This window comes from Astatotilapia calliptera, chromosome 18 (genome assembly GCF_964374335.1).
Source record: "Astatotilapia calliptera chromosome 18, fAstCal68.1, whole genome shotgun sequence".
Lineage (NCBI taxonomy): Eukaryota > Metazoa > Chordata > Actinopteri > Cichliformes > Cichlidae > Astatotilapia > Astatotilapia calliptera.
The window spans coordinates 22,315,732-22,432,269 of NC_137439.1; the positions used below are offsets into that span (position 1 = coordinate 22,315,732).

Here is a 116,538-nt window from a genome sequence, read left to right on the forward strand (position 1 = left end):
ACTGAAAATGCAAGCTGTGAAAGTATAAGAGAAGAAAGGTTTAAATGAAAGCGCGGGCTGCGTGTTTCTGATAAATGTGAACATAAACTTCTGTTTTAGTAAATCTGCCCTTCAGAAATGTTTCATATCCACTGACACGTCACTGTTACACAATCACAATTTCTGCACCAAAATCTCTGTCTCATTTAGATTTCCTCAGATTGTGTTTCTGTAGATTACTATTTTTTCATATATATAAATATAAACTGCCCCCAAAGATAACAAAGATATACATTTTAACTCATAATCTGATATGGGGTTGTAATGTTGATGCTGATTTGTGCTGATCTGTGATCACGTGTAGACGCTGAATCATTTCTTTTTCATTTGGGAATTTCAGTTAAATGTTGATGCTACATTTTTTTTACACTTTTGTTTTTTACCACACTTATAGTCTAATAAAATACACCAGCTGTTAGGCTTTAGAGATTTTGATAAGTCATTTGATGACTATTTTTTCTATTTGGGCTCACTCAGATCACTGAACCTGAAAGTTTCTCAACAGAAAACGGAGTGTATAAAAAATAAAAATTAAAAAAATAGTAAATCTTCACACTGAGATATTTATTTTTAAAGGACACTTACATCATTATAATTATTGAAAGTAAGTTGTATTCCTTTTTTGTTTGTTTTGTTTAACTGCAGGATATTTGGAGATTGAGTTTGTGTGCTTTTTGTTTATTTATTAAAGCTTTTGGTGAAAGTAAAGCCAGCAGAAGCCCCGTTGGTGTATTTCAGAGTGTAGCCCACAACCTCTCAGTGGGCCTATCCGTCTATCTGCTGCTGCATTTGAATACAAGGTGACGAACTCTCCCACGGCGAGCAGTGCGCGCCTTTTTGGAATTAGCCACGCGGCACGCCTCGCATAGTAATGGTGGCTCGCGCTTTGAGCTTGAACTTGACCGCAGGAATGCGGCTCGTGGGAACGCAGGCTCGAGGGTGCCCTCCTCTATTCATGGCGCGCAGGTCGGTGTCAGCGCTGATTATCATAAAACCCAGCCTGCTTCAAATTAAGGCACGAGGGCTCAGGCTGGCGGTCCCTCTTTCACGCCAGGCAGAGGAGGAATTAACAGGTCTCTGCAGGAGCCTGCTGAGGTAAGAACTTTATTACTGGTTTATACACACGTTTACACAGCCTGCGCTAAGCCTTTACATCCACGGCTCTCTCGTGTTAATGAAAACTGCGACAGAGGCCGGAGTATATTTTCACTGCGAGCAGTTTTAACACCTTTGAAGCTGAATTTAGACTTGTTTAACGTCCTACATAAACTGCTGTAAGTGGCGCATATTTCCGCTGCTTGCGGACTTGCGGAAGATGGGCAACTTTTTAGCCCCCTGTAAAAGTGTGATTGTGTCTCAGCTTTGCTTAAACGTTATTAATAACTTGACTGCGTTTTCGAGAGAAGATATGAAAGAAGCTTGGACTGTTAAAATAAACAAATATGAACTATTTTTCTCTAATAGCTTTTTTTTAACCATGTGAATAAACTGTCTCTGACATATTCATATGATAAAGGTCTCTTTAGTTATTAAACAGGCTCTTTAATAACTGTAGTTTCCTATTGGCTGGTCTTCTTATGGAAAAAGGCGTATTTACAGCACAACTGACAATACACTGATTTTTATATTTAAAGGAGTTTTAATCTATTTTCTTAATGTATTACGTCATATTATCATTTCACAACGAATAATTGATTAATTTGTGTGTTATAGATTATATTGTTTTAATTGCTTTAAATTGCATTTCATTTACTTTTGCCCATTTTTTTTACTTAATTTGCAATAATGGATTTGATGTCTTGTATCTGAAAGCACATCTTAACCTCAAAATGCACTAATCACACTGCTGTTTTGTTATCATTGCATTTTATTGTTCTATAATCCACTCCATAACAAATGAACAAATAGGACATTATATAAAAAGAAAAAAAGACACAAAAAAGAAAAAAAAACATTTGCTGATTTTTTCGAAATAAGGTTTATCTATTAAATTCAAACATGAAATCTTCCCCTACAGGGCCTGCTGCATCACTGAGTTGAGTCTTTTGATGGGTACTTGGTTCAGTCTAATATGAGGCCTGTGAGCAATAGCATGCAACACTAACACCAACACAGCTCACACAGGCTTTACAGAAGAAGCATAAACCTAAATAACACAAAGAAATGAAACTTTTTTTAATGTATTCGCACCATCAGTCATTGCTGTTTGTATTCAGACATTAAATTCAAAATGCAACAAAGTGGAAAACATGTAATCTACAAAAATACCATTGAGATAATAATTCTTATTATTTATTTAATGAAATTCATATGCTATTATGGTTAATTGCAGTTTAAAATAAATCCTGTACTGACCTCACAAAAATGAAAATGCATAACAAATAAATAATTTCTGCGTGTTTTACTTCAAAGTTACAGCCATAACATACATAACGAAATCAAAAACTATTTTAGAATCTGTGGATAATAATTCTGCATCTTTATAAATGTGCAGAAAACTTTAAGAGTTTTGTAAAAAATTAGTTCAGGATTTTGGTGTGAACAAACATGGAGAAGTACACATGTCGCACACTGAGTGACACTCTTTGATTTTGCACTAAAAAAATAAAATTATCGCTCTGTTAGATAACATTATCAGAAATAAAGTGCATAATAAGGTGTAATAGCAAAGCAAGAACAGCACACATGCATGGTGGCCATTTATACCAGAAACACACTGAGCCCAAACATGTTTTTTAACACAACTAAACAATTCAAACACACGTAATTAAAATCATTTATATTATTTAGAGACTTTTTATGAATTCATCTGCAAACTGACAAAAATACTGTTATTTTTTAACTACACACTTTATACCCACAACACTTTGTATGGGTGTTATGTCACATTAGTTTAATGTGTTTTTGTTGTTTGTTTGTTTTGGGGTTTTTTGTTTTTTTTTGGGGGGGGGGGGGGGGGGGGGGGTTGTTTTTTCATTGCCTAATCTCAAAATATGGCATAAAGGAAAGCTTTCATGCATGTTGGCACTGATGGTCCAACATTCAGTAACAAATAGTGATCTTTAGAAGCTGACAGGTGAATGTTGGCATTTATCTTTAATAAATGTGAACTTCAGTGATGATAGCTTCAAAATTTAAAAAGAACTGCTGAAGCAGTTTCAGTTCAATAATCTGAAACATCATTGAATTCAAACACACACTGTTTTCTGTAAATAATCCCATAAAGAATCAATATAAATATTTACACTTTCTACATAACTGTATGACGAATAAAGGAGAAATAAATACATATTAACAATAATAATAATAATAATAATAATAATAATAATAATAGTAGTAGTAGTAGTAGAAGAAGAAGTGGAACATTTACAGAGTGAGACACTTTAACCCTTTAACTTTAACTTAGCATTTTAGCATTTTTCACTTTGACTTTCATCACGTTTACTTATCTGAAAAGGTAAAATTACGATTATTGAGCATTCTTTAATGCTACTATATGAAATTACATCTAATAAAATAATTTGTTGTAACTGCAGTTTACAAAGGAAATATTATGCAAAGACAGTTTTAGCTGTATGTTTTATTTCCTACAAGCGTTGTTTTCACCACGTCAGCAGTCTGCAACTTTTTCTACAATTAAAATATTCATTTTTTTAAAATTCAAAATGTAGATTTTTAGCAATTAAATTCAATCTGAATATATTTTTGTCTTCTTTTCATTTGAATATGTAGGTTGAGTCTTCAGCTAAAAAAACAAGCTTTATGTTTCTCTCTTGCTTTCCCTTTTATCTATTTCTATGTTTCAAGAAGCGCACACGGACAGGCTTCACACATTCGATCAATATTCTAATAAAACCCAACAAAAACTGGTCGTGGACTGTGGACACATTTTCACGAGGCGATCGTCTCGTTTCTCGCCAAAGTGTGTCGCTGTTTCGTCCTGCAGTCTTTGCGTTTTCACTTTAAGCTGCTTTGCTGTACACATGTGCCTTCTAAACACGAGCCTGCAGCATGTCGTTCGCATTTTAAGATCCAGAAGGTTAAAATTCACAAGCTACAGTCAGTTAGAGTTGGTGAGTAGCAGCTAATAAAAATTCATTATTCCAAAGGAGAGCGCATCCGTGGCTGTTATAGCTCCATCATAAACAGGCTGGAAACACTTGAATACCCAGAATGCATTTTTGTAAAGATTAACTACATCATACAGTGCTTTGGATTTATTTTCCTGCTTTAACCTTATCGCTGGATACAATCTGTTTCAGTCATTTACCACTATAAAACAAAGCGACAACAATGGTCCTTTATGTTTTAAGAGGTTTTGCATAACCATCCACTCTTTCACGGTATAATATTGTAAATGCACATGATGGAGAGACTAAAAACTAGATCTAGACTCAGCCCAGTCTAAGAGTGGAGTGTCCTTTTTCAGCCGTATACAACAAAAATCAAACCGTTAGAACAAAGAGAGGGAAACACACACAATTAATTAGGCTTCTGTTTCATATATCTATATAGATATCTATATAGATATATATAGAGAGATATAGATATATAGATATATCTTCTATGCAGGAAAATACGTTCAGCCCAGCTTCTAAACCGGTGGTTGTTTAGCCACACTGACGTGTACCGATGCTTTACATCACCCTGCTTATTCAAAACATCCTCATCATCACACTTTTAATTGCAGTTATTTTCTGGATGTGATCCTGATTTCTATTTCAAGATAAATCAATCAGTAACCTGATTTGGAGCGCTTTTATTTTCTCGTTTATTCCCCCCCACCAATAATAAATTAATATATAGATATATATTATAGGCCTCTGTTTGACAAATTTGATAGGCTCTGGGCCGGCTGTATTCCCTCCTCCTCCTCTTCCTCATTATCACCCTCCCTCCTTTCGCCTCTCTCGCTGTCTGCAGCCGCAGCTCTTACACTCGTGTCTGACCCGCTTTATCCGGTAAGAGAGGATTTTTTTTTTCCCTGCATAACATGTCAGGAAGTCATCCGTTTATGTAGCAGCTAAAAGACATAAGATTTGCAGTTTGTAGTTATGGTGCTGGCAGAAAGTGGGCGATATATTTATATATGTACGTATGTAAATGTGGAGCCCAGATTATTTGAATGAGTGCATTTCTGCGGCGAATTATTGCTCCCGAAAAGGTTTTTTCTTTTCTTTTTTTAAATGCAGCCGATCTATGTGGATGTAAGTGTTGGATTGCGTTCAAGTGATTTGTAAGTAGCCTTTTATATTTTGACAGTGATGCAGGTGCAGCGTGGTGGACGTTATTTTGTGCTTCACTGGAAATGTCTTTAATTCTCCTTTTCAGTGTGTTGCTTTCACTTCCACAAGAAAAATACATATCTGTGTGTGTGTGTGTGTGTGTGTGTGTGTGTGTGTGTGTGTGTGTGTGTGTTACCAGATATTTTTTTTTTATTTCAAAAGCACCGAGTTACATATTATTCTATTTTTTTTCTTTATCCGTCTAAAATTTAATTTTGCTTAATTATCTAAATTTATAAGAGAACTGTGATTGAGATTTTATATTAGCATCAACTGACTTATATAGTCCAAAAATACTAATAATGCACAATAAGGCCTCCCGATCACCTAATATTTACTGTAAATTAATCTTTAAAGATTGGACATTTTGCTCCCATCGTGCAGGGATGAACCTCAGCTCGCTCGCTTCAAAGTTAACGCAAACTCCGGAATATTTAATGAGGGTCTCCGCTGCCATGTGCTCATGTAAGAAGTATTCATGTGGTAGTAGGGAGGGAGGAGGAGGTTGGGGAGGAGGTGGAGGCCCCAGGCAGCGCTGCAGTGCAGAGTTCAGCAGGGAGATATTGTTGTGAGCCTGGGAAAGTGTAGCGGGGCTGACGCCAGACTCTGTTGTGCGGGGCTGGAGGGAGAGGGGGAGACTTGGAGGATCCCAGACCTGATTGTCATGTAAATTTCTCTCCGGCACGTTGTTGAACTTGATGTTGACTTCTTTTTCTCTCTCTTTTTTTCTTTCTTTCTTTTTTTTTCTTTTTTGAGATGGGAGGTGGGGGCGGTGGGAGTGGGGGCAAATTTTCCCTGTCACTTGTTTGTGGGAAAATCTTTCCAGGCACACACACACACACACACACACACACACACACCTTTCAACATATTGTTCAAATGTTCAGAGCAGGAATTGTGACCGTGGGTGACGTTTGTGAACATTAAAACTAGAATGTAAAAAAAAATGTTTCTTTTTAACCAAAAACATTTTAAATTATTTGGCAGCTGTTTTAAGTAGATCCGTCACCATTAAAAGGTTTTAATAATATTACTATTATTATTTCTTTAACCGTGGAAAACAAACAGGTGATATCAAGACCTACATATTCTGATATTTTTATTTTATTTTTAACAGTTTTTGACATTGGTGATTGTGTGATCGAGTGTGATGCTTTCCAACACACACGTTATCTCATATTTTTCTTTATGGGTGCCAGAAGTGGAGGTTACATATTTTACAAGCAGGTGCAACTGATGTTGGGAAGCACGTGTCCTCCAGGACTTGGTCACGCATGCTCAGGTGCAATGATGACCGTGCTCATTCTAATGTTGAAAGAATATTTGTAAATGTGCTTTGTATGCAGGCTTTCTCGTGTTTTGATTTTTGTTTTTAACCGCGCCAATGCACTATGTGCTGCACAAGCTCGGATGCATTATAACGGAGGCCACGATTAGATCTATTTATAAATGATGCAGAGTAGAATAGGATTCATACAGTAAAGTCCGACCTGTGCTGCAGCCTGACAGCAGAGCTGCACCTCCATGATACTAACAGATTGCCCATGCGCAATAATCAGATAGGCCTGTGTAACTGCTATCTGATGCAAGCTTCGTTTGAAAACCTGGACTGTAGCTCCCTGCTCTTTTATTGGTTTACACACACACACACACACACACACACACACACACACACACACACACACACACACACACACACACACACACACACACACACGTGCATCCCTATATCCATGTCTTCAGAGGACATTACAATGACTTGCATTAACTTTTTAACTAGCCTCACCTACTACATGCGTAACCCTGACCTTCACTTTAACCTTAAGATACGGGTTCACCTTATTTGCGTCATGGGGACTTGATTTTTGTCCCTACATAAGAACGACAAGTCTTTATGATTTGGGTCCCCACAACACAAGCAATGCATGTCTCTCTCTCTCTCTCTCTCTCTCTCTCTCACACACACACACACACACACACACACACACACACACACACACACACACAGACACACACTGATTCCAGCAGCTTTTTAAATATCCTTTCAAACTTTGGGTTATATTACAAGTTGCTATCCGGGTCTTGTCTCTGCCATTGGCTTCTTCTTTCAAAGGGCGTGATTCTTATCGTTCTCGCTATCTCATCTCCACAGCCCGGGTATCACTCACATCATAATATATCGCACTCGATAAGCCTGAATACTATCAGGATTTAGCTCGGCGTGAACCCTTTTTCTTTCTGCAGCCAGTACAAAAAACCCCTGAATTCCTCTGCTCGGTGCCTCAACAGCGAGCTTCTATAGTCTTGAAATAAAACAAGAGATTGTATTGTAACATTTTCTTAACTCTGTGGAGTCTCGTTTAAATCCTCTAACATGTTACTGTTGGTGTGCGCACTGACCGAACTGTGTCATAATAACGTAATAAAAATGTTTGCACTCACCATCAGGTCACATGATACAGTAACGAGACTGTACGACGACTAATTGGGTTTATTTCCCAACTGCTGCCATACAATAAAATGTATAATCACGTGTGTGGTGTGCTATTTAATGCGCACAGCAGAGGAAGCCTAACTGGACACACAACTAGCATTTGGATTAACACCTTGCATCTTACCGAGTCACTTTCCCTGACACCAAATCAGTTGTGTTTTTGCGAGTTATCTTTTGTTCCTGACTGATTATATGAATTAACAGCTCAAATCAAGCTTTAAACCTTCCAGAATAGTCGTAAGGAGTAAATGAATTTAGGAAGTTTGTGCTCCCATTACGCTCCCCGAACCGAATTATAAAGCTCAAAAGAAAAGGGGAGGGAAGCAGTCCTCTCCTTATTTTTTCTCCACACATTAAATTATGAATACGGGGAAGTTTTAAACATCTATAATTGAGTTCTCAAAAATACAGCCTGTGAAAGGTCAGGTTTGACCCATGCAGCTCCATCTGCATCTTGCTCTTAGAAATAATTGATGCGTTCGTCTCTCTATTTTACGCCCATGGATAATGAGTATAATTGGAGGAATCAGCTCCTGATTGACACGCACCTGCATTCATTTCTAATTTGGCTTTAATAATTTCGGATTCGCGCCCTCTCTCCCTCTCTCTCTCCCTCTCTCGCTCTTTCTCTCTGAGGCGGAGTTTATCCCCTCTGCACACCGTGGGCTCTCCGCACTTGTCAGTCGCAGCCTGCACGTGTGAGGGAGAGGACATCGTGTCGGTCCTTTGCAAAATCCACAAAGAGACAGGGAGAGAAGGAGGGTGGACACTCTGTAGTCTCGAGTATCCGAGCTTTTGCGCTATTTCCTCTCGGATGCGATTAAACCTAGACGCACAGGTGAATTAAAACCCCAGGGTGGAATTTGAAATATTTGGAGGATATGGACTGGTGGAGTGGAGTTAGCCTGGTGTGCAAGTAAGTAGGATGCTGGCTTTGTGACTGGTGTAACTGATTATAACTTGAGGTGCCGTGTGTGTTTGCGTCTTTAACTTGCTTCTGTGTGCCTTCATCCATCGCAATGATTCTGACGCTGTCAGCGTGTTTGCAGAAATATAAACTGAAGCTGTGACACTACAATAGAAAACCGTTTGTTAAGGTTTACGTTAAAGGGCCCATGCGTGTGACAGTGTGCACAACAAAGGTGCTCAAACTCATTAAAAAAATACATTGTTTGGTAAATGGGAGTGGATGAAGAAATAAGCTGTGTGCATATCACTGCTGCATGGGCTTAAGATACTGTGCGAAACAAAACGCTGGTTGAGTATCTAACCAACTTGTGGTGATACTTGACTGTGGGCATAGTTAAGGTTAAAGATCTATCAGGCCTACAGCCTGCTAAGCTGTCAGTCACCGTGTGTGTGTAGAAGTGAGCGTTTGTGTTAAAGTCGTGTTTTAACCGTGTTTCTCCTCTAAATCCTAATAAATAAATTCATGAATATTTCTGATATGTTGAGCATCTTCCTTTCTTTCTCTCTCTCACTCAGAGTGTGAGTGTGTGTGAGGATCTCTCAGTCCAATGAGACCACAAGCAGGCTCTCTCTCTCTCTCTCTCTCTCTCTCTCTCTCTCTCTGCCCCCCCTCTCTCTCTTTCTGCCCTCTGTTTTCTCCCGTGTGTCGGAGAGGCGGCCCCTTTAAGAGACGACGGGTTAGTTTGTGTCTTTGGTTATCTAGCTGTATGAGTTTTAATTTCATAAAGCTAGAGAACCGAAAGTACGAACTGACGCCGAGCACTTCGGAGCCGCGGGGTCCTCTCGCTCGGCATGGAGGAGGAGGAGGAGGAGGAGGAAACGATGCCGGGGCGGGCAACAGCAGGAGGAAGCGGGAGGGACGGATGCTGAGGGAGGCTGACCGCCGCGGCTGCCGCCGCTGAGGAGGAGTGGTGGAAGGGGCGGGTGGAAAACAGCACCTGCGTGATTGTAGCTGTGGCATTCCACCTCTTGTGCAGAGCTGCTGGCTCTCTGGAGCTTGCGAGGGCGTGAATGTTGCTTCTGTATTTTTTTTAGGGGGGGGGCTCGTGGCGTGGGTATCGCGGTGATGCAGGGGCCTGTTGGGCATCAATATATCAGCGTTTCGTTCAACTTTGAGGCACGAGGGAGACACGCATGTGGAGAAATCGTTCTCCAAATCCACACCGCATGCTAGTGTGTAGTTGTCACAACTGTGTGGGTGTTAAAACAGTAATATCTTGAGGGGTGAGACAGAAATAGTTAAAGGCTTCACATGATTGGCCAATCCAGAGCTCACGTGACGGTGTTGGCAGCACCAGCAGCATCAGATCGCTTTCTGAGATCTCACATGTTAGTTATGGCAATGTGTTGTAGGCCCAGAAGTTGCTGTAGCCTGCATTTCAAGGCATAATTACACAGTGTGAATTTATCCTGCAGAGCTGCATCCTGCAGACTCTCTGACTCCTCTAATACTCCAAGTGTATTTCCTGTATGAGCAGTGTAGCCTAAGTGATGTCCCATGGCTGTAATTAACTTGACATTAGGAGTGTGATGTATAATTGGATGTACATGCACACCACTCGGTGTGCAAGATGAAGCCCAGCTAGTGGAGTACTTGGGAGAAAGTGCAGGACTGAACTGCTGTGTGCTACCTGCTATCGGTGTTTTTCCATCACATAACTGTGGGTTGTTTGGTTCTTTGCTACCCAACCAGAACCTGCAGGTGCAACACATCAACATCCCGCCGCATCAGTCATTCAGAGACTGGGCTGTACCCGGCCCTCTTCAGTGTATTTTGAACAGGCTTTCGACTCAAATCCAAGTTAGATGAGGCAGATATGTTTGAATCTGTGTTTCGCAGGGTGGATTATTTTTGTGTTCGCCTGTTAGATAAGAACTAAATAGGACATCGGCTCAGAGTTTGATCTATTCTTAGAGCAGAATCAGCAAGCCTCAGAGATGACTGAATATCCCTGAAGTCCCTGCATGCTCTATTTAGACCATGACTGACAATATTTGATGTGCGCCGTTAGACAAGACAGCTCAAATGGTATGTGTGTGTGTGTGTGTGTCCATGTTTGTGCATCTGGGTTGTTGACATTTGCCTGGTTGAGGAAGTATACACGATTTGACCTCCATGTTCTCCATTTATGCCCAAAAAAGGGATTAATATGTCATATGAGTCTTTCTGTGATGTTCTTTAAAAATTTCTAACCTACTCTCCTGTTATTTTATGCGCTATTTTTTATGTCTCATTCTGCATTTCCGTAGCTTAGCAACTGTGATGCAGTGCTGATAAAACATCATGCATAGCTTTGCTTTGTGGTATAGTTCCTTCACTAGAAATACTTTGTGTAACTTGTCCATGACATCTTACATTTATAGTTTACAGTATGCGCAGCACAAAATAGATTTAACCTTGCAACGAGGCAAAATAATGTAAAGTGCACAGAGGAAAAATACAAGGAAGTAAACAAGTTTTAGAGATTGATCTTAGCTGTATGGTTAACAAACACAATGCATTCCTTTCTTCTCCTGCCTCGTGTTTTCATCCACTGCCTCTAAATCACTGCTAACTGATTTTCCTTTCTTTTATCTTTGAAGAAAAATGCCGGGAATTTCAGCCCCTTATTTATCACCTCACAATGAAGTCAAGCTGCCACCAGACAAGATGAGGAGCAGCAATCAGCCTGCAGGTGAATACACAAAATAGGAAGACGTGCATGATGAACGCCGACGTTGTTTGCTTCCATATCGGTAACAACCCACGACAGGGTTGCGAAGCGCAGAAGCAAGCGTGCATCTTTTTGTCTTATGCAGCTTGGGTAGCTTTAAGAGTGAATCCAAGAGGTCAAACCAGAAGATGCTGGAGGCTTTCAGAAAGTTTTGCATCTAGATTCATCAGCCAGCGATGGAGCTTTGCTGGTGGTTGATTGTTGTCCATATTTTGTTGAGCTGTGTGACCATAGTGGGCTGTGTGTGGGTGTGAAAAAGCCAGAAAGAGACACAGACTAAGCCTGAATTTTGAAATACTTAAAAATATATATATTATTTTTATTATTTAGTATCAAATGTGATTTTTTAAGTGTGTTGCTGTAATTCTCATAAACCCTTTCAAAGCAAAAGGGGCATTAGGAGACACATTTACTGCCATTTTTATTTTGTGTAAATGTCAGTTTTATACCTTTCACATATATGCAGGAATATGCATACAGGTTGTAACAGCCGTAGACTGTGGCCTGCAGCTATGAGAGAGTGCAAATGGCCCGATCTAAGCGAGTGAAGTAGGACCTCCATGTTGAATTCCATCATTTCTTTTCTTCCTTTGAAGTATTAACATTTTTTACGTCGTATATCACCCCCTCCTCCCCCCTTTCCCCTCCATCATTCTCACACTTAGACACACACGCATGCACGCACTCACAACTCTCTTTTCATTCTCATACATTCAGCGTTTTATCCCTTTAAACACTATGATCCTATTTGTCAGGTGGAGTGTGTGGTAGGTGCAGGGGAGGTTGCCGTGTAATCTTTGCTGCGGTTCTTTATCCCGTTAGGAGAGCGGAGGCGTAGGGCTCACCCAAGGTTTGGACCTGCTCATGTGGAAAGAGTGTTTGGGTGGCTCTGTCCTTTTTGCCCCTAATGCCTTGATGAGCCACCCTCCCCTTCATCCAAAAATCTCTGATTGCTGGGAGCAAAGCATCGATCAGCATAAAGCTATAGCATATGCATAATTCGGTTTTAGCAGCAGCATTAAGTGAAAACTGTAGAGTGACTCATAAGGTTAAAGATTATTGAAAAAATAGATCATTTTAAGGCTGCTGAGAAACATAACCAAAAAAAAAAAATGATATAATTGCAGTTATTGGAGCAAGATGGAAACAGAAACATTCCTGGCTTTAAGGCCGTCAGAGCGTTCCCTCCAATTCCCTCTTAAATAGTCGAGAATAAGGAATTAAACGGTAAGTACATATTGTTAGCAAGGTCAAATCTTCGTGGTTCCACAACCTTGAAGCTCAATGGAAAGCTCAGTTATTCAAATTTAGGATGGAGTTCTTTGAATCGCCCAGATTTTCCCAAGCTTTACATTAGCATATGCAAGGAGCGGCCTGTGCTGCTGTTTTCTAAAGTGGATGTAAATTATAACCTCAGTATTATACAGGCTGATGGGAGATAAATCTCTGCAGTAATGCATTGCAGTGAATGGTGAATGGGGGTGGGGGGTGGTATTGTACAGGGTCTGAAGTGTGTGTGTGTGTGTGTGTGTGTGTGTGTGTGTGTGTGTGTGTGTGTGTGTGTGTGTGTGTGTGTGTGTGTGTGTGTGTGTGTGTGTAGTACTGTACAATAGCCCGTGGCAGATGGAACACAGACAAGCACTTGCTAATAGTCATGCTAAACTCTCTTTTCACTGGCTTTAGTTTCTACAGATTTTTCCATAATTTCTGAGACAAATTAGAAATTTTAAGTCGGATGCAAAAACTAAAAAGAAAAAGAAAAGAAAAAAAGAAAGAAAGGGAAAAAATATGCGTTTCAATGTTGGTGAAAGAATTTTGAAAGTGTGCGCACATCGTTTTAAAACAAATATTAACACAGGGAGATTACTAAGTCGAAATTTGCACTTGTGCGGTCCAAAAGGCTGAGAGGCTTCAGGCCTCGCGAGCAGAGTGGAGATCTCTTTGGAATCCCTATGCAAACTAGGGCTTGAATAATGAGATGTATTTATGAAGGGCTGGGAAGGGGGTCCTGCTTTTGAAAGCCAGTAGGCTGGAGCCTGAATGGGATAGAAGGAGGAGAAGGGTTGGTGTGTGTGTGTGTGTGTGTGTGTGTGTGTGTGTGTGTGTGTGTGTGTGTGTGTGTGTGTGAGAGAGAGTTGGGGGGGATCTTGAACAAGGGGGAACCAGGGTGTGTATGTGTGTGTGTGTGAAGGGGGGTACAAGGGGCCCCCAGCAGCCCAGGCCTCGGCCAGGCAGCTGTGAAAAGGGGTCCCGTCTTTTTCCCACGCCCAGCAAGACGCGAAACACTGCCGCAGCTCGCTAGGGTCAAGTCCCATCGCTAATATATACACACATACATGCACACGCATGCACACACACATACAGCAGAGAGCTTGTTAATTTGCAAAAGTTGTGCAAATTAACAAGCTGTCTGGGAAGCTCTGCGACACGGGGACACCTGCTATTCTCCCAGAATGCTTTGCACTCCCATCAAGGGGCCACTGGGCCTTGATGAGAGAACAATTAGGTCATAACTTCAACTTGAACTTAAAATTCTGCTGAGCATTGAAGGGAGCCTGGATTTCTTTCCCTTCATACTCACATTGTGATCTTGTTTGAGCGTTGTTTGTTTTCGAGTAGTTTAATTCTAATATTTTTAAAAAGCTTTTTTTATTTTATTTACTATGATGGAAAGCTCTGATAGAGCTCTTGTGCAGCTTCTGATATGTCCACTCACACAGGCTCCAGAGACAAACTTGATCTGAGACCTTAACTGTCAACTTGGCATTGTCTGCACACACACGCACAAAGAGAGAGATGCTTCAGAGAAACAAAAGGAAAAAAAGCACAAATGGGGAAAAGTTTACAGAGAGATGAAGCAGCTTTTGAGGATCATTTTAGAGCTTAACCTCAATGCGACGTTTTGTCCCTCAGTAAATACAAAATGTTATCTGATGAATAACAGATAAATAATTATAATCAGAAAAAGGAATGAAAATAATTCCCTTTAATTCAGGTGATCATCTGGTGCCTCTTTACCCCACATTTTGTGTTGCATGTGTCAGTTAGTTTGATCATGAGTTCATGTAAACCTCTCTGAAATGCCGTCCGTGGCAGCGGCTGCTCTTTTTACCTCCTTCCCGATGAAGCTAGGGTCCCACCCATGGCTTCTTTCTATCTCTCTCTCCAGATACTGGCACACCAATCAAAATGGTGCAGCACTCACTTCCCTCCCCGTTCGTCTCCGTCGCTGCTTCTGAGCAGTGTCACACTAATTCGGTTCCCCCTGCTTGCACGGGCTCCTCACTTTAATTCCACGCCACGAAAAAACATGCCCACCATCCCCGCAAATAAATTACCATGCATCCTCTCTCCCTCTCTCTCCTTCGCCCCTTTTTTCCTTTTTCACCCCAACTGTCCCTCCCTCCTCTATCTCGTCCTCCCCTCCTCATTATCATGTTCCCTCCTATTCAGATGAGTTTCAAATGGAGAGGGGGACCCTTCTAATTAGCTCTGTAAAGATGCTTTGTCGTGGTCAGTGTGGCCACCAGTGTGTGCATTGAGAGAGGATGTGTGACAGCTAGTGTAAGCATTGAGAAAGTGTGTATGGGCCCTTAATGAGGTTTGTTAGCTGAGTGTGTATCCTGCTGTTTGAATACATCCTCAGCAGCCTTTGAAGGAAGGGAAGAGATGAAGACAGCGAAGGAGGAGAGAGAGAGAGGAGTCTGTCAGCCTGGCAGGTTGCAGGATGCAAATGATGCATTTGTGCCCGGCGTGGTTTCCATTTGAACAGCAAATGAGATGAGAATAATGTTGTATGTGTGTGCTGTACATGAAAACTGCAGGAAATATGCTGGGTCATCATGCTCATCAGATGTTCGGAGGATTTCCTGTGCTTTCAAATTTTGCGATGAAAATAAAAACCCTTTGGGGATTTTTAACAAATATATATTTATATAAGACACTAAAGCGAGCAGAGAATCCAAAAGCAAGCAAATGTTTGCTGAAAATTAATCTACCAGTTCAGCATGATCGTAGCTCCAAGAAAGTCGTCTGTAAACAGTTACTGGATGAATGTGAGGCAGGTGCAGTGAGGGACTGATTCAGGTCATCGTTTGCGTCAAAGGGCAAGAAAAAGCCTGCAAGCTAGTTCCATAAAGAGGAGAGGGCATTATTGTTGCAGAGTATTAGTCTTTTTGTGGTGAAGTCAGAAAGAAACAACGACGGAAGGCTCAGTCAACGTAATGATTCAATTAACTGGCGATCAACTAAAAAATTGTGGAAATAAAAAATATATATATACACATAGACATACATATATATATATGCAGAGTGAAGGTAGTGGCTGTGGTGGCAGAGTGGAGGAGATTAGAAATGGCTGGAAACAGACGAGAGCTGAAGGTGGAGGGTAGACGGCAGAGAGAGGAAAAAATAGGTTAGGAAATGAGGGATTGTATGGAGCCAAAGAGCCGACCTGCTGGGCCTGCCTGCTGCCTCAGAGATTGTAAACTGTCACTCAGGATGCAGACAGACAAGCAAGACAGACATCATTTGCCCATTTTACCCTCGAATACTGAAACTGTCATCCAAGCAGCCCCCCTGCCCCTTCCTTTCTGTTTTTTTTGTCATCCCTCCCTCCATTTGCAGTCACTTTTGTTTCTGTACATACAGCTAAATGAACTGCCCGGTCTTTTTTCCCCCCTCTGTCACAGTTCCTCCGATACTTCCCTTTCCTTGGGTCGCTTTCTCTGTTGATGAAATGAGTCAGCTCCCAGTATACTCTCCCCTCTCATTGTTGGATGGTTCGTTGCCTCTCCATAGGAGGTAGAGAGTGTTTGGGCTTTTTCCCCTGTTTTACCAGTTTAGCAGTGTAATCCTTTACACTGGCACAATGAGCTCTCACTCCAGCCATGGGATCCTATTAGGCTCCCAGAGAGACACAGGATCTCCATAAACATTTTCCAACTACTCCTCCACCCCCAGCCCCACTACCTCGTCACCACCTATACAGCCTGCTGGCCTTAAACACTGTCAAACTGATAGTTTCCTTTATACATTTTAAGCAGAAGTCGCCCCTTTGTTTTGCAGGAGATTTTTACCTGTCTGGGAAAAGGAAGGTAGAATAAAAGCTTTTACACCTACATTACCAACGGATTGTTAACGCTGTCAGCTTCACTCCCAAAACAGTGCTCCCTTACAACCATGCAGAGTGTATAACAAGCAACTCAGAACGAGCAAATGCTTGTTATACAGTCTTTGGATGACCACTAAAGATGTTTCAAAAATGCTGAAGTCGTTGGAGATGATGTGATTCCTGCTCTCTGCTGCAAATATGAAGCCATTAAAGTGCAGATAAATTCCCATGTCCTTCATTTCATGCACATACTGTACATCAAATTCATCTCTGAGTTTCACTGGAACAAACAAAAGCAGGCAAACAATTTGGTCCTTCAGATCCAATGAAAAAAAAAAAAGGGGGGGGGGAGTTGGATGTAGTTAAAATGCGCCTGCATCAAAAATGCTGCTGCTTTTATTACCAGTTGGTAAAATTTGTATGAAGAGTCTGACAGGGACACGGTGGAAGAAATGTGGAAATAAGGTCACCAGGCAAAAACAGACGAGGGGCGTTGCAGTTATATGTTAAATGTAAAGTGAAGTGTACATTTTATTCAGTAATGTGTTTTATTTTAAAAAAATGAATGCACAAACTGTTTGCTGGGTTAGTATGTATCACCAGAGCATGCCACTGAAAACCTGAATAATGAGGCACCTCTATGGCTTTGGTTGAACACGTATACCAAAAGACTGCAGAGGTCTGGCTTCAGTTCCACCCTGAATGCTTTCCTGCTTGTCAACCCTCTTGCTCTCTCTCCTACTTTCCTGTTTATTCTCTACTTTATTGTCCAATAGATGTTAAAAAAAGGAAAGAAAATAAAAACCTGAATAAGAGAAGCCCATAATACGAAACCATTAAAGAACTTTTGCGTTAGTTTTGTGGTACGTTAATATGGATCCACCAAGCATATAATATAATATAATATAATATAATATAATATAATATAATATAATAGTCTGCAAATCCCCAAAATACAGCTTGCTATCCTGGCTTGGTACTGGCTATGTGTGGTTTGTTCAGTATGGCTCCATCTATTTCTTGAAAATGTCCCAAGCATATTTTTGACAGGAACCCAAAAAAATTGCATTATTTATATTTAAATAATATACTAGACAAACCCCATAACCACATATGTGTGATCAAAGACAGATCTGCTTCTTTCCAGGCTCTTCTTCACAGCGATTAACTAACAAGAAGAACATATGTTCTACATATTAACCGCTCCGAAGCAGAGGCTGAATCACGCTATTATTTCTCCTCATTAATTCTCCTACAAATGAAATACAGAACCAGGCATCCTTAGTAAATTGCACACTGCAAAATATCAGTTAGCACAAATATTTCTAATGTGGCGTCTTTAATTCATGCTTTGAAAGTCGTTTCATGGGATTCGGAATAAACCATCTGTTAGTAGTCTTTGCTTTTCCCACATCATATTTTGCACCACTGTAAATGCGCGAATAGCTTCTTCACGGTGCTCGCTCATAAAATTGACAACATGCGAGCGGGACGGAAAATAGATGGAACGTCTGATGCTGACGTTGGTGACGTCTCGCTGTTTTGTTCCTCAAGTCCAAAGCCATGGGTCGCAGGGCCTCCCCTCTGCTTATCTACCTCCCTCCTCATACACAAATATCCCTCAATCTCCTGTTTGTCTCTCTCCTCCTGCACCCCCTCACCCTTCCTTCTCCTCCCATCTTGATAATGCAGCTCTTTTCTTTGTCACTGGGTGGAGGGCTGCCCTGAACCAACATTGTGCCCTATGCTGGCTGTAGTGGGGGCCCCTATTGTGTGTGAAGGAATGGCGAGTTAACACCCATGTCTGAACTCTCTCAATGGCTGCATTGTGTCTGAATCTTCCTCCGGCTCGCTGGGCTACTCCCGTTGCTCCTTCCATTATATGATGAAAACACGCACATTACTGTAAACTTAAATTCCCTAGCAAACTATCCCATGACTGGCTATAACTGTGTTAATCGTTTTCCAGGAGAACACACCGAGCTGAGTCTCTCAGCTGATAGAAACTAGGGCCAGTGTGTGCAGGTTACTCGGGGAGGCTCCTTCAATTCTTATTTTTTAAAGAAAAGAACAAAGAAGCACAAAGGATTATAGCGTATTAGCATGATAACAGGTTTCAGAATACTTTTATAATATTTCTACATGCATATTGGTACTGTTGTTAATAATTCCTCACGGTTAAGGTTAAATGTAAATGATTTTAACGTGAAAAATTCATATTTGTGCATAACATTTTAGAAAAACGAACAGAAATTGATGCTTCTGTCTTTCATACAGCATGTTGAGAATTTTTATTCGTTTCTGTACAGCAGTGGGAGCCTTGGGGCGGGTTACAAAAGAGCAAGTTGGCGTTTTCTTCCCACGTATTTTTAATCAAAGTGTTAGTGTTTGCATTTGCATTTGCATTGAGCAGAGGGATGCTGAATGCCAAAGGTGAGATTTTGAAAAACACTCTCTATTTTCCCTTTTTCAGATGGAAACAAGGGTGGGTGGTTGGAAGGCTGGATAAAGGCTGCTGGATGACTGAACTCAGAGACCCGGCGCAGCTCATCATCATTGCCATGGGCTCTTGTCTTCTTCCTCTCCTCCTGTGGCTTGTACCTCCATCCAGGGGTCCAGTAGAGCCAGTGAAGCCCAGGCGGGGAGCTAGTGAGTGGGCCGGGAAGGATGGAGAAGGTCCCCAAAGGCTCAGATCACCTCTGGAGCTACCGGCATGCAGGAGAAATCAATATGAAACAGAAAACCTTCACAGCTCTGAGTGGGGTTTCCTGTGTTTTAAGTGTGTGGCCTACGGGCCTGCAGACCTCCAAAAGACAGGTCCTGTGTGGTTCTCTCAGCTGCAGCCCTGGCTCCTTGGACTGGACCTCAGTCCCAATCTCCACTGGCTGTGTGTGTGGTTCTGCTGAAGGGGATTTCTCCCCAAATAATACCCAATGCCCAGAACGTTGAAAGACTGCCAAGAGGGATGCTCCTTTCTCTTGCCTTTTTTTTCCATCATAAGATTGACGTATCCCCCCAACCTCCTGCCTCGGGCTGATAAAAAAAAAAAAAAAATTTAAAAAAAAACACAGTTCGGGAGCTCTACTTTTGACTCATTCTCCATCCTCGACTCGCCTGTTGTTTATTCCCCCAACTAGTTTTTACATTTGACAAAGAGACAGATCTTTATTTTCTCTACCACTCGCTTGGCTTGCTGTTACTATGGTGAGCTGTAGACACGTGTCTGTTCAAACAAGAAATACTGGCACACGAAGTATGAGCTTTTTTTTTTCTCCATGATGTCTATTATTCAATTTCAGACTGTTTAAAAAAAACTGACTGAACAGCAAAGAGGGCTGGAGATCATAGAGCAGAGAGACCTTGTAGTGGAGATGGTAAAATGGCAAGTATCTCTCTTTAGCACTTCACATTTTCCACTCTATGAACTACTCTGAATGTGCTGTCATTACATCACACATTGCCTAAAATAGCCTGTGACAGGGAGAGATGGTAACTCGGCATCCTTTGAGGCCGATTTAGGATTACAGCTGTGAAAAAAAAGAGGTGTTTCTTTAATTATAAGATGCCACTCGTGCTTTCAATCTGTACTCTCGCTGTATAATTCTTATCTACATCACAGAGCCGTGTGTGTGTGTGTGTGTAAATGGACTGTATATGTTTGGCCTTGAGTGTTTGAGCTGCGAGCAGCAGCAGCAGTGTGCACCCACATCTCCCAAACTGCTGTCGTCGTCACAGTAATGCGGCGTGGTTGTTTCCATCCAGATGGGCACAGCTTCAGACAAAATGGCTGCCAGTCTTTCCCTCTGCCAAAAAATGGCGAGTGCATCCCCGTTGTCTGCCATCTGTGCGTCAGTTAGCTGTTGTCGTCGAATGCAAATCAAGGCTAATTGCATTTGCATAACCTCCGAACATCACGTCGTCGGCATGAGCTGGTAATTGATCCTACGAAGGCACACGTTGGCGACAAGCGAGCAGGAGCGAAGTGATGTTTTAAAGCGTACTCCATGCCGTTTCTTTTTGGGTTTTGGGGGGGGGGGTTTCTTTCAAGGTGCGAGTATTCGCACCCAGAAATGTGTTTGATAGGTGTTCGGTCCATGCTAGATCAACTGTCTAGACATACTGTGCCATATGGTGCGGTTGCTTGCATGTGATTCCCTCGCATGCAAATGTGACACTGTACAAAAGATTAAGCTGGGGCTTTGTTTAATCAGATCGCGCTCTGTCACGCATGCACACTCGCAGTTGGGGTTTTTTTTTTTTTTTTTTTTTTTTTTTACACACAGACATACATAATGCACAGATGAAAGCATTAAGCAAACAGAGAGGCTCAGACATGCACACAGACTCTAATTAAGTAGGGATCCATAGGCCCAACAAACTCCAGACACACAGACCATAATAGTCTCATTTTCATGCACATGGGTGTCTGGTTACCATGGCACTGAGCAAATCATGGGGTGACTGATTTTGCTAGAAAAGAGCTGCAGATGAAAAATATAAATAGGCCGCAGCACAAAAATTGCCGCCTGAAGACTGGCGGATTGTAGCTTTGAAGTATCGCATGAAAAACGGGAGACGCCTCAGCTGCACCTATTTGAGACTTTGGAAATGCACCTTTTTCTAAAATCGGGGGGGGGGATACAGAATGCGTTTGATCCCGTAACCATGCATAATAGCATTCTGCACAGCTCCTCACAGCCGCTTTGTGTAAATGAACATGTCACGTTTTCTGTATTACAGTTACGGCACTGCGTCATTGTGTAGTCGCATCTGATCGAGCAGGTCTTGTTTTTCGGTGTTGGGGGGTAGTGGTGGTGGGGCCGTTAATTCAAGCAACAATGCGGCGCTCGCATTTGCATTTGCCCATCAAGGCAGCTGCTGCTGCGCCAGTACAGTTAGGTCTACTGTGGGCAGCAAAATGGCGGTCACGCAAATCATAGGGTCTGTCTGCTGGTCGTGGGAGCTGAGGAGAGAAGAGGGAGGAGGCGTGGGGGTGGGTTGGGGTTGGTTGGGGTGGGGGAGATTTTGGGGTGTCTGGTTTGGGAGAGGGTTGTGGGGTCTAGACTGTAGGATGGGATTGGCGGGGTGTGCACAGGAGGGGAAGATGGAGTTGGGGCGGGGGTGTAAGTGGAGAGGTTATTATTTGATGAGGGGGGCGTCTGGTTTTAGGAGAAACCATTAATGAGACACTGGAGGGTGGTGGTGGGGGGAGTTTAGTTTGTCTGCATTTGTGCAGATTTGTCTGCATTTCGGCCATTTGCATAGAACGGCGAGGGTGCCCATATGCTGCGCGGCGAGGCAAATTCAGTCACAGTCTTTTGAAGGTCTCCCTCGCATGATCACACGAGAGAAGAGAGTGTTGCGCCCGTCCGTGTTTGGCGGTCACATTATTTGTGGGAGAGCAGCAGACGCGCGCTCAGAGCCCGTTTCTCACAAAAAACACGTAAACACCCCTACTACACAGGAGCCTCGTGTTCGTTGCATCACCGTTTCTGTCCAGCCAATGTGGAGCTGCTTTCAGCCAATGACAAACGGCAAAGAGTCAGGAAGAGGAAAGAAAGGCGAGGCGAGTCATGAGTTTACCCTTGATGTGCTGGAGAAGAGGGAACAAGCAAAACAGAGGGATGCAGAGGATAGTGGGAAGGGGAATGGCGACACGAGACCAGCGCTTTGCAAGATAGCGGACCGAGTTTTATGGTGAAAGAATACAGACGTTTATTAGAAATATACATGATCGCCGTGCTGTGCTGAATCAAAGGGTTTTTTGTGTGTGTGCCAGTCAGACTGATCAATTTGAGAGGGAAGAAGGGAAAAGGAAAGCTCGCCACCCCCCCATAGTATGCACTGAGCTGTGAAGACAGTGCATGAGGCCCACAAATGTCAGACAGTCAGACACAGATACAATACTGATCTCCATAATTACCTGTATGAATACAGCCGTGTTTAAAGTGTGATTGTCCTCCGTGCAGGAGGTCTGAGCTCGGAGCGTGGGAATCTAGCGAGCAGATATGCAGAACAGTCGGCTGCCGGCGAGACAGCCTCGGCAGCATGAATGCTGTCGTAGCAGGTGAAAGAGGACCCTAGAGTTCATGGGTCAAGGCCAGTGAAGGGGTTGTCTGGTTCATGACTCTGTGTGTGTGTGTGTGTGTGTGTGTGTGTGTGTGTGTGTGTGTGTGTGTGTGTGTGTGTGTGTGTGTGTGGGGCCTCTCTGGTTGTTGTCTGGGTCTTGCAAGATGCAAATGAAGTTTTGAGACTGTTTGATAAGCACTGCCGTCTATTATTAGCTCAGTGTGGTTGTTCAGAGAGGACTGGGCGTAGACTTGGACAAGCGCTCCTTCATCATCTTGTAGTCACAGCAGAGTAGCAGATAGACAGGCCGCCTAAAGTCAGACCTCCCCTGCTGAAAGTGTGATTGTGTTGTCTGGAAGCCTTTTCTCTCCACATCTCTGCTCTCTGGGACATTTCTTCTCTGAGTGACATGTTGGTCTCAGGCTCTCCAGTGTGGTGCCTGTCTTTGTTTCTTGCTGACTGACTGCAGCTTTGTACCAAGACTCCACATTTCCATGATGGAGGAAATCCAGAGTCCTCTGGTTCAGACCGTTTATTCACATGCCAGGAATTTCTTTCTTCATTATTGTCCAAAACTATGAAAAAAAAATGTTGTGAAATGTTTTCTGATTTAAAAGAACATCTACAATGTCCATGTTAAAAATTAGTATTAATCCAGATCTGATTAGTCCCCTAAAAAACTGTATTTACTGTTGTTAGATTAACACTTGCCAAAAACCAGTGACCAGCTGATGATGAAAACTGCAACTATATACAGATCATTAAGTACACCTGTTCAGCTGCTCAAATAATCAACAATAATCAAATCAGCCAATCATATGGCAGCAACTTGGTCCATTTAGGAATTTCGATGTAGTCAAGACAAGCTGTAGAAGTTTAAACCGAACATCAGAATGGGGGAGATGCTTGTTGGTGCCAGACAGCCTGCTCTGAGTATTTCAGAAACTGTTGATCTACTGGGATTTTCCCACACAGCCATCTCTAGGGTTTACAGAGAATGGTCTGACAAAGAGAAATATCAAGTGAGCTGCAGTTCTCTGGGTGAAATGCCTTGTTTATGCCAGATGTCATACTGCTCTGAGCTGATAGAAGGCAAGAGTAAGTTAGTAACTTTTTACAACCTTGCATATCTTGTCTGATGAGTCTCTCTATTTTTGCCATGACATTCGGATGGTAGAGTCAGAATTTGGTGTAAACCACAAGCATGGATCATGTGATAGTCTAGGGGATATTTCCATGGCACACCCTTTAACCTGACTGTTTCCAGCAGGATAACGCATCATGTCACAAAACTAAATCATCTCAATCTGGTTTCTTGAACATAATGAGTTCACTGCACTCAGATGGCCTCCACAGTCAACAGATCTCAATCTAATAGTTTGATGCTATTATGTAAATATAGATCAACATATCTCAGGAATATTTCCAGCACCTTGTTGAATCTATGCCACCCAGAGTGATGGCAGTTCTGAAGGAAAAAGACAACCCTCTACTAGCAAGGTGCACCTAACAAAGTGGCCGGTGAAGGTAGATGTGAATTTATAAAAATGAACATCTTCATTAAGAACTAATTGTGCTAAACCCTCTCAGCCTGGTCCTGTGCAAGCTCATAGGAGCACATATCTTGGCGTGATGCGTTCGTTGTGCGACTAAAGGTGCGTTACTTACGGTATCCCTTTAAGAGAGACAGCATTACCTCATCAGGAGATGTGTAAAGGAAGGAAGTGAGTGAATGGGTGTAGGAGCGCAATGCTAACTCTCTCCATTCCTTTATGTTTGGGGATCCAGGCTTCATTAGCTCTACAGAAAGGGACAGCTCCCTCCCAGTCCCCTCAATAGACCCATAGACCTGTCTCTGGCAGAGGCTCTGGCTCAGTGGGGAGTGTGTGTGTGTGTGTGTTTGCATGTGCTTTTCTGATCCATTGACACACCACTCATAGTTTCTCACTCATGCCCAAAGGAAGCCTGGCATGGACACTTTTAGACTCTCTCGCTCTCTCTTTGTCCCTCACTCTTGTTCTCCCTCACATTATTGTCTGCTTCACAAATTTTTTTTTTACTCCTCTCACAGAACTGGACATTCAGTGAAGAGCCATATGCTGTACAGGATACAGACTGTTTTATTTGTCACATTTTCACTTGAATCAGTTAGTGTTAATCTTTTTTTTAATACTTATATACATATTTCTGATTTTGCATGAAGCTTCTACCTTAAAAAAGGGGCGAGAATATTTAAAGTTTTACATATTAATGTCTGCATTAATCAGTCCTTTATCTTCTTTCATTTTTATGCTAAAATCATTCATTACTTTTATTGACAGTATTGGGATTCTGTTTGAAAGTATTCTTCCATGTACTTGCATGTTCTGTGGAGGGGGTCTGACCATAACAGTGGTCTCTGTCTGGTTAAGGCTTAGGCTTAAACACCCTCAACCATGTGACATATATTTTCCCCATGTTTCTTCTCCCTTATTTTCCTCTATATTAACAGCAGCCACAAAAATCTACCTTAAAAAACGATATCTCTGTATCCGACTAAATTTAATTCTAATTAGAGTAGCTTACCTTGTCACACTGCTTTATACTATCAGCTGGGTCAAGCACACTGACGAATGTGATGCAGTTTGTAAAAAAGCATGAATAAAAATCTAGAAACACAGAAATGCAGTGATTTCCCTCTACAGTTAGCATTGCATGTCTTTTTTTCCCCATCCGGCAATGTGTGCAGGCAGCTATTCGGGGTCCTCGCCTAGTGAGAGCCAGGAGACATGTATGTATGTATATGTGTGTGTGTGTGTGTATATGTGTGTGTATATGTGTGTGTGTGTATATATGTGTGTGTGTGTGTATATGTGTATGTATGTGTATGTATGTATGTGTGTATATGTATGTATGTGTGTATATATATGTATGTGTGTATATATATATATATGTGTGTGTGTGTATATATATATGTATGCAAACGTGCTGGATGGTGGTGGGATGTCAGACATGATTAGCATGAGCAGCTGCCATCGCTTCTTCATTTCATTGTTGCGGTGCTGCATTAATGAGCCAACTGCACATTAGACTGTCTGTGATACACACATATGTACGCTCACTCTCAAAAAGGTGTTATAAAGAAAGAAAACTGAGAGAAAGCACACATTTTAATTTGAAACACTAACCTCTGGGCTCACATCATTCATTGGCTCGGCGAAATGAGGCAACAATGATTAAGGCTTGGCGTTCATGTTCAGCTTACCTGCTGGTGATTAGTTACTCTTTAAATATTAATTTGTGGTGGACTTTAGGGTCATATCTCTAGTGGTTCAAGACGCAAGTGAAAGTAGAGTGAGGGAAACTTTGTTATACCTGGGGAGAAATGCAAGCTTTTACTCAGAAATAGAAGAGAGGGAGGAGGAATGAGAGTACGACACTGTACTTGTCCTGGTTTGTGGTTCCAGAGGGATAGAGACACTTTTGCATTTCCCTGCAAAATGCGATAGGATGAGCCCTTCAAACACACACGCACACACGCAAGTACGCATGCAAACCCACACACCTTGTTCTCTGCTTCTAAGTGAACCAGGACGAGATTTCTGCAGCTTTGTTGTTGAGGCAGCAGGAAACTTATTGCCCTAGATTTAAAGCAAACCTCCTGCATGCATGCAGCAGCTAACCGTTAACGCACTTTTCATGAATTCATCTCAAAACTGTCCTCGTCACAGATTCATGTCCCCCTTTTTTTGCCACCAATTCTTAATTATAAGCAGCATGCCCGACACTCTGAAAACTTCATGTGTGTATATTCGCATCTTCACACGTAACAGACAGCCCCTGACCTCTGACCTCGTCCTGCTGCGATGCTTTCATTCCCATAGGCTGAGGCTACTCGCACACTCACTCACACCGCTGGCTCTATTGGGTTAGCTGTCACTCGGCCACCCATTCAGGGCTCAGTCACGGCCACTTAGAGCGCAGCAGACTCGGGGATTCAGACGAGCTGTGATCCAATGACATGTATTTATAATGAGGGGGCTGCAGGGACGTCTTTGTTGGACGGACACAATGTCAGCATTAGGGTGTGTGTGTGTGTGTCGGGGAAGGTGGGGTTGAATATAGAAAGCAGGGAACTAGAGGGAGAGAGTCCACTTTACACCTACCCATACATACACCCTCCTCATCCAAATGCAGGCTTTTTCTCTATTTATGCCTCTCTTACTTTATCCACTCTGACACACACACACAAACACACACATTCACTCCGTCTCTATGGAAGAAGATTTAACTCTTTTCCATGAGAACATCCTTTAAAGGGTGACCTTGTTCTTGGGAAAATAGGAAGAATTTGGGGAAAAGTGTGTCCTGCACATAGGAGAGGTTGGAGAAGTTGAATGTCAGAGCTGGCATTTAGTGTTTTTGACCAAGTTAAGCCTCAGATGTTCTCAAAGGCAAGCTCTCGTGACGCCAGAGCTGAACATTTTGTCAAACGCGATAAATCAGCGTTACATGCTTTTGCTGATATGAGGTTTGCACGCTTGCTACTCGAAGACGCTCTTCTTTTGAAGTTTTCACAGCGGTGTCGACTGAATTCTCCGATTGATTAAAATAAACTTTGATAAACATAAGACACGAGAGTTAAAACTCTTCCCCTCTGCAATCAGCCGCATTCATCGCACATCGTTAGGTGTCTCGCGTATTGACCTAAACAACAGCCTATTCTCAAGGTTTGAGGTCAATTCCCAATTACTTCCTAAATGGACTGGTTTTTCTGATAGAGTCAGTGTGACTTAGCAATATACCATGAACATATGCAATGTAATATTATTTTCTAAGATCTAGAGTTACTTCCTCACAAATACATGAAACCCTTTGTAGTTTTTGTGGATTACAAGACTGTACAAAGGACAGAGGTAGGAGAAACAAAGACAAGCTAGAATATTATGTTAGCATGCCTCTCAGCTGGAAAAAGTCCATCACTTCCTGTGCCTGTCCATCTTTCTATGCCTCATATTTATATTTTTGGATCCAAGCATAAAGTTGCTGAATCATTTTAAGGATTGCAGTAATGCATTAAGCCCCCATCCTTCGTTCCACAATTTTTACCAATTGCTAATTATAAAAAAGATCAGAGTTGCATTTTAATCAAATAAAAGTCAGCCTGATAGCTTTCTCTGGTCGCTCCAGCTCTGATGTCTTTGGCAGGAATGCAGTTATATTCTTCTGTGTGTGTGTCTGTGTGTGTGTGGTTATTGGAGACAGGACTGTAGGCTCCCCTCTGCATACATTATCTGGTTGTTGGGACAGCGTAGGCAGGAGAAGAGCCCTGGAGAGCCCTACAGGCTCAGGAAGGCCCCCTCAATTGCCCAGTGTCTGAAGCCCTGGATCTACCCAGGGACTGCAGTCTAGCTCTGATCGCTTCAGTCATAACTAGCCTCTTCCTCCTCCTCTTCACAGCCCACGCACACCTTGATTTTTCTGCCGCCCCATCTGTACTGAACCAAGACACTAGCATTTCAAATCTATCAAATCTTAAGCGATTTTTGATTTTGCAGAAGGTTTTTGTTGAAAATTTTAACTTTGTGAAGGTGGTGGGTTTCCCATTTGAATTTATGGTAACGATTAAAAGTTTGGACACGTTCAGATTAATTCTCGTTCCTCTGCTTGTTGGTTTTTTTTATGTTCAGACATGACAGTGCAAAACCAAACGCAAGTGTGTGTGTGTGTGTGTGTGTGTGTGTGTGTGTGTGTGTTTAGCATAATTGCAGAGTTCCCTGTTGACTCTGTGCCCTTTTGACGCTCCAGACGTTGGAGGTCAAAGGTGAAGGAGTGCAGACTAGAACACAGACAGATATTAGTAGTCATGAGGAGGGAGTCTCCCCCTCGTCATACCCCGCCCCTTTTTTTTGTTAATGTAGTCCAAATCTGCTTCAACCCTGCCTGTGAAGAAAAATATGACAATTTCACTCTGTCTTTTTATTCCACACCCAGTTTTTTATCTCTAATTTCTCATTTCCTCTGTCTTCATCTCCTCTTGCAGATTGACGGCGCAGGAGAAAAATCTGCTTGCGTTTGGCTCAAAGACCAGGCCTGTTCATCTGTTGTTTTTCTGGTGTATAACAAAACCTCAGAAACAAAGATTTTGTTGTAATATGGGTTAACATTGATATTTTAAAAACACCAAAAAAAAAATGTTATTTCATTGTCTCTTAAGATGTACTTTATTGCCAACAAGCATCTGGGGTTGAATAAAGAAATGTATTTAAAGCTTTTAAATATATATTGTTTATTGAGAGCCTTGTGTTTTGTTTGCTGTCCACTGCTGTATTTGATGCTCGTCATTCGGCAAGAGTATAGAGAAAAATTTGAACTAATTTTTTAAATAAAAAGTCAGATTGATCACATCGCACTTTTATTTTTGTGCCAGTTTTACAATAAAGACTTTGTGTCTAATGTATATATATGTGTGTGTATAAACGCGCGGTCAATAAAGTAACATTAATTTGAACCTCCTATTTCCAGCTTTTTTTTTTTATTACTTAGTTTTCATTCTAAATGCACATTTCCCTAAAATATCTAATAAGTCTAATTTGGGCATGAAGCTGTCACATATTTTTATAAAGACCAAAAAATGATGGTGAAACTGATTTTTTAACATTCAGTTTATTTTCTCACATTTATTTCATTCATTATCGTAAGTCTAGCGCACTTATAGCTATTTACAAAACAATACTACCTCCAGTGTCTTGTTACATAAAGAAATATGCAATAGAGAAAACTCACACAATAACATTTTCACTACAGTTATTCTGACTTTTTGACAAACGTGGAAGTTTTTTTTGTTTGTTTGTTTTTTTATTTGATTTGTCTCAATTTGCTGGTTTAGTGCAGAGGAATAAACAGAAATATTAAATCTTTTTGTTTTTACTTTTTAAAAATTATTTTTGTGTAGGCCCACACATGCTATTTGCCATAAAAGACTGGTCTGTTTGTGCCTTTTTAAATCAAACAGTGAATGTAGAATTTCTTTTCTTCTAGCTCAGCAAAATTAGGCCCACACCAAACTGTGCTCAGACTCAGAGTGCAGTAGGTCAGGAAGATTGGAATATTTGCATTTTAAACAAACTGGCTTTTTGAAGCATTTAAACAAAAAGGGGGGAAAAAGATCGGGTTTTGAAGTTTTTAGCTACATATCTTTGACGTGGTTAAAAAACAAAAATGCTCGCTATACTGTCTACAGCACAGTTTTAATATTACTAACCAGAAAAGCAGGTGTATTTGTAAATCAAACACAAGGAGCTTAATGGTATATTATAATTCAATTTTTTACTTAAATTTTTAGTAAACTTAAAAAAAACTGCGCTGTTTAGAGATGGGGAAAGGACAGTGAAAGAAATGGTTCTTCTGGTGCTTTTATTTCAGGGAAAGAGGCAACGAGAGAGAGAGAGAAAGAGACTGTGGAGCCGCCATCATCTGAATGAATGCAAATTGGCGCTGCCTCCATCCGGCATCATGCCAAGTATCTATAGCAACCACATCCTCTGACAGCCTCCATCCATCCCTCCCTCCTTCACTCTCTCGGCCTAATTAGTCCTCTATCTTCCCTATAGCTCTTTTCTTCTGGTGTTTTTTTCCTCCCACTTTCCCAAAAATCTTTGCACAAAGGAGTGTGCACAAGCTTCCTGCCCGGTTTAAGAAGCGAACCCCTTTTTTAACCTAATTCAGAAAGATGCACAGGAACACAAACACCCAAAAAATCAACCTTAAATAAAATAGGTCATTTCTTTCTAGAGACCTCAGTGCCTTTAAATCTACTCTGAGATCATCAGGATTATAATAATTGTCCCCCTTTTTTCAATTTGTTGGGTCTGTTCTCAGTATTGCGGGGGGGGGGGGGGGGGGGGGTTTCCCCTTCTTTCATATGTTGCTGCGTTCACGGTCAAGTTCAAAGCGGCAGAGCGGCCTCGGGCGGAGCAGCAGCTCCATCTGACCCAGTACACCTGCTATCTTTAGCCCCAAGAGCCGGGCTGCACCGCCACCTGCTGACCGACGTGTATTCCTGCAGCAGAAGGCGCTCAACCATTCATAGGGAAGCAGCGCCCTCGAGTGGTGATTAAATGTCATTACACGATAAACAGGCGTGAGAAGATCCATAAATATTTGGACAGACTAACATTAGTTTGAGTTATTGGATTTGTCACTAATTAGCTAACTCAGTGTTAAACAAGGACAATAAAACTAAATAGCATCCTAGGGAGATCACTTTTGAAAAACAAGGATATACGTTCCACTATCACTCTATTTTTTATGAATAAAGACTGTGTGGAGGCCAGGCTGTTTGAATCCGCTGCATCAGTGTTACCAAACGGCTAAGCTGGAGTCAGACAATAGTTTTTCTTTATGCACAGGCTGTGGTCAGCTGAGCTGCTGCTCTGAGATTTACTGTTCTTTGTGACTTTACACCACTGAATTCAACAAAATGTAAGGAGACGTTTCACGAGCCATCTTTCCCCAACACTGTTTATACTATCTTTGTTGGTAAAAAGGCTGAATTCAGTAAATGAATCTGAGTATCATCAACTTCAATTCAAGTTCTTAATATGTCCTCACTCTGACCATGAACACTACAGAAAACAGTCCAACACAGTGCTATACTGTTAATTCACCACACCACAGCAAGCTAGCCTGTTTATCCTGCTCCAAACTGCCAGTATTTTAATAATACATAGTTAATACAGCCCAGTTTGTTTTACAGGACGTTTCACAATAAGAAAAAAAATATATCAAATCATGTGGAGTTCCAATATCTGATTTAAGAATGATAACATTACATGTTTTACATTTCCAGTTTATCAAATGAAACTGAGCAGTCTTACCTTTAAATATAATCTTTCTTCTTCCTCTCCAGTACTGTCTTTCTTACTTCGTTCACTCTGTGAAACAAAGGAGTCATCTCTTTAGCTAGCGTGGTAAACTGCACAGAAACTGTTTTTGTTATCTGATATTTGATGAGCTGTTAGAAATGTTGCATTTGAAATTACCGGAAACTTGAAAATGTTACCCCACTTAAGCTAGCTCTTCTTCTGTACCAACAGCTAGCTAGATGCTGAAGTGCAACAACCACAGCTTGGACAAAAACAGCCCTCCAGATCGTTTGAGGCACCTTTTCTTGACAAAGAAACACGCAGATGTTAGTGCTGAATTTGTATATGTTTTTACTGTAACTATAAGTAAGTCTAACCCTAATGAGATGGCAGTGCAAGTGAAGGTCATCATTAGGCTAAAAACTTAAGTCTATCCGAGAGACAGTAAAAAATGTAGGATCAACCAAATCATTAACCTGGTTTGTGCTGAAAAAAGAAGAAATGCACTCATCAGCTCATCAACACCAAAGTGCCCCAAAGACCAGGGAAGACAACTAAAGTGCATGAAGACAGAATTATTGAATGTTAAGGAAAAACAACAACATCCAATCATGAGACACCTTCGTGAATCATGAATGTAAATACAACAGGTAAAAACCACTGGTTACACTCAAGAATATGAAGGTCAGATTATACTTATAGTTTATCATTATACAAATGATTCAAGTGATTCATTGGTTTCGTAAGAAATTTAAATATGCAAGTAGCTTAACAGGTTAGGAGACCAGAATCTATGAATATGTAAATAGTTTAGATTTGAGTCCGTTTTCATCAGGTTTGCACATCACACGTGTTTGAGACCAAAATTAGCTTTTCATAAGCAGGTATAGCTCTTCAATTCACTGTTTAGGTTTTTATAACTCTGCACCGACATCATGCTGACCAGCAAATGTTAAATATCCCCCTAAAAAAAAAACAAAAAAAACAAAAAAACTCAGTTTGAGGGGGAAAATTCTTTAATATCAATCCAAACAACACTCCAAGCACAAAAATACATCAGTCTGGGACATTAAACCAAAACTAATGATCACAAATCAATGTGTTATCAACATTGTAGACTCTGATGTTACAGACGCATCATCATCGTCACTACAGGCCAGACACAGGTTGTGGTTATCAGTAGCTATGTTGACATTCAGTTGGCACAAATCACTAGAATTTAACAACCAGCTGTTGAGTCACATCTGCACCCAAACTGGAAAAACAACAACAACAAAAAACACCACAAGATAATCGGCTGTGACACACAAAGTAGAGTTATAAGTCTACATGTACGGGTTAAAACAATTAACATTTGATTTTACAAGAGGAAACAAAAAACACTCGCACCAGAGTAAGTCGTTGTAGTGTGTCAGTATTTGTTCTTGTTACACGCCTGTGGTGTTCCCATCTAAAGATCATTTTGTGTTAGACAAAAAACAAAAAAACAACTTTTTGGCATTCAATGATTGTCTGGAAATGGAAATCAAACAGGCTCTTCGTGTTATACTCATCTGCTGGTAGATCAGAGAAAAGATCATAACAATGCAACAATCACGGTTATTCCAATTTAAATCAGAGTATGGCGTGTTGGAGAAGGGGCAAAACCAAACCAGTAACTTTGCTTTTTTTAAATTCTGCCTTCATGGCTTTAAATAAGTCCTAAATGTGTTGGAATGAACTGGGAACTGAGAATCACCTTTCATGGTGTTACGACCCGTCTAGGGCCAGGCCATAACATGAGCGAGGCACTCGCTTCCCTCCCCAAGACCCAAGCAGTCACACGCAACAAATCCGTTAGATGTGAAGTGATTTATTTACAAGGTGAATAAAGAGAACCAAAACGGGAGTGTCAACACTTCAGGGTGAGCCAAGGCCAAAACAATAAACAAAACAAACCTACACAAATCCCGCACCCCTGACCTCACCAAAATAAAGTCAAAATAAAGACAGAGTCTGACCTCCTTAACTAACTCAAAACAGGAGAAAACGGGTGATCAAAATAAACGGCAGCTCACCCCTACCCACTCCACTTCCACAATTTTCGCACGTATACTGCAGCCAGCGGCTACCACAGGACTACTGCTGGGTGATGAGGAGAAACGCGAGGGCCTCTCCCGCTGTAGCACTCCAGCCTCCTTTTAATGGGCGGGTCCTCCAGCTGGATCCAATCACACCGGGGCAGTAAGTCCACGCACCAATCGGAACAGGGACCTGGCACAGCTAAATTAACATAGACAAGAACACAGCACCTGCACAAACAAACACACGGACATACAAGTTCGTAACACCCCCTTCCATAAGAATTAAACAATCCTTCTAGTGTTTAATCCTAGACTACAAAATTGCTCTCGACAGGGCGTCCGCGATGACATTTTCCGTCCCTTTCTTATGCCTGATCTGCAGGTTGAAGTCTTGCAAGAGAAGGGACCACCGCATAAGTCTCTGATTTGAGTTTTGCATCTGGGAGAGAAATACCAATGGGTTATGGTCAGTGAACACTTGAACAGGGATAGAGCTGGATCCGATATACACCTCGAAATGCTGTAGGGCTAACAACAAGGCAAGGGCTTCCTTTTCAATGGTACTGTAGTTCATCTGATGTTTGTTGAATTTTTTTGAAAAGTAACAAATTGGGCGATCCACGCCGCAATGGTCTTCCTGCATAAGGACAGCTCCTGCACCAACCGCACTAGCGTCAACCTCGAGCTTGAAAGGGGACATGAAATTCGGGGCCGTAAGAACAGGGGAACTGCACAGTAATGCTTTCGCAGACTCGAAAGCAGTCTGACAAACAGGCGTCCACACAAAAGGCTTCTTCGGACTGATCAAATCGGTGAGAGGAACGACGACAGTGGCAAAGTTCTTACAAAACCCTCTATAATAACCACACATTCCTAGAAATCGGCGCAGCGCCCTTCTCGTTTGTGGGACTGGAAACTCAACGATCGCCTGTATTTTCGCGGTCACCGGCAGTATCTGTCCCTGACCCACCTGTTTTCCCAGATATGTGATAGTGGCTCTGCCAAATTCACATTTGGCTAGGTTCAACGTAAGCGAGGCCTCCTGAAAACGGCTGAAAACAAGAGAGAGTGTTTGTAAGTGGTCAGACCAGGTGGATGAGTAAATGACAACATCGTCCAGGTAGGCATCGCAGTTATTCACGCCCGCCAGTACTTTGGCCATAAGGCGCTGGAAAGTAGCGGGTGCATTACGCAACCCAAACGGCATAACCGTGTACTGGAGAAAATGATCCGGTGTAACAAAAGCAGATATCTCAGAGGCTCGGGGAGTTAAAGGTACTTGCCAGTAACCTTTTAACAAATCAAGTTTGGTTACAAACGATGCCGATCCCACTCTATCAATACAATCCTCCATTCTAGGAAGAGGAAATGAATCAGGTTTGGTAACAGCGTTAACTTTCCTGTAATCATTACAAAACCGAGGAGTGTTGTCGGATTTTGGTACTAGCACACACGGCGAACTCCATGCGCTGGCGCTCGGAAAGGCTAAACCGTGTTCTAAGAGATAGTCAACTTCCTTCTGCATTATCGCCCTTTTCACTGGGTTCACTCGGTAAGCATGTTGCTTAATCGGTTTATGTCCTTCCACATCAATATCGTGGCACAGGACCGCAGTTTGACGAGGGTGATCAGAAAAAAGTGATAAGTTCTTTTCTATCAGCTCAGTGATGTCAGCTCGAGCGGGTTCAGACAGGTGGACTAAATATGTGTCTAAATCATTTAAGATCTCCGAATTTTTCAACCGGCCGCTACCCAGCGCTTCACTTTTCTGGAGTAGCCCGTCATCAGAGGGTTCATAGGGAGAAACAGTACTAGCGGCGCACACTGGAGACGGCGCACCCGAAGGACTCCTCGAGTGAAACGATTTTAACAGATTAATATGACAAACCCTAGACTTTCTCCGGCGGTCTGGGGTCTGGATCACATAGTTGTTGTCACTGAGTTTTTGTTCCACCACATATGGGCCAGCGAACTGAGCTGATAAGCTGGACCCTACCACAGGCAACAACACCAACACTTTCTCTCCCGGCTGAAAACTTCTGCAAACAGCCTTTTTATCATAGCGAGTTTTCATTTTAGCTTGCGTATGTGACAGATTCTCTCGAGCTAACTGACATGCAAGGTGAAGCTTTTCCCGAAGTCCGCTAACATAATCCAGAACATTATGCTGAGTTTCAGAAGTTTCTGACAACCACCTCTCCTTCAGAAGGCGGAGGGGACCGCGGACCACGTGTCCAAACACCAGATCCATCGGACTGAATCCCAAGGATTCCTGAGTGACTTCTCTGACTGCAAACAACAATAACGGCAGACCCTCATCCCATTCTCTATCCGACTCTGCGCAGAACTTGCGCAGCATAGCTTTGAGGGTTTGATGGAATCTCTCCAGAGCACCTTGACTTTCTGGGTGGTATGGACTGGATTTTACATGTTTTATGTGCAACTCCTCCACAACCTGTGCAAATATTTTTGAGGTGAAATTCGTTCCTTGGTCTGTTTGAACAACCTTTGGAAGCCCGAAAGTAGAGAAAAATTTAAGTAGTGCTTTTAGCACCGGTTTTGCTTTCAGCGTGCGTAGTGGAATTGCCTCTGGGTACCTTGTTGCTGAACACATTATTGTAAGTATGTATTGGTGTCCGGATTTGGTTTTTGGCAGGGGACCCACACAATCCAATATTACTTTTTCAAACGGCTCTCCTATTACTGGAATAGGATGTAACGGAGCAGGTGGAACGGGTCTGTTAGGTTTCCCCGCCATCTGACATGTGGTACAGGTACGGCAATATGCCACCACATCAGCTTTCAACCCTGGCCAAAAGAAGTTGCGCAACACCCGATGATATGTTTTGTTCACCCCAAGATGTCCAGCCATGCTGGCATCATGCGCTAAGCTAAGCACCTGCCCTCGATGTGGCTTCGGCACCACCACCTGCGTAGCACCAGGCAAACCACACCGGTCAGAGGACCACCTCCTCATAAGAACTCCATCGTGCAAAAAATAAGAAGTGGGAGATTCACTTCCTGCACTCTTAGCTGCAGATAGAAAACAGGGAGCCAGTGATGAGTCATTCTGCTGAGCGGTTATCAATGCATTCCTATTCAATTTCTCATCCAGCTCTGGCATCAGTTTCATCACATCGCTCTTTGTTCTGTCACTCTCACGGCTGGGAGATATTCTCCCGTCTGGCGTCGCCATAAACGTGTCAGCAACATCCATAACGTCATCAAATTTGCGTGACTGCGCACGAGTGATTGCACAAACAGGAAACACATTTAACAAAGGGGCGGCAACCTCAGTGACAGAAGAAATAGGCGTTTCCACCACTTCAGGCGGTGGGAAAACTGTCCCACCAGCCAAGTCATTTCCTAAAATAAACGAAACCCCTTTAATCGGCAACTGGGAACTCACCGCAACTTTGACATGCCCCGTTTTCACGGGCGAATGTAAATGGACTTTGTGTAACGGCGCCCGAAGAACGCTCATCTTAATTCCCCAAACCAATACATCCGAATCACAAGCAGTTTTATCTGACAATGGTAGTACACTATCCAACATAAACGACTGATGCGCACCTGTGTCCCGAAGAATAGTAACAGGCACTTTGTCCCCCTCTTCTCCCGTCACAGAAACAAAGCCTTTCGTGATGAACGGTTTAAAACGTGGCTCTATTTCTGCATCCACATGGTGCAAATCACGGGTGAGAGTGGAATGCGATTTAGGCAAAGGGACAACTTTGATGAGACCTACGCCCGCTGGATTTCTAGAGCCTTTGCGCTGCTCTTTCCTCCGGAGCGCAGGACAGGCAGCGATTAGATGTCCGGGTCCGCGACAATAAAAACAGTCGCGATTAACACCATCCTCCTGTCTATCTTTCAGTCCTATCTTTGGTGACTTTATCTTCCTTTCCTGTCCCACCCTAATATTCTGTGAGACAGCGGCTGAAAATATAGTTTTGTGGGTGAGAGTAAACTCATCAGCCATCACTGCCGCTTTAGCAAGTGAGGTCACCTTTTGCTCATTCAGATAAATAACTACTTGGTCCGGCAAACATTTTTTGAATTCCTCTAACAAAAGAAGCTCTTTCAGCCCCTCGAGATCCTTTACTTTACTGGCCTGCAACCATCGTTCAAACAGGCGACTTTTTTCACGGGCAAACTCCACAAATGTCTGATTGGCGGTTTTTTCACACTTCCTAAATTTTTGACGGTAGGCTTCTGGGACGAGCTCATATGCCTGCAACACAGTCTTCTTCATGACGTCATAATCCAGGCTATCTTCAATTGATAAACTGGTACACACCTCCTGGGCTTTGCCAACCAATTTGCACTGTAACAGCAGCGGCCAAAATTCCTTCGGCCAACTTAACGCGGCCGCTATACGCTCAAAAGCGTTAAAATAGGAATCCACTTCGGCCTCACGAAACGGGGGAACCAGTTTAACGTGTTTGGTGATGTCAAAACCTGTCGGGACCGCGGTGGACGTACTAGGATGACTAGAGGCAGATGTGGAGGGTTTTCGCTCCAGCTCCAAAGCTCTGACACGGAGGTGCATTGCTTGTACCTCAAGCTCTTTAGCACGGGCTTCCACCTCCCTAATACGGAGGGTCAAACGGAGATCTTCCGTAGACCGCCCCGCCAGGGGTTCCCCGGCCGTACCAGACTCAGCTGCTACAGGCTTCGCCCCAGCAGCATCAGGGTCCGCCTCGGCTGTGTCAGAGCCCGCCTCAGCCGCATCAGAGTCCGCCTCGGCTGGTAGCACGTTAACAGGCCCTTTGGCATCCGACCCCGGCTCAGCCTCCGGAGCCACCTTCACACCCCCGCCATCAGGCTGCTCTACAGCTGCCTGCGGGGCAGGAAGGATGCCTCGCTCCACCAGCTCTGCACACAAAGCGTCCCTAACCTCCGCTTTGCGGGCACCATAGGACACTTGAATATCATAACAACTAGCAATGATAAGCAAATCCGCCTTCCTGCACTTCACAATTCTATCCCACGAAGGCGAAGTAACAAAATCATCCAAAGAAAACTCCATAATTCCACACACCTACCACCCCCACACCCAAGAAAACCGCCAACAGACCAAACACACGTAAAAACCCACAGAAAAAGGCAGAGGACGAGCCCCCAATTCATGTTACGACCCGTCTAGGGCCAGGCCATAACATGAGCGAGGCACTCGCTTCCCTCCCCAAGACCCAAGCAGTCACACGCAACAAATCCGTTAGATGTGAAGTGATTTATTTACAAGGTGAATAAAGAGAACAAAAACGGGAGTGTCAACACTTCAGGGTGAGCCAAGGCCAAAACAATAAACAAAACAAACCTACACAAATCCCGCACCCCTGACCTTACCAAAACAAAGTCAAAAATAAAGACAGAGTCTGACCTCCTTAACTAACTCAAAACAGGAGAAAACGGGTGATCAAAAGAAATGGCAGCTCACCCCTACCCACTCCACTTCCACAACTTTCGCACGTATACTGCAGCCAGCGGCTACCACAGGACTACTGCTGGGTGATGAGGAGAAACGCGAGGGCCTCTCCCGCTGTAACACTCCAGCCTCCTTTTAATGGGCGGGTCCTCCAGCTGGATCCAATCACGCCGGGGCAGTAAGTCCACGCACCAATCGGAACAGGGCCCTGGCACAGCTAAATTAACATAGACAAAAACACAGCACTTGCACAAACAAACACACGGACATACAAGTTCGTAACAATGGTGATTTACTCTCCAAGGCAGTTTAAGCTTTACAAAATTCACATACAAAACTGAACCTGAAGAAATACATTCAGCCACTGAGGACTAACAATTTCTAAACTTCAGAGCATCTGCTTCTTCTTACTGAGAACATCCAGACTGAAGCAAGGCTAGAAAATGGAAGAAACCTCCAGAAAGGTTAGTAGAAGCAGCTCAGTCGTAGTAAAAAATATTACTATCCTTTGCTAGGCACTTAGAGTGAGGAAATACCCTTCGTTCAGGTTTCACTTAATGCAGTGGTTCTTAACCTTGTTGGAGGTACCGAACCCCACCAGTTTCATATGCGCATTCACTGAACCCCTCTTTAGTGAAAAAAAAAAAAAAAATTCAAATTCAAGACATAGATATGTTTTTATTGGTGCACAAAATGAGCCGTGCATGTCATGGTGGAGGCTCTGCCGAACCCCTGAGACCGACTCACCGAACCCCTAGGGTTCGATCGAACCCAGGTTAAGAACCACTGACTTAATGTATTCTTTTAACCAAGCACACTTTCATATGTGCTAATTACAGACCAAATTCTCATTGATCTAAGCTTTTCTTCTGCTACCTAAGGCAAGGAGTAAAGACAACTGATATTAAAACACTTTACATGCATCTGCCCACAGCTGATGGAGCAGATATATGGACTGGAGATGCTGTATGTCACAAATCTTCCTCATTTACAGAGGTCAACTAAAGTCAAAATATTGTGTTATGTTCAGGAGATCACCTGAACGCTACATTAATTCCAACAAACAATTTCCACGAGCAGACAAAGAAAATGAGAAAATGATTTCCAGAGAAGGCAGGATACAGGAGTGTAGGGATTGTAAAACTCCCTGTAAAACCTCCCCTCCCAGATATTTTTAAGAGCGATGCCGATATTTGTTGATTTAAAAATTTGATATATAGGCTGATATTTTCTTTTTCTTTCAGACATAAAAAACATAAACAGATTTCATTAACATTTGTTATGCTTAGCTATTTGTCAGTGTGTTACATTGTTCAGCAACACAGTAATGTAACGAGTTACTGTACTAAATTCAGTAATCACATCACGACGTGCATTACAAATCTGCACAAAATGGGAAAATAGAAAAAAAAGAAGAAGTGGATCTTACTTTACTTAGACTTCACCTCTGACGTGTTTATTTATTTAAAAAGAAGTTTGTGGTTTCAATCCCAGCTGTGCTCATTACTTTTACTTTTATTTTGGAAAAACATGTTTAAAACTATCCAAAAAGAATAATACCTATATCACACTGAGTACGCTGATGTCTTGTAGGCACTAACAATGGAACAATTATCATTATGCTTTAGCAGTGAATCTGTCCCTGGATAAACCAACAAGTAGATTTAAAAAAAAATTAAAGTGATTGCATTTTAATAAACTGAAACATTTTCCAAATCTCAAAAGCTATTTTCTAAACTATTAGTATTTCTCATGTTGTTAATTATTATTTGGTGAGGTTATCTGCTGGTCTAAGATCAGAATATTACTTTGGGCACTGTCATCAGTCAGATTAGGTTTTCTCGTTTTGGTGATTAATCTTCCCATTTTTTAATCATCAATTAAACATCCGTCCATCCATTCGCTTCCGCTTATCCTTTTCAGGGTCGCGGGGGGCGCTGGAGCCTATCCCAGCTGTCATAGGGCGCAAGGCGGGGTACACCCTGGACAGGTCGCCAGTCTGTCGCAGGGCCAACACATAGGGACAGACAACCATTCGCACTCACATTCACTCGCACATTCACACCTAGTGGTAATTTGGATTATCCAATTAACCTATCCCCACAAGCTGCATGTCTTTGGACGGTGGGAGGAAGCTGGAACCCGGAGGGAACCCACACAAACACGGGGAGAACATGCAAACTCCACACAGAAAGACCCCAGGCCTGATGGTGGAATTGAACTCAGGACCTTCTTGCTGTGCGGCAACAGTGCTAACCACCGTGCTGCCCATCAATTAAACAATTGTACATATTTAAAAATATAAATCTTTCAAATTCACTGCTGAGTTTCAGTCACAAGCCTTGCTTCTTATTCCTGTTACAGATGACACCTCATGCCCTCTGCTCCGCTTGGCTCTACTCATCTGCTCACCCAGCTCAGCCATTCTGCCTTGGTATGTAAGGTCCAAGTATAGAAACTATTGACACTGCTCAGTTTCTATGAGCCTGCATCAGTACTGTCAAAATGTTCATCTGCATCATTCAAACAAGCTCCAAGTCCCATCTGCTGCCACAACTCTACATTAACACTTCTAATTGATATGTGACGATTAGAAAAACACGTGATTGTGTGCTGAGGTAAAGTACAATACTGAGAACTAAATTATCTTTGTAACAGAACTCAAATGATCTCTTCACTATGTGTTTGCATATTTCCAGTCAAGTTAGCAAATACTGCTAAAAGCTCTACACTGAGTCCTCCTCCCTAACCAGGAGATTTAAAGTCATTCCAGTGACATGTCACAGTCTAGTGTCAAGTCATGTTTTCAAAAACAAAACAGCCGGGAATGGCAGCGAAGAGACAGACTGCACAGCTGTCACGCTGGCAGCAAATGGAAGACACATTTGTGTAATGTGTGTACTTTGTGTGTGTCCAACATCAGCGACACATATGAGGGTGAAGATATAAAAATGCCTCTTGATATACTGTACTTTTTAAAAACACCACCACAGATAAATGACATATGTAAAAGCAACACCTCTCAGACTGTGTCAGCAACAATGAGACACTGTAAACGTCACAAAGAGGGCTGTGTACATGTTTAGCTGTTCTTTCTAAATATCAGTGTGTAACATCTCACATTTGGGGGATGACCTAACTACTTGATGTGCGTTACTTAGGGCTGAGAACCAATAAGCATATTTCCACTAAAACTGAGACGCTGGAGTCCCAGGAACTTTTTCCCAAAGAACTACAAGGTTCCTTCATATTGTTACTTGTCTGTGTTTCTACAATACTCTCTTTTCCATTGATGTTTCAGAGCTTATTAGAAAGAAAAAACAAACATCCAAAACAGCCTCCCAAATGTTCCTAGTTCTTAGGGGAAGTGGTTCCAGCAGTGAAAAGGCCCCAATAGTTTAGCTGGAGTAACTGTAGTATCTGTATTTATACTTCAGATATGAATCTAAAGCCTATGACATGATTAAAGTGAAAAACAATCGATATGTGACGAAAACTTTCTAAAAAACACTATGGGCACTGGTAATTCTTTTTTGTTGGCACCACCATAAAACACAACTAAACAACTAATAAAACTGTGAATTCAATCTTCAGGAGTGCCACTGAAAAAAACACTAGACTGTGAGCTTTTAATATTTCAGCTCAAACTAAATCAAACCATTTGATAGCAGTTACAAAGCTGCTATCACACTTAAACATACTACAACACCATTTATGGCATATAATTTGCATTAACTAACGTCATAACCTTTGGTACATTTTCTTAAAATAAATTTCCTCAAAACAAATCTCAACAAGGGCATATCTTACTCTTATTAAATGAATGCATTTTTTAAAACTCATGGGAAATGAGTGGAAACCAGCATTGCACTGGAAAGTAAAAGATTTAAAATGATACACATGGCAGCTGTGTGTGTGTACCTTTTAACTCTCTGGATTACAAATGTACTGAGAGGGTAGGAACATTACAATTCATGTGTACACACAAACGTATTGATGATATTGCACTTAGATGTACATGATAACAAGGCGTACTATCCAACTTACCTCTGTTACACACAGACAAAGCGAGAGAATAAATTTTTATTACCCACGCATCCTGAGCCACTGTGCTATTTGCTTTTAACCAGCAATACCCATTTTTCACTCTTGCTTCCTCTTCTGTCTCACCAGAGTGGGCTTACAGGGATCTACTCAACCCTCTACCCCCATTTTCAACTCTCTTTGTCATTATTATGGAGAAGTATAACCCATTTGATGAAGCTTCTTCAAGAGAATCTGAGTGAGGTCAAAGGTGGTGAAGCTAATCCCCACTGCAATAGGTCCTTTAACCCAGTTCATACTGAGACCTTTGTAGAGTCCGCGGATAACCCCTTCCTCGGACACAATCTCCCTCATGGTCCCCAGGATGGTGCGGTACGTGTGACCTGTGACACCCGCAGTCTGCATCCGCCGCCGTACTACATCCAGAGGGTAAGACGCAGACTGGCCGATGAGACCTGCACAGGCTCCAAAAGCCAGGCGTTCGTATGAGTAGGGCTGCTGGCGGCCGCTGTGCTCTGCGTGGAAGAGAAACATGTGAGGTTTAAGTACTGTACATGAACAGCAGCTGTGCACAGAAGGAAAGGAACAGGGCTAGATCAATACAGATAAACATGTGGCTGTTGAATACCTGCATGCAACTTCTTCAGTGTCTCATAGGTAAAGAAGCTGAGGCCAGCATAGGGGGCAACACCCAGTATGGTGGGAGTAAAGCCTCGATACAGTGTTTTCATGCCCTCTTCTCGAGAGATCCGCACAAACACATGCAGAATGTTACTGTACCTAAAACAGAAAAATATTAAAAATATAAATGTGTTTTAGTAAAAGATGGATGAGAAATTCAGAAGAAAAGAAAAAAAAATGTACTTTACATCTTAGATCATAGAAGTTGACTCAGTCTGCACAAGTGTGCAGTTAAAGTCCATTAGAGGCTAAATAGGATCACACAATACCCCAGCTGACTATACAGTGAAGATGTGAAAATGTGCTGTAGTAATATCTTCTGCATTATGGTTGCACGACCAACTATGTTTATTCTCAAAACAAATGAACAACATTTCAGGTTTTTAGTGATGAATTTGTCTAAAGTGACATAGTGACACATAAAAATCTATAAATGACTCAAGAAATTGATTTAAAACACAATTACACAGCTCTGAAGACAAAAGGAGGTCTAGCCCAGTACAAGCAAGGTGTACCTAATGTAGTGGCAAAGTGAGTGTATGTATAACTACCCTAAACATTAACCATGTTTCATGACCCTTGGATTGTTTTGCTGATGCTATTAACAAACTCCCCAACTATGCCCAGAAGACAATTTATAATAACTTCAAAGTTGGCTTACATTTCCTTTGGCGTTACAGCCATCCTCGCACGCACCATATCAAGAGGATATGTCATCATGGCGGCAGTGGTACCAGCCATGGACCCAGCCAGCAACCTTGGGACTGGAGGTAGGGCACTGCAACCAAAAAAAGGAAAAAACCCGTCAGCACTTCAGCCCTTTTATGTCTTTACATAAGAAAACATTTCATAAACAAGCAAAACACAAATACGTACTTTCCCTGAAAGCCATAGTAGCCTCCCAGCAGGCCCTTGTACTGCTCGTGTGCGCAAAACTGGATGGCAGCGTACGGGATGACTCGCACCATGGTGGCAGAGTTTCCCCTCCACAAACTGAAGAAGCCCTCCATCAGGTAGGTGCGGTAGATCAACCTGTAAGCTTCCTTTAATTCAGTGTGCACAAAGATATACTTGCTCACATTAACACGAAATTAACATGATGCACAAATATGTGTACCCAGTTTTATTTCTGCTAAATAAAAACTAAAAAAACAAACAAACAACAAAAAAAACGCTTATAAATAGGAAGCATGCTCAAACATACCTTGGCAGAGAATCTTGCAGAAGACACTGAAAAACAAAATACATAAACAATATAAAAACCATACCACCCTTATTTGTAAAGCACTTTAAAATAAACCAGGGTTCACAAAGTGCTGTACACATACAAATGGCATAAACAGAAAATAAAATCAAAGATGTTAAAAATAGAGATTCTTTAAAAAATCTGCAGTGTTTCTCACAAGTCCAGTCACTTTTTAAGTAATATCAATAATATGATTTTTTAGGTATTTCCACACTAGTCCCAACAAGATGTAATCACATATGTCCTTTATTCAGGTCACTGTTGTAAATTAGCAGAGCAGCCAGCTTGCCTTGGAAGATGATTTTAGTTCTGTCCAATGGGGCGACAGCTGTCTTGGCTACAGCTCCTGCTAAAGCCCCCGAAAAGAGCGAGTTGATAACAGACCGAGTCTGTTTCATCCCCTGCAAAGACAAATAATCACATTTTAGGTTCAAACAGAGACACTGTACATTTGCAAATTGTTGTGTTTGCTATAGTGTTGATCAGTAAGCAGGGGTTACATCAGGATAACAGTTGACAAATAACTAACCAGCTAACAAAACCTCCCAAATAGAAGCAGATGTGGTTAAATGAAACAGAGGGGTCATGAAGCTCCAAAGACCTGCTCAGTTCATGAATTTCATTTTCAGCTAACAGAATGAGGGGTCTCTAGTGCACAGTACAGTACTAAAATAGTGTTACAATGCCACTATATTCTGCAAATAACATATGACTTGATAGGATGCAATCACAGAAGTGATGGGACAACTGTGGGGGAATGAATAATCATGTGAGTAAACCCATTTAAACATAACTGTATGATAACATAAGGCATATTTATATATCCATTACACACATACACAATTTTAGAAATGCATGCATGCAAATAAATATATCTAGCTAAACTGTCTAACTATTCAATTTAATAGTTCAGTTAGTAAGATAAAGTCCCTACAATAACGCAGATAAAACCCCAACAATTAAACGACCCCCTAACTGCAAAAACCTGGTAACAGTGTGAAGGAAAAACTTCATTTTAACAGGAAGAAACCTCCGGCAGAACTGGACTCAGGAAGGGGCAGCTATCTGCCAGAATCCGTTGGGGGTGACAAAAATGGCTGACTCCAGAAATAATTGTACAACCCCCTGGAATGTCAACATTAACACAATAATGACTTTTTTTCCTCTAAACACAATTAGTCACAATTAAATAAAATTTATTAACAAACCTGAGCTGTATGATTACCCTGATCCTGTATAAATGTGCTCACCTCTGACTGACTGGAGGAAGCCAGTGGGAGCACTTCACCCTGTGTGAGTGATGCCCGTTGTTCCTGGACTCCACTCCCCATCCCCGAGGATTATGAACCAAGCACGCTCATGAATTGAACCGCTGGTGGCAGCGGTGATGCTGGTGGGGAGTACAGGAGGCTAGAAGCTACAGGGAAGAAGGAAAAAAAGAGGAAAAACAAACACAGTTAAGTTTCATGTCAGTCTAAGTATTTTTAAACAGATTTTCCTGTTACAGCAAGGAAGTTGTTTGAAAACCCTTTTTCCTGGTATGCCTCACCTCAGAAAAAATGTTCATACTCCACATTACACAACTTTTAATGAATCAGAACAAAAAGAATATGACGTCAGCACTGTCATCCACTCTTTGTTTATTTTCTCTAAAATATTCTTATGTCCTTTTACCTGATTGTCCACCCGCCACAGTTTGATAACCAGTGCTCTAATTAGACTGCATGATTATTTATGGCCTCAATGAATCATAACAAGTACCACAGAATCAAAGTCTGGTCTCAAATCTATTCTACTTAACCGCCCTCTTTCTTATATGCTTACAACATGAGTTGAGAAACAAGATGTTTATCTGTACACAATAAACTAGAAATACAATACACACCGATGTGAATAACTACCTCAAGAATAGCCCACTTACTCTGAACCACCTGCCCTCATGAAAACTGCAGCTAAGTGGAGGCACAATAGATCACTCCTGAAGGACAGAGGACTTGTAGGTGAAAGGTGTCTGAGTGACACAAGCACTCCTGAATCCTCTCCCTTGCTGGAAACAAGTTTGCAGTGTAACCACAACTTTGAACATTCAGGACAATCCTCCAGATCTCATCGATAAAGACAAGTTGACCTTTAGAAGACAAACATTATTTAGAGTGAACTCACTGATTTTAACAATAGAGGTATTTGCATGGCTTTAAAGAACTAATCACTTCACCACATAGATCACATATTCATGTAATGTTCAACCCATCCACTCTGCTTTATCAAGTCCAAAGCTATCAAATATCTAAACCTGAGCTGAAGGAACACCAACAACAAGATGCAAATTAGTAATTCACATCCAGTCTACACAAGATCTACAAGTTTCACACATTCAGAAGAAAGAATGAAAATGATCAGCAACTCTTTTTCTTTGGGTTTTCATGTGAAGAATTTTACTTATTTGTGTTTTTTGTTTGTTTTTTGTCATCATGGGACACACGGATACTTCATCAGTATAAGATCAAATCTGCTTATGACTATGACTAATGTTTATCTGTTGTGTAACATTCATTTTCTGCTGTATAATTCTTCAAGCATGATGAACAGCTGACTTGCCCTAAAAGTTTTTCTTGTTTACAGTTTTGCCAACAAACTAATACTGGCACTGGTATGATTAAGTGATGATCTGCCCTTTCAGATTTATATTATTACAGAGAATATGGGTCACTTAGTTTTTGATATACATACAGGCTCAGTACAGGATTTGTGGATGCTGAATATTTGTTAAAACATTAACAAAACAGCCCTTAGAAACACCAGAGTTCAAGAAGAAGCAGTGAGAGGCTGGCGAGAGACAACAGTGAAACTGTAAACGGAGGGTTGGCTCAAAAGTTGGGTCAGAGGCAGCAAATACTGGCAGCAGTGCAACAGGCCTTGTACCCACCTTTTCACAGCAGCCACCATCCCAAATCTCAGGCCATCTCACACCCCTCCCTAAAGCTTCTTTCCCCATGCATATCATCTTACAGTTCCTTATTCCTCACTTGTTTCTGTCCTGCTATGTCTAATTTGTGTGCCTTAGGCTTCATTACTCTGTAATACAGGACAGCATTCCCATGCTATACACATGCAGCAGTGGAGATTTTATAGAAAGTGTATTATCAAGAATAAGGGAGTCAAAAAAGGCAACTTAATACTTATGGGTAAAGCGTGGGTTTAATTTTGTGCTGTATTTATCAAGAATAAGTCCATGAAAATTATTGGAAGTCTAAGTGGAAAAAGTTGAGAGCAAAATATGACCACATGCTAGCTGTGGGAAACAGAAAATACATAAGCATAAATACTCAAAAGGCATCACAATTATCTGCGGATTATCTGAATAATCAGCAAATGTAAGAGTGTAGTGTTGCTGGAGAGAAGTGGATCATCAACATCATGAGCTGCTCATGTTGCCTGCCTCCTTAATACATCAGTTTTGTAACAGCGCCGTGTCCCATATGTTGCCATTTGCCTCGGCATTTATTAAACTGTAAACCAAAGCATGGTTACAAGTCAACATTACTGCAGTAGAAGTGGACACTTATTCATTAAACGATCACCATGCCTCGCCTTTCTGTTTCTGCCCGCTGCTCCAAACCTGTCGACACATGCCCGCAAACAAAACACAGCCACCCTCTGAAGCAGCGACCTGTCACTGCTTACACAAACACATTGCTTACCTTATAAAGCCGACACCGGCATCAAGAGCTGTCACGTTTTGATATCCCCTCTACTGGCGCGTTATTTCCAGCCGTTAGCAGTTTCTTCAGGAGTTATTTCTAAGTTAGCCAAATACCAGGTTAAGTAAGGTAAGCTAGCCGTTAGCCCGCCGTTTAACTCGCGTCTATTTTCTCGGTAACAGCGTACTGCAAATGTTAACCATGAGCTAATGTCTTGACTGGAAATGTGTCCTAATGTTGAAGGTGCCTTTTAAAATACGTTTCTCACATGCTCTAGAGCTGCAGTGACTCTAAGTGACAGGCTTCCTCCATTGTGGGCTCTGCCGTTACTACTCCTGTCAGCCAGGCGAGGCGGTTCGCAATGACCACAGTGAGGTTTGACAAGGACGAGCGCAGGTGCATTGTGGGAAATGAAGTCTCAGTGAGGTGCGGCACGCTTGGATAGGTCAGTTAGAGGGGCGTGAGTAGGAGAGCCACTTAGCAGGCAGTGGGCCTCCTGCAGTTTCTTGCTAGAGATACAGGGTCTGTTACTATCACACACAGCTAGATAACAGAAGATGGTATCATACTGTGTTAAACTTTAATGACAAATTTACAAACTAAAAGTAAAGCATGTGTAAGGCATTCAAAACATGTACAATTTGGCCCTGCCAACACAGGAAATAAGTCACCACTTACAGAGCAGTTGCATAGCAGCAAATGCACTCATACAACATTTTACAAAAACACTTAAAAAAAAAGTTTTACATAAATAATAAAAACGCATACAACAGCACTACAAAGGCCTTTTTGTACTTATTTATACTGGAAAACACTTTCGATTCTTGCAAAAGCATCGTGACTGGTCGTGTGTTGATTCACACTGGCTGAAATGCTTTTCAGCAAATGTACTGTGCAAATATGCCTCACTAAGAGAGTATTTGCTTCTACTATGTTTATATGTTAGATATAAACATGACAGGATTACATTTTAGCCAAAATTGCACTCAGGGAGACATATTTAAGTGTTTGTGGCAAGTAGAACAGGGCCAATGTTGTTGGTTCAAATGTGAAATGTGGGCAGATTTTAGCTGGGCTACCACTAAAACAGGGATAGATTGTGGGTAAGATTAAACCCATTTACATCTGCTGTGTTTACAGACCTCAAAGAAAACCCTAGGGCCACAGGTTGTTGTAACTTTTTGTTGAAATACAGCAAATTAAATTGCTGGTTAAAAAAAATCATCTTGAAGCCTCGAGTCTCACTATCTTTGTATTTTCAAACCTGACAAGACAAGAGAGGGGTGGACTCACTGAGATAACAAGGGTCAGGGCACTTTCTCATTTACAAGCCTGCCACACCCTAAAGCACACCCTTCTTTGTCCCTCTTCATGCATTTAATGACCACATGTTTTCAACCAGATGTGAAACTAAAGCTGAAAGCTTTTCTTCATATGCTTTCAAATGTTTTTTGTCTTACTTCAGCTAGCTAGGCTACTGGCTATCAGTACTACTAACAAAGTATCAAACATGGTATCTTAAACCTGGATTAATTTTAATGGACACCATAAGGCATCATCTGTGCCTACAAAAATACTATCCCATAGTCCTATAGAAGTCGAAAAGGGAAAAAGAACAACAATCTTGACTTTTGTAAACCATAAACCGATGATTTTATGGGCTCTGTCACATATTTTAGGACATACTGAATAAAAACTCAGTCTATTTTGTAAATTTTGGTCATCTTAAGTGTCAGAAACGAAGATTATTCAAGATAATCTCATTAGCTAAACAACTGTGATTGATTGCCAGTAAGCACGTGCTGTCACAGTTCCCTCCCTCACTCATCACGTCTGATTTCAAAACATCAAGATGGTATGGCAAAAACTCTCAGCTTGAGGCATCAAAACAGGGCTTCACAAATCACTGAGTGACATCACGGTAGCGACAGCCATCTTTTATACTGTCTATGGCTATTGATTGTTGTACTTTAGTGGTTAAGTGGCTAACTAACAAGCTATTTTATTTTTTCATACGAATATGGAAGGAAGACTGACATCACCAGCGTCTCTCCTTCATCATGTGGCTGCATGCAATGGCAGTTGATGGTTAAGCCTCACCTAAACCTCTGCCGGGAAATGAAATCACAGTGGGCGGGACTGAATGTCTGCTATTAAACCCCCACCCCATCCCTGCAAGGTGTGTTGAACATTCCTTGCGAACCTTCTGCAGTGGTGCTGTGCTCCACTTTCAGTTGGTAAGGCTGCCATGTTTGCCGGTCCACAGCTCCCGAAGCTCCACCTGACATCCCAGATCTCTCAGGGCCGCTTTGCCTACATCACCGCAGTCTTGATGGTTCTGCAGCGCCTGGGCTATCAGCGCTTCTGCTCCCATCTCCAAGATTGGCTGGCTGAAGTTACGCATTCGTGCGACCAGATTTCTGAGCACCATACACCCTTGTTTCTGTAAAGAGCAGAACACCAAACGTGAATCACAGTCACAAAGACTCCAGATCCCAGGGAGCATATTGTTCACTGACGACATGATCTTACCTGCACGTTCACCACATCGGTATGAGTCTTCATAGCCTGCAGGGCAGCCAAGGCACCTCCATTCTCCATGATGGCCGTGCAGTTGTTGGGTTTACGTAGAGCAAGGACAGAGAGGCATGCACAAGCCTGCTCGCACACCTATGGCAGAAAGTGAGCACAATCTTAGAACATCTTAGAGGATTCTTTCAGTCAGTGTATCCCTCATTTGTGTGTTTGTTTGTTTCAATGCACATAGACCAATTTAGCATGATTTAACATGTAGGTACAACAGTGACACTCACAGCAGAGTTGCTCATGTGCCTGTTCATGGCGATGACAATGAGCTGAACTCCACCAGCATTAACAACAGCGTCTTTCACGTCATCATTTCCTGCTATGGCTCGGATCGCGCTAAGAACCTGCCGAACCAGCTCCTGCGGGAAGACAAACACTTCAGCGAAAAAAAACAAACCTGGACTCTATCCTCATCACGATCTTTGCTTCTTGTACGTTACCGCTGACTCATAGCTGTCTGCGAGCAAAGTCATCATGAGTTTTAATCCACCCATATCACAGATGTCTTGACAGAACTCATTCCGTACAGCCAGACGGGATAAAGTCGCACACAGCTCACTCAAAACAGAAGTGTTGCCAAGGTGAGCTGCATGGAAGATATCCAAGAAATCAAAATTATTTAAGTGTACCAGCAAATACAAAGCGACTAGAAAGCGCAGAAGCTAAATCTATATTGATATGATCAGCTGGCCTTACCTTTGGCAGCCTCAATCAACACCTTCAGTCCGCTGTGTTCAAGAACAATACTCTTGGCGTGTTCATGAGCGTGCCCAAACGTAACCCGCACGTCATCATCAAAGGTCATGACTCGGAGAGTTGCGCAGGCCTCCTTAACCATCTCCGCACATTCACCGTGCTGTGTGATGGCAACAGTGAGCAGCGGCAGGACGCCGCCTTTAACAAAATCCTGCCTGTTCTGTTCGTGCTTTAAACAGCAGTGCCGCACGGCACTGATGGCGACCCGTGTAACAGAAGACTCTGCCTGGTACTTCTTAAGGACATCCAATAGGAACTGCCGGCCCTCTGCATCCAGCAAGTCTGGCTGTCCATCCGTCAGCGCGGCCAGAGCAGACAGCGCAGCTAATGCTGCTCCCTGCTCCTCCGTGCTCTTTTTGCAGTAGGACAGGATGACGGGGTAGGCGTCTTTCTGGGCAGCGAGGTACCGCTGGGCGAATCCCAGTGAGCACTGCTCAGTGAAGTTTTTTAGGTCTGCTGTCACACCAGCAGAGTCTCTTCCAATTCGGAGGGACTCCAACGCCTGAAATGATTAAAAAAAAACATTTTTAATATAGATAAAACTTTGGAATAAGCATTCTCTTTTCAGTAAAACAGATCAAGACTCACCTGTAGGACCTCGTGTGTCTGCTCTTCTTGACTGTCAGCCGATGATAATGTTGGGACAGCTTTCACTATGCAACTGAGGTCCACACCTGCATGAACACATACGATTAGATTTAATGCTGACTCACAGCACAACATGAAGTTCACAAAAAAAAGCTCCAAAGGGCAACATAACTTCTTTATTGACCATTTTAACATCTCAGAAGTGGCAGTAACAACAAAAAAAAGCTATTGTAATTATCAGAGTGTCAGTGCACTCTCTTCTTCATATTTGACGGGCCTGGAGCCTTTCACAGGTCTCGCTGGGCGAGAAGTGGACTAACCTTATGTGTTAATTGTTATTCAAGACAGAGGCTTCAAGCTGATTAAAGTAAGGACAAGGAATAAATTACTTTTTAGTACTTATTGCTTTCCCAACATTCCCAAAATGTCTTTACTGTAGCTTCTGTTAGAAGCAGCAAACCTCAGCCACGGGATCTATATATGAAGATTTGTTTGTAAAAAAAAAAGAAAAAGAAAAGAAGCTTTGTATCAGTGCTTTGTGCACATTTGATTGAGAAATAAGTCAATTCATAAAGTTAATCTGTCATTATCTTTAAAAAAATAAGGAAAGTTAAACTCTGTGTGTGCTCCAACTTCCTCCCACAGTCCAAAGGCGTGGAGTTAGTGGGGTTGGATTAATTGGTGATTCTAAATGTGTCATATGTGTTAATGTGAGGATGAATAGTTGTCTCTCTCTCTGTGTTACTCCTGAAACAGACTGGCGACCTGTCCAGCATGTACCCTGCCTCCCGCACTATGGTAAGCTGGGATAGGTTCCAGCCCAGGGGGACAGATAGATGGATGGAGCAACGGACAGATAGATGGCAGAAGCAAATGGAGAGGGTCACTGTGGGGACAGGAGGGACAGCAGCAGTAAAAGTAAATTATAGCTGATTAAAGTCTGAAGAGAAAAGAAGCCAACTGATCCAGTTATGAAGAGTTTGCTACTTTATTGAGGATTGTGGCAGTGGGATATAGTTTGTAGCTTGGCTGTAAGAGGGAAAGGGATGGGATGGTTGAATGCATGGCACACTTGCATTTGCTAAATACTCTCTTTCCCTACATGGTAAGTGCAGGGGTGCTAGAGGACGAGAGAACAGAGCAAAGCACAGAAACAATAATGCTCTGAATCTGGGCAGCTGGTTGAGCAAACGTTTTTCTTTTGTGCTTGATAATAAAGAAGTCTGTGTGTGTGCTCTGTGTGTCTGTGTACAGTTTTCCCTCTCTGTTACTGAGGAGAACCAGCTACAAAGACATATTCATGAGAATGAAACTTGAACAGACTGAAAAGGAAAAAGACAAAGGGATGTTGCTTCTTTTTTACAAGCACACAAATAAAGCAAGACCAGTTTAAGACTGCATACCTTTGCTGAAAAGCCCCTACACACCATGCATGAACTGGCTTCCTTTTCTGCCTTTCAGTTCTATTTGTTACTGCTCCCCCACACCTACCCCTAGACCTTATTTGTGGGGATGTAACAGTGTACTTGTACAGACATGTTGCAAAATGTTCAGTTTTGCTCTCACAATGCAAATCGAATCCAAAATTTAATCACTTTAATTTTAGGCCAAGCTCCACCTCTCCTAAAAAGTTTCATGCCAATCCTTTCATAAGTTTTGAGTAATACAGTGACCAAACAGACAAACTGAACTAATCATAAAACCACAGTGAAAGAGGTAAAAGAATGGTTACACAAATCAAAAACAGAGATTAATCTAGATTTGGCCGATCAAAAATCAGAGTTTTATGATCTGGACCGTTTCTAATGCTGCTGATGTGGAAAAACTGAAACATTTTTACTTTGGATTTTTTCAAACAGACTAAAAATTCGCAGTGCACAGTGCAGTAAACAGGGAATCTGTCTATCAGCATAGTAAGTTCACCTTCCCATTAAATGAAGGATCAAGGCTAGAGTTGTCAAACATTAAGTCCAGGGCCCAGAATCAAATGTGTAGTGAAAATAATAGAAAAAGCTGTATCAATGGTCCAGCACACTTAAGATCAAAGTGGGCTGTATGCGGCCTGCAATGTACAATGAGTTTGACATTCCTGATCTTGGCTAACATCTGCATGCATACAGATAACATGACATGTTACAGATGTTAGAATATAAGGCAAAACTTTAAAGTAAAGAAATTTTAACATAAAACAAAATAAAATGTGACAGAACCAAAAAAATAAAGGACACATGTTTCATGAGCACTTTACATCTTCTTCCTCCTCCTCCTCTTCTTTTGGCTGCTCTCTTTAGCCGTTGCCACAGGGCATTGTCTGCCTCCATCTCACCCTATCACTGGCATCCTTCTCCGTCACACCAACCTTCTGTGTATTCTCGTTCACTACATTCATCTACACTACAACCTTTTCTGTGGTCTTCCTCCTGAGCACTGCACATGCTCATGGCTCCAGTCTTCTGCAGCTTGACCATCAGTGACTTAATTTCAATAGACATGCAACTCTTACCTTGTCATTCGGCCTGAAGTTTATATCAATCTTAACCGACACGGTGTCACCCTGACAAAGTGTGTAACAGTCAGTGTACATTAACCAACTGTGACATTTACCTTGAGACTCAAACTGCTCCACAGCCTCCCTCAAAGCCTCGTCTGGGTCCATCTCAAACTCCTCCATGTTTTCCCTGACAGCAGCATCAAAGGTCTCCTGTGTGATTCTCCGTTTGGCCATTTTGCCTCGTTATCTTCAACTCTGAAATTAAATGCAACAACGAAGTGAAACCTCAGCAGTGTTGGGCGGATTCAGTCTCCACTAAGGTAGCTAATACCGACAGCTATTGTTGGCTAAAGCACATGAGCTCCATTCCCTGTTACTGTAGCCGGTGAAGTTTCCAGGGCAATCGTTAAATAAGACCCTTACTGTGGTATTTCTCGTTGTTTTCATTGTTATTTTATATCAGCCGATTAAAAGTAATTCAGTCAAATGCTTTGGATATTACCTCCGCCCTGAAAGAGGATGCTTTCTCCGGTATTATGAATGAAGCGATCACAGTAACGCAGTTTTCGCTGTCGACTGTTTGGTACTATTCACAGAGAAGAGAAGTTCTGCGGAAAAATGTACGTGAATAGCAAATTTCTCCAAATGTCCCACACAAATTTTTGCTCTTCTCGAACATAGTCTGAAAAGCATAGGTTCCTCTCACAAATTTTACAATTACTACATTATATCTTGAGAAGATGGCAGTAAATTATTCATATTATTTATATGTGATTATTTAACGTAACATGTATTTTTTAGTGGATGATAAAAAGGATTTGAAATGATATTTTTACTTTGACGAATACCCTTTCAAAATAAAGGAGGGGATTTCAATTATTTATAAAAGTAACTTGTCAAAAAACTAAATGATGGAAAATTGTTCTTTCTGTTTGAATATTGTATCCACGTCAGGCAAGTTTAACAGATAGGTTTACAACATACTAAATATGTTCTTGTTTGGTGTGTCCATATTTGAAAAGCTATAACCGGAAGTTATTTTTCTTCGGACTAGCTCCCTGGCGCTATTACTCCGATTCATGCAAATGACAGAGGTGGAACGCGCAGCTGGGGCAAGCTGAAGCTGGGGACGTTGTCCCAACGGTAAATTGTTGTTTTTATCCCCGGACGACTTGGGATGGCAGCGAGCACAGAGGCCCCGGAGCCTTGGTATCTGGCTCTGCTGGGCTTTGCGGAACATTTCCGCACGTCGAGTCCTCCAAAGATCCGACTCTGCGTCCACTGTCTGCAAGCAGTGTTTCAGTTCAAGCCGCCCCCGAGGGTCGAGGCCCGGACTCACCTCCAGCTGGGCTCGGTGCTGTACCGCCACACAAAGAACAGCGAGCTGGCCCAGAGTCACCTGGAGAAAGCGGTGAGCAGCACTGATGATCAGTACTAGAAACACCACCACCACCGTTTTATGATCACTGCACCACCCAGGGTCCACCGTGCTCTCACTGATGATCTGTTTCCTTTTTTTCTTCCTTAGTGGTTCATATCACAGCAGATATCCTTTTTCATGTGCAGTATTAAAACCCATGCAACCCGTTTTTGTTTTTTTAAGTTGTGCCACTTAAGCATCTCCTTAAAACCAGGTGAGTTTTCACATTGTAGGTTGCATCTTTAACAACACCTATCAGATCTCTCAGTTTGAAGATGTCAAGTTTGAGGCAGCGAGTATTCTCTCCGAGTTTTACTGTCAACAGGTATGTACATCCATGTTATCATCATCTTCCCTGTTTGTAAAATAAAAACAATGTTTGGACAAACTTTTGCAGAGGTGCATTTGTTTATTTTATTGGGTTTTGCTCGCAGTGACGGCATACTCACTGCTGTACCGCTGAGCACACCTGAGTCACGTGCAAGCCTTGTGTTCAGAACTCAGAGATAACAACCTGAAAAACCTCTGGCCAATAATCTGAATGAATAAAATGCATGCTCTCATGCATGTGTGTTTGTGTATATATAACTGTCTATGTGCCATGTTGATGTCATGTTAGCATCCTCTCTTGTCTACTCTATTCTGTACACTAAGAGCAAAGAAGTAACTGGAGCTTAATTCTTTGTGCGTGTACACATAGTTGATCAATAAAGCTGATTCTGATTCCAATTAGATTGTGACTTAAAGTCAAGAGAAAATGAATTCAGATTCTTTCAATTACTTATTTGCTTCTTTCTCCAAGAACTTGGTGGACTCTGCAAAGCCGGTGCTGCGGAAGGCCATCCAGATCTCCCAGCAAACTCCCTACTGCCACTGCAGGCTGCTTTTTCAGCTGGCAGTAAGAAACCTCTCAACATTACAAACCTACTCGTGCCCGTTATGTTAATTTGAAGCGCGGCTGATGTATGAGCGCAATGTTGTTCTGTCTCCTTCAGCAACTGCACGCACTGGAGAAAGATTTGGTGTCCGCCTGTGACCTATTAGGAGTTGGAGCAGAGTACGCAAGAGTCATGGGATCAGAATACACGAGGTAAACGGGTCAGATTTCTGTTTTCCGAGTGAGATAAGTGATTCATCCGTGGTCATGCATTTACTCACGTTAAGTTTGTTCTTTCATTTTCCCACAGAGCCCTCTTCTTGTTAAGCAAAGGAATGGTAAGCTTAAATCATTCTCCTCTAACTAAAAGCGCTCGATGTGTTAACTTGTGTTGTTTTCTGATTATGCAGCTTCTTAATGTGTGTTTGTGGCTCTGTAGCTACTGCTGATGGAGAGGAAGCTGAGCGAGGTCCACCCGCTGCTGACACTATGTGGGACCATTGTGGAGAACTGGCAGGGAAACCCCATTCAGAAGGAGTCGCTGAGAGTTTTCTTCCTGGTATTGCAGGTTACACACTACTTGGATGCTGGACAGGTATTCCCGTGGTTCATTACCGGCTCTAAATAGATACGTTATTGTTGAAGTTTCACAAAAATGTAAGAAACATCTATTTTAAATCAAGTTTTTTTTTAACCCCATAACTTGTGCCAGATATCAAATATAAATCTGTATGCTTTTACATTATGCTAAAATGATGCTCAGAGCAAAGTTAAAGCTGCAGTGTGTAAAATCTCACCACTAGATGTCAGTAGATTGCAGATTGCGGATAACTAAGTTCTGTCTTCTTATCCATCCCAATTCAAATGCATAATTCCAGCGACGGTGGCCTCTGTAGGGCAAACAACTCTCACCTCCGCTCATCTGTAATCAGTGTAGGCTGTCTGTCCGCTGTTTACCTCAGATATCAATATGTGTCCACATCTATTTAGTGTATTGGAGGCTGTGAAGCTTTGTAAAAGGATATTGGCTGTTGAGTCAGTGAAGCTCAGTTCTGTTCGATAACAGCATTACTGTGATGAGTTGTTGAGGATATGCTGAACTTTTCTGCCAGTAAACGCTGCTCTATTTGCTGTTGTTAGCCAGCATTGGTGAAACTTTCGTTAAAGTGGGTCTAACATTGCTGGGCTCTGATGTTTGGTGAATAAACCCTCATGTGGTGAGAGAGTATAATCAGTTTATCGCAGGAAAAGTGGAATTTTCAGGACACTCGAGCCTGGCAATAATGTTAGCTTATAACCAGCTGCTGATGTTGTTTAGCCATCTTATTGTCAGCTACCTGGAGATAAGATGCTTGTGTGCGTTTTTTGTGTGTTAGAGCCCTGACTTCAGTTCATAGATGAGGCTTCAGGTGTTGAGGAGGTTTTATCTAGATGTCGGTGGGTTATCTCTTTCCTTCACGCTTTCACTTCTTCGGTGACGGGGCCCCTTCTCTGACAAGAAAACACATTTATGATTCTTCATATCTGGAGTCTGGAAGTGCAGGCACGATTTGCTTCCACGTCACAGGAACGGCTACGACTTCTCTTCTCCCTGACCTTTGGTGTCCTACTTATGCGGCTGGTCTCTAGCCACATACATAAAACTGGATTTGGTGAAAGGTCCACTGTATTTAAGATTAAAGGGTAACATGTCAGCTTCTACTCACTGGTGCCTGCTCCTACTTATTTTTAATGGATTAATTCTCAAGTTATGAGAATGCATACATTTGTTGGAAGGCATATTTACACACTAATCACTGTATAAAAAGAGTATTCAATTTTATTTTTTCTTTTAAATGACCGACTGTAACCTTCAAAGTGTCTGTGCACGTGTCGGATTCAGGTAAAGAGCGTGAAGCCCTGTCTGAAGCAGCTGCAGCAGTGCATCCAGACCATCTCCACTCTCCACGACGATGAGATCCTTCCCACTAATCCAGCAGCCCTTTTCCACTGGCTGCCCAAGGAGCACATGTGTGTGCTTGTGTATCTGGTGAGATGCTGTTACTGACACACAGCTTGCGAAAGACTCTGAAAGTATAGTGCAAAAGCAGATAACGTTTTGTGTAATATCGCTTGTTTGTTTTTGTCTGAAAAGGTGACTGTGATGCACTCCATGCAGGCGGGATACTTGGAGAAAGCACAGAAGTACACAGACAAGGCGCTCATGCAGCTGGAGAAGCTGAAGAGTAAGTTTGATGGCGTACACTCGCTTATTATTTCCTACTTGATGATGGTGTTAATCAATCACCTCCGATTTGTGTGCTCAAAGTGCTGGACAGCAGTCCCATCCTGTCCACGTTTCAAGTCATCCTGCTGGAGCATATCATCATGTGCCGGCTGGTCACTGGACACAAGGCCACAGCTTTACAAGAAGTGAGTCACCAGCTGTAGAGATTTTATCCTTACGTTGTCAGATGAATGATTCTGGATAAAAGCATAGATTCTATGACATTAACGTACTTTGGAGATTCTCAGCAGTTTGCAGTTGGAGCTTAAGATTGCAATGGTTTGTGTTCAGATTTCTCAGGTTTGCCAGCTGTGCCAGCAGTCACCCAGGCTGTTTACCAACCACGCAGCCCAGCTTCATACACTCCTGGTAAGTCTGCAGTTAAAGAAAATGCACATGAGCAGCAGCTGTGAGCACTTCTATGAAAGCAGAGGTTTTGGTAGCTTCGTGGTCTGGAGCATTCAGGTGTGTTTTAACACAGCACGAAGAAGGAAGGACATCAGCAATGACATTAAAGGAACAATTTTTGCTGCCCATCAGTCTGGGAAGTGAGTCACTGAAGTTCATTCTACACTGAGGATGATTATTCACCCCAAGGTCAGCGCGTGTACTGCTCAGAGAAACTGCAGAAACACTCAAGAGCTACATCTCAGACTGCAGACCTCAGTTGGCACATTAGAAAACTATATACCAAAGTATTATAGAGTCAGATGTGAAGCCATCTGCCACACAGATAAAGGTTGGCTGACAGTGAGTCATGCAGTGGGAAAATGATCCCAAGGAAACCTACAACAGTGGCCGAGTCAAAGTCCAGACTTTAACCCGACTGAAAGTCTGTGCTGGGACCTTAAGAGAGCTGTGCATAAGTGAATGCTCACAAACCTCCACGAGATGAAGCAACGTTGTGAAGAAGAGTGGGTTAAAATTCCTCCAAAGCAACACGAGAGATTGAAGTCATACAGAAAATGTTCACTTCAAGTTATTACTGCTAGAAGTGCTTCTACAAGCTATTGAATCATTAGGTGTACTTAGTTTTTCACACACTGGTTCTGGATTTTGACTCCATCATCTTTGCTGTTGATCACGAACCTGATTAAGGACCAGATGGTTCTTTTATTTTTTTTACGTCTGATATGTAAAATGTCAGCTTTGAAACTGCGTACGTTCTTTTTTACATGACTGATGATACAAAGCTTTATGGAAAATAGGACATTCAGTGCATTTCAGAAGACTGATGCTATAAAAAGAAGTTCAGCAGAAGTATCTACGTTGGTCCCTGATGCATGTACAACCTTCCCATTTACGATCTGTGCTTTTTCAAGGTTTCAGTTAAATCCCAATGAAATGTGTCACATAAGTGTGCACTTGTGGTTGATGTTCTATAGCTTATGGTTCTGTTCAAGTGCCTCTCTAACTGCTCGCTTACTGTTTACAAACTACAACTGTCTCATTTAATATGAAGCATTAACACCTGTTTTCTCTTCTTGTGTCTCAGGGCCTGTACTGTATCTCAGTGAACTGCATGGACAATGCTGAAGCCCAGTTCACTGCAGCTCTGCAGGTGAGTTTCGTCATCGCCATCAGCTCCGGATTTGTTTGTCCTTTCATTTCTTTTTAGATCCCAAGTCCCAGGTGCATTGTGAACTCGCCATGAACTCTTCGGGTTATCCAGATACTGGAAACCCGGTAGGATACCAAACATCTGTTTGTATCAGTTCATGCACGGCTAACTTTTTTACACAAAGTGACCGTCTGTCAGCAATGACTGTAATTTTATTATTATTTTTTGGCTCTGTGGTGTTCAGATAGCTCTGTGCTGTCAGTGAGTCCCTGTGTCTCTTTCCTCTGTTAGATGACGACACATCAGGAACTGTGGACGTTCATTGTGACAAACCTGGCAAGCGTCTACATTCGGGAAGGGAACAGACATCAAGAGGTTTGAAAGTTGCTGCTTTAGTAGTATTTAAATTCCTTTTTTTTTTCTTTTTTTTTTAAATAAATGTTTGCCTCCTTTGGTTTAAATTCCCTTTTCTGTGTGTGTGTTTGTGTTTTTTTTATTAACAGCTATATAGCCTTTTAGAGAGGATTAACCCTGATCACAACTTTCCTGTCAGGTAACTATAGAGGCTGCATAGACAAACACATCGTGCAGATTTGTTACTTTTTTGGCATTTTTTTTATTGTTTTAAAATAAAATAACTGACTTTTTCAGCTCTCATTGCCTTCGAGCTGCAGCGTTTTACATCAGAGGGCTCCTGTCTTTCTTTCAGGGACGTTACAACGAGGCAAAGTAAGTTACTTTTTTTAATATTCTGTTCTTGTTGTTTGGGATGAGGGAGATTATCGTGAAAATTTATATCAACAGGAGATTTCTAAGGGAGACTCTGAAGATGTCTAATGCAGAGGATCTAAACAGGCTGATGGCGTGCTCGCTCGTCCTACTGGGCCACATCTTCTTTGTTCTAGGCAACCACAGGGTGAGACTGCAAACCACCGCATGTTCTGCACGTTAGACCACGCACGCTGTGGCACAGTTATTTTAGGACTGCGGATGTGATCGCGACTTCATTTCTTTTTTCCAGGAAAGCAACAACATGGTGGTTCCTGCCATGCAGCTGGCAAGCAAGATCCCAGACATGTCTGTGCAGCTCTGGTCTTCGGCACTTCTTAAAGGTACAGCTGTCACAGAGCCTTTCTTCAATTTTTGTGTTATGGTCAGTTTATGGGATAAAATTAATTTACCTAAGATGGGTCCAAATAGTTTGTAATCTCGAGAGGAGTTTTATGAGCTAAAATCCCTCTTAAGATTACAAACAACAAAATTGTGACAATATTTGGCCTGAAGGGGTCGCAATGGACAAGCGCTGTGTTTGGAGTAGTTCAACCTGAAGAATACATTCAGTTGTGAACCTTAAAGAAGTTATTATGAGAGATGATGTTTCAACTTAATTATTAAGTTTAGCTCATCGGACTGAAGGACCAATGAGCTAGTGTCACGACACAGTGATTACCCAATGGGTCTTCACCCAAACTGCCCTAAAGGTCATGGTCATTTTGAGGGCCCCTTTCCATTTTCAGAGCATAACTGTCATGCACATTAGTCACAGGGTCACACAGTCAGAGATTCTCTGTGCTGATAAATTGTGTACGCACAAAATGAGGAAAGGACTCCATGAAATGATGTGATAGCTTTGTCACATGTTTCATCATTTTAGTCATGATCATGGAGGGATCCTATTGGTCGACTCCCAGATTAGAAAGGTGTGGTATGGAGCTTTTGTCACCATTATGCTGACATCAGTGACAAGCTCATATCTTCACATATTTTCATGATTTTTATCACCATAGTTACTTCTGACTATGTAGCCATAAACTTTGTGAACTCAAACATTTCTGTTTGCGAGCCTCCTCCACCTGCAGTGGGGTTTTATTCTCATTAGTCGGTGCAGTACAGCCAAGCAGTGTAAATGTATCACTTTGTTTTTGAACACTTCACAGTCCTGTGAGTAGTGTTTGAGCATGAGCTACTATGTGACTGCGCAAAACTCTCAAGCCACCTCTTATTTCATTATATTTTGCTCTGAAAATAGGAAACAAATGCAGTGGTTTATTGAAACATGTACAAATATACATGGGAATACAGTATATAAGGCAAAAACAGAGTTTGTACACTTCTAACAAGCTTAAAAGTCCACATCTGGTTTGACAATCTTTAATCATTAACACAGGCTGAACTGTCTAGGCAGCTTTCTTGTAATTTATTTAAGTAGTCTGCAGGAATATTTCTTTACACTTCCTTGAAGGACATTCAAAGCTCTTCTTTGGATGTTTCTGCCTTTTTGTTCTGTTCTCTGTGAAGATGATCCCACACTGCTTCAATATTGTTGATGTCTGGGTTTTTGGGAAGCCAGTCCATATCCACTGATATCCAGGCATGCTTTTATTTTATCGGCAGTGTGTTTGGGATCGTCGTCATGCTGAAAAATGAAGCCTTTGGCAGTTTAGTGCTTTTATTTCATGGTGTATCTGAATCTGATGGTACAGGTGAATTTATAATTCCATCAATTTTGACTATATCCCCAATGCCAGTGGCTGAAAAGGAAGCTCAAACATGACAGAGCCTCCACCGTGTTTTACAGCTGGCTGTAAACGCTCACTGTTGTACCTCTCTCCTCACCTCATCCACACAAATCGATAAAAATTTAAATCTCTCCATAAAATCTTCGCCACTGATTGTCAGTCCAGCTCTTGTGTAGTTTGGCATGCCTCAGCCTTTCCTCCTTGTTTCCCTTCCTTAAGAATGACTTTTTGACAGCCACCCCTTCTACTGAGACCATTTCTGATGAGGCTTCACTGAACAGTAGATGGATCAGCTGAAGATCCAGATGCATCTCTCAGGTCTTTACTGAATTCTTTCCTACTTCTTAAGGATATTACTTTCAGATTCTGTTCATCTGCTGTGGATAGTTTTAGTCTTGCAACTTGTTCCTCCACTTGTCCAGTGTCCTCAACTTTTTTAAGAACACACTGCACACCAAGTTGAGATATGCCAAGTTTTTATCTAACAGCTTTTTCAGAATCACCTTGTTATTGCAAAAATATCTTATGCCTGTCGAACCGGAGTTTTTTTGTTTGTTTTGTTTTGTCTTAAGGCACTTTGGTGCATAGAGATACGGTTTAAAATTGGTTCTTTGTGCAGTTTTCTGTTATGTGTATACACAACACTGGTTCATCCCCTTCATCCCAAGTTTTTGTTTTTTTTATCCTTGAGTGATTCAAAGGTCAGTGTTAAGTGGCATAACAAAGAAAACAAACACATTAGCCTGAAAATGGTCGGATACAAGGAATGGCCTAAAAAGTGAGTGAAAAAGCAGCCAAAGACCAAAGAAGAGCTCTGAAAGACCTTCAGAAAGCTTGAACAACTATTGCTCAAGAGCACTTTATGAAACTACAAGAACGTCTGGCTCCTTAGAAGAAAACATAAAGCAATGAGAGGTGACTCGAGACTTTTCACGGTACTCTGTTGGTGGGCCACCTGTTATCTAGCCCATCCCCCTTATAGCACCATAATAGTTAACAGTTAGTTAGCTTATTTTCAGTAACAACAAAAAGAAAAAAACAGAACATTGTAACTTTGATGAATATGGTATTTATTTGTGGATTCTCTTATTTGACAGCTTTAGCTTGGTGTAATGGATAACCCAGTGGTTGATAATTAACAGTAATTTGTTTATTTTAGTCAAAATTCATGATGTGATCATGATAAATAAACTCCATGGCTCCACGGCTACAGCACAGTACACAATGCCCGTTACGTTTCTTTGAACTACATTGTTATTTTTGGCCAAGTGAACATACTAAGAACGCACCATCGCCTTCCTGGCACAGTTGTCGCTCCCTTCGAATAACAAAAGCGCTTTTTGATTTCCAGCTGATCATTTTGCACCAGTATTCGGTTCACGGTGAAAGATCCCTTGCAGAAAGGGCAGTGATATGCATTTCTCAGCCAGTTATAGCATCAATAAATCACAGAGTAATGAAGCCACAACTGAATTAGAACTGAACGAAGCTTGGGGAAAAACAAGTGGGTGAAAAATCATTTAATCACAGTACGCACACATACGGCGCATTCTAGGTTTGGAAATGGTGTTTGGATCCAAAATAATTTAACAATCATCAGCATACACAATTAATCTTTTCCCAGCAGATTTGAACAAGGCTTGTGGAAACACCATGGACGCCCACGAGGCCGCGCAGATGCATCAGAACTTCTCCCAGCAGCTCCTGCAGGACCACATCGCAGCCTGCAGCCTCCCTGAACACAACCTCATCAGTGTGAGCACATCATCAATCAGTCACACTATAAACAGTGAGTCACTCCACCCTGGTTGGGTTTTCAAAGGAACCTCTGTTTTGTGTTTCAGTGGACAGACGGCCTCCCTCCTGTGCAGTTCCAGCCTCAGAATGGACCCACGACCAGCCTGGGCAGCCTACTCTGAGAACTCGATGCCACAGTGACGGAGAAAATGAGAGACAGAGCAGCTGCTGCAGACAAAACGGTTAAAGAAAACTGAGGTGTCTGAAAGTAGAAGCAGCTGATAAAAGGGTAAAAAAAAAAGAGCGAGAGAGAGAAAGGAGAAGTAATGAATTTAAGGGAAAAAGTGAGGCACACTGCACTGTGTCATTTGGCAGACTTCCATTTGGTGCTTTCCTTCATCGTTTTTGGGGCACTGGGGCATCACAGCTGGGTTTGACTGGGTTAAAGTGCCCCTGTTGTGGTTCTTTATAGGCTCATACTCACTAGAATAGTTTTTCACACATTCATATTTTTTACACTGTACACTGCAGCGGTGCCACTTTTCACCCACTGTCTGAAGCACTCGGTTTTAAAAGCCCTTTGCATACCGACTTTGCCTGCCTTTTACCTTCTTTCTGAAATTTACCTGAAACCACAACACTGACGTGCTTTTAGCCAATGTGAACAGTGACTTTTATCGAACAGCGATTTTAGCAGCAGAGAGCAACGGGAGGAAAGATGGTTTCAAAGTGATGGCTAGTTTGCTTTAGTCGTACTGAGGTGGGTTTGTGTGAAGATCTGTAAATGAGTTTTGTTTGGGGTGTTAGAACAGGCAGTACATGTGAATGAAGAGAGTTGGAGAGAACAACAGTACTGTTAGCCACATTAGCCACACAGCATACAAACACTAAGCTTATAGAGATTTTCCTCATGTTGTGGGGACATTGCAGTAACTCTCAGAGTGTATGAAGACCACCTGATACATTTTTAAGTTGGCAGAAGTGGATGCAGAATAACAGCTGACTGCATCTGGATTTAATCAGCTCTTTAATCTTTGTCTGTGGGTGTGTCACACTAGTCATCATGCATGCATGCATTGTGTTATACACAGTGAGGTAGAAAGCCTGGACTGTAAACTGGCGTTTCAGGAAGTTCTGTTATTGAGAATAACTCCAGTTTGACACTAACGTTGGTCTTTGTAACTTTGCGAGGCTTTTAACTCCATTAAAGCATAACAGAGTCACTTTGAATGTTTTCAGAAAACACTGGGTTCTTTTAAATACCTCAAATAATAATGGAAGTGAGTGAGTACTGTGTGTTGCTGCTAACATAGGCTAGTATAAAAACTGTGTGTGGCTTTTTTCTGAGCAACAGACTGCACTGAGCACACCTGTGATGCCCACCACCTGACCTGCTTCTTTCTGTATGAAACAAAAAACAAAAGATCTGCAGTTTTGTTGAACTTTTCTTTTAAATTCACCCGCGTTGTTCCACGAACGTGACAGACGCAGTTCGTCTCTTAACCTTTGTTCCAAACCACCATGAATGTGTTCTTATATTAAGTCAAATAAAGCTTTTGGTTTTGAAGAGTTTGTTTTAAAGTCGAACCAGTGGCCAGACAGATGCGTTTAGCTTGTCGTTTCGTTGTGCACGAGTTCAGTATTTGTCTCTTTAAAAGCACAGGCCGACAGACTTTGATAGAGTATTTGTCAGGATATATTTGGATACGCATTACAAAGCATACTATGTGTAATTATGTTAATGTTATGCAATGATATGTTTGATATGGCTTACTCGCTGAAAAGGATCAAATGTTTAAAGTTGTATGAAACGGCCAAACCAGCGGAGCATTTTGGAAACATCATAAGAACTTCTTGAACGTCCAGTTGTATGTAAAGTGTAAAATGTGACTGCGATGTCACAAAAAAAGACTAATCTGACATCTTTTGACACTACAGTCTTGCAGCCTGACTGTGCTTCCCTTTAGATTTTTGTCATTTCACTCTCACTGTGTATATCTCTATGCTGTGCACATTTTCCCCGGGTCAACAAACCAGTAATAAGACTAGCATTTCTACTAAAATAGAACCGACTGTTACCTCTTTGCACATGTGCCGTTTCACAATGAAACCTGTAAACGTTTTCAGAGTTATACTGTTTTCCGTTTCACTTATCTCTTCCAGACGATGTCTTTATGTATCTATATTTAAATAACTTATTTATTTAAGGTTTTTTTTGTTTTTTGCCGACACAGTTTATAATAGTTTTGATATATTATTATTATTATTATTATATAGCATGTAGGATATGATTTTTGAATTCATGCTAAAGTAGGAAAAGATTTCATTAGTTAAGACAGTTTTACAAATGTATTTTAAAAATCAACTACTGAGTTTCGTCAGCTGCATAGTGATTATTGCGATAAAGCAAAGACGTTCGGTTGGTACGGTGTGGTTGCCATTTATTTTATTGCCATTTTACAGCATGTGATGAAAGGGAATGTTTAATTTCTGTTCGCCATGTTGTCATTTTCATGACTTAACTTTAACACTTGTATAAATTTTTTTATGAATAAAGATTCTAAAGTTGAATCGTTTGTTTTCACTGAATATGCTTTTACACTTGGATTCACTCTGAAACAACGTGCGGCGCTGCAGCGAGGAGAAAGCCTGATAACTGTGTGTTCAGCACATATGATTGAGTGAAATAATGCCTGCAGAGCCATACCAAAGATTTAGCTGTTTTAGCTTCTCCAGTAGAAGCACACACTCTGCATTACATCACATTGAACTGTGTGGGAAACCAGGCTGATGTGCTGTAATTGAATTATTTTGTCCACATGTTCAGTGCGTCCACTGTGTTTCATAATTCTTGTACATTATTTCAAAAAATGTCCAAAAAACATTGTTGTTTTGTCAGTTTGAAGTCTGCATCGATTTATGCGAGTCGCTTGAATGTGTTAAGAGCAGTCTTCACTTGCACTTGCGTTGCCGCACGGTGATGTCTGTCCGCCTTTTAATTTCCTGGCGTACAGATGGATCGTAGTGGAGGAAAATGCACCAAAAAATGTGAAACCCAAAACTTTGTGCGTGACGTAAAGTCAAAGAGCTGTTTTGCAAAGAATTCTCCAAGTCCACACAGAAGTTAAGTTCAACCACAAGACCTGATTTTAATTATACAGCCTGTCTTCTAAAAGGGTTTGACGTTTTATGAACGCCTGAGATGATGTTTGATTAATGCAGCGGATTCCGAGCTGTGGTGTGGGCCTAACGGCCAGTCCTGGGGAAGCATGGACAACCATGGGGCAGGGGCCGGGGGGGATGAGTGAAAATCAACCAGAAGAGTTTGTTAAAGCCACCATGCTGGAGTTTATTTCTCTATGATTCAACTTGGATTTGTTCTTCTTTTTTTTTACTTGTGTGTGTGGAAATGACAAGTTTTTCCATCTTCTGGAGCCGGTTGACCATCTAAAGACTGGGATAGTTTTATTTTTTAATAGAATTTATCTGTTTTAATCACCCAAACTGAAAAACTTTTAATAGAAAAATTGCAACCCCACTGTATGAAGATAAATTTAATAGGTACTATCTTCTAGTTTGCTTCTTTAGTAGGTTCAATAAACCTAACCATGATGGGTGACAGGTGACCTGGAGGTTAAGACATGCTTAAAAGACAGACATGAATCTTACATTTGATTAATTTAAGGAGAAAAGGTTATGGTGTGAAAAACTACAGTATATGCATCCTTATGTAGGAGTGAGAACAGTGAATAGAAAATAGTAATTTCACATTAAGCCTACTGCTGTACATAACCGCTGTATGTGTTAATAATATCTTTGCAGCGCATGAAAAGTGTGAATGACATCAGGACCACAAGGGAAGTGAAGACCATCACCTGCTCAGACAAAAAGCCAACAAAGGTCTCGTGTTTCAGGTGTGGTGAAAGCTGGGTCCACTTTTAAAACCTCTTCATTTTGGTGAATGAGTTGCAGAAGATGTGAAAAGTGAAAATGTGTGCCACAACATATTCTCAAACCTCAGTACACAAAATTAAAAAGCTACACGTCCACCACTTTACACCTACAGCCCATCATTCACTCTGGATGATGAATTTGGAGCAGTTATTTTGAAAATCAGCCATCTGTCTTCTCTGCTGAGGTAAGGCATGCATGTGAGGTAGGACATGAAGGCACACCGGGGGCAGAGGGAGACAAGGTTTCACTGTTCAGTGAGCAGCCAGCCTGCAGAGTCCTGCCACAGAGGGAGACAGACACACACATGCGCTCGCGCGGTGGAGACTCCATTACATTTTTATCACCGTGATTACGCCAAACTTCATCTGCGTAATCTGATTAGAGAACAGACAGTAATCATTCACACGTTAGAAAGATGGTGCAACATCAGCGCAGTTTACAATGTAAACTGGTGAGGACCCTATAGCACCAATGAAACCCCTAAAACATTGAATGAACACTTAATTGGTGTCAGGCTGAGTTGGTTTAATAGATCCCTTTCTTATAGGTGGTTATGTCAGATCGGCACGCCCGTAGACTCATTTTCCTCTTTAAAGACGCTTAAATTGATTTTTACGCAAGTTGGAGAAAGGCCAGCAGGGTGGGAATCATGAATCCTTCAAAGCTTTTACAAATGAATTCACAGGAACAGCAAACATCTGCGCCCTGACTTCAAATTTATAACTTGTTTAATGTGAAAATGATCAAATAACTCCTTCTGTTCTCTAAATGTGTGCATGCGTGTTAACTTGATGCGCAGTTGCCTTTGTCCGCGTTCAGAAAAAGCACGAAATTTCCACCCACGAACATGAGGTTAGGCAGCCTGACGCAGATACCGGCATTCATCGGAGACCCCCTTACAAAAGCTCATCTTTTCTCAATACCTGATTTCTAGTCAATCTGATCCCAGTACACCTACACCCACCCCCTCTCTCCTCCTTTATTCCTTCGTGCACCGATGCCGCCGGGTGACTGTCTCCACCGAAGGAGGAGGAGGTTACAGTGAGAAGTGAAAACTTTTGGGACGCTCTAGGTGTCTTGGACGTAGCTGCTGAAAGGAGCCATTTCCTGCCAAATAGTGAGCCCGCCTAATCGTGACTGCTGCTGCTACTTCCTGCATTGTTACAGTGCTTAATGAGGATTAAGTTGAAGCTGTCATGTCGTAACGGGCGGCCATTAGGCCTGCTCCACACGGAGAGAGGAGCTGCAGGCTGGCCTCGCCTCACTATGATTTCTGAGCTGAACCCTTTCCACCTGGACTGGACCTGTAAAACCTTGCAGAGTGTACAATCCTGACCTTAATAAACACCATTCCTACTAGCATATCAATTATATATATATATATATATATATGTATATATATATATATATATATATATATATATATATATATATATATATAAATATATGTGTGTGTGTGTGTGTGTGTGTGTGTGTGTGTGTGTGTGTGTGTGTGTGTGTGTGTGTGTGTGTGTGTGTGTGTGTGTGAGAATAAAATCTGCTTGGTTTAATAATCTTTATGAGCTACTTTGTTACTTAACAGGTCCAGCCTATTTAAACAAGCTATTTACACTTCTAACATAGATCACATGACAAGCATGTATGTAACCCAATAAGCCTTATTAAGTCTCTGGCTTCACACTTTGTCAATAGTACTCACTTCAAGGTTGTTCGTTTGGTTAATTATCCACTTTGATTAAATGATGAATCAGCCAATTAGTGTGTGTGTGTGTGTGTGTGTGTGTGTGTGTGTGTGTGTGTGTAACACTGTCCACACAATGTGAGAATAAAACCCAAAGACACCCAAAGTCTCCAAGATTTCACTCATTTATTGTCATAACGCCCTCCTGTTGGAGGGGTAGTGAATCACTCATATATCTACCAGGATACAACGTTGTCATTAACATAAATGTACTGATTTGTTTGATGAAATCAGTCAGTCAGTCCAAGCCTGTCCCAAGTGAACTGTATTTTCTGTATTTTATATCCTAAAAGCAAATGTTCACTAAATGTCAATAGCAGACATCTAATATCTTCAGTTTATGTATCCTAAAAAAACAAAAAAAAAAGTCTGGCAAGGCTTCCACCTTGTAGACCTCTTCCAGAGGTGGACCGCTCCGCTTTGAAGTCTTTTCATTCAAAGTGCTTTGACTTGTGGCTTGGAAAAACTTCCCCCAGGGGTTGCAGAAAGTGACCAGAAATAACACAGAAGAGATGACTTCAGTGTTCTCAAGTGCAACTCACAGCCCTGATTGTTTTTTAATAGAGCTGGGATAACGCAGTTCTTCTCTATGGGTCTGCTGGAGGAGGAGGAGCAATATTTACAGAAAGATTCATCACAACCTGTAAACTCAAGACCGCCTCCCCCCCCCCTTCATCTTAATTTGATTTTTTTTCTTTGTGCTGGGTGATTATGTGAAGATGGCTCCCTTGCTACAGATGTGATTGCTTTACACGAGACAATCTGTAGCCTCAGGAGATGGAACAGTGGGATGAGGGGACAGAAACAATCAGACCCGATGACACAGCAACATCTAGAGAGAGAGCTCTTTTTGTTGTCATTTAAAGAATGGGAGGGTGAGGCTGACAAAGCACTTCTAACCACCCCCCTCTGCACCCACCTGGAGGCTAGCACTCCCGCTCCCGCTCAGTCTTTATGGACTTCTGTCGTACTTAGATCGCTGTATTCCAGGCACACACACGTTTACATATGGATGTCCATTTATATGCACGGTAGTGGACGAATGAGGATGAGTTCAGTTCACAGGGATGCTTTGAAGCGATGCAGGTCTTGTCATGAAAGAGCACGCCAGCTGGAGCTTTTACAGAAGGGACTCTGTCACTGGCATAGTATAACCCAGCTGAGAGTGCTCTGGACTTGCATGTTTGGATCTGATTCTAACTGCAGGGCTGGCTGACCGCTCTTTAAAGCAAACCTCCTCTGTGCCCCCCCCACCACACACACACCTTCTTCACTGTAAAGAGAGACACAAATAGCCTTAATGTTTGGGTTCAGGACTTGGATCTATTCTGAGTTGCATCACATGCTGCTGCACACAGTGACTCTGAATCAGGAGATAAGTGAGGATGGTTACCTTAGATCATAATTTGAGGTCAGGGAGACAAATGTGAGGCCGGATAATTACACGATGCTGAGGATGTGACGCTGATGCACTACTGCTGTAGAGACACTGAAGGTAAACATGGCGCTGACTTTGCTTGTAGAAGATCACAGACTGAGCTCAGCAGACAATGTGTTTATGGAGTATTTATATGTATATTTACTCCCCACATGACATCTATCTAAGTCTGGGGGGGTTGCAGCTGCCCTCGCCGCCATTAAACCCTGCAAACCATCATGTACAATGCAAACATTAAACTGCTGGGTTGCATGTTTACTATGCATCACTCATTGACTGTATGAATGTGAACAATCTGAGCTTTAATCAGGCATGTAAAGACAACATGAACCACTAACGTGATTAAATACGTGTCTATATGGACTACATCAGCACAACATAGCAAAAAAAAAATAAAAAATTAATAAATAAGGGTTTGATAAATCAATTTAGTCACATTCGCCTCTGCCAGGCACAGATTCAACATTATGAAATAAAACAGGACCACCCCCATTAAGCTCATAATGTACTTTAAGTAGAAATAAATCAGCATTTGCTTGCACTTTGGAGACCTTTAAGGGTCCGGGCTCGGGTGCAGTTGAGCGGATTGTCTCCTCGCTCTTGCAGCTGCTGTCCGCTTTGTTTTGTGTGCAAATTGATTATTTGTCCACATGCTAAGTTTGAAGCGTTACTTGTGTCACCGTGCTCATAAGGCTGGCAATAAAGCCACTCTGGCATCTGTGAGTTGAGTCCTGACTTGGAGTTAGAGCCACCGTAGAAGCTGTGGTGATTCAAAGAGGATGCTAGTGAGTGTTTGGGATGAAATATGTGGTGTTTTACATATTCATGGGTCAGTACTGTAACTGTGTGTGCGTGTGTGAGTGTGTATTGGAGGGGATCTGTACACTTGCTGGTACACTCACGGGTCACTCCGGGGACCCCGGGGGGCCCTGACATTGTCGTCCTGCTTTGGCCCTCCGTGGTCAGTGACTTACATGATGTGATCCGGTCGCCCTGGTATGGCGAGGTGCGCATGCCCACTAAGAGGACGCAGCGGCTCCATGTGTGTTGAGGCGCATTATTTGGCAACAGACGCGGCAGCGGGGAGGGCCGAAAAAAGAGGATATCCCCTGGATTTCAAAAAAAAGCAACGATTTATCGAGGTTAACTGCAGATTAAACATTCCTTGGTCGACCATCGGCGAAGAACGGGAGACAAAGCTACCGAGTAAGTTGACTTATGTGAAGCTGAAGTTTTTTTAGTGAGGGGATCGAGAGGAGCCTTTTATTCGGACTCGTCGAGAGGAGCCAGGTTTTCCTCCACCTATCTGTGACGATAAAGAAGCTGATGGGCTGTTGAAAAGTAACACTTCTCCGCAGAGCCAAAGGTTGAGCACTGGGGAGGAGAAGAGGGGGGGCTCGCTCAGCCAAAATTTCTTTTATTTAATGTTTCCTCAGGAGCACCGGCGAGTAAATGTGATGGCTGGACTTGATTTGGTGCGGTAGAAGTCGTTTAACGAGGTAAGGATTACAACGTTACATCGCCAGCGGCTCGACGGTCGTCGGCGGCGGCGGCTCAGTCCGTGGGCCGGTCGATGAAATTTATGAGTTCCGACTCGGAGGTTTTTCCTCGGGAGGGGACAGACAGGTAAACCGTCCCGGTGAGCCTCCTGAAGCCGCACTTTTAGGGCAGTATCGCGAAAGTTTGGGGGTCCTTTTTGAGCTCGACGGCTGTCCCGCATCGGGGGTGCGAGCCAGGTCAACGATTCGGGTTCGGTTCTGGTTGTGTGGGGGTCATGTTGACGAGCGGCTTGCCCCGGCTCGGAGGACTTTCAGTAGTTTGGCTTAAAGTGTCCGGCAGCCGCTGGTGGTCACACACACCGAGTGCCTTTATCCGAGCTAAAAGTGGCTTCGTGTTTTTGTTTGTGCGATGTAGCTAATGTTAGCTCGCTAACTAATAACACGCACACCTCCTCCGAGGCGGTGTCAATAATAAAAAAGCCGGCTAGTTGCACATGTAAGTGTGGGCTGGGTTTAGTTTTTAAAGGGCTGAGTTTGGTTTTTTGGACTGTGTACTGGCGGCTGGAAACGTTAATGGTCGACGCCGCTGCCCGCTTTAAGCCCCGTGGCACCAGTATTGGTTCTGCTATCTGGTAGCTAATCTTCCTACTTCTCTCTGTGACAACCGTAGTCTTCCTCCTCTTAAAGCTGAACACACACACACACTCTCACACACACCGCACACACTCCCCTCTCTGTCTCTTCCTCTCAGCCAGACAGGAGCACGCACGCACACACACAGGCGCGTGCACACATTTCCACAGCACGAGTTTTTGCAGCGCTTCGGGACAAAGCTGTGGGCTCAGGATTTCTGCCGTCACACCAGTTCGCCGCTAAATTTGTGCCGTCCGTTCATGCGGACGCGCTGAGGTGGATTTAAAACGTGGGGATATCTAATGGCTGAACGTGACGGAAGCCGGCGTTGCTCATGGTGTGTGCAGCGAGCCACACGCGGACTGACGCCGTGTTGTGACGGCACTGGTTACTCTTGCTGAGTCGTGATCGTGTAGCCTTTAATTGGTTAATTACTTAATTAGTTTTGCAGTTGATTGATTTTCAGCGTCTTATTGCATACCGTCACCTGCAGAGGACATAGCTGACTAATGTCTGCTGACTTGTATCAACTTGCTTTCCAAGTAGCATTAATGCCTGAAAGTGTGAGCCACAATCAGAGTTACTGCAGTGAAGTTCTTCTTGTTAAGCTACATAATCGTCTTTTATTCATTAAAAAATAATTATTATAAAATTAAGACGGCTTGTGAAAATGATCCAAAAATCTACAAATATGTGGTTAAAAGTCTTACTATTGTAAGACTAAGACAGCTATAAAAACAAATCTAGGTTTTCTGTCCGATTCCTATCAGTTTCTGTTAGTTCTCATTGCAACACAATGCAGCCACTTAAAAGTCCCATGCATGCCATGTAAGCTGGGGATGGCATTGTTGCAAAAGCGAGCTGCTGCTTTTAGGAGACTTTTATTGCCTCTTTGTGGTGATCTGGAATGAACCCTCGCTTGTTTGTGTGAACAAAGGCCCTGTAAAGCATTATTTACATGTCAACAGTGTGCAGGTTGCCTTTAGTGAAGGCAACCTGCACACTCAGAGGAGAGGGGAGCGCTTTGGCTGTTGAGCTACCTGTCCTTCCTGTGTAGAAACTGTGCATCTGCAGCGTGATGCAGTAGTAGTACTATCCACCCCAGAGTGATTGTGTTGTTTGTATTCAAATGACAAGACTGAGTGAGTCAGAAACAGCGCATGAATTTTCAGCCATTCCAGAAAGCACTGTTCCAGCGATGTCTCTCACACACACACAGACACACAAGGCTGGTTCAGGGCTGTTGTGCAGTCAGCTACTGTTCTGTAAAGGGTCATCTGCTAGCCACATTTTGAGCTGCTCCACATAACTACTGGGGGTCACAGGGCGACCTGTTTGGTCAAACATCAGAGACGTCATCAAATACGTGTGGAGCAAGTTGCTCCCTAATTGCCTTTTCAGTTCGTTTCGTGTAGATGCTGCTGTGTGAAGCTCTGAGCTCTCAAGATCTGAAGTTATTTAACTGAGCAAGTCAGTGACCCACAAAAGTGAGCTTTGGCCATAACTAGCTCCAAAGCAACATCTTATTTAAGCATACACCTCCGATGACATTCTTCTATTGTGAGTGGGGCCGCGAAGGTTTTGCTTTTTAGTTAGTGCACAGACACTATCATTGCTATCATTTGTTATTCTGACAGATGCAACCAGGTAATGGAAACGAATACTTTGCTGGTTCAGCAGTTTTCCAAGGTAGAGTGGCCGCATAGTTGCACGGTTTCCTGAAGCCCCCGTGTGATGTAGAAATATGTGTTCACAGGGTAAAAGGTCTCTCGTGGGTAAATAAAGTGCTGAACACATACTGCATGTAAAGGTGGACATCAGTGATAATTGAGAGCGAGGCTGCTGGTGTGAGTGAAGATGATTGACTGATAGCTGACAGGATCAATGTGATAAATAACTGCCTCATAGCAGGAGAAAAAGACAGAGAAGACAAAACCCTGATAGTGGTAGGAACCTGATGCTAGATTAAAGTAGCACTTTGCACCTTGATAATGTGGCAGTGATCACTGTGATTTAAATACACTCCAGTTGTTAATGAGATGATTGGGTTTGATTGGAGAAATGTCACAAAAAGGATTCAAATGTATATCAGGCATTTGAGACAGCTGACCAGAGTTGGATTGGCAACTTTCTGGACACTGAGTCAACTTGCATATGTGCCGTTCGTATTACTGTTGGTCAGGCGTCTTACACGGATGTATGGGCCACGTCAATTCTCATTAATGGTCACTTCTTAAACAATATAGTGACATGGGCAGGACTTGTTAGAGGACCAGTCTTGTGGGCATTCTTGTAGTGTGCACATGGAAACCTCCAAAACACAACTAAATGTTGGAAAGCACAGTGTGCACACGGCAACTTTATTGGAAAAAAAATCAAAATTGCCATCATTTTGGAAAATGTGTCTCTGAAAGCAGCAGTGATGCCGTGTTTTCCTACATTGTTGTGTCCCTGTAAAACTGGAAGACCAACTGAAGTCTAGTTTTACAAGTACAGACTTGTGGCTTTAGGACGAAACTGCAAGACATTACATTTTGCAAAACCTGCAGAATCTTGGATTAACTTTGTTCTTCAATGTCATTAAATTACAGCTGTTTATGTTACCCTTTTTTAAAAACACTGATAAAGAGTTTTAGTAATGCAACGACAGTGTGCATTCAGATGTTTTTGTCTAATATCTAATGGGCTTCAGTTGGGTGGCTCATGTGGCTCTTTTAGATTAGCACCTACTCTGCTCGACTCGAATCGGTTTCGGTCGTTTTCCATTGCAATTGAATGCCATCACACTGTGAGTATGCGGCACAAAACAACACAACAATGGAGGACATCGTCTGCACCTCGTCGTTGGTGGACAGTGTCGGTTAGTGTGGAGTCTTTTTCCTTGTATCCGGGGTTCAAAAATGACGAGTTTGATTCTTGCAAAGGAGTCTCTCTCATGACTCATCCAATGACATCATTTTCTGGCCAGTCAGTGGCATGCAGTCTGTTGACATTACATTTTCAGCTCGCTTAGAACCCCGGCTAAGTAGATACTAGCAAAGTACCAGGTACTACCACCTAAGTGTCGAGTAGAGTTGAGTCGAGTAGGTACTAGTGGGGGAAAAAATGGCGTTATCATTCAAGGACAGAAAAATGTAACTTCTTTTCACCAGACACCAAAGGGACAGTGCAGCTTCTGGTCGAAATCAAGTGAATGTTTCTACTTTGGGAAGAAATGCAGATGGTAAACCTTTGGTCTGGTGAAAATGTACTAAAGAAGTGACAATCAACCAGTCAGCCCAGCCGCTGTGAGAATTATGAGCGCGATCTCTCGCTGTGCTGTCAAGTCTTTGCAGTGTCGTTTAATGCTGTTTGAGGATTTCCATCTGATTTGAATATTTAACAGGATAATGTTGTATACAATGTGATTCAGATCATACCATGACACTAATCACTCCGCCTGCTGCTGTAACAAGTGTAATATTGAAGTGGACAGTGTAGCTTTTCCTCTTAGTGTGTGTGTGTGTGAAAAGTGAGCAGTTAAGTTTGGCTATATAGCCTGAATTTGTGAGACATGTAAAGTTCAGTTTTGCTTTCGGTTGCTTTCAGAGGTTTTGCACTGGTTGCATGTGATGTCAAGTTCTTGGGTGTGTGTGTGTGTGTGTGTGTGTGTGTGTGTGCGCGAAGAGGGTTTGAAGGAATTGTGTGTGTAAACTGCCATGAAGATGAAATGTGAAACCTGCCAGCCATTAAAGATCCCCCATTACAAAGATGGGGTCAGTGCCCGTGTAAGGTTGGTGCGGGGATGGGTGGCGTTCCCCATGTCTAATTCCTTCCAGCAGCATCATTTCACAGCTATATGCGCCAGAAATTAATAATGTCATCACAACACCCCACCCCCGCCACACCACACACACAAACACACATACGCACACACTGTATAATGGCCGTCAGTGTGGAAGCCCTGCGCCTGCTCCAGCACCTGAAGGGTTAAAACCAGCTTTAGCTTCTCTCTGTCATACACACACACACGCACACACACTGACAGAGTCACACACACACACACACACACACAAGCTAACCGGTTTAAACCGGTTCTCAGGAAAAGTGCTTTGTGTGTCCCACTGAATCCTGGGAAGGGTCATGTCATGTGTGTCTCAGTGATGTCAGAGTATTATAAAAACTTAGTCAGCTCTCTGCTATCAGGTGATTGCTCTGCATGCTGCATTGTCACCCTGCGTGCATTTTGTATGTGTGCATGATGGATACATTAAGTGCGCTCATTGCTCGCCGCCATAGCCGTTCTGAGAACAGGAAGGGGAGGAGGGGTTGGAAGCGCATACGGTGTGTGTGTTACGGAGAAGTACTCCAGGTTGTAAGGGTTAATTGTAGCGAACCCCCCCCCCCCCCCCTCCTCCTTCCCACACCCTTCCAAAAAAACAAAACAAAAAAAGGAACGTAGCTTCCTGTGGCGCGTCGCTGGGCAGACTGAGGGCCTCCACAGTCCTGGGAGGACTGGCTCTTGATTCTGTAACATAAAGACATAAATATGCATAAGTACATAACTGCGGTGCACTGCTGCTTCTTCATGCTCTTCCAGCAGAGAGCAAGATCCTTTGTGCATCTCTGAATGTGCTGTCTGTTTGAGATCCTGTGAACTTTGAGCACAGGTTGTCTACTCTCTGTGTGTAGCATGCCATATGGATCAACATTTGCCTTTTTACACATTCAATAATAACCAATTCAATGAGTGTGTACACAGTGAACAATAGCGAGCCTTACCTGGCTTTTTGCTATTGCTCTGGATATAAAAATTTCTGAGTAAATCCTTTGTGATCATATCACCAGCATCATTCTTGTACCAAACTACAGTATGTAAGTACGCGGCATAATCAGCACCACTAGTAATGGAAATTATGAGTCATATTCTGTCTTTATAATCTCACACTATACCTATATTTAGGCATATTGGTGTTTAGATATTACAGCATCATGTGTACTTGATGGGGCAGAAAACACCTCAGAGGCACGTGCCCAAATCCAGAGTCATCAGTGGGATGATTGACCCTTTTGTAAGTCTTTTCTTAGTGCACAGGATGCTATTATGGATAAATGGGTCAATATCCACTGATATGAAAAGTGCATCAGAGATGTACAGCCAAACAGTTTGATAGGCCATTATCAAAACCATCAGCATGTATTGACTGATGTGGAGTATCTGCCGTCATCCCGTGCGTCCGCTCTCATTTCTGACCCGACTCTGAGTGATTCAGAGCAGCTACTGTAGGGATAATGTGTGACACTATGTGCCATGTACTGGTGCACTTCTGCGAGGGCACAAGTGCACTCTGTAATGCTCGTCCGCCTGACAGAGCGAGCCGCTGTATGTCCTCATCTCCACTACTGCTGCCATGTCAACATCTGGTGGGGATTGAATCTGGTGTTCAGGGGATATTGGACAGTAATGGATATGGTGCTCCACTCAGAAAGAGTTGTATACGCATCGTGAGCTCCTCGCAGCCAATGAAAAATCCCTCCACGTGAATACGTACATTTCTAAAATATGTGGATTCATGAGTTGTTATGAATATTTGAACAGAATTCATGCTCCAGTGAATTTTCGCTCTACCCCAAGTCCCTTTAACTCTGATTTGATTACGATGTTGTCATAGATGTTTTATCTCTCTGCAGCATTTTTTTTTTCTCTTTGCAGTCTTTCAAAAGACCTTTCTGCTTCTCTCAAGTGCATTTTTTGATTTTCTATTTTGCCCTGAACACTTGAGCACTTTCTGAGTACGCCCATATTTTTCCTAGTGTCCCCCTTTCTCCTGGCTTTTAGTCTAGACTGAGATTTGGAGAATGGGATGTTTTGGAATTATACTTGAGTCAACATCTTGGCTATGTGACCGTGATAATCCAAGATGTTTTGTCTGGGTGCCATTTTTAGAGCATGTCCCCTGCAGCTGGTTCAAGGTCAGTCTTGTCTGCGTCATTATTGAACAACACGAGGACAATCGCAAATGCAGTTGGGGTAAAATAGACACCTTAATTTATTATTGGGTAATAGACCTGCAGGTTTCTCCTACCGCGTTAGCCTTGTGAGAATGACATGTGACTTGGGCTAGAGCCTAAATAAAAGGGGCTCTGTTATTTTTCTTCTAACAGTTCATCATAACCTTTATCTGTCTTACTCGGTGCAGCCCCTCAATTCATCCACTGTCTGAAATAAGCTGGTTTATCACCTTTCCTTATAAGATAGCTTTCTTCTGATTGGCTGCCCCTCACTAACAGGAAGTTTGAAGAGCAGCTGGGTGAGGCTGTTGCACTTGCACTCAGAGCTGTGTGCCTGAGATTACCACATTAAGGATGTGCGATCAGAAGAAATTAAAGTTCCGGCAGCACTTTATTAATTGGCCGACATATTTTACCTTATAGCTCACATCAGGGTCACTGTAAAACATCAAACGCTACACACTCAATAGGATAAATGCAGAGTAGATGAAATGGAAAACAACCAGTCACTGACAGAATACATCCAATTTGCTAGTGTAGTCTGTCTGTCTTTTGGAAACATTCCTCAGATTTTGGGCCATACTGATGTGTCACACAGTTGCTGTAGATTTTTGTAGCTGCACGTCCATGATGTGACCCTCCCGTTCAGTGAACTCATTGTCATGTTTAACCAGTCAGAAACCAGTTTGAGCTTTTATTTGAGATTTGTATAAGGGTACACTGATCATAAAATTAAGCCATGCTCAGTTAATACTGTGGGATCCAAAACGTGCCAAGAGAATATCCTCCATACCATTACTCTATGACCACTGTGAATCAGTGGTATAAGCCAGGATGGTTCAATGCTTTCATGTTATTTAGTCTGACCCAACCATCTGATTGCTGAAACAGAAATCGAGCCTCATAGAACCAGGCAGCCTCCTGTTGTGCACTTTCAGTGATCCTGTGTGAAGTCTCAGTTTACTGTTCTTAGATTCACCCGGTGTGGTCTTCTGCTGCTGTATCAAATCTGCTCGAAGGTTTGATATGTTGTGCATTCAGAGATCCTCTGCATACCTTGGTTGTAACAAGTTAGTGTTGCTTTCCTGTCAGCTCAAAGCAGTCTGGCCATTCTCCTCTGACCTCTGGCATTAACAACGCGTTTTTACTCCGAGAACTGCTGCCCACGGGATATTTTCTCTTTTTCGGACCATTCTCTGTAAACACTAGAAATGGTTGTGTAGGAAAATCCCAGCAGTTTCTGAAATACTCAGGCCAACCCCTGTGGGAGCAACAGCAACGTTACATTCAAAGTTACTTAAATCCCCTTTCTTTCTCAATCTCATTCTCAGTTTGAACTTCAGCAGATTGTCTTGACCATGTGTACATGCCTAAATAAACTGAGTCGCTGCCGTGTTGAGTGATTAGATAACAGTGTTAATGAGAAGTTAAAAAGGGCTGGCAAGTGTAAAGTCACATAAAGATCTGCCAATGAGGCGGCAATACGGCTGTGCCTAATATCATACGATCATAGTCAGTCAAGGCAAAAAGGGAGTGTCCAGTGGAAAACAAGGTGGTATGTGACGCAGCCATGAGCTGGAAAAGTGCAGCTGAGGGGTGGTGTTTAAATTTTGTCTCACCCAACATCAGACATATCCACTCAAAACACTTTGAGGTAGTTTATTCACATTTTTTTAAGTTTTTATTTTTATAAATATATATATTTACGTTGACCCTGATGTAGGCCATAAGCATGTGACTATAAATGGGTAATGTAAATTAAATACAAGGACTTTCACTTTCAGTTCTTTTAGAAATGGAAATATGATTTTAAAAGTTCTGTTTTTTTGACTGAGTAGAATCTTAAATATACCTAAGTGGTGTTTTTCCAACTTCATACAATAAAAATGGACATTTCCTTTTCCTGGAGTTTTTATGCTCCCTATTTTCAATGTAAACTTTTTTTTGTTTTCGTGTCATTTTGGGATCCTGCTTGACTATTGAACACGTCACGTAACACTGTTATTCTTCTTCTTTCTATTTACAGGGGATGTCTGAGGAGGCTGTCCGCCAGACACGCAGCCAGAAGAGGGCGCTGGAGAGGGAGGCTGCCCCACAGTCTGTAGAAACCTCCGATGCCGACAATGAAAGCAAAAAACCTAAACTGGACCCGTCTGAATCGCCAACACAGACCCCAACTAAACCTAAGCCTGACCTTATTCTGGCACAGGATGGTCAGAGCCGGACTAGGCCCGGATTAGAGCATGACAAGGAGCAGGAGCAGGATCAGAGCCCTTTGCCGTTATCTTTAGTGTTACCCTTGACCTCCCAGCCGGTGAAGGATGATCGGAATTGGTCCCAGAGACAGGAGGTGGTCGAACCCGGCTCAGACAATCGGACTGACTGCAATGACAAAGCAAGGGCAATGGACACAAGGAGCCGCGTCCGGCAGGCGGAGCCAAAGGCGTCCGGCGGCATGCTGGCCGCAGGGGAAGTAAAGGCCACTATTAAGGTTGAAGTTCAGACAGGAGAGCAGCCCGTGGACATGAGCACCACCAAAGGGTGAGAAACGGTTCACAGTAAACACAAAAATAATAATGTGAAGGTGCCTTGTGGCTTTTCTGAAGCACTGCCGGCTCCTTGTCTAGACTTTTTGTTCTAAAAACCCACTTATGGGGTTTTAGAAAAGGACAAATGGCACCTTGTTTGAATATGAACGGGCTAAAAATGTTTCAAAGTTACTTTTGTAATCCTGCTGCGTGTGTGTGTTTGTGGCTCAGAGGTGATGCTGAACTTTTGCTCTACCTCCATTTTCCCCCCTCTCCACCACCTGAACCCTAAAAACTCCCCGAACACAAAATGAAGCCGTGTGTGTCACAAACTGGTTCCAGCCGGTTGTTGCCATGGTTTCCACAGTGGAAGGAACAGTGAGGGGAGGGGGAGGGGGGGGGAGAGATGAGAGGAAAAGTGAACGTGTCACGTGATGATGACTTTGAGGTCACGTGACTTCTTTGGAAGAGAAGTGATTAATCCACAGGAAGTGATGATGGCGCTAAGCCCTCAGGAGAGACTAATACACACATGAATAAACACACAGACAGACACAAAAAAAAAAAGACGGCGAGGAGAAGAGACGGGCCGCGTGTCGTCATTTGTTGACTTTACCAAATTCTTATGCTTCACAGAAATGCATAATCTGTGCAATCATAAGGCCTGTCTTATTTTAACAGGAGCATTCCTCCTGCCCTTCAGTCTTTGAGTGCCACTAGTCAAAGTATTTAGGTCATCTACTCTCACATATAGCCTGCAGCTCAACTAGTCACTTTGCAGTAGGAGCTGTAAGTGTTTGGAGGGGAGGCCATGAGTAAAATGTGCATAACGATGTGGTTTTGTAGATAAAAGTGATGACTGATCCCAAAATTCTCCAAGATTTGCTTAGCGTGCCTTGTGTGACGAGTTTACGCGAATGCAGGTCAACTCCAAATGCTTCAAACGCCTGCCCACAGTATCCTGTTTCAACAGGAAATGCGTGCTCTCAAGCAGCCGTTTCATTGTGACTTAAAGACCTTCACCGGAGCTTTAAGTCAGTCACACCTTGCCCCTCCTTGGCATTTAAGCCTGTTCCCCTTGTTGCTGGTAAACCTTCGATATGAATAGAAGCTGTGCGGAGCGCTGTCTGGACTTGTTAGATTACAGCGAAGAGGATAAACCTGTGGTCATAAATTATATTTGTGGTTGAGGAGCAGACCTCCTTAAATACAGGCATTAGTAATGGCTGCCAATACTTGAAGCGGTCGAGTTGTGCTTTATCTTCCTTCAAACTGCCATACACATTCTGAAGCTTCTCAACCTATCCGGATCTGCCACTGCGAACTCGAACGGCGCAGCTAAATCCTGTCTTTAAACTCAAATCACATTTGTGATTTTTCACTGGGGATGCTGATGTTTCAAGAGTATACACATTCATGCACAACACATTCAAATGATGCATCTTTTGAATTTTGACTAGAATAGAGAGAGGATAGAAAGAAGTGAAATGGTCAAGCTGTGGAGTAGGATGATTATAACATCCCTCAAAGTACTGAAGGAACACACTGGATGTAATCCGTACAGAAACATCAATTTAAATGCTGTTATTAACATTTATTTATTTATTTATTTTTGTCCAGGAGTATAAAAAGAGAGAAGCGCCCTCCATCCCCTGAAGATGATGACGTCATCATTTTGTCAGATAATGACTCCCCTAGTCCACCGATGAACGGGCTCAGCCACTTTAAAGAGCTGGACACGGACTTGCTCATGGTGAGAGACCAAAGTCAGAAATCGTGCATTGGAAGATGAGAGCTCGAGACTCACTTAGCTGTGAGCTTTTATAGATTTTAGTACTGGGGGTGCAAGTTTGGACCTCAGAGATGTTGCACTGTGTGGTTAGAGGTGGATTGAGGACTCAGAGGAATCAGGGGATGTTCAGTAACCTGAAGGGATTTCATTTTTTTTTTTTTTTTTTTTAAATTTATTTTTTTGTAACGTGCCGCTGTGCTCTGTTGAATGTAGAAGAGCAGCCCAGCTGAGAGGGAGCGTATCATTAAGCAGCTGAAGGAGGAGCTGAGACTGGAGGAGGCCAAGCTCGTGCTGCTGAAGAAACTGCGGCAGAGCCAAATTCAGAGGGACACTCTGCAGAAGGTAACTAGCAGCTTTCGCCCACATCAACACATCATTGCACTCTTCCACGTGTAGGGATAGATATTGATGGGATAATATTACAAATCTGCCAACAGGTCATTGATCTTTAGTGATTCTCTTCTAGTTCCTGCACAGTTTTCTGTGGATTGTGAAGTATCCCAACGCTGTCACTAAAATCTCCCATAAATGTTACCATAATACAGTCAGTCTATCTGACTGCATTTGAATGTGTTCATGTTGGCAATTTTATCTGTTTCTGATAATACAGCAATTAACAGCGATAAATCATTGAAAATCACATTTGTTGCCCTCTACATAAAAAAAGAAGCTCACTTTAACTCTTTAACATTTGTGCTCAGCAGACTTCCTGTTCAACAAGAATATAACCAGCTGAGTCGAGTCCCCTGAGTGTGCTCATTGACAAAACTTGTTCAGATTGATGCATGTATAAATCAGACAGCAGTTATTTGCCAACCTTCGACTCTCTGAGAGTTAGACTGCAACTGTTTGCAGAAAGGTTTGCCTCATATCAGGTGACCTGTGCAATCACTTTGCGATCAAAAGCGGTCATGGGTGTGCACTTTTAATAACCCCAACTTGCAATTGGTAGCCTGTGTGAAAATTCAATACAGTCAGCAGAGGCAAGGGGGTTCCTGTCACTCATGTGACTGAGCCAGTTGGGAGGTCAAAGGTGTGTTCAGTGTTGGATGATTTCTAGGTTGAGCTGATTTAATGTACGGTCATTTGGCTAACACATATGAGATCAGCCCTCTAGTTCATTATATTCACAATATTTTAATTCATTTATTGAATTTTCAGTATTGTGTTACACGCATCAGGTTAGAAAAAGGAGTCAAGTCTAAAAGACATCAACCCACAATGTGAGTTTGTAAGGGAGCAGCAGCAGCTACAAATTGGCCCTTAACATTAAAAGCCTCTCCTACAATCTCTCACCTACAGCTTCAGATTATACGAGTCGTCTGCACATTTTCTTTTTCTTTTGATGATAATTTGTTGTAAATGACTAAAGTCAAACTTGTCAAAGGTGATGCACAGAAGGCAGAGAAAAGATGGGTCGAAAATGTGAAGCCAATGCAGAAGTGGCTAAAACCTGCATTCTTTCTAATGTCCAGCAGAGGGGCTGGGGGAGGAACACAATGTTCATTTTGTGATGTATACGTTAGGGTTGCTACTGCATGAGCGTGCAGTGTCTTTGATTTATGTGTCAAATCCATCCAAAATGAAATCGGATGAATCCAAAATGCTGGAAACAGCAGAGCACTGTCCAACGGCTCAAGTCACTGTGGTAGGAATCTGTTGTTTACGTACAGACTATGTGATTAAATACATTTATGAAAAACGTTGGTTACAGAAAGATGACACAACAAACCACACTAATTTGCAACTTCTATTAAGTAAAACTGACAGTAACCATGACAACAGCCTCATAATTATTACATAACAAAATAAATAAACGATTTTAAAAAGTGATAACGACTCTCGGTCAGGTTTTATTCAAATATATAGGTTAAAGCCATGATAACTGTTGAATAATGCAGGTGATGCCTTGATGGTGCAGATAAACCATGTGTTACATGCAGTTCATGTCGTTGACAGGGACAGCCGCTGTTTATATGTTGATTGACGATGCGATTTGGTTTATCTAAGCTTGTGCTGTTCAGCAGAGTGAAGCATCGTTTCAGTTTAATATCTCTGTACGTTGTTTTTCAGCCCTCAGGTTTATCTGGCTCATCTGCTCCTCCTCCTCTAATTCGAGGAACAATTGCAAGCAGTAAAGGCTCTCCACAGGTTAATACACTAATATCACACATGCACATTATTTGTTTGAAAGCACAGTTGCACTATAGTTGATGCCACTTCTCACGGTGTTTTTTTTTTTAACTTTTTCTTCTTTAAACCAGATTTTGACAGGGAGGAGTTCGGGTACTGTCATCCCTCCACCCCTGGTGAGAGGAGGGCAGCAGATTTCGTCTAAACATGGCTCCCAGATCATCATGCCACCTCTGGTTAGAGGGGCACAGGTGAGTCATGGGAAAACTCATCCTTGTCAAGTTAATTATAGCCTAAAGGTGTTTCGTGGTAGTGCTGTCTTAAAGAGACAGACTATAGGGAAAAGGTTATATTTAAACGTAGGACTTATGTTCTCTCTTTGCGCCTCCCTCTCTTTCTGTGTGTTCTTTGCTTTGGTGCTTTTTGATGTCCTTTCCTCGTCCTCCGCTACCTTTGTGTCTGTGTTGCCCGTCTCATTGTCGTGGTTAGCCCATCTCTGTGTCTCCACAGCAGATTCAGGCTCTCCGCCAGCAGCAGCAGCAACAGCTGGCTGCCTCTGGAGGCTCGGGGTCTGGTCCTCCTCCTCTGCTGTTGGGTCCCCGGAACTCTGACGCCCAGGGCCAGAGAGGAATGATCCAACCAGGCCTCATCAGAGTCGGCAGCACGCTGGTTAGTATGTCACCGGTCCCTCAATGTAAAAAAAAAACAAAACAAGAGTGGGCAGAGAAGTGATTCACTCTTCCAGGCTGGAAGCGTAGGATGTATTATACTATGAAGTTAAAGTTTTGTTACTTTGTCTAAATTTGATATGTGTAGAGTTCAAATTGCTCCTGATTATAACTGAGAAAGCTGTAGCCACTGCACGTTGGTGTATGTGTTGCCTTCAGCATTTAATATCACAAAGAATCCTAAATTTAACTGATGGGAATTCAGTCAGAAATCTTGAATGATTCACTCAATAACTACTTCTTTCATTGATTATCTACAACGCTGAGGTGCAATCAAGTATGCAGAATGTACAAAAAGTGAAGTCTAAACTGTTGGTTAGCTCACATTTAGTTTTGAAAATAAAACAAATAAGAACCCTTATCTACCAGTCCATAGGAAGCCGGGCGGTTAATGGAAACTGTTACTTGTAGGGGAAACAGGTTGACTAAGATGTACCGTCAGCCTGTAGATGTACAGTCATGTGAAAATGAACACTGCCCATTTCAATAGGAATTCAGAATGCATGTAGCAGCCTGATCAGATGCACTTGGTTAATTGATCATCAGTAAGCGTGAGCACCTTTATGAAAACGGGTTTTGGCAGTTTGCTGGTGTGGAGCATTTAGGTGTGTGTGAACACACACAATGTCACAATCTACTCAGGAGTGGTCGTCCCAGCAAATTCAAGGTCAGACTGTGCAATGCTCAGAAACCTCAAAAAACAATGATGTGCTTTGGACAGACAAGGTCAAAGTGGAAATGTTTCACCATATTTAGCGAAAACCAAACACAGCATATCGGCATACCAACTGCGAAGCACGCTGGTGGAGGGGTGATGGTTTCCTGGTCACTGAGTGGAGCGTGAACACTTCTGTATACCAAAGTATTCTAGAGCTAAATGTGAGGCCGTCTATCTGACAGATAAAGCTTGGTTCAAGTTGTGTCATGCAACAGAACAATGATCAAATCTACAACAGAATGAGTGAAAAAGGAAAGAATCGGGTGTTGCAATGGCCCAGTCAAAGTCCAGACCTCAGGCAGACTGTGAAATGCTACGGTGGGACCTTAAGAGAGCTGTGCATAAATGAAAGCGTGGGACAAAATTCCTCCACAGCAATATGACAGACTGAGGAAGTCATGCAGAAAATGATTACATCATGTTATTGCCGCTAAAGGAGGTTCTGCCAGCTTATTTTTCCACAGGGCTGCATTAGGTGGCAGACAGCAAGTTCTCCCAGTCCTCAATTAAACTTGGAAGAAATTGATTAATGTTCGAATAAAAACTCTGAAGCCTGTTGATGCTCAGGCTCACAAACTGTGCTCAGGCAGATGATGCGCTTCATCACTCATTTGACCAGCTTAGCCTTGCTACTGAAGCAATGAATTTGAAACATAGATTAGACTGTTCAGAATGTGTAGTTACTGCAATGGAGAGTTCATTTTGAGCCAGGCTAACCAATCGTAGAGAAGGGTCCTCTGGCCAGGACAGTTGGCCGTTATGCTGGTGCCTCTTAAACAGGACACTTCTGACTACAGGAGAACATGGCACAGTCACCCATAACAGACTTTTTCTGGAGAACCAACAGGCAAAGAGTAACGATAAAGTCCGGGGAATAAAGTAGGTTGACTGACCAGGTGCGTGTGTGTGAAGTCAGCATCTTTGATAAGTAGCAGGTATTTTTGTAGTCAGATCATCAGATGAGTCAGATTTTGTGTATTGTGTTGTATTTGACATTGGCACAAATGTGAAATACATTGTGACAGAGCTTTGAGACACTATTGTGGTCGGGGCTGAATATTTACACCATGTGTTTCTTCCTGTCTTTGCTTGTTTACGCAGGCCTCTTCATCCAGTTTGAAGGGCTCTTCCCTAGGAAGCGGTGTGTCTGTGGTGGGTCTGAATGACTCTCCGGCAAGCCGTCAGGCTGCAGCTAAACTCGCGCTGCGGAAGCAGCTGGAGAAGACCCTCTTGGAGATCCCTCCACCCAAGCCACCTGCCCCAGAGTTCAACTTCCTGCCCTCTGCAGCCAATAATGAATTCATCTACCTGGTGGGACTGGAAGAAGTGGTGCAGAATCTGCTGGATACCATCCACAGAGGTATGTGTGGATTTTTAGCTTTTGGTGCTTTGCTTTGTTTTGTTGTTATAGAGGTGAACTGAGCTGTGGTTCTACAGAACAACAATGAGACGTGATCACTAAAGGCATTCATAATCAGGGTTGCCAATCGGTCTCCTTTTGCAGCAATTAGGTTTTAACAGTTTGTTCTTTTTTATTTTTTTTTTATTTTTTTTTTAATTTATATTTTTTATTAAGGTTTCAAAAGCAGGCATTCACAGTATGTACATCATGTAAGAATACTTCTTGCTTATATTATCTGCCTAAAAGCAATTGAAACAATCACATAATCCGAAATAAGAAAACAAACATCTTTTTATTTTATATGGTAGTAAAACGAGTATCTCTGGCTACACAGCAATTTTGTGGTATCACGATCAGCTTTGGGAAATATTGATAGACATTTTGGGGCAAGCAAGCAATTAACTGATTAATTAGGAAAATAACTGTCATGTTCCTCAGTAATGAAAATGAAAATAGCGATTAGTTGCTGTCCTCCCCCTGTTACTAATTGGCCTGCTTATTTTTGTTTCTATTGTTCCGAGTGAAGACATCTCCACTATCACCCAGGATTTAAACATCTGTCTGCTTGTGTCTGTTTTTCTTCAGTGCTTATTTGATGCCACACTGCTCTGTCTTTGCTCATTGCCTCTGGGCTTCCTGTCTCTGTTTCCAACCAGGAAAAACGGGTGTAGCCCTGCCCAAGCCCACCATCAGAGAACCTTTCATCTGCAGCCAGTGCAACACTGACTTCACCTGCCGTTGGAGGCAGGACAAGACGAAAGGCGGGGCGGTGCTCTGTGAAGACTGCATGTCATCTAACCAGAAAAAGGCTTTGAAAGCTGAGCATACCAATAGGCTGAAAGCCGCCTTTGTCAAAGCACTGCAGCAAGAGCAAGAAATAGAGCAGCGTATAATTCAGCAGACATCTTCACCAGTCTCCCACAGTACCTCATCATCTGCTTCATCTGCCTCTTCATCACTGAAGGCAGAGCATCTGGTGGCTCAGCAGCTGAAGCAAGTTCAGGCCAGAGTGTCCTCCCTCCAGCACCACCACCAGGCCAGCCGAGGAAACCTCATTCATCATCACTCCATCAAGCAGGTTGGAATCAGGTTTTGTTCTCTTTTTTTCAGAGAACACCTGTAGAGTCAAAGCTGCCGTAGCTCAAACAGCCTTTTTGTGTCTCCTCCCTCAGAGCTCACAGGGCCACCTGTCCCACGGTGTCTCATCAGTGGGGGTGAGAGGCATCCCCCACTCCTTTTCCTCCACCTCCCAGCTGCAGAGCGCAGTGGCGGCCGCGGCTTTGGTCAGCCGGCCAGGTAAGCACGCCCATGTTTCCCACCGCTCTGTGCAGAGTTCAAAGGTGAGCAGCAGTGGAATCCGCGGCCACAGGATTATCAGCGGAGGTAGTGCCTCATCCACTGCATGGAAGAAGCAGAGCAGCAGCAACACAGGTAGACTCACATTAATACCAGCCCAACTCTGACGCCTGACATCTGCTCTCTGTCAAATTCCTGTCTGGTCCAAAAGCAATCCTTTGACACCCCAAATCCAACTTTTTTTTTTATTTTTATCATTAATTTGTCTTCTTTCTAAAGAGAAAAAAATTGTGATCACTGTAATCTTACACGTTAGAAAGAAAATGATGAATAGGAAATGTTTTCGGACAAGGCACCCCCCACCCCACCCCCACCCCTTCTGGAAATGAATCTGTTTTCCTGCTGTAATCCCTCAGTTTGGTGGTTTTAATACTTTTTCCTGGGTCTCACTACTGTGTGTTAGATTAGCGCATAACTCTCATTCGTTTTTCCTTGGTGTCTGTCCGTGCGTTATGGAGCCGTGGGTGGCTTTACATTCAGGTGTTACACAATCATACAGTGTTTTTCGAAATCATTAGACGTAACGCCGCAGTTCTTTTCCACGCCCTGACCTGACCTGCCGCTCTGCTGCATGTTCACAGGAGTGACCATGGCCTACGTGAACCCCAGCCTGACGGGTCACAAGACATCAGCCACAGTGGACGCTCGCCAGAGGGAGTACCTGCTGGACATGATCCCCTCTCGCTCGTCAATCTCGCAGACTGCAAACGCGTGGAAATAGTCGAAGCCGTACTCCGCTACTCATTTACTAGTTTTTTTCCCAAGTTCCTCAGCTCCAATAATACGGTCCACAGCGCCCCCGCAGGACTTGTTAAGCAATTACAATCTCTCAAAGTGAAGAAACGTTCCTTAATTAATACCTTTGTATGATTCTTGTTTTAGTTTTGCTTATTTTCCAATGTTTTTTTTTTTCTTCTTTTGGGGTTCATCGTTATTTGATAATTGTGCAGAAACCATTTTGATTTGACTGGGCAGAGAAGAAAATACTTGAAGGGCTTCCTCTGGGCTCTGTCCTCCAGACAGGGTCGTTCAAATGATGATGTACGATAGACGGTTATGTCTGCTGCGAGTACCTTTGATAAAAATAAGCATTCTGTTTGAGGCTTGTTAGCCCTTTTCTGCCATGATGTGGGTGAAACGCACCCAACCTTTTGACACTTGAATAGTTGTATCACACCCAAGAGTTCACGTTCGACAAAATACACATTTATTTTAAGTAAAAGCAAAATTACCAAGTTGTAAAATTTTCATTACACCACCCATGTAGTTAAAGGTTTGAGTTTACTTTGTATTTACCGTAAGTTATTTTTGTGTTTTTGTTTTTCCTTTTTTTTTTTTTTTTTTTTTTTTTCTTGGACTGATGGTTAAGATCACTCAGTATAATGTGGTTTCCACAAATGAAGATTATTCTAGCTTTGTTTTTTCTTTTCTTTCTTTTTTTTCCTGTTTAACAGCATGCCTATCCTTAAGCCCATTTTGCACCTTAGCTGAAGAAGCGTGGTGTCATTGCTTAATTCATCTGTAATTACCATCTGTAATTTGCTTATTTTATATTGTCAACATTGTAAGATTATTTTGAGTGTTACATCATCACTGAGAAAATGCAAAACTCTGAAGGAGCTGAATTCGCCACACTGGAGCCAGAAATCTTGCCTCCGATATTTATCCATTGTCCACGTGAGACACGGGCTACATGTAGCCTCGACTCAGTCCTTAAAGGAAACATCTTCCAGCTTCCTGGATTACACAGTTAAAGAGTTGCGTGATCACACAATTAAGATTAAGACTCTGGATTACACAAGACCATCGTTATCTTGTGCCCCTCACCATAATGCATAATTTCTCTGCTTTCCAGTCATTTTAATTGCAATGTACAAAGTTATGTTTAAATTTATTTGGTTTACTTTTTTCCTAGCTCCTGAAATAAATAATAAAAAATATTACATTTTAAACTGCTGCTTTCATTTGCTGTTTTGGGATATCACTGTCTCTGTGACATTTTTGCTCTTATGGGCCTAGAATCGAAATTCATACGTATGCTGTTAACAAATATCTATTCATTCACATGGTAGCAACTATGCATGTAGATGTGGTCAGGATGACCTGCTGAAGTTTAATTTGAGCGTTAGAATGAGGAAGAAGGGCGATTTTATTTTTTTAAGGGACTGAATGCAGCACAGTTGTTGGTGCCAAACTGGCTGGCATATTTCACAAACTGCTAATCTACTGGGATCCAGTGAACAGCATTTCTGTTGAAGAAAATACTCTGATGTTAGAGATCAGATGGAGTCTAAAGAATGGCCAGACAGCTTTAAGCACTCATTTCAACAAAGGGCTACAGAAGAGCATCGGTGAACCACACCACTCCAACCTTGAAGCAGACGGGCTACAGCAGCAGAAGACCACATCAGGTATTATTCCTGTCAGATCAGAACAGCAAACTAAGGCTGCAGGTTGCATGACTCCATTAAAATTGGCCAATAGAAGATTGGAAAAATATTGCCTGGGCTGATGAATCAAGATTTCTTAAGATGTTGGAGTCAGAACTTGGTATAAACAACATGAATTTATGGATCCACACTGCCTTGTATCAGCAGATCAGGCTGATGGTGGTGTCTTGATGTGGGGGATGTATTCTCTGTGCTCTTTATGCTCCAATGTACCAACTGTGCATCATTTAAACATCACAGCCTACCTGAGTATTGTTGTTGACCATATCCGTACCTTTAAAACCACAGTGTGCCCGCCTTCTGATGGCTGCTTCCAACAGGGTAACACATCATGTCACAAAGCTCAGGTCATCTGTACTCAAATGGCCTTACAGTCACCTGATCTCAATCCAACAGAGCAGCTTTGGGATGTGGTGAAACGCACCACATTCCATTTTATACTGTCATGTCAATATGGCTCAAAATCTCCGAGGAATGTTTCCAGCTTCTTGTTGAATCTGTGCCATGAAGAATTAAGGCAGTTCTGAAACTTGATACGAGGGAGGCGTAGCTAATGGCCCCTCTGGTGTTTCAGTCCAAAATTAAACAGGTGAATCTAAAATCAAAGCCAGCAAGAAATCACATGATGAAATGGAAATATCAACAAGCAACAATGATGCTTGTTGATATTTCAACAAGCTTTTTTCTTTTGGCATTTTTTGCAACATGATGTTTTTAGGAAATCCATCTTTGCTTCTATACACTTTTTAAGTACTTTTACTCAGATTCAGGGCATTTCTTTGTTATAGAATATTTATGTTTTTATTCTGTTATTTGCATTATAGTTATCACTTTACCACATCAACATAAAAAAATGAACATTATGTAACATTTTTATAAAATATATGTTAACATTACAGTTGGATATAATATAATATAATATAATATAATATAATATAATATAATATAATATAATATAATATAATATAATATAATATATGTCCGAACATGTGGGGGCGCTGGAGCGCTGCTACAGTTTTTCTCTACCAGCGAAGAAGAGTGTCTTCAGGGACGTCACTGGCGTGTTTTGGAGGAGGTTGGAGGAAGATGGCGGGGTCCAAGGTGAAGCAGGACATGCCTCCTCCGGGAGGCTATGCTCCCTTTGATTATAAGAGAAATCTACCGAAACGAGGACTTTCGGGTACATACGCCACACGCTCACGTAGCCAGACATTTAGATTCATTCAGCAGTTGTTAAATGTTGGATAGTTTAGGTGATATTTGCTGGTTACGCTAACCCGTTAGCATAAATACAAAGATCCAAGCTAAGATAAAAATGTGTATGCGGGGTCTTACATTTATCCTTGTCATTAAAAGGAGCATCTTGACTAACAGCACGACAACAGTTGTACAAGTGTTTTTGCAGCAGAGCAACATTTTAATGTGAATTGTTATTGACAGGTTTAGAACGACATGCTAACTAGCTAACAGGGAGTCGTTTAATTTGCAGGTTCAGTTAAAGTGATAATGCCTACTGTTAAACGGAGGATTAGGTTTTATTTGATGAAACTGTTCTAGCTGTTCTATCGTTTGCTGCTTGGTTAACAGTGTTAAAGCCGTAAAATCAACTACTTGATTAAGTTTAAGTTAATTGATTAAGATGATCTCTTAGGACAGCGTAGTCTGAAGTGGTATTCAGGAATATTTCTTCAGACTTCTTGAAGGGCATTCAAAGCTCTTCTTTGGGTGTTTCTGTCCCCTTTTGTTCTGTTCTCAGTCAACATGATCCCACACTGCTTCAGTAATGTTGAGGTCTGAGCTTTTGGGAGGCCAGTCCATGGCTGATAGTGTTCCACTACTGTGGGTTTTTTTTTTTTTTTTTATACAGGCATGCATTTACAGCACATACTAAAAGACCAGATTGTGTTGCGCGATGGGTCAGAATCCAACCACACTTCTTTACTGTGTTCACAAGGTCTTTACACCACTGGCTGAAATGCAGCTCCAAAACATGACAGAGCCTATATCCTGTTTTACATATGGCTGTAGACCTGACATCTCTGTTGTCCTCCACTTATCAAGTTTACTGAATTTTTTTGTTTTTGTTTTTTAGTGCACACTGCACAACATTCTACAATATGCCAAGCTTTCAGCTCTTTGACAATTAACTTGTCGGTGCAAAAATATCTGATGTTTATCAAACAGTGTTGTCTTTCGGAGTTTTATTGTACATTCAAGTAAAAAGAATAGAAATGAACAATTGGTTTTTGTTACAGGGTGCTAGTAACAAAATGCATAAAGATACAATTTAAAATGTGTTCTTTGGTAAGTTGTCTGTTATGTGCAGACACAGCACCGTTGCATCCCTTGAGTTAAGTGCATTTTTTTGTGTTTTGATTTATTCAAAGGCCAGTGTTAAGTGGCTTAACAAACACAAGAAACATTCCCTTGACAGTGGTCAGGCACAAGGACTGAAAATTATTGAAAAAGCAGCCATGTCCAAAGAAAAGCTTGGATAGACCTTCAGAAAGCCTGGAGAATGATTGGTCAGACTACTTTGCAAATTACGAGAAAGGCTGGCTCCTTGGAAGAAAATATAAAGAGCTCAGGCGCGCCTCAAGACTTTTGCACAGCTCTTTACGTTGGGGCACAATAATTGGTACAAAACTCTCTTAGTGACACTAACGTTATATAGATGATTTCAAATGAAGCTGACCACGAATAAAAGTTATTTTAATGTGAACCCAAAAAGAGACTTAATGCCAACAAGACTACACATCAGAATACACTGCAACTGAAAAGCACTGCAAAGAGTTTCAGAGAGCAGCAGCTACAGAAACAGTGACTTTTAGACGCTTTTATCTAAACTGTCCCACCTGCGTTTGAGTTGTAAAACCTTACTTGCTTGGCTTTTGGCTGGTAAGTAAAAATATAAAGTGTAAAAAGTATAAAATGCATATAAACACTGTGTTAAACTCCATGACTAGATAGTGGTTGCAGTAAGAATGCTATACATATTAATGTTAAGTGTTAAATTAAGATTATTTCCTGTTTGTTACTCCAGCACTCCAGCAGATTAGTTTCGTCATGTGAATAATGGGTTAATCTGAAAAAAAAAAGAAGGAAAAATGTTTTAATGGAACCTCATTAAGTTGGTTTGTGAAATTTTCACACATTTTTCCTCCCTATACCAAAAAGTATGTGGTAATATCCATTTTATAGTAATTTTATAAGGCGTTGTAGGGCAGTACAGGACACTGAATTTTAGCACCATTTACTTGACAGTATCGAGAAAGATCTGAAATGAGTCTCAAAGAGGCATCAGTCAGCAGTAGCAGTCTGATGATTTTATATCACAGTGAAACTGCTTTAAAATGAAGCGTACTCAGGTTTTCCACATCTTCCACATGTAATGATGGGAATTTATTTCCAAAGTTGTGGCCGAACGCAGGTGACACCGTATGTGAATGTCAGCTCCTCCAACAGGGTCTGATGTTGTTAAAAAGCAAATTCTCTGATGGATATTTCAATGAGTTCTCCTGTATAATACGTTAGAACAGCATAAGCCTGTGCAGCTATTATTATAGTAAATGCTTTAATACATATGTAAACCTACTTAAAGATGTTAAAAATGTGCATTAATACTCAATAATGTTCTGTTGCTTCATTCATTCTTTAACCTGCAGGATATAGTATGTTTGGCATTGGCATTGGCATCATGGTCTTTGGGTACTGGAGGCTATTCAAGTGGAACAGAGAGAGGAGGTAAGAAATGTCAAGGAATTGTGATGTGGTTTTGCTTACTGTCACACCTGTGTGCACTGCTCAGTCTCAAACTGTGTGTGCGTGTTTGCGTGTTGCAGGCGACTGCAGATTGAAGAGCTGGAAGCCAGGATAGCTCTGATGCCTCTGCTGCAGGCAGAGCATGACCGAAGGTGACTGAGCACTTTTGTGCATGCTTACTATGGTTTTGTTTTTTTTTTCTTTCAATGGTGTTTACAACAATAGACTGTATATAATAGTTAGACATAGGCAGCCAACCAACGTTTAGATCACCTAAATGTTGGTCTGTAATTGTCTATTATGAAGCCTCAAACTGAGGTGTTTCTCCTTCCTGACTCCCAGATTGACTTTCATTGACAAAATGGCCTCAATGGTTTGTTCAGTACAAACACAAACTACAAACTGAGTCCCTAAACACATCAGGAAAGTGTTTACTGGGGTCTCAGAGGAATTTGGGAATGCTTTGGGGTTTTTTTTCAAGCACAGGAGTCGCCCTCTGCTGTCCATTAGAAAGAATGCAGGTTGAAGGCCATTGACCTTTTCAGACACATGAACTATGTCCATCTTTTATACTGCCTAAGCTTGCAAACACAGGTCAGCTGTTTAAATGCTGAGCTGAATGTTGTCTCTGTGCTAGGACCTTACGGATGCTGAGGGAAAACTTGGAAGAGGAGGTAGTCATCATGAAGGACGTTCCAGGTTGGAAGGTAAGAAGTTTAAAAAAAATCAGTTGCTCCTGCTTATTCATTATTTTTTAGTCATTTATTACTTTTTTTCATATACAGCATCTTTATGATATAATTATAGAGAAGAATTTTTCATGACCTGTCCAACATTATTTAATAGATGCCTTTTCATTAGTTTTTAATATACTTGATGTTTTCATTTTTAAAACGGTTCAGACACCAAAGAAAAATCATACTATAAACATTTGCATTTCGTACAAATATTAGCTGAGATAGGTGCGTACAGTCCAACACAGAAAAGATGATTGACTTTTCCTCTTAAACGCACTGACCGACAGTATTATTTTCAGCTTTGTTTTGTAAGCATAACACTTATCTAGATTTCCCACCTACCTTACTTGCTGTGAGCCTGCTGAGATGCAAAGGTTAACCTGAGACACAATTTAAACAACCCCGTACTACTGCAGCTGAAAGGAAAAAATAAATAAAGGAAACTGCAAAAATCCAAGTATGTTTGGGTAAAAATGCAAAGTGAAAATACATAAGACTCAGTAAACAGGGTAACAAATGAATCTATATTTTAGTTCAGGTCTGTCGCTGAACTTCAGCGTTCCTGTGTTGATGCTGACTGTGCATCTTTTTAACCCGTGCAGGTTGGCGAGAGCGTCTTTCACACAGACCGCTGGGTCACCCCTCTGTCAGAGGAGCTGTTCAACCTCAGGCCCCGCGAAGAGCTTTTGCACAAGCGTTTCGGCTTCCTGTGGTACGTGTGAACACCACCGAGACCACCAGCATCCCGAGCTCCTCCACCTGGACCTGTGTGGTCGTTCACTTCAGCTTGTAAATGTTCCAAATTAAAGTGTCTGTTTTTCTGTACCTGATCTTGGCTTCTGTGTCAGTTCTTTAATTTGGGCGAAACTAAAACTACTTATGTCAGTACTGTTTCAGATATTTATCGTCATACTTCTACTCCACTGCATTTTATAGCCATGTAGTGTACTTTATTTCTTATTTCATGAAGTTGACTGTTTATTTTTCTACAGGAACTAGCACAGTACTAACACACCTACCAGCTGTGACATCCAAATGCTTGATATTTATTTAAATAATGAATTAATATACTTAAATATGAATCCTTATTTTGTATTTTTAGTACATGTAACTCAGTGCTCAAGCACAAAATCTACTAGTCTGAAGCTCTTCCTTTGTAAAATGTGACACCACACGTGTGCCAAGTACAGGAAGATGAGTTTGGTGAACTACAGTGTGGAGGTCAGTGCACACTGACAAAAGTGAGCCACTGCCTGATTATCAGCTTTCCAAACTGAGGTAGTAATTAGCTTTTATTTCACTGATCAAATTACACTGAAGATTAAGACAAAGTTGTCAGATTACCTTTTCAGATGAAGCCATTATGAAACCACAGAAAAAGTACAGCGGTGCATCCTGTTAAACTTGTTTGTCCTAATTTACAAGACAAACCAGCAGCCTTCATGTTTGCATAGTAAACAAACCTGCTGGACTTGTTTCATGTGCCTGTGTGTAAGTGTGCGCAGTCGGCTGCATTTGTCACGTACACATTGGGTCATAAGTCAAGATTTGCATCTTACACTTTTGCCATATCTGATGCATTGATTATATTTCAACTTCATATCACGTTAAACTTCTAATGTAATCCTTCAAATCTTACAAAGACCAAGTATTAGTTATTACCTCTACCAAGTATGTAATAATACCAAGTAATAGCTTGGTAGCATCAGTGTGTCTAAACAAGCTTGACAAGTGAGATGTTAACCAATTGAAATTGGCTTACATACACCAGACTACTGCAAAGACAATGAGCTGGGTAATTAGATTGTAGTATTTTACACACTATTCATATCCAGCTATTTACAAATTTGTACCAATGACCCATTACCCTACATACTTAAACACAAATGTATATCTGGCCCTAGTGCATCTTCCTTAAGATGACAATTAAACTTAAGCACACAATATTTCCTCAACTACATTACTTTCCCCTCCTACCTTTAAACCATTCTGACATGTCTCTATATCTTTAGAAATAAAAAGCCAATGTGAGTTTCAAAGTAAGCAAATCCTCAGGCATGTGTTTACAAAGAAAGAAACACCACAGCAAGTTCTTTTGTGTCAGATTTTATTCACGTTTCAAGCCAAAGCAAAACTACATAGTCAGGTTTGTCTATCAACTGCAGCTCTGTAATGCTGTTTTCCCAGTTTGCGACATTTACTGTAACATCAGGAAATGTGCTTCAGGAATTTGGGAGATTCCTTCGTGTTGACAGTCACCCCACTGCTCATTGGACCTGAAACAAACACATCTTATTTAGCCTGACAAAATTCCAGTTTTGAGCAAAAAAACAAAACAAAAAACTGAAAACCACCAAAAGCTTTGAGTAACAACATGCTTTACAACTTACCTGATACAGCAACTGCATGAGATCTTGCAGCCTAAAAATCCAGCTACTTCAGCTGTGACGAGACCCACTGAAGCATCCAGTCAGTTTTCAGTCTAGAGGAGGAGAAATGGGTGGATTAAACCTGCCAACTGATGCTTGAAGTCAAACTGCATGCAGTATTAATGACTCACCACATAAGGTACAAAGGAAAAGTGAATGCAGTCTAGACACCTTACACATGAATTGGGGCTTGTGGACATTACAGGAGCAAATTTGTGGACTAGTGACCAAAGTGGACTGAGCACAAAACTACCCGACTTAAAGGACCAATGCATTTTTTTGGTGGACTCAAGGTGGAGCACTAATATCCCAGACAGAAACCCCACCTCCCAATGGACTTTAGAATCAGGTAAGAGGACTTGTGATGTTTGTAGGAGACATCTGAAGCAGAGGACTAAACAGCAGCTAACTTGAAGGTATTCATGGCAACAATGAGAACTTAGTTTCAAGGATGTGAGCAAAGCAAAAGGAGATTTTTACCTCACGTGCACTGGCCTACTTTCTTCACATTTGACTAGGCAAGAGCAGCTTTCATCTCTGAGGAGCACTTGTTGGTAGGCGCAACACTTCACTCTCCAAGGACTTGTAGGATACTGAAGGAGCTCTTGACCTCTCTTGAACGTAATGAAGCATGAACATGACCAGGCACCAACTTCCCCCATATGCCACTTTGTTTGATCAGCACACTTAGTAGGTACAACATTCGGCTCATGGATCGTTTAACATGTACAGGATTCACTTGATTCAACTGTGCTCTCCCCCCCCCTTTTAAACTTGTGTGGATCTTTACAGATACCCAGTAACAGCCTTCCCTCCCCTCCCTTTTAAGCTTTGAGAACTTTGACTAGCCTACCAAATTGTTGACTTTAGTCCAGAGATGGGCACCATCTGATTGCATCAAGCAGATGATTTAGTTCTCACGCAGCATTACATTAAAATGAGCCTACAGCGCTCAGCTTTAGTCCCCATGCGGTTGTTTTAAGAGGCAACAATCATGATGATTTTCCACAATTTGTTTAATAGGCTCCATGAAGCCAAACTGACAAAAAAAAGTTGATCATACAAAGAACAAAAAGTACAAAACTGTTCCCGGTTTGAGATATATATAAGCTTTAGGGAAACAAAGTTACATTTCTCGATCACTTTAAACAAGATTAGTCCATTTTACAGCACATTAAAAATGCAGATGTTGAGCAGAGCACAGAAGATACCTTGGACAGACTGTAGCATGCTGCAATTTGCAACTTCATGAACAGCCGGCCACTTCGGATGTGTAGTTCACCAGTCTGAAAGGAATTCACTCTTTTGGGAAATTGAACAAACAGGAGCCTCAGTTAAACTAAGGTTTTTTTCTTTTTTTAATATTAATTTGAATTTAGCATCAAGTCTCCCAAAAGTCTGTTTATGAGCATATATCTTTCCTCTCAGTTTAAAACCTGGCAGGAGGTAGGTCAGTCAGAGACTGAGGGGGAAAATAAGGAACACAAACAAGCCCCAGATATTGCAATATATAAGAAAAGGAATCAAATCAGGAAGCACTTCAAATGCTGGACAAAGTTTAGAGCAATGGTAGTGGCTGTTCAATGAAAAGCCACACTGAGAACTGTCTTGATCCCCAAAAATGGGACTTTACAGTATCAGATTACAGATGCCTTTTAGTTGCACGATCTTTGAGAAATGAGTCCAATTAAGCATGGTTAAGATTCTTTAACTGTAATTTGTAACAGGTTTTATAAGGAATGACCAAAACCCATTGCTACATTTTTCTTCTTTTTAAAGATGCTGAACTATTACAACAAAACTACAGAACTAAGGTCAGCAAACACGTGGACATTTTTCTTGAGGAGCGCATCTTTGAAAAACAGCCAGCCAAGTGAAGATCTTGAATCAGGGAGATGTTTACTCATGTGTAGCTGAGGATAAGAAGTGGGCACAGAGGTAAAGACACTGCAAGTTCGAACACTGGAGTTTTACAAATATTCCCCTTTCAACCCGCCTAACAACCCTCCCTCTTTTTGCATAAGGGGGTCCTTGCCTTCCTCGCAATTTGAGAACACGTGAAATTCGGGGTTTGCTTTAAGTGGTTCAAATGGTTTCCAGCCTCTTTGTCAGAGAAGGGCACAAAAGAAATCTGGCAACCGTTTGGAAAGAGGCATCAAGTTAAGCACAAAACTGAGGGGCATACATGGTGATAGGCTTCCCATGTTGGGGCTGTGAAATCTCAATTTACAGTGTTGGAGTGTACAGCATCTCAACCCGCCACTTAAAGCAGGTATTTAAAAATTAAGAGTGCTGCGCAGTTTGACTATGCCAGTTACTGAGATGTGCTTTCAGTGTTCCTTTAGATTTTGTACAGACAGCCCCAACATAAATGCACCCAAATACCTGAAATACATATTATTGATGCTTACCATAGCTGTCGTATCCATCGCGGTAGGATCCAGATCCTGAACGCTCACCATATCCACCCTGCCCCCTATATAAACAAGAAACTTGCATTTAAAATACAGTAAAAATAAAGTGCATTAAACAATTTTAAGCTCCGATTATTTACCTGTTTTCTCTGTAGCCACCTGAGGAATATCCTCCACTCCTGTATCCACTGCCACCAAAGCTCCTGTCTCCACCACCAAAGCTTCTGTCACCATAACTCCTGTCTCCGTACCCTCTGTCTCCACCATATCCACCTATTACAAACAAAGCAGTTTTAATTTCGATAGTGTTAGAATAAACCTTTAAGTTCAACTTTTTAAAAATATTCCCACGTCGCACCTCGGGAATAACCACGCCCACCTCTCCCTCTGGAGCCGCTAAATCTGCCTCCTCGTGGGCCAGAGCCAAAACCTCCTCTTGAGCGCCCTCCCTTTCCAGCTTCGTCCACCCGAATAGCACGTCCGTCCAGCGTCTGCAATACAACAGGAAATGTAAAAACGTATAAATACAATTACATTAACTATAAATATTTTTTAATTCGATTATAAATTGAGTAGCGTGATTTTTACCTTTCCGTTCATGGCGTCCAGTGCGTCTTTGGCGTCCTCTGCATTGTCGTACTTCACGAAGCCAAACCCGCGAGATCTTCCGGTTTCTTTGTCTCTGATCACGTCCACTAATCAGGGAGAAATTCCGATTAGGCCACATATTTAGTAAAATATTGATGTCTGAAGTAATTTTAAACTATATACTCAAGAGGGGTAAAGAGGTTTAATTACCTTTTTCGATGGTTCCGTATTTGCCGAAAGCCGCAGCCAGAGAGTCCTCGTTGGTCTCGAAGCTCAGACCTCCGATGAATAATTTTCCCTCGTCCGACATTTTTGTTATAGCTACAAAAAAATGAAAGCAATTTTAAAAAAAAAAGTCTCCCCACAAATCCTTAAAACTGAAAAGGGGCCCTTTGTCGGCGAAAAACCGTCGACACGCACAGTCGGGTTAGGGTTAGCCGCAATGAGAAAGTAGGTCACCGGAGCAGTTTCATAAAATGGCGATCACTGATTGCGTAGTAATGGCCTACATACCTCCCGACGTTTAACAGACCATGAAATCTGAATTTATCTTAAAGCTACGTCATATTTAATCGATGATCGTCGACAAAAGTCAAAATGGAGTCACCCTAGGCCTGGGGCCTGAAAACGTGGCGCAGTTTCGTTAGCGGATTAGCTGGCGGTTTTTCTTCCAGCGCCATTTTGTAGCACCGCGCTACACGCTTTTGTTTCAATGAGCTACTTTGCGCCATCTCAAGGGGTGGCCAGCTGCCTTATTTTGCAGCTTATCTAACTACCCCAATTAATATGGGGGGAAAAATAGGTTAACCTATTTCTGCAAAGTGCACCATAGCATTTACACATCGAAAAAACATTCTAAAACGATCAAATAAAAAAAGCGATCAAACGCCGGTTAAAAATAGTTTCAATCAATAGAAAGAGGTCACATTGGAAAAAAAATATGCGTTTCATACTTTACAAATATAGATGCATGAATAAGATTATAACTTGCAACGTGTAGAAACAACACGTAACAAAGAGAAAGCGTTTACCTTTGTCTCTCACGGAGATGTAAGGGAAGTTACTGGGAGCGGCGATGCAGGTCGAATGAGGGAGAAGAACGAGCGCGATCCGCTTTTCACTGCAATGCGCACTCACTCCTTCTTCTACTGCTGTTTGGGCGGCAGACCATTAGAACAGCCGCCAACAGCGCCATCTTGTGTTAGGGTGACGCAGCATAGTGCTCTTAGGTTGGGCCGCATTTAATTCCTCTTCGTTTTTCGGCTGCTGCCTTTAGGGGTCGCCACAACGGATCATTTGCCTCCGCCTCAATCTATCTTTAGCATTCTCCATTATCAGACAGCTCACCTGCATTTCCTCTTCCACTACATCCACGAAGTCCTCCTGCCTGGCAGCTGTATCCCCCTGCAAAGAACAAGGTACTCAGAGCCGATCCCTGATGCCCTTGAACCCATCAGTCACTTCTGGGCTTTTTCATCTCCAAGTAGTTTTCCTAGCAGCACAGATTACCGTACTCTGATTTGAATAATAATTTGTATCTGATTTGACTTCGCAACCAAAAATATAGATGTAGAAATGTCCTCCTGCCAGTGGCCTCCAAACACATTAAACTGAAAGTATCCGCGTATATTTGTGCCTTAAACAGAAACCAGATTAATAATCATTCCAGAGATGCTTTGTTTTCAAGCACAGTAAAATAACAGCGTGGTAGCACAATTAAAACCACTGAGTGCAGTCAGATGAATGCCAGTCATAACTGCAAGTCGCTTTCATATGTAGTTAACGGAGAAAATGATTCAACTGTGTTTATTTTGCACGCCTCGAGTGCTTTGTTTGCGTGAGTCACGATGGCGGTCAGGTGTGTGGGGCCGAAGTCCTGTTTGTCTGTGTGGGAGGAAGATTTATCTGCACATGCACGCCTAAGCGATGCAGTGTGTTTGAATGGTGTGTGTGGGAGGCAAAGAGAGAGAAATGAACGTCTGTGTAGGAGGCTCGAAAACCCATAGCTTTGATCTGCAACGTCCTTGCAGCGCTACAAGGAATAGATCAGCGTGCAGGGAAAGGGTTTCATCCTCTTTCTTGTAAATCATTGGATCGATACCGCCAAAATGAATTCATCGGGGCAGGCAGTGTGTAGGCTACACTATCATGGCCGACTGTGCCTGTAGCGCCGAATCTGCAGCACAGGCGCTCTTTAGGATTCAGGACGAGCAGCCGTGTGCTGTCTGATATGTGGCGCCGGGCGTGCTGCTGCTGCAGCTGCACACTCCGTGATCACGATCAACAGAGCTGCACCGAAAACAACGCCAGCATTCGCGCTGCAGTCCCCAGCTGTGTGCTGATCGTCGTTTGATAGCCGAACGAGTGAGCTTCCACACGCTTCTCAGCTTGCAGATCACACAGGCTACACCCGAGCAAGGCTTCGTGTTTGTCTGCACGTCAGCAGCGAAGGCAGGCACAGATGTTTCAGCTCACCTCGAACAGCTTCATGTTCTGCCGCTGTGATTTGCATCCTGTGAGCTCAGCATCAGACACGCTGGCTACAGAGAGGCGAACGCTTCAATTTATGGCATTTTTCCACAAAGTACTCATTGGAGTGCCTCTTAAGATTCCAGTCATAGCTTTAACAAGTCACATAGTTATTCACGCAAATTCTGGTATCTCAAGCATCACGTTTTAGACCCTACGCTATGCTTGTCTTTAACGGCCCGCTCGAAACAGTTTGAAATGTTCAGTTGCTGTCATGGAAGAAGTGTAAGGAGTCTTGGTTGGCTGCACATCAGTGCTCACGTTCTACTTCCTGCGTTACTGTCGAGGAGAACCAATATTTCAGTTTTATTTTAAATCGTAATGCTCAGCTTTACAGCATCACTGAGATTTTCTTGAAACCTCTGCTCCACGAAGAGAGATGGCATCACCTCTCTGAAACTCATGCGGCTATTAATAATGAAAAGCGACAAAGCACAGAGGTCACAGAGTAACCTGGAAGGCTGCTTCTGTTGACCCAGTGTGCCGACTGCAGGTGTTCCCAGCTTTATAAACGGCATTCAGTTCAGTTGTTCTCACCTGGATGATTGAGCACGCATCAAGACAAAGCACGTAGCATTTAATCTAGAAGTAGATCATTCATCTTCACCACACATATCTCCTGATCACAGATACAAGAGCAGCTGTGACAACCAAACAGAAAGGACGATCAGTAGAATAAGGCTGAGACATTTTTATCCCCAAAAAACCCAACAAAAATCCAGTTTAACAGACGAAGGCAACATTATATTCTTCATTTAAAAAGAACAGGCTCCACTCATAAACGCTTTCAGATTTTGTATTATTTCCCTTTATTATTTGCATATTTTTTTTGCTTCCTATTATTTCATAAATAAGATATTTTCAAGAAACATTGCTTGCATGGAACGAAACACAGTCTTACATTCAAAACATGTACAGTTAAGGCATCAGAGTACGTAGAGTAAAACACCAACAGGGAAATCTATGTGACACGTGCTACATACTGCAACAGCCGGAGCTGCAGTCACTGAAGGACAGACTCAGATTACACATCACAGAAAAAGCCACAACATTTAGACGTATAGTTTCAGATAGTAGAAAAATACTAACAAAGGCTCATTTTTTTTCCGTAGCCCTGTACGGCAAGGTCAGCTCTGGTATCTATCATAGTGAGCGGGTCTTTTTACATTCAGAGACTAGGGGTGATGGTGGCGCTTCTGGTACGGATGAGAGCCTTGTGAGAGGCGCGAGGTCTTGCAAGCCCTCCTGCGTAGACGCCTCTCGTGCATCAGGAGCTGGAGGTGCTCTAGCTTACAGTGCAGCGTTTGATTCTCCTCTGTGGACGAGTGCACGACGGGACCCTCGTGGGCTACGTCACCTACAGAGAAGAAGAAAGAAATGGGTCAGACACGTGAATGTTAAGGTGTGCTCTCCGCCATTAATTACTGCATTGGTCATAAGAAATACACTCAAAAGCCACTTTGTCAGGCTTAATTTATATGTCTGCTCATTAATGCAAACATCCAATCAGCCAATAACACGCAGACGTGGTCAAGACGACCTCCCGAAGCTCCGACCCAGAATCAGTTTGTTTCTCTGACGCAGTAAAAACACGACTAGTTGAATTTTCTAAAGCTGCAGCTGTCAGATGCTTCGTCTTGTTCCACCACCTGTCAAAACCCTCAAAGTTTCCTCAGCTATGAGGTGAAAGAAAAGCACCTAACTATGTAGAAGTGATTGACAGACAAGCTGCGAGGCAACTGCTCTGCTTGATTTCCTCATATTTTCAGCTCTAATGCAAACATACAAATCCACGAGAAACCCCGTCAGCACGAGAGAATCGCAGCCTAATAAGGAAGCGTAAACGCTCGTGGATGCGCTGTCGTTAACACCGCCTGTTAAGACTGTAATAGTCTTTATACTCACGCAGGCCCGTGTAACTGCTGCACAAGTGCTGCGTGACTAAATATGACGCAGCACAGAAACACGAGCGCATTTTATTCTCTGGGGGCCATAAACAGTCTCCTTTTTTATTGTTTTTGTTTCCATTTCCCTGTCCTGATTTCTAAAATGCACACTATTCCAGTATTTGCATGCATTTACATGCGTGTGATGATGACATGCTCTCCGAGTTTCCAAAATAATATTAGTTTGAGCTGACCTGGAGCGCCGCAGAGGGGCTCTGTCCTCTGCATCGCTGGTGGTCTGGGCTCTTCTGCTGTGAACAGCGGGCTGACTTCAGCGCCTTGAGCAGGACAGCGGTGTAGAGGATGAGGAACTGGAGCCCCCTGGTGGTGGTAGGCGGCTCTGAGGAGGTCGTTGAGGATCTGGAGAATAATGGCGACACCACGTCGAGGATGACTGAAACCGCTCTGACTGCAAGGGGCCAGGGTGCCTGAGAGGATAGAGGAGTCATTACTACTTTTTTCTCTACTTTTCCTAAAAACAGCTATTCAAAAGGTCATTAGATTAGAAAGAGTGCCCTTATAGTTGCAACACTAGGAAACATCACTGGTTTATGTTAATCAGACCAAACAAAAACTGCTGAGCAGTGTCCAGATCAGACGTACCAGAGAAAGTCCCAGAGAAGATGCCAGGTGAGTGTCTCACGAAACTCTCTATGACAGCTCCTGGAGGATTGGGCAGCTGTGCAGTGGATGAAGCATCAGCATTACTCTGTAAGGGACAAATATCCACCTTAAGGAATAAGTCTGAGTAATAAAATATTCTTTTCTCACTAATTTAAATTCAAAAAGACTATTGTGAAAATTCGGTTACGCGTTAACGTGGATGACTTCTGCGTTAGAGTGTGTGTGGCTAACCTCTGTGAAGGTCGAGGCTGCTGTGGGGCTCAGGGGTGCCGGGCTGGAGCCGATGGGACCGGCTGAACAGACCGGTGCAATCGCTCGCAAAGGAGAACCCGGATGTGGAGAACCACAGGGCAAAAGAGGAGAAGGAGCGTGCGGAGATCCGTGCTCAGAGTGGGAATTAAGCAGAGAAGAGGGATTACAGCAGTTTGTGGCAGGAACGCTACTGGATGGAACCGAAGGGTTTTGTGAGTTCAGTGAAGTTCTGGCTCCCTGAGTGTTAAACTGAAACGAGGACAAAGAGTCAACAGAGAATGGAGTTGCAGATGAGGCCTGTGAAGCTGATGTGGTAGCAGGTCCAGTGGTGGAGGTCCACGCCGAGGCAGAGTGAGGGTGGTTCGTGCTGCTGGCCGTCTGCGCATTGCTGCCGTGAGCCTTTGAGTCCAGCAGCAGCTCCTTCACGTCCTGCGCCGACAGCTGGAGCTCCACACACATCACGTGGGCACCGATTCCAAGGTTAATGTTCAGAGGTGAGCGCCCAGACAGGAAGTCGTTAATCTGCAGGGACAGACAGGAAAGTTTCACTCTTCTTCTCCCGGTGCTATCAGTTTACAGCACAGTTATCTGAAACCACAATACACTGATAACCAAGAAAACCATGAGAAATTCATGGATGTTTCCCATGAATTTCTCATGTGGGTCAATTTGAATGGCTTCAATGACGTAACCTCTGATTACAGAGGAATCTACCACACAGAGATGTAAATTTAAATAGCAAATCTGCCGCTTTGCTTCAGCACACCTTTATTAAAGCTTTAAAGACTGTGTAGTGTGTGTGTCTGTGTGGGTTATTGCCTCTGGTAACTACAAAAATGATGAAGGTTATCTCACCTATGTATGTTTTAATGTTATTAATTGGATCCGATGTTTGTTTTTATGCATCTATGTTGCAAAGTCTCTCTTGTAAAATGGATCTTTGACCTCAGTGGGCCTAACCTGGTTGAATAAAGGATACATAAAAATATATATCTTTATTGAACAATCACTCACAGCGCAGGCTGGGAAAAGTAAGTGAACTCTTGTCTCACAAAGATGAAATATAGAGCAGGACAGCGCAGGATGTGGAAAAAGAGAAGCGTGAGAAATTATTTGAAGAGGTGGACGGGTGCAAGATGAAGGCCAGATACGCTGTCTAAAGTAATTTATTTTTTTTAAAACTTCATATTAAAGACTTGTTGGAAGTGGCTCAAAGTTTACTAGAATGTAAAATATACTGCTGCAACGCAGAGGATCCGGAAAGGATGGAAAAGAAAGTTCAAAAGGAGAAAGAGGAAGAGAAAATGATAAATAAAGAGAAAGAGAAGAAGCGACACGTCATGAAGAAGAAGGAAGAGAACAGATGGACAAAGATATCAGCATATTGTGAGAAAAGACAGCAAGTATGAGAAACAGCTGTGATGATAAAGACAAAAATAATAAAAGAAAAAAGGGAAGTAAAGAAGGGACTGGGGGGTAGAAAGAGGAACAGGTAACGGCTCCAGCATTCCTCCCCCTGAAGTCTCACCCCCACCCCTTCTTTCCTAAACTGTAATATTGTAATAATAAATAGATAGGATTACATTTCTGCACCCTGACTGTCTGTGAATGTTTGCTGCTTGTGTTCAGTACAGAAAAGAAAAGTGCAGTTGTTTTTGTGCTATTATTAGGACTCTATATGTGTACAGGTCAGTCCTCATTTTACGAGTACAGTAATACTGAAATAAAAAGTAAAAGTAAGATGGAAATCCTGATAATTACAGGCTGAATGACGTGTGTGTAGCCAAAACTATGCACCTCCGAACTTGGTCTTTAGACGAGTAATTATCGATTGATTTTTTTAAAGGGTTTTTAATACGTTTCTCTGCCTCATTCATGCATTCAACCGGTTTCTACCATAGACTGTACACCCACCAGCCACTTTGTTAGGCACACCTGTGCTGCGACTTGTTAATGCAAATATGTAATCAGACAATCACTCGACAGCGACTTAACACATTTAGGCATGTCGGCATGGTCAAGACGAGCATCAGAGTGCGGAAGGAAGGAAAGGCAAAAAAAAGAAGCCTTGTTTACTGCGTCAAGCTGATAGGAAGGCAACAGGAACTCAAATAACCACTTGTTACAACCAAGGTATGCAGAAGATAGGCTCTGAAAGCACAACACGTCGAACCTTGAAGTAGATGGGCTACGGTAACAGAAAACCACACTGGGTGGCTCTCCTGTCAGCTAAAAACAGGAAACTGAGGCTACAGATCACACGGGCTCACCAAGACTGGACAACAGAAGACATTCAGCAGTTACAGAAGGAATTAGGTGCAAACTACAGGAAAACGTGGATCCATCCTGCCTTGTGTTAATAGTTCAGGCTGCTGGTGGGGCAACGACTTTGTGCCCCCTTATTATCAGCTGAGCACCCTTAAAACACAACAGTCTACCTGAGTATTGTTGCTGACCATGTCCATCCCTTTATAACTACCAGTGTAGCGTGTTCTGATGGCTGCTTCCAGCAGGATAACACATCAAAGCTGAAATGAGCTCATTCTGGTTTCTTGAACTGCTCTCTAATGGCCTCCACAGGCACCTTTAGAACCAGTAGAGCACCTTTAGGATGTGGTGGACAGGAGATTCAGTTCATGGATGTATCTGTGTGGGGCTATGATGTTAATATAAACCAAAGTCTCTGAGTTTCCTGCCGTGAAGAATCAAGACAGGTTGGAAGGCAAAATAGAGTCCGACCGAGAACTAATAAGCTGTATTTAATGAAATGGGTGCATGCAATAATATAATAGCAATATTATTACATGCAAACGGTAGTTTCTAGTGTTTACTTCAAGCATACAGTGAGAAAGAATTAAAACGCTCACCTGGACTTCTGTTAAACTTTCCAACACATCCATAACAGTCCTTTCAGCCCTGGTAGTCGAGCACTGTGCGGCACAATATAATAAACAGTCTGATTATATGTGTGCGTCAAAGTTACAGAACAGCCAGTCTAAGATGTGCATTAGTTTACGTACCAGTAAACCAGCTTCGATGACTGGGACCAGAGTCAGTTTGCTGCCATCTGTTACACCCTGGTCCAGGAGCGTCCCTGCAGTCAGGTGCCTAATTTATAATACATAAATCAGCTTTAATGGGTCAAACCGGGGGGAGAAACCCCACATACGCATCAAATACGCGGATTAAACGTAATTGCTTTACCTAAACTCCCGGAAGTGCACAGCATGCAGGGTAAAGCAACAACTCACCTGTCTTTATGCAGGAGTACGATCCTGTCCGTGTGCAGTCTGAGTTTCTGGGAGATGCGCGCTTTCAGGGCCTCCACGGTCTCCCCCCGGGGGACGGTCAGCTCCACCGGGCTGCCGGCCGTGGAGGTGATGCACAGACGCATGGAGGACTGGCCGCTGGAGACCCCGGCCCCGCGGCTTGCACACTGGAAGGCGGTGACGCTACAGAGACCCCGCTGCTGCTGCTCCATTCACGAACACTGGCTGCTTTAAACTCGGGCTCTGGTCGCTGGGATGACCTGAAGCGACGCGCTGCGGGGCTCCTGTGCTCGGGTCGTCACTGCTCCTCGATGTGAAGCATCCCTGAAACCACGACAAGCCGCAGACTGCACACCAGTTCCTCTTTCTGTCTCTGACAAGCGCAGCTCCACTCCTCCAGCGTGAAAATACACCCCGACCCCTGGCAGGCCGAGGCCCGCCCACTTCCCATCACAACCAATCGGAGAGGGACACAAGACTACGAAGGCTTCATTGCCCAATCTGAAGGAGCTCTGCTTCACGTGGCTTTTTTTCACCCAACTCGCCATTCATAAATGACGCAATCCGCAGTGCACATTTTGTACAGAATCACAAAAAAACATCCGACTGTAGTAATTCTTAAGATTTAAACTCTGGGGATTCTTCACGTTATTAAAAGATTATACCAGAGATGCTTCTGTACCGGCAGGGGGGTTAGTTCTGACCCCCCGCGATGACACTGCATCCCTCTAAGGAGGTGACTATTTTGTTAAACACCCACTCCTTGGCATGAAAACAGCGTCGCCTATTTTTATGCAAAACCTTTAAGGAGCTGGAAGCTCCTACAGCATGAAAGGCACAGAAAATCCTCACCGACATGCAGTGGAGTCAAACACGTGGATTCATGAAAACCTGAGAACTTTGAGCTGATTAAAACATGAGCATAATCAAAAGTATCCCTAACAACTTTTCTAAAGTTTTAAAAATACATATTTTTCTGAGGAAAGAAAGCATTCAGAGAAATGGTAAACAGACTGGTTCTTACATAGTGCTTTTCTACTCTGCAGATGCACTCGAGGCATTTTATACCACATGCCTCATTCACCCATTCCTGCAGGGGGGTTTTCTACAGCGAAGTGTTTTCTATCTGACATTGACACACATCTATAGTCTGATGAGCACATCAGAGATCTACTTGGGGTTCGGTATGTTGCGTAGGGATACTTTGGCACATAGTCTGGAGCAGTCAGGGATCAAACCACCAACCTTTCAATTAGTGGATGACCTGCTCTACCTGAGGTATGTCAGTAAAAGCCTCCAAGAATCTGATATCAGGGTAAGAACATACATCATACAGGGATAATCAACCATTTATTCTTATGTTTCTCGCATTTAGCAATGATGTAGAATTTCACCGTTCAATCAGTGGGATGAGCGCTCACAGAGAGCCCATCTCTGGTCTGGTCGAGGCTGCACCTGTCATGTGATGCACAGCCGAGTGGACTGGCTTGGAGTAAAGTGACGTATGAAGCCGAGGAGTGAAGAGAAATGGAGCTCATATGTGTCTCCTCACGGTGGCTAAAAATAACCATACCCACAGCACCCCCGTTTTACAGCCTGCGTCACTGCACTTCCACATGACCTGCATCACCTCACACCCTCACTCACCTCTCTCCCAAACGCAGACATGCAGAGCTTCTTTCATCACGTCTTTTCTGCCTGAAAAACCTCGGCATCCCTTGCTGTTCTCCTCTGGTTTCCTTTGCATAACTGTTTCAGCAGTCACCGAGCTCTCTCTGTGCCTTGTATAACTGATACGAGAAGTTTATGCACAGGAAAACCAGTTTTTTAACCACTGCTGACTTCACTGGAATTTAGAAGGAATCCCATGCTGACCTCTCCCTGATCTTTTCTCCTTTAAATAACTCCCTGAACTTCATGTTCCAGTGATATTTTCATGGAGGATCTGACCTCCCTTTGGAGATTGCGTTCTCCTCCTCCTCCTCTTTTTCTTCCTCGTATTTCTCTCCGTTCACTCCAGCGCTTTGCTGAGAGGAGTGAGATGAGAGAGGCCGCTGCTTTACATTCTTATGGCCTCACAGAAAACAATTCCACAGGATGTCCTGCTCTTCGGAGCATGCACAGACGCAGCTCTGACGTCAGCCCTCCAAGAACACACACGCACACACACCCACTGCGTCCATCCTCTCTTTCTCATTCCTCCCACCCCAACACGGCCTCTCCTGGCATCATTTCCCAGATGTTTCAGTTCCCTGGCAGGCTGATTTACCCCTTGTATTTCCTGGAATTTTTTTTTTTTAGATAAAACAGTCGTATGTGACGAATTTTATCTGAAATATTTTAACAAAGACCTCACTGATCAGCTAAGAAAATCTAGATGGAATGTAGCTTTTAGACACCACTAATAAGAACGCAATAAAGAAAGAGGGCACTACTGTTTGTTTCATTCATCTGTTGTTGCCGTTTTATGACACAGCACAATAAGATCAAGGAGATTAAGATGCAAAGAAATAACTATTAAAACTACAAGAACAAAAGTGACAAGTAGAATCACAAAACACCACGCACTGAGCAGATCTCGTTTAAAACCATTGAGTCTTTGTTGATTTGTAGCTCCACCTTTCCAAAGCATTTATTAACATATGCCTTAGTTCCCTTTAAGTACACCCACGCTTACTGTGAGGCAAGTCAGTTCCAGTGTACTGTGATCATGTGTAAATGGTGACAGTGTAGCCTGTGAAAGGAGGCGTAATACAGTCTTCCTACAGATTAGAGATAGAACTAAAAAAAGCTAGAAAATCCAAAGATGTCTAACACATTGTACTCAAAGGCCAGTGTTACAGATCTGGCACTGAGCCACTTTGCTATATTCAGTTTTCTTCCCTACTCGTGCAACTTGTTCATTAATTATTATCCAAAACAATCACCATGTTACAAAGATAGCGCTCCACACGTGCCGTTCCCTCTGAGATCTGTCACGTCCGCTGAGTAATACTTTAACAGCTTTGATATGCGGAAAACATTTAAAAAAAGTAGAATTTCCTCTTTTCTGCAATAATTTTAGATGCTGTTCCAACATGAATGCTGTCTTATTCTTTATTTATCAGGATACTGATACTCTCATATGCGGCAGAGAAAGTTATACATTTTTCTTATTTTAATAAGAAAAACTCATGTCCATGATGAGTCTCTCCATATAATTAGGGTTATCTGGCCTTATCCACTGTGCCTCATTGTATATAATGAAAAGTGTATTTACATTTCAAGGGAAGAGCTCTCTCTGGCTTTTTGAGTAATTAGGTTCTTGTTAATGGAAAAAGGGTTTGAGGAGATTAATATATTCCAAAAAAAGTGACCTGGAAGAAAAGAGAGAACACATTTAAGACCGTAGCAGCTTAGTCACCGGTGGCAGAGGACACCGTCACAGTTTCCTGTGCCCAACACATTAATGTGTACCGCCACTGAATAAATACATTTTGGTGATTTCAGTCACCCTGAACTGATTTCCCAAGTTGAATTAAATCACTTGTCACGTGTGGTTATTTCTGTCGCTCAGCTTTGAACCAGTTCTCGAAAGTTTTCGGAGAGGCGGGGGAAACAAACCCAACAACAACCCAAAAATAGCTCTTCGGATGTCTAAGTGCCCCCCTGTTTCCTGTTTTCATAGAGGCACAGGTTACACATCTATTCATTTTGGTGCTGAGGCATTTTCTGTTTGTGCAAAACATCATGCAAGGAGTGCACACTGCAGAGGTTAGAGCTGCAAACTGTGGATTCCATTGTGGGTGCAGATGCAATATGCAGTTTGTAGCCTATATGATGCGAAAACAGAGACAAGCACAACAATAAAAAAAAGGGTCATGTAAACAACAAAACCTTAAACTAGCAGATGGATTCAAATCATTTACAAGCACTCTTACGGAGGTGGGTTAACTTAGCCATATTTAGCCAAATGCACCCAAACAATAAACATCACAGATTAAGAGCAACATGAAAAGGAGGGCAGATAAATTCTTTCTGCAGAAAAGCATCCTCACTAGAATCCAAATGTGCAGCAGCTTTCACTTTTTAGATGGACTAACTCTATTGAATTAGAGTGAAATGAAGCTTTATTTAGCTGTTTTTTCCC

At 42.3% G+C, this 116,538-nt stretch overlaps 8 protein-coding genes and 1 long non-coding RNA gene across 30 annotated transcripts; 4 read left to right on the forward strand and 5 right to left on the reverse strand.

The window, feature by feature from the left end:
* The first annotated feature begins 672 nt into the window (after nucleotides 1-672).
* LOC145422068 (uncharacterized) lies at nucleotides 673-29,173 on the forward strand. Of its 6 annotated transcripts, XM_080293369.1 has the most exons (5): nucleotides 673-1,134; nucleotides 11,371-11,462; nucleotides 19,088-19,818; nucleotides 19,914-19,996; nucleotides 28,706-29,173. In XM_080293369.1, the coding sequence occupies exons 1-3, from the start codon at nucleotides 911-913 to the stop codon at nucleotides 19,135-19,137; spliced, it is 366 nt and encodes a 121-aa protein (XP_080149495.1). In that variant the 5' UTR covers nucleotides 673-910; the 3' UTR covers nucleotides 19,138-19,818; nucleotides 19,914-19,996; nucleotides 28,706-29,173. The 6 variants fall into 6 exon arrangements, 2 of the variants coding, with proteins under 2 accessions (XP_080149495.1, XP_080149494.1); XM_080293368.1 differs by having other exon boundaries at nucleotides 19,088-19,996; XR_013903450.1 differs by lacking the exon at nucleotides 673-1,134 and adding an exon at nucleotides 4,731-5,000 and having other exon boundaries at nucleotides 19,088-19,996.
* LOC113010404 (uncharacterized) lies at nucleotides 23,126-33,275 on the reverse strand. The gene is made up of 3 exons (XR_003270341.2): nucleotides 31,707-33,275; nucleotides 31,542-31,598; nucleotides 23,126-23,258 (listed from the first exon to the last, which is right to left on the reverse strand). It is a non-coding gene; the product is annotated as an uncharacterized LOC113010404 (long non-coding RNA).
* A 6,400-nt stretch (nucleotides 33,276-39,675) lies between these two features.
* slc25a42 (solute carrier family 25 member 42) lies at nucleotides 39,676-49,069 on the reverse strand. Of its 2 annotated transcripts, XM_080293358.1 has the most exons (9): nucleotides 48,696-49,069; nucleotides 46,916-47,122; nucleotides 46,245-46,411; nucleotides 45,284-45,395; nucleotides 44,953-44,978; nucleotides 44,625-44,791; nucleotides 44,410-44,526; nucleotides 43,696-43,847; nucleotides 39,676-43,582 (listed from the first exon to the last, which is right to left on the reverse strand). In XM_080293358.1, the coding sequence occupies exons 3-9, from the start codon at nucleotides 46,323-46,325 to the stop codon at nucleotides 43,257-43,259; spliced, it is 981 nt and encodes a 326-aa protein (XP_080149484.1). In that variant the 5' UTR covers nucleotides 46,326-46,411; nucleotides 46,916-47,122; nucleotides 48,696-49,069; the 3' UTR covers nucleotides 39,676-43,256. The 2 variants fall into 2 exon arrangements, with proteins under 2 accessions (XP_080149484.1, XP_026004678.2); XM_026148893.2 differs by lacking the exon at nucleotides 46,916-47,122.
* A 184-nt stretch (nucleotides 49,070-49,253) lies between these two features.
* armc6 (armadillo repeat containing 6) lies at nucleotides 49,254-55,776 on the reverse strand. Its single transcript, XM_026148892.2, has 8 exons — nucleotides 55,619-55,776; nucleotides 55,230-55,371; nucleotides 52,626-52,711; nucleotides 51,978-52,539; nucleotides 51,722-51,867; nucleotides 51,509-51,640; nucleotides 51,228-51,365; nucleotides 49,254-51,138 (listed from the first exon to the last, which is right to left on the reverse strand). The coding sequence occupies exons 2-8, from the start codon at nucleotides 55,348-55,350 to the stop codon at nucleotides 50,926-50,928; spliced, it is 1,398 nt and encodes a 465-aa protein (XP_026004677.1). The 5' UTR covers nucleotides 55,351-55,371; nucleotides 55,619-55,776; the 3' UTR covers nucleotides 49,254-50,925.
* A 394-nt stretch (nucleotides 55,777-56,170) lies between these two features.
* Nucleotides 56,171-68,067, forward strand: mau2 (MAU2 sister chromatid cohesion factor). 2 transcript variants are annotated; one of them, XR_013903446.1, is made up of 19 exons: nucleotides 56,171-56,527; nucleotides 56,645-56,659; nucleotides 56,793-56,861; nucleotides 57,339-57,434; nucleotides 57,532-57,626; nucleotides 57,724-57,751; nucleotides 57,853-58,008; nucleotides 59,296-59,442; nucleotides 59,548-59,638; nucleotides 59,722-59,825; nucleotides 59,971-60,048; nucleotides 61,175-61,240; nucleotides 61,532-61,615; nucleotides 61,744-61,793; nucleotides 61,892-61,969; nucleotides 62,045-62,156; nucleotides 62,262-62,352; nucleotides 63,979-64,077; nucleotides 65,387-65,514. XR_013903446.1 is itself a non-coding variant. In XM_080293356.1 (19 exons), exons 1-19 carry the CDS (start codon nucleotides 56,294-56,296, stop codon nucleotides 65,676-65,678), a joined length of 1,797 nt encoding a protein of 598 aa, XP_080149482.1. In that variant the 5' UTR covers nucleotides 56,171-56,293; the 3' UTR covers nucleotides 65,679-68,067. The 2 variants fall into 2 exon arrangements, 1 of the variants encoding a protein (XP_080149482.1); XM_080293356.1 differs by lacking the exon at nucleotides 63,979-64,077 and adding an exon at nucleotides 65,604-68,067.
* Nucleotides 68,068-73,652: 5,585 nt separating this feature from the next.
* LOC113011262 (transcriptional repressor p66-alpha) lies at nucleotides 73,653-93,361 on the forward strand. 8 transcript variants are annotated; one of them, XM_026150717.2, is made up of 11 exons: nucleotides 73,653-73,835; nucleotides 82,779-83,293; nucleotides 84,901-85,033; nucleotides 85,286-85,414; nucleotides 87,146-87,223; nucleotides 87,337-87,456; nucleotides 87,695-87,874; nucleotides 89,753-90,011; nucleotides 90,710-91,131; nucleotides 91,226-91,484; nucleotides 91,991-93,361. In XM_026150717.2, the coding sequence occupies exons 2-11, from the start codon at nucleotides 82,782-82,784 to the stop codon at nucleotides 92,128-92,130; spliced, it is 2,232 nt and encodes a 743-aa protein (XP_026006502.1). In that variant the 5' UTR covers nucleotides 73,653-73,835; nucleotides 82,779-82,781; the 3' UTR covers nucleotides 92,131-93,361. The 8 variants fall into 8 exon arrangements, with proteins under 8 accessions (XP_026006502.1, XP_026006503.1, XP_080149480.1 ...); XM_026150718.2 differs by having other exon boundaries at nucleotides 73,831-74,128; XM_080293354.1 differs by having other exon boundaries at nucleotides 73,831-74,128; nucleotides 87,719-87,874.
* Nucleotides 93,362-94,864: 1,503 nt separating this feature from the next.
* Nucleotides 94,865-99,188, forward strand: ndufa13 (NADH:ubiquinone oxidoreductase subunit A13). Its single transcript, XM_026150727.2, has 5 exons — nucleotides 94,865-95,039; nucleotides 97,525-97,603; nucleotides 97,702-97,773; nucleotides 98,259-98,328; nucleotides 98,961-99,188. Exons 1-5 carry the CDS (start codon nucleotides 94,946-94,948, stop codon nucleotides 99,078-99,080), a joined length of 435 nt encoding a protein of 144 aa, XP_026006512.1. The 5' UTR covers nucleotides 94,865-94,945; the 3' UTR covers nucleotides 99,081-99,188.
* Nucleotides 99,189-100,448: 1,260 nt separating this feature from the next.
* Nucleotides 100,449-105,572, reverse strand: cirbpa (cold inducible RNA binding protein a). Of its 8 annotated transcripts, none has more exons than XR_003270502.2 (8): nucleotides 104,821-105,572; nucleotides 104,000-104,110; nucleotides 103,790-103,896; nucleotides 103,560-103,692; nucleotides 103,342-103,474; nucleotides 103,199-103,263; nucleotides 100,749-100,840; nucleotides 100,449-100,634 (listed from the first exon to the last, which is right to left on the reverse strand). XR_003270502.2 is itself a non-coding variant. In XM_080293362.1 (7 exons), the coding sequence occupies exons 2-7, from the start codon at nucleotides 104,097-104,099 to the stop codon at nucleotides 102,066-102,068; spliced, it is 546 nt and encodes a 181-aa protein (XP_080149488.1). In that variant the 5' UTR covers nucleotides 104,100-104,110; nucleotides 104,821-104,979; the 3' UTR covers nucleotides 101,786-102,065. The 8 variants fall into 8 exon arrangements, 6 of the variants coding, with proteins under 6 accessions (XP_080149488.1, XP_080149490.1, XP_080149491.1 ...); XR_013903448.1 differs by having other exon boundaries at nucleotides 103,581-103,692; nucleotides 104,821-104,978; XM_080293362.1 differs by lacking the exons at nucleotides 100,449-100,634; nucleotides 100,749-100,840 and adding an exon at nucleotides 101,786-102,073 and having other exon boundaries at nucleotides 104,821-104,979.
* A 1,531-nt stretch (nucleotides 105,573-107,103) lies between these two features.
* LOC113011263 (midnolin-A-like) lies at nucleotides 107,104-112,840 on the reverse strand. The gene is made up of 7 exons (XM_026150723.2): nucleotides 112,392-112,840; nucleotides 112,161-112,248; nucleotides 112,008-112,070; nucleotides 109,120-109,662; nucleotides 108,868-108,973; nucleotides 108,459-108,692; nucleotides 107,104-107,675 (listed from the first exon to the last, which is right to left on the reverse strand). The coding sequence occupies exons 1-7, from the start codon at nucleotides 112,619-112,621 to the stop codon at nucleotides 107,494-107,496; spliced, it is 1,446 nt and encodes a 481-aa protein (XP_026006508.2). The 5' UTR covers nucleotides 112,622-112,840; the 3' UTR covers nucleotides 107,104-107,493.
* Nucleotides 112,841-116,538: the final 3,698 nt, after the last annotated feature.

What these genes read in the sequence shown, in the direction of transcription:
- LOC145422068 (XM_080293368.1), top strand. Translation starts at nt 911, where the DNA reads ATGGTGGCTCGCGCTTTGAGCTTGAACTTGACCGCAGGAATGCGGCTC. An exon ending in CTCTGCAGGAGCCTGCTGAG is followed by an intron (nt 1,135 to 11,370) that starts GTAAGAACTTTA and finishes TTATCTTTGAAG; the next exon opens with AAAAATGCCGGGAATTTCAG. An exon ending in GAGCAGCAATCAGCCTGCAG is followed by an intron (nt 11,463 to 19,087) that starts GTGAATACACAA and finishes TCCCTTTTTCAG; the next exon opens with ATGGAAACAAGGGTGGGTGG.
- slc25a42 (XM_026148893.2), bottom strand. Translation starts at nt 46,325, where the DNA reads ATGGGGAGTGGAGTCCAGGAACAACGGGCATCACTCACACAGGGTGAA. An exon ending in AACTAAAATCATCTTCCAAG is followed by an intron (nt 44,979 to 45,283) that starts GCAAGCTGGCTG and finishes TTTGTTTTTCAG; the next exon opens with TGTCTTCTGCAAGATTCTCT. An exon ending in GCTGTAACGCCAAAGGAAAT is followed by an intron (nt 43,848 to 44,409) that starts GTAAGCCAACTT and finishes TTTCTGTTTTAG; the next exon opens with GTACAGTAACATTCTGCATG.
- armc6 (XM_026148892.2), bottom strand. Translation starts at nt 55,350, where the DNA reads ATGGCCAAACGGAGAATCACACAGGAGACCTTTGATGCTGCTGTCAGG. An exon ending in GGAGCAGTTTGAGTCTCAAG is followed by an intron (nt 52,712 to 55,229) that starts GTAAATGTCACA and finishes GTGTTCATGCAG; the next exon opens with GTGTGGACCTCAGTTGCATA. An exon ending in GGCACATGAGCAACTCTGCT is followed by an intron (nt 51,366 to 51,508) that starts GTGAGTGTCACT and finishes TTTCTGCCATAG; the next exon opens with GTGTGCGAGCAGGCTTGTGC.
- mau2 (XM_080293356.1), top strand. Translation starts at nt 56,294, where the DNA reads ATGGCAGCGAGCACAGAGGCCCCGGAGCCTTGGTATCTGGCTCTGCTG. An exon ending in GGACGTTACAACGAGGCAAA is followed by an intron (nt 61,970 to 62,044) that starts GTAAGTTACTTT and finishes TTATATCAACAG; the next exon opens with GAGATTTCTAAGGGAGACTC. An exon ending in CTGAACACAACCTCATCAGT is followed by an intron (nt 65,515 to 65,603) that starts GTGAGCACATCA and finishes TTTGTGTTTCAG; the next exon opens with TGGACAGACGGCCTCCCTCC.
- LOC113011262 (XM_080293351.1), top strand. An exon ending in TGGACACGGACTTGCTCATG is followed by an intron (nt 85,034 to 85,285) that starts GTGAGAGACCAA and finishes TGTTGAATGTAG; the next exon opens with AAGAGCAGCCCAGCTGAGAG. An exon ending in GCAGAGCAGCAGCAACACAG is followed by an intron (nt 91,485 to 91,990) that starts GTAGACTCACAT and finishes GCATGTTCACAG; the next exon opens with GAGTGACCATGGCCTACGTG.
- ndufa13 (XM_026150727.2), top strand. Translation starts at nt 94,946, where the DNA reads ATGGCGGGGTCCAAGGTGAAGCAGGACATGCCTCCTCCGGGAGGCTAT. An exon ending in ACCGAAACGAGGACTTTCGG is followed by an intron (nt 95,040 to 97,524) that starts GTACATACGCCA and finishes TTTAACCTGCAG; the next exon opens with GATATAGTATGTTTGGCATT. An exon ending in AGGACGTTCCAGGTTGGAAG is followed by an intron (nt 98,329 to 98,960) that starts GTAAGAAGTTTA and finishes TAACCCGTGCAG; the next exon opens with GTTGGCGAGAGCGTCTTTCA.
- cirbpa (XM_026150724.2), bottom strand. Translation starts at nt 104,099, where the DNA reads ATGTCGGACGAGGGAAAATTATTCATCGGAGGTCTGAGCTTCGAGACC. An exon ending in ATACGGAACCATCGAAAAAG is followed by an intron (nt 103,897 to 103,999) that starts GTAATTAAACCT and finishes CTCCCTGATTAG; the next exon opens with TGGACGTGATCAGAGACAAA. An exon ending in TGGACGCCATGAACGGAAAG is followed by an intron (nt 103,693 to 103,789) that starts GTAAAAATCACG and finishes GTTGTATTGCAG; the next exon opens with ACGCTGGACGGACGTGCTAT.
- LOC113011263 (XM_026150723.2), bottom strand. Translation starts at nt 112,621, where the DNA reads ATGGAGCAGCAGCAGCGGGGTCTCTGTAGCGTCACCGCCTTCCAGTGT. An exon ending in GTACTCCTGCATAAAGACAG is followed by an intron (nt 112,249 to 112,391) that starts GTGAGTTGTTGC and finishes ATTATAAATTAG; the next exon opens with GCACCTGACTGCAGGGACGC. An exon ending in AAAGTTTAACAGAAGTCCAG is followed by an intron (nt 109,663 to 112,007) that starts GTGAGCGTTTTA and finishes CTGTCCCTGCAG; the next exon opens with ATTAACGACTTCCTGTCTGG.